Source organism: Ylistrum balloti, unplaced genomic scaffold (genome assembly GCF_031769215.1).
Source record: "Ylistrum balloti isolate Yb309-2 unplaced genomic scaffold, AGI_CSIRO_Ybal_v1 Utg369950, whole genome shotgun sequence".
Taxonomy (NCBI): domain Eukaryota; kingdom Metazoa; phylum Mollusca; class Bivalvia; order Pectinida; family Pectinidae; genus Ylistrum; species Ylistrum balloti.
Genome location: NW_026782053.1, coordinates 234,361 through 378,539, shown reverse-complemented (window position 1 = coordinate 378,539; position 144,179 = coordinate 234,361). Strand labels below are relative to the sequence as shown.

The 144,179-nt window shown below is 35.3% G+C and overlaps 3 protein-coding genes across 3 annotated transcripts; 2 read left to right on the top strand and 1 right to left on the bottom strand.

The window, feature by feature from the left end:
• The first annotated feature begins 21,876 nt into the window (after positions 1-21,876).
• Positions 21,877-28,864, top strand: LOC132547370 (dual specificity protein phosphatase 10-like). The gene is made up of 4 exons (XM_060211130.1): positions 21,877-22,601; positions 26,016-26,171; positions 26,311-26,496; positions 28,513-28,864. Exons 1-4 carry the CDS (start codon positions 22,025-22,027, stop codon positions 28,758-28,760), a joined length of 1,167 nt encoding a protein of 388 aa, XP_060067113.1. The 5' UTR covers positions 21,877-22,024; the 3' UTR covers positions 28,761-28,864.
• A 12,631-nt stretch (positions 28,865-41,495) lies between these two features.
• Positions 41,496-47,183, bottom strand: LOC132547359 (neuroglobin-like). The gene is made up of 3 exons (XM_060211120.1): positions 46,990-47,183; positions 42,061-42,298; positions 41,496-41,684 (listed from the first exon to the last, which is right to left on the bottom strand). Exons 1-3 carry the CDS (start codon positions 47,181-47,183, stop codon positions 41,496-41,498), a joined length of 621 nt encoding a protein of 206 aa, XP_060067103.1.
• Positions 47,184-61,111: 13,928 nt separating this feature from the next.
• LOC132547367 (rap guanine nucleotide exchange factor 4-like) lies at positions 61,112-142,610 on the top strand. The gene is made up of 28 exons (XM_060211127.1): positions 61,112-61,146; positions 76,746-76,888; positions 83,355-83,443; positions 84,156-84,302; positions 86,160-86,217; positions 86,793-86,899; positions 87,489-87,717; positions 98,508-98,691; positions 119,187-119,332; positions 126,915-126,991; positions 127,612-127,679; positions 128,331-128,409; positions 129,013-129,125; positions 130,167-130,252; positions 130,722-130,800; positions 131,002-131,155; positions 132,259-132,353; positions 132,641-132,771; positions 133,287-133,433; positions 134,757-134,854; positions 135,643-135,768; positions 135,911-136,089; positions 137,796-137,886; positions 138,975-139,113; positions 140,678-140,742; positions 141,111-141,165; positions 141,857-141,911; positions 142,307-142,610. The coding sequence occupies exons 1-28, from the start codon at positions 61,112-61,114 to the stop codon at positions 142,377-142,379; spliced, it is 3,048 nt and encodes a 1,015-aa protein (XP_060067110.1). The 3' UTR covers positions 142,380-142,610.
• Positions 142,611-144,179: the final 1,569 nt, after the last annotated feature.

The following is a 144,179-nucleotide window of genomic DNA, read 5'->3' as shown; positions in this document are numbered from 1 at the left end:
AAACAATGCATTATAACACGTGGTGAGTTCAAAGGTCAGGGACAAGGACGTGTTCGGACTACATATTCACCATATCACCTTATGTGTCAAATATTGGAATGCTCGGTCACAGGAAAGTATAAATAAATCTTTGTTTCTTGACCAATGTAACATCCCGTATCCCAATGACTGCATACACAATATAGTTACAGTTTTCTATCAGCGTTAAAATAGGTTCATGATAATACTAATGGCCTTTTTTTAAACCATAAAATGGATTACATCGTCAAATTTATTTCATGATGATTGAATCAATTTCAAAATTTCGTCTGAATTCCATATAGTTGACTGTTTTATTACTAACACAAAACAGCATTTTAAGGCTAACCTGCATCCCGCAGCTTCCTGTGGTACAGTTATGTGTCATTTCTTCTCGTTTTCATCCTATCATGAATCATCCGTCATTTTTTGAACATATCATATTTCATACTTTTACATACTGTGAAAATACTGCATATGAAATATTACGAAATATTTTAAAGTAATTACAAACTTGATTAATATTAATGAATGAAATTCGATATTTTCACGAAAAAATTTTCACAGCTATATGACACTTTTATTATTCATAAATGATCTCACACTAAATGTACATTTCAAACAAGCCAATTGCTTGTCACCTTTAATTCTCCTATGTCATCTGATTCACTTAAAACATCACTGAACTAGATATAGTCTTTGTTATATATAGACACCTCGGTCACAACTATTATGTCGTTAATTGATAAATGTTTAATAAAAAAATCCATCAATTTTATATTCATAAAACTGTAAATCACATCTACTTCCTTGTTATTAATAAGGTTCACATTTTTTTTGCTATTTTTATTCTTTTGTTCAAATTTTCTGTCTTCTTTCTTTCATCTGGGAGAAATACTTGTAAACGACAAGTTGTACTCGTTTTAAGAAGGACTTGTTTAACATCTAGTACAAAGTTATGAACTTGCAGGTCGTGTGATACTATCTTGATGTACACGTGCTACTAGGGAAGTGACATGATGTGACATCAAAAGACTTCAAGTGTGACCTAAGTACACATAGCTACCCTTAGGGAATGAATAAGTAAAAAAAACCCATCTCAGTCAGAATATCATCCCTAGTGTATATTAGTCATTTTCAGTCTTTGATTTTAAGTGTTTGTTTTAGTAGTATTCATATAGCCTGACCTCACACATACTCACATATGGTTAGCCTCTTAACTCGACGCACTCAGAAAAAAAGCCGTAGATTTTTAACACGGTCCATATCTCACGGTTATTAGTCAGTTTAGGGCTTTGACTTTAAAAGATCAAGAAACCCTGTATCAACATGACACCAACGGAACTAAGAAATTAAATACATCGTAACTTGATACGGAAACTTGAGGTGTGATATAGAGTGTTATTTCAAAACATAATGTGCATTAAATTTCAATAATTGTTCATAAAATTGAATAAAATTACAGTAGGCACTCCGATATGTATAAAAATATGTTGTTTTTTTTTTCTCGTATCTTTGTTGATTTTTTTTCATGTGACAGTTTTAATCCATTACTCATTTCCCGTTGTTTATATCTTACATTCTCATTGTGATATGAAGTTATTGTGTCATATCTCATGACTTTTGAAATATTGAGTAGGGAAATGAAAATTTTATTAGATTGTATCAACTTTTTTCTTTGTAAAACATCACATGCTTAAGTCGTGGTTCGACTGAATCATACGGGTCCTCAGAAATATGTTACTAATTCGTTTTTGTTACTTTTGTATGGTAAGTTTTTACTTCTTTAACATGAAGGTCTAATTTCAAAATGAAGTTTTAATTTTGACCAGGAGATTTGTTTGAAATTAATACATTCAATACATCGAAGACAGCTGTTTCACAATTCCTTTGTTTCAAAGTAAGACCATGCGTTCCAAAATATGACGCATTCAGGTGGAAATAATTTTTTGATCTTAAAACATAGACAACTATTTGTTTCTAATTTTAATCGCCATGAACTGACTAAGGCTTAATATTTTTCAAAATGAAGTGAGGTCTGTGTCACTGAAACTGGTAGATAACTATGGCCTATCCTTTGTATAAACTGATGGTTTTGTATACAAACATGACAATTTAATATGTTTTCTCATGTCGTATATATTTTGAGTCATATCCTTAAGCCAGTCTCGTAACTAATTCCATGTCGGTCGATAATAGCAACATATTCACTTTCATATTAGTTCATAATTGATAATTAGAGATCGATAAAATGATATCGATTAATATAATAATATTTTTCAAAGACTGATTATCTAATTATCTTATTTAGCGTTGATGTTACACATTATAATGTCGTTTCTTCAAATATGATTGTTTTTGACACACATGGAATTTTATCAAACTGAATTGAAAGCTTATCATGCTTTTTATCCTTGTATCGAGTTAGTCGTCCTGATCTAACAGAAGAGTTAGTGCCTGATGATCTGAACGCCTTCGTACACGAGATGAGACTGACCACACGGTGTTAACCAGCTGTCGTAAGTGAATCAGCAGAAAAACCAAAAACCCCTCTGAGTATATGGTATTGCACCTTTGTGGTGCGTGTTAGTCACACACCACTGAACCCGTGGGAAAAGTCAAATCTACACACCTTATAATGAAATAAATCAAGCCCATGTAACATATTAAATTGATTCATGTATTTCTGACAGAAAAACTCGGTGCACTTTTTCTTTATGAGAAGAATGTTATTTCGTACTTTTTCCTATGAAGAATGTGCACATGCATGGTTGAGTAAATTACAACTCACTACACAGGATTTCTAGATATCGATATTGGAAATCGTATTTGTCATACTTTCTTATGTACGAATTCTCATAGTCAGAGCGATATAATTTGTTCATATAAAAAATGCAAAAAAGAGATTACGTTTTAATTCAAGTTTATTACTCTAGAGTGAAATCTGATTTCATGTACGCTTTGTCAAAGCTTGCAGATTTTATATGATTTTCCGTTCATAATTTACTGTATTCTTTATCAATATTTCTTGCCACTCACAAAATTTCAAAGTCTTACAAATATTTTCTCCCAAAGAATTCAAAGTCGGCACGGATAGTTTGCGAGGAAGGCTTTTGCAGCACAGCACCAGTACTATGATTGTTTTAATTTTTAATTTAAGTCAGTTAATTTACTATTGATTTATCAAAAACGGAACGGCGCGATAGCTTGTTTTTGTCTTGTCCTGAAATGTTATAACAGTGCTTATAAGCAATCTTTTTGCATTTTATACTTGTGATAAGACAAATAGGATGTTTTACATTTATAGGAAGAAAAACGAAAAAAAGCTTTCTTCAAGAAATTATAATATCTATATTTTATATGACTCTAACTGCAGCAATATCAGTTGACATCTAATGAGAGGTACAATGGTTAATCTATGACTCTTGTTTTTGACTAGATTTCATTAAGACGGGGTGAATTTATTTTTCATTATTCTTTGGTAATAGTATATTTACGATAATAACGTTCACTGTGTTTTTTGTCAGTATAATGATTCTGTTAAATACCTCGACGATTGCGTTAATATAATTAGTTAAATCAACCGTGAAATAGGCAGACTTTAAATCTATGGTAACGAGGACCTAATGTAAGGTTCGGTCTGAATAATGTGTCTAAACCATGCTTAATCAGAGATTTGTTCATCGAATGACACACATTATACGGGGTTAAAGGATGACTTTACCCATCTGTCGGCGACGACGCTTTGATCAGCCGACAGGTGTGGTATGAATCATAACCTGTCTCCCCAGTCATCGACCGTATCGACAGGATTTCATTGTAATATAATTTACAACCGGTAAACTGTAAAAATTATATTCGTAAAGTTCTTTATTTTCGAGAAATGAATGATATCGCAAAAATTTAAATAAAACAAAAAACAAAAAACAAAAAAAACAAAAAAAACCTGTCTGTTCCTTGATTTTCGGAAAGAAACATATTTTTCTCCAAAGAAAAACATATGAATCTTCATCTAGATGTGTTAATTGGGAGAATTTATGGAAAATGCGATTTTTAATGAAATATTCCGAGAAAAAAGTTTTTTGGGGGCATGCAGGGAATCAGTTACACTAGGCGATTCAGGACTGCAGAAAGTTTTACGTTTGTCAGAAACATTCACAATAGGTGATGCATACTGTTCAGCCTGTTCTTTAGTGAAGGGACATGGATTTGTTGTCAATGTTCCACCTGGATGACCACTATTACTTGGTATTACCTGTTGTACCTGTTGTACGTGTACCTGGTGACCACTGTCCGTGGAATGTAGAGTAGCCATTGTACGTGAAAGGTGAAGACACAAACACAAATAACACTCCAAAAAGTCAATGTAGGATGGAAGCACACAGACAGTTCGTATCAATGGTACATACACTAATGTATGGCAAAGTTTGGATATCGATCTCAACACAGAAATTGATTAAAAGGTATACAGTTCTCACAGCTCACATTACACAACCTGTCCTTAGCTCATCACGTGACACCATATCGAAAAAAAAGTTTTAAAAACCCCAACTAAACTTTCTTTTCCAGGGAGAAGAAAAGTATGTGATGTACGAAATATTTAATGACCGATATTGAAACTTCGAAGAAACAGATCTTTATCCTATAATCTTGATTAAGGTACACCTAATCAACATCATGACAGTTGTAGGGTAAAGTTGTAGGAAATATTCGATTTTAACCTGTTATATTTCCTGGATAATGATTTGAACTGTTGAATAAGTTATTCGATTATTATTCAAATGATTTCTTATTTGATAACTTTTTATCGAATTAAACATTTTTGTATGAAATGCTCAATCAATATTTACAAATATATTACTAACAGTTCTGCAATATGATTTGCACGTATTAAGTAACATTGTATATGCAAATTGGTCTTAAATGTTGACTATATCCTAAATGCGTTATTTTATTTACAAATCTTCATTTCTGCAAGAAATAACGAAAACAAAAATGATTTGACCACACAGATATGAATGATTAACGGTATTTGAGACATTTTTGTAAACTATATAGCGATTAACAGTAAATAATCATGTTTAATAAATTCGAAAACCTGAAAATAAGACACGACATTTTTTTCAATAGTAACCTGTAGCACTTTATTTATGTAGGAAACTCCAGGCTTATTTTCAGGAAAGTCTTATCTTTGAGGTCGGTTTGTTTTCGAGTTTTTAATAAGTCAGTAAGTAGAATAATAAGATGTTAGCGGATACATTAAGATGTGGGTAAATCTGGATTGTTAAGATGTTTACGGATTGAATGAATTATCTATCAAAATAACACTGGCCATTTCTTCAGAACTTCTAAAACTTTTAAAACGAAACATGTCACAGAGACAACCTCTATGCTGCAAGTGCATGCTTTCGAGTTTTTTTTTTGATTGACAGCGATGAATACATCTGCACGTATTCAAGGCATTTTTTTTTATTCCACAACACTGGTAAATTAAAGTGAAACTGTAACGGATTTATCCTATGTAGCGCGTGGAGTGACGTCAGCTAAAGGACTTCTCAGTTCAGCAAGTCCACACTTTATCCTCTGACAACTTAGCAATTATATTAAACTATACATCTTTTATTAAATCACTTTCAAAAACGAACGACATTCATTAACTGCTGCACTATGAAATGACGGACGAATTATAAACTTCCGGTCTGGGTTGTATCCTATTGATACATGTAATCATTCATTCATCTGTTGTAATTTTGAAGCAATTTCCTCGTACTTAATTAACGATTCGGCTGACATTTTTGTCCTCCATTGACGAGAGGAAATGATTACACCAATCCAATAGCAACGTGTTAGCGACTTACTTTCAACTTTCGGTTTTAATATGGTGTTGTGTCGCAAAAAATACGTAAAGATTAATAAGGCTTTTATGCAATTTCAAACAGCATTGATGCTGAATTTTCAAGAGCGTGTTTGCTGTGAGGATATGGTGTCACCATTATGTAAATGTGCTGATTAAATCTTGTTTGTATTGTAGCACGGTCATGTCCTTTTATCGCCTTCCTTACTTGTGGTCTGCACCAGAAAACTTCGGCGATATCAAACATCATCAAATGGTGCATCTATTATGACTAAAATGTACTAGACACGACATATGACGTCATAGCATCATGGCGGGATGTCGGCGGCGCGAGATTCTCACTGTTCTCATGAAATATGTATAGAGAGGAAAATTACTGCATTTCATTTAGTATATAACTGGATTTTCCGCCTTCGTTAATTCAGTGTATAAAACATATATAAACATTGGGATGGTTGTCACTTTTAAATATATTTACATAATTTAATATGACAACTTTTATAAATCTTACATATCTTCATACTTTAGCTATGAGTATATTCAAATTGATAGATGCGTTTAAAATATTTTAAAATATAATAATATACATAATATGTATGTATGTATGTATGTATATATATATAATGATTTATTAGAGTAATTTTTAATTTACTGCGATGTGAAATCATTGCTTATCTTGTATGATTCATACCGTCTTCTATCACTCATTAAAATTCGCCGAATACAAACACGTACATCTCACTGCTTGTGTATCCACGATGCGGGCCTCCCGTGGTGCTCATTGCCCACATTCCTCAACATAACGACGTATAGTTGTACACATCACTTACAATGATGACGTAATTCGCATTCTTCTCAGCCTGACAGAGACGACTGTCACGTGGTTTCATACAATTAGTATGTAGGCCAATTACGTCATCACTTTTTTAAAAATATATATTCTTTTACCTCTATTTATCAGACATGAAATATTTCGAAAATTCTTGTAAACATACCTTATGGACTTAAACAACAGTCAGAGTAACACATTTCACTTTGACTTTATTTAACGAGTCTACATGTTGTTTAAATATATATAGCTTGCAACTGTCGACCTTGACATTACTTGAACTGTTAAGGATTTTAGTCCATACTTCCTCAAACCATGCCCTTGGATGGGTTTCCCAAGAATGATTAAGATGTTGGTATAGAAATTCTAGAGACGCGGTACAACGATCAATACAAATTTTACCTATCTTTCACAGCCGACTGCCTTTTGAATGGTGGTGATATTTTAAGATATCAAGATGTCTTGAAGACAATTCAACTATATTCCATATCTAATTAGGGCATTTGACTACGCTCTGAAGATTGTCATTTGACAGTATTTTGATGAAATAGACAAACGCACACAAAATATGTATAAAGTCATTTTGGTGCTTGTTAGTCACTTCGACCGACTAATTTCAAGTAGATCTCTGACTCATAAATATATTAACACATATTTGATTTAAATGTCTCCAAAAATCATAAAGTTTACCTAAAAAACTGATTTTAAAGCAACGATTAAAATATGAAATTTTAACAAGCATTTAAATACACATTTTTAAACGTTCAGCAGAATAATTTTGAAAAAGATCAAAGAAATAATTGATAAGATTTTCTCATTTTCTTTTAATGTAAACCATGGGTCTTTACGACAGAAATTTAATAGTACCACATATATATACACTGGCGGTTTTTACTTACACTAAATCGCATGACAAATAATACCAATGAATTATTTATGGTAGTCACAGTGGTGTCATCGGCAAATGTTCTATCTCTTTGTGTGATAAGAAGCTTGGTGTGTTTGATGCTCGTTAGTTTGTCTGTTGGTGCCATTGTCGTGACATTAGAGTCGTCTGTGAAGCAGGCGACAATGACCCTTTCGGAACACATGGATTTCCATGTGAATTTATCTTTTGTTTATATTTTGTTGTAGTTTCAATGAATTTAAGATTGAATTAAGTCTTTGTTGATACATCGTTGTTGTTTTCTTTCTATATATCATATAAATACGAGTAAGTTGTAATGGATGTGAACTGGTCACGGGCAGTTTGTTTCAACGTTTCAGTTTACACTGGTGACATAACCAATCATTTCTGTTGTTTTGTCTCTACTTGCCATAAGTTATACCGTTTTCTTTTATATAAATATTTCTTGGTAAAAATTGACAATTTTAGTGTACCAATTAGCACTATCATTTGTTCGCGAATACGACTTACACAGAAATGGCTAAACACCTATAGACTTACACAAGTCCCGAAATAAAAAAAAAATAAATATATTGCTAACGCATCATTGGAGCTCTCCTTGAATAGATCGATCAACATCACATTATTAGTATGGTACGCGTTGCCTAGGTTAGATAGAACTTATAGAACTAGTTTGATGACTTGTGCAAGTCTACTAGGGAACGGTGCAAACTATTCAATATCACTCCTTTGGATCACAGTTGAGGTGACTACAGGTTAAACTATGTTTAGTAGTATACAGGGCCACTCAGGTGTGTAAGTAACAATCACAGGTGAGAGAAAAGTCTTCAGCAATACACCGTTCCCTTGACCTGTATTATAAAACATTCCACATACCTATCAGCCTACACGTAATACCACTAACAGTGTGCGTAACCCTCAGTGAATGCTAATCACACTGCTAAATGTAGGTCAGCTATTTACTTGGGCAGATAAACAAAATTGATAATAAAAATATCAATTTATATGCATATCTTTATACATGAAAAATGCGGTTATTAAAAATTTGATCGTCATAATTGTTGCAGTGCTCTTGAAAGCATATTTGCTGCTGCATTCTTGGATGTTATCATCACTTGTCGGTGATAGTAAACTGGGGAAAAAAGGCCCCTTGATAACATTGTTCTTTATAATAGCTTCCTGTGTATCAGGTGTTCTTAAAGGAATCAAATTAAGGACTTGGTAACCGGAAATGTTGTCTGAATGTAAAACTTAAATACTTCAAATATATACCTTTTAAATTTTTTAGCATAAAATTCCATAAGATCTGGATACCATTTAAGGATTTGTGGACTTGTAGGCCGTTTTCGAAAACCCCAATTTAATTTATAGTTAAAAAATTCTGTGGTATATGTCTAGTCGGACAGGAAGATATATATGACTACCAACATACATGTTTCAAAACACAAAATAAAAAAAAAATATATGTTTGAGAAGGAATTAATCTGACACATATCTATTGAACATTGTATACTTAGTATCTAGATATCTGAATTGCTGAAAAGAATTTCCACTACTAAATAGTCGTGAAGATAAGGGTAAGTCGGTACATTGACCCCCTCCCCCTCCCACAATATAGGGATTTCCATAATTATCTTGATATGGAATTGATCTAGATGTCAAATCCACGTCAAGAAATCCTGTTAGTCGGGAACAATCGCTTTTTAGCACCTGGACGTCCGGTATCCCCTAAAGGACGTGAACAGATATAGGGTCACCTGCCTGGTCAGGTGGGTTTTCTACGGATACTCCGGTTTTCTCACCAATCAAGACCCCCTAGAACGTCCATTCGGATCGACAAGTGTGATTAACTTTTGTTGACTATTTTTTTTTATTTCTTATTCTAAAATAAATAAAGGTATATGTTGCCTGTCATAAACAGTAATTGCCCATAAGTTCTATGTCAACAAACATTCCAGCTGAAATATTCATTTAACACATGGAATACCTTTTCATGGCCAACAGTTTCAAATAAAGAATAAATTCTAGATATCTAAATTCCTAGATATTTGACCAATAAAGCAGGCAGGTTTGATGAGAACCTTGAGAACATATCGTATAACGGATGCCTAATTAATGGTATGATGATGTCATAATCAAAAAGGTGAAAAAAAACTGCCTCTCATATCTGCACAATATGCAACAATGTAAACTGTATATACACGTGGTTTGATGTCTCAATAACGAGTATTCAAGCATTTACCTCGTTATTTCTATAGACCAAAACAACACGCATTGCTCCAGGACAAAGTATGCCGGACATGTGCGTGCCAAACATTTACAGAATTCTCGCGTACGCACGTTTCTATAGTACACGTCATAACATTAACAACGAAAAAAATATTCTCACCCCCGCTCAACAATGTGTAGAAAAGCATTTTTCTTATAGCAAACGAGGCTATAGTATTAACAATTCACAGGCGTCTGTGACGTACATGTAAACAGTTGAATTCAGATGGTTCCACTTAAGTATTCATTGAAAACTCCGACCTGTATCCGTATTTTTTTATTGTGTAACGGTGACGTCAGTAGTTGGAATATATCATATCTTTTCAACTGAAACGTTTTCCAGTAAATTAGATATAGCACAGGTAACGTAGATCCTGAATAAATCACATAATCATACATTAGCACGCGATCATACTGTGCTATTATTTACATCGACAGGTGAGAGTCGTGTGCAAATTTACAGATGATCTGTCTATATACGTCAGTTCAAATCAACTGATTCCGTGACATCCGGCATCGTTGTCATGGGAATTACAAAAACAACTTATAATAATTATCATCGCGCTATCAAGTACACATGCTCAACAAACGTACCAATATAGCAAACTTTGGAGTTCGGTAAAAGGCAGTTAAAAATATTTCGCTCAGTCCCATTTTTACACTATTTGATTTGTGGAATTCATTAAAATCAAAACCAATACGAGAACATTAGTGTTGAATATATTTTGCGTTCCCTTTTTTTAATTTGCGGAATTCTCTTTTCACACTATCTTGCCCGATCAGGCAACGACCAGGAGAAATTAATAAAATAAATATAGAAAAAAAATGGCGAGAATTCACAATTCGTAATTGTCTAATTTTCTATACGAGAATTGTTTGTGTAGTTATGTTTTCATGTTTTGATTTAACTCATCATATCCCGACATTTATCTCTATGATAAAAATCATCGCTGTTATTGTCAAAGTAAGTGACACATAATTATGTACATATGTATAGGCGAGCCTGAAGTATCAAATTATGGCAGTATTACCAACAACTTGATTACATTTTTATCTGACAATAAAAGTCACTTCACTTTCCGTTTCCGATTTCTGACAAATGTGATGCAATGACGTTAAACACAGCTAATTTCCCTTTTTCTGAGTAGTTACTCTCAAATCTGTTGTGCCTGCGTAGTTTAATGAAATTTCAGAGCCTGTACCTGTAATATTATCTTCAATGACAAAATGTGGATGATGCTGATGAAAACATCTACTTGGCTCACCATTCTGTAATAATTGTAATGATAACTCGGAGACGACATCATTGTCGTTGTAATGTAGTACATAGTGCTTTGTTCTGCTTGGTTTGATGTGATGTCTTTTGGTTTGTGTTACCATCTTTTCAGTTGCTCTCTCTTGTCTTTTTCTTTTAAGTTGCAAACTTTTATGACGTCTATCAAATTGCTGTCTACCTGTTTGCTGCCAATTCCATTGCTTCCCTTTGGTATTGTTGTCTCGTCTGTTGCTTCCCTTTTGTTTTGTTGTCTCGTCTGTTGCTTCTCTTTGGTTTTGTTGTCTCGCCTGTTGCTTCCCTTTGGTATTGTTGTCTCGTCTGTTGCTTCCCTTTGGTTTTGTTGTCTCGCCTGTTGCTTCCCTTTGGTTTTGTTATCTCGTCTGTTGCTTCCTTTCGTATTGCTATCTGTCCATCTGTATGCTGGTATGCAGGGGCTCACGGCAAGGTCTGATGCCAAGGTTGATACCGAACTCAGTAAATCTGGGAATAGTTCAGTAAGAGATAGAGAGTATATCGACATTCAGACATCATAACCCATAAACAGGCAAACCAAGAAAACATCTCCAAAAACATATACATGGCAACAAGTCTGTTTCATTTATAGATATGTACTATAGAAAAATTGAACACGCGAAAATATCATCTCAAAAAAACTAAAAATGCACGAATATCTTCCTTTTCATGGTATATATAACACACTATCAACCAAAGGAAACCTAGGTAGACCTTTCGAGTGCATATTCTAATGGAGACCTAAAATACTGATAAATTTGTCGATAAAGCCTAGCGGGGTTGTTCCAGCATGTTAATAGATTATCTTTTCCGTGCAGTTAGCTATAAATTCACAAATATGCCTTTGGATTGCTCCAAAACTAGGTCATTCACCAAAATAATGCGATCAAACTTGATTAAATAGTACTAGCTTTGAATGCCACTTTAAAACTCATTTTAAAGAGGAGAAAAAAACTAGACAACAAACATGGTGCCAAATTAGATTGGAATCTTTCGATGTTGTACTTTAAACTTCATTAAGATAGAACACGGATACCATTGTTGAACAGGGCCGAGGGAACTGGTACAGTGCCATTAAAATTTAGTAACGTTTTAGCTACAGCTTCTTCAACATTTGCAAAATAAGACACAGATGGATTCTTAAACTACATTTTTGTGTTGTCAATATGCATTGATTATATGTCGATCAGTAATACTTTAAGTATTGTGCTTTGTTACTTTATATGTGGCAGTTCAGAGTACCACGTTCCAATCACGAAATATTGTTTGTTTGTTTGCTAGGATTATCGCCCCGTGAGAACAGCCGGGGTCAATATGAAGTGGAGTCCCCTGGAAGGAGCTGGTGGCTGCCTCAGTGAACAACTTACGATAGGTCCGTCGCATTCCGCTCAGAGCAATTTTGGTATAATGTCTTGCTTAAATACATAACACGACAGCACAAACCAGTATTCATGAGAAACACAAACTGCAAAGTGTAGAGAGTGTTGAACCACGCAACTCAGAGGTTGACCGAGGTTACTTAGCTAACGCTCTAACCGAAGGAACTTTATTTATGGAGTATGAAATATTTGTTTTTGATAGCTTCTGTTGTTAATTATCGAATCATTTCAATTCAGGAACTGCGATCATAATTCAGTATTTGGCATGTATATCTTGGTGTCTCTTTTAATTATTTAGTGTTTTTTTTTTTTTTTTTTTTGGGGGGGGGGGGGGTTGGGGGGTGGGAGGAGGGGGAGAAGGTGATACCAATGTATTCGCTTTTCTCGCTGAAGTTGACTATTCCGTGTGTTGTGCCTATTCACCTTTATTCGGTCTTTTCTAACTTTAAGTATAAAGGTTTGTTTAGTTTGTCGACAAAACTTTTGTGTATATGAGGTTGTTGTAAGCATTCTGCTTATATATAAATTCTATACATTTCAATACTGGTAGTCACACTGTCTGTAATTAATTCCATTGTCAAATCGTACTTGTTATTTGGGGATATAACTAAAAGCTTTGTTAACTTAACGTAACCACACATAATGTTTCGATATTGATATGATTTGGCCATCCTTCAAAGGTCGCCACTGTGAAGAATGTCCTATTATAAAATATGGTTGTTGTCCGATTCTCGTGCCTTTTTAATCTGGATGTTTATACCTCCATCTGAGAAGCCCGTGGTCCTTTAAAACATTCAAAATCCTTCGAAATAGAGATAACAATCAAAATAATCGATTCATTTCCAAAAATTATTATCTTTAATGCATGCCAGAAGTGAAATCGGATCTCTCATTTTTGCCAAGACTGAATGATGATAACAACTAAACATTGAAAATACAACGCTTATGAAATAATGGAAACCTTATTTGTAGCTTTGTTTCAACAGAATGCGATAGCATATCTGTTAAAATAATATTTAAAATCCATTATTAGTTTTTTTTTGTGTGCTGTGTATTTCCTTAATTTATTTTGAGATTTTTTACAATTCTCACGGGCTTGTATGATAGATTGATCATGGACAATACCAACTAACTGTAAAATAATACACTGTGATTGTATTGTAAAACAATGTTAAATGATACCAATCGCCATATCGTTATTGACTCTACAGTGTCGGAATGTGCACAATGTTTTCACAAACACAAACTGCATTTTGTCATTTAATAATTTTGTCACTGTAGCGTAAAGCTCAGGTCACATACAGGTGATGACCCTGTTATTGTGTATTCATGCATACAGCCCTCTCTGTGAAATACAACACCGTCATAACATGTTCGTTACATAACTAAAGGTGGCGATTTTTTCTTTATGATTGTTTCACTTCAATTGAGAATAAAAGATATTGTTTACAAGACCGACGTTCTGAAAAGAATGCAATGAATCACATTTCTTATATAAAATGCACGGATTTGATGAATGATATCGTCAATTCTGCGATCAGATAAATGTATTGTATATATCAAAATTCAAATCATATAAACTACTTTTCCACTGATATGGATTTGACTGTAAATAGTTTTGTATCAAGTCTTTATCTTTGATTGAAGTCTTAACACAGTGTGTTATTAATCGTCATTCCTTACTCATTTCGTCATGAAAGGGGTGATTGTGAATGGTTAATGTATGTGTGTCTCGGGCGCTGTGTCACAGGTAAGGTCAGGTAAATACGCATGCTCATTATCATTATGGCATAATTTCGTGTGTTAATCATCACTTTTTACTGTTTATTGGTGCATAAATAGCCTATAACATACAGTAACACTAAACGATTCGTATACCGGAAAACGAAGCAATGCTTAATGTATGTTTTTGTTTCCATGTTTACATTTACTTAATATTTCATCAAATTCCGAATGAAATTGATTAGAACCAACAATGGATTATATAATAAATGTAGTAAAAATTGCAGCGACAAGAATCAATATTTTACAGGCTAATATTTTTAAAGATAAGTTCATATGATTCAAGCATTTTATACATGGCAAGTTGTTATGGATCTTACTTGTGTAATCCAATGATTTATTCAAAATTATTATTATGAAAATGTGAAAATACGAGTACGCTAAAAATAAGTATCTTGCAGTAACTCATAATTAAAAATTACATTGTGATCAATGCTTTACTTATACAGTCAAATATAGATCTTTATATATATCTATACGCCAATGGCAGGCGCCATCATTTGTATATATGTCTTATTTAAGGAAATTTCGTAACATGACAATTAAAAAAATGTTTGTTTCCGGATGTATATGTTTGAGTAAGGTGTAAGATTACAGGTAATTTTACAGCTATGAATCATGTCTATTACTTTAATCTGTATCAATATCATATCAGATATACTACATACAAAATAACGTTTTAAATTAAAGATGGCGTTGTTAATTTAACATTTGTTGAAGAACATTTAAAATACATATCTCTTTCACATTTATTAATGTAATTCTGTAACAGCTAAACGTGAAGTCATCAATCTTATACATTCTTAATACAGCAATGCAAGGTCAACGTGAAAAGACAACAGACTCCAAAACCAGGGCGAGAAAGCACCTATGAATCATAACTAGAACAGATCGTGTTCTCTCATTTAAAGACGTTGCATATATCATTGACGGTTTAAGATAACGCAGTTATTGTTTCATAAAGACTATCACCTATTGCAAATCATTCCGATTTGGTGAGATAAGGTGAGGTAGGTATCATAAAAAAGTCATCTGTAATCCAAAGTCTAATAGTGAAAAGCGGATATCAAAATATAAATTTTCTTTGCTATGAATATGTAACTACCACAGGTAAGGTTTCATTTGTAATGTGATTAGATTATTACGTAATCACATATGTTAGCGATAACCTAGAACTGTATTTTTTATCTGTAATCGTATAGACTGGTTGTAGCGAATTCATGAATCTGGAAACGCGACTACATCATACAACTGGTGTCTAAATTGTATATATACATGTACCTGACGTTGTTCCAATATTATCAAATATATGAAAATTACCATTGAATTATGGAGTGCATTTTCCCTACAAGATTTTAACATTATTTTCGATCACTTTCCTCAATCGCCTCCTGGGTTCAAAATTTAGAACCTAAGAATGAAACAGCCGTATGATGCAGTTTAATTTATTGTTTGGCTCTACTTTATCTAACTCTTAAGAGTATATTTTGTACAATATTGTAAATGGTCATAATTCTATATGCGATATAAAATCTACTATGGCTGTTTTGCCAAATACTGACAATGTATGATTCCTATTTTGTGATTTTTGGTATAACATTAAAACACTATATGGATAACTGCATGACGAATGAAATAGAAAACCTTCATTTGAAATAAAGCGACTGGATATCATTGTAACACAGTGGGATCGGCCTTTCTTATCTGGGCGTGTACAAACTAACAACGATAACGGTCGTACCATACTAAAGTCAAAAGACATTTGTCTGGAAATAAGAAAATGAAATAGTTGAAAAATGATGTCACTTATCATGAGACGGAAGAAAACTCATTAAAATACATCCTTATACAGGAAATCTAGTTTAGACCAGGTTTACAGGACTGGCCGTATATATATACACATGGCAGTAATACCCAAACATATCTAGCACGTGTGCATGACTAATTTATTGATACACGGAATTAGCACTAATGGGTTATGAAGACCATAAGTCAGCGAAAAATTGTTGCTACGTGAAGTGACAGAATCTGGCGGTGGCCTTCACGGATGTTTGAAACCAGGAAGCATGTGCACTATTGGTACTTAAAAACTATGTATACATGATGGCACTGCCATTGTCTGTTAAACCAAACACTTCACCATGTCCTGCATATTGTGTGCAAAGTTCAGGTTTAGACATTTTTATAGCTAAACTGGATGATTAATTATTTTTAAAATCAACATAGAAAACTGTTGGAGCATATTAAATATATAATACAATGTTGTTTACAGAATAAACAACTCTTTCCGATGACTTTTAGGAGATGCATCTGCCCATGTCGTAACTAAAGATATCAGAATACTGCAAATAGAAGTATATTTATGTAAACTTTATGGGTGTCTGGGGCTATATTAGTCATAAATCCGGTTTAATGATTTTACTTATATCTGGATTTGTGTATCTATAAAACGTTTTACTATTCACTAGCACGAGATATATATCTTAATTCCCATACACGATACAAAGTGATTCATCACAAAAAACAACACACAGATAGTTCTTCAACTTATGACCAAGAAGCAACTAGATAAACAAAAAAAAAATTAAAAATATATTTAAATATCTTTCCGTTATTACAATTGTTATCTGGCAGCATTTAAGTTTAATTTGAATATTGTGTTGCCAAGAATGAATCATCCTGAAATTCGACAAACAAAACCACGCAAGACAACATCAAACGTGACAAGGAAAGCAGCTTAGGTATAAGTGGTACATAATAGTATAAACACGATAACGACTATGTCAGTGTTGTTCGTGTTAACTGGAATCAGTTGTTCAAAATATAACAATGATATATTATTTTGATAGATAATTAATGTTATCCATTTATAGACAATACAAAAAAATTACTGACGATTTTAAAGCGAATATATGTATATAAATGGGAACACATATTTTACGGCACTAGTAATGGCACACTCCTGGTAGCCTCTGATGAAGGTCTAATTATGATTTCTTTTGTTCAAAATCATTAACATGTCAACAACACTGATTAGCAGCCAGTTCAACAGAATTTCTTCCTAATTACATTGGGTAATTAGATAATTGCTACTTTTTATAGTATTTATCATGATGTAAATACCTTTTGGTTTATAACTGAAAGTACAGGCACTGGGCATGTTATAAATGTTCAAGCTGATTATTAGTCATAAAAAAGACCTTCAAAGAAAAGAAAATTCCCTGAAATTTTAATATAATTTTGAAGATATCCTTTCATCAGAGAATCGTTTCGATTCTAGTTTGTTGACGCCACTTCCCGACAATTCAATTTAAAGTTCGTTTTTTTAGTTTTTTTTCCTAGAAGCAATGCAGATAATTTGAAACTTACACGTCACTTTCGTTACAATGAGTGCGGATGTGACCACCCTGCTTTATCTATAAAATGTATAATTACTTTTCTATGTAGTAAGCACTCCTGCATTACCAATGCTTCGGGCTTATTTTTTTTCAAATATCTTTTATTTGATAAAATCAAACGGGATTGCATACATTGCATCCAGCTTATAAACATCCTCTCCCTTCAGATGATAAGAAAGTTCATCTAGTGTCTTTTTAACACGTTTTGTAGAAAACAAATGTGTGTAATCAAATATCCACTGCAGTGACAATGTCTGTATTAAAATTCGATCATTTTCCAGCTTACAGGACTGCTGTTGTGACCATCCGACATTTCCAAACGAATGCGTTTTATTGTGGAACAAGGAGAAAGTAAAAGTCGTCTTATATTTGTCAAGTCGTGGTGTCCGTTTGATAGTGAGTATGATTTATAAATTGTTGTCACAGTTACCATTCAATCATGACAAGGTATTATAAGTAACATACATTTCCACTTAAAATGCCGACGAAAGTACACTAATGTCCCATATGATAATATCATCTCTAGATTCTTTTGAGTAAAACACTGATTTTCAAAAATTGCACAATAAAGATTCGTCGTCTTTTTTTCATTAGTTATACATCTATAATATCAAGAATATCTTATTCAACAAAAACAGCTAGTATTCGAGCTGATGTGTTTCATGTTGTATGTTCTATACAGCCTTCTAGACGTGCAAGCATTGTAATATTCATGGATCGATAACAATTTATGCATAGAACGTTCGTTCCTAATTATAGTTACTTTTATTTGTGAAATAAGCCGAACTGTGTGTATACTAACATCACAGCTTGGCAGTGAAACAAACCGAACCGTCGTTGAGATGAAAACAACAACCTAATTACACTGGATATCACTAGATAGTTAAAAAGCTTTCCTACTGGTATGAACATTAATTTCAAAGTCTCGACAAAATATAAGACGATTTCTGGCAAGTTCCCGATTGTACAGATAAAAAATTAATGTTTTAATAAATTGAACATTGATTGTTTTCAGTTGTATATTTCATACGCATATTTTTTTCTTATTTTTTTTTACTTTGTGTTGATGAACTATATCCAACAGGAAATCATTAGATATACTCAATGTGTTACTAACAAAATAGAGCTGTGTAGTTGCAATTAATCAGAGCCATATATGGCAAACATAATTATACATGTGTACGGTAAATATCGATATGATATGTACTGATTGAATAGGACTCCGCCAGTATTTACAAAATTACCTACAAATCCCTCACGCCAGGCCAGGGATTTTCTCTTTGGATTCATTTCAAAGAACATTATGATAACAGAATTAATGAGGCTTATTTGTAATTAGCTCCAATACGTGTTTCCCATATCAACCTCTACATGACTCATATCACTCTAGTTATCTTGCACCGTATGCGTCTCAGAGAAAACGCCCTGGTTTTAATTGCACGGTAAAATATTTATGCATTAATAATATGCCTACAGGTATCAATTTAGTACTTTTTTCTTCTCTGATATTCAATTTTTACAAATGGTAATATAATTCAGTATCGTCAGAATGCAAAACATCATGAAAGAATATCCTGTCTGAAATTATACTTCCTGATATTTTTTATTTTTTAGTTTGTGAATAAGAAAAGAAACTTGTTATCGGTTTTGCATACATATTAAATATAATATTTACATGAGATAGGCTTGTCTTGAAGTCTGATATGTAGCCAGTCTCGGATATTAAATTAAAGAATTGTTAACTCCAGTAGAATTTCGTCAGGTATACTGTCAGAGATGTATGTATTCAATCAGACAGATTCGTGCCCAATGACTTCTCTGTAAAGTATATATAGAAAGTCTAGTAATGAAAACACAAGGCCCACGATAACTTCCTACACAGCCAGGGGATTTGTACCAAATATTGTAGCGCATGTTTACGCTGAACGTCGCTGGCGAATCATGGTGTATTTATAGAAGAATACTACCGGTATCAAACGCCGAGGAAGCCAAAAATAGGTGAAGTTTTGTAAAGTAAGCTTCTTGTAAACGATGCCAGTTGTAGATATGAAAATATCTACGCGGAGAGTACCAAGGTTCTAGATCTAGCGTATATAGCTGTTTAATTCACTGAAGCTGATACCGTTACTCATCTTCTCATTTACATCGAAATTCAATATTTACTTTCACGTTTTTCAGCTTTATCATGACTTAAGTTAAATTTGATTTAAAAAAAAAATAGAAATGCAAATGTTTACATATTTTAGTATATGATTATACGTAGCATGATCATTTCTATCCACATGTACAGGTTTGTATTTCATAACGGACCACAAAGAATAATGTAAAATTGAAGGAAACGTTTCAATGGCACGTCATGAAAGATCGGCTCCTGTTTAAATTTTTTTTTAATTTCAAATTTTGAGTTCCATGAAATTAATATTTTTCCCGTTTTTGTCATAATGCACCACAAAGTTATATTCAAACCAGGAAAAAAGTCTGAACCGAAACAGATTTTACTTTGATGAAACGAGTCTGCACATGATTGTAATATAATATGTCCCAACTCCCATTGTTATTTTTTCTCCTTTGTGTAATGAAGTATAATTAAGGAAATGTTTTTAAAAGACAACTTTTATACAGTTTTTAAAACCGACAAACTATGAACTATTGTGAAATTAATTATCTGCAATAGATTATTAAAATACCACGTGATGTTTTTGCTGTTAATTTATTTGCAGTATTCAAGTACCCAATGAAGTATATATTTTTTGGAAGTTAATCTCTAATCACACAAAATGTTCAGATAGATAAATAAGTGAGGAATGCCGTCAATTAATGTCTACGGAAATTGTGACGGAAATGTGATAATGTTTGAGCAAAATATCAACTCTTAGATTGTATCACTACATCGTGCATCTGTATAGTCAGTATTAAACTATAAATTTGTGAAAAATATGTGTAAATACGTGTACAGAAAACCAGTGAAAGAGGGTTCATCAATTATCATGGACTAATCTCCTGATCTATTATCGTTTCTGTATATAATTATATAAAAAATTAGTCGTGAATTACAACTTTTGCATTGAAGCATGTAAAAAACGTCTATAGCAGCATGCATGAGTGCTTTTCGCTTGTTCTATGATCAAAGTCCACTCTCAACACAGGAAAAAGTTTGTACACATCAAGGTTGAACATACTTATCAATTTCTAAGAATCAATTTGTTGATAGTCTAACTTATACTTTATGATAAACATAGCATGAGTAATGCACATTAAGTGTTGTATACAGATCTTAATAACATACTACTTATAAGGTCACATGAAAAAATATAATCCATTTGTTTCGTGCTATCGGTAAAATTATACTTATAATTAGAGATACTGCACTCTTTCTATTGGGGTGCAGCTGAGGCTGAAAATTTTTACTTCGTTTACAATAAATATTGGAGTTTGACTTATATCGGCTATGTTTAGTCAACAAAGAACAATGCTTTAACCATAATTCTTCAAAGAACAAATACGTCTTAAATAATCACGGTATCCAATACTGTAATTAGTAGGAACGTTTTTGTAAGATGCAAAGCTTGTTTTTATTGTAATATCCTGAGCTTGTCCCCAAATCCTGACCGACAGATACTTGAATACGGAAGTCAGCAAAGTCCGTATACAGACCTAATACTTTATGTAGTGGTTAATCATGCGGTGTGTCAGGCTAAATCGATAAGAATGTTGAAACAGAGTTATCTATCGACCCGTTTACACAATCATCTAGTCATCAACAGCTGAGGATTATCATCACTGTTGATATAACTTGAACTTGATACTACTCTTTGCTTAATAGGCATGTGACTCTCGATGGGTCGGTTTCTTATCCTAAACAATCCTGTCGTTATGTTATCATGCCCTGAAGCCTTTGTCAGAATCAAATGCCCTTAACCGATCGCGTTTCACTCAAAAGACCATCGACCGTTCCCGAGTATTCATAAGCTGTACCGGAACTAGCCGAAGCCGTGTTCGGAAAAGCTTTCACACTATGATTCATCTATTTATAGCAATGATGACCTCATGGTAAAATTTTTCCGGCTGTGACGTGTTAGCTATAAATGACTCCATTCATGCACAACCCAAACATTGTGTAGTGTGACTAAGGTAGTACAGGACGTGTATCTCTACTTCTATATTACTGTTAGAGACTAGAGAGTGAGCTTTATGTAGGTACAGGCACTGGTACGCCATAGTGTTAGTATAACTGGCCCATGTCGGTGTAGTAAGTCTCTCGTGGTGTTGTTTTTGGAGAATTTTACTATACATTATAGACTATGCCTGAGTGTGGGGATATAGATGTTTTGACCCCAACAGCTCTCATGACCAACACGATATTACCAGGTGGAAGGAGAAAGTTACAACTGTCCTTGGATTTTTCATCGTTAACAGATTCTGAAGATTTTCATGTGCCGAAAAAGCTTTGTAAATTGGAATCAATGAGTGTTTCATTGACAGGTCCTTTACAATTGAACTCTTTGGCCCCAACTCAAGCCTCTTGGCGGACGATACAACCTCAGGAACTGGCAGCAAGACTTAACAAGGTTCACAAATCGTGTCTTCTAGTGGACTGTAGGTCTTTTATCTCCTATAACGTTACACATATTCAGGGTGCTGTTAATGTAAACTGCTGTGACAGATTCAACAGGAAAAGGCTTCAGCAGGGAAAGGTAACTTTAGTGGATCTCATCAATTCTAAAGAAGCCAAGGACCAGTTTAAACGTCGCGGGTCGAAGGAAGTGATTCTGTACGATGACAGTACCAAAGACTTGCATCAACTGCCCAGTGACAGTTCTTTGTACCTGGTCGTTTCTTCGTTACTGAGAGAAGGCAAAGAAGTAATGGTTCTTCAAGGTGGGTAATTTATCTAAAAAATTAGAAAAAGTGATGATTATTTTTTGTGTGACAATTATGAACTTTTATTCAAAATTGTTTTAGTATAACGTCACAAAACTTACTATATAGTGTCTCATATCTGTTTAATATGTGAAATTATTCTAGATGTTTTATTCAATGATAAATATGGTTACCGTTGGTTATGTGTGGATCCTGAGGGGACGGGTGTCTTTTGAATGGAGTAAGATTATCATACATTCGTTTACACTTCTACATTTCCCTATGAAGAAAAAGTAATATGTTAACTGTGACAATGATATAATGATACTTACCGTTTGTTTATAAAAGTATATAATTGGTTATCATCTTATACAAGACCTTGTATATTTACCAATTTCTACTTCTAATCTTTTATCATAGTCGGTTCGAAATCTATTTTCGTTCACAATGCTATTTGATATTTCCTTCCAACACTTAAACGTGTCGTGATATCCGTCTTTGATATCAAATCCACTTATGAATAATTTTTTAATCTTCAAAAGTCATTTTCTTTCTTTATATTATACGACTTGACATTTTTATCCGTCAGAATCTACTATTAACTTGTTTAATCTTTTCATACTTAAATGTTTGTCCCGAACAGTACGCTGATGATTCATTTTCAAAAATGTCTTTCTTCTTTGAGTTAATTCCTCGAGACAAATAGTCCCATAAGGCATGTGATTTGTCTCCCTTTGTTGGCCGTGTATATGACCCCCTTCAGCCCTATGTGGCGCATAGTTGCTCGTGAGTCACTGACAAACAATCGCCGCCGTACTTTAGTCATACACTGTTCTCAACACTATAAGCCCGGAATGTGGGTACGATCAAGGCGATTTACAACTTTTCGTCGTCAATGGAGCGAAACCATCTCAAACCCTTTATCTGGAGGGTAAATGAACGCCATGTATTATTACTTAAATGGGTAATAATCATGATTTGTGCTGTAATTACAATTTTTATATACAACACATAATAATGAAGTCGACTGATGAGAGTTCGGGAGGTTGCTGCCCTAATCACCATAGGTCGCATTCCGATGTCATGATGAAGATTCCATACAAATGTTCACTGGAATATGAAAAGGCGTGAATGGTTGAATGGAAATATTTTCAAAATGTAAAAAAATGAAGAAAAAAAACTAAAAAAAAAAACCGAACAACTGTTTACTCCTCAGTGAAAATCGTGTATTCAAACATGTTTAAACCAGAAACAATTACAAGAATTTTAGACAGTTTTCAACTAAATTTCAAAGGACTATTGACAGAAGAAAAACGCGGAAATAAACCTTTTGAATATTTATTGAAAATTGTTTATAAAAAATTAGACTAATACCTTCTCTAAATCATTATTATTCTCACAGATCTTTACATCTTTCAAACGACTTAAAGGTCGCTTTGAGTAGATATGGAATGTAAACCAAATTTGTCAAAGGGATAATTGCTTTCTTATTCAATTAGTATCAAAATTCAAACACTTAGTCAGAGCAACCAAGTGAAAACGTGAACATTTATGACAAATCACCAATGGAGAGAATCTATTTTGCAATATATCTTAAACGAATGAAACGCAATGGATTTTTTTTTACCTTCTTTGTATGTCTTCAGTTATGTCAAGGTTCAATACAATTTAAATTTCTCCATAATAAATCGTGACAAGTGGTTTTTATAGGACATAATAGATATATAGTATCGATTCCCTATCATTCTGTTAGGCCAAGTAACCAGTGTTCTTTAAGAAAATCAATTAAATCTATTGAAATGTTTGTTTTCAAAACGGTATCCAAAACAGAGAGCAGACGACACTACGTCATACTAGACAACACCGCGTCAGATGGCAACTCATCGAGTTTCCCAACACCAAAAAACCACAAGCACTTTCACTAAATACGTTGAAAATAACTGAGACAAAAGAAATGTTTTCACTCATGAATTATTTGTCTTGTTTACACCCTGCGCGTGAAAGGAAAACCTGCATGGCAACCATCGATTTTAAAACATAGAAGGTTACCGTTTGTTTATTTTGAATTGTATTTGATAAGAATAGTTTCATGTCAACAATGTTCCTTTTAAAATAACATTGAAAATTGTTTTATTAATGACTTTGTTTCCTTTCTCACGGTTTTCATACAGATAACGTCCATTGTTTAAATATATATTCGTGTCTAAACAAATATTGGTGCTTGGCCCATATTTTTTTTAAAATAGAAGTGTTGATAAAGCCGGTTTTTACAGTTGCTATCTGAGGAAACTCCATAGCTTCATTTACAGCGTTCGATATTTACTTCCATTGAGGGAAAACCAGTTAGATCTAGCGCGGAACGAACAGCGCTAGTGATGAGTCATCGAGACACACATCGCCAGCTGACTTATAAGGTCTAAACGTGTGTGCTATTTTTACCCGACCCTTAGTATATACGACCAGGTAAACACGCTATATAGGTCTTGTTTACTTACATACTTACTTGTGTATACAGGCTGTCTATGCGGATACGACTTGACTAATGATAATCACACATGATGATTACGTCACTATTTGCGGTTTCGTAAATCCCCGATACATAAACATTCATTTTATGCGTGAATATCGGAGTGAAAAGAAACATAAATAAAGACCTTTTTATAGACACACTGACACACGATAAAAGATTCTATCATTGATTTGCTTTTCGATAACCCTAAATTTGAACATGTTATACACGTGTATATTATATTACGAATTCTAAATGGTACTAATTATGCAAATGGACTGAAAACGTAGGTGATTTGTACTTTTCCTCTGATATACATGTACACCAGTGCATCCACTAAAACGTGCACGAAAAAAGAAACATTGTGTTGAATGAATGGGCGTGTGTGCGATGCCTGACGCAAAAGCTAATAGTTATGGTTTGCGGTTAAGCACTTGTTGATTCGCGCCAGACAAACGTCATCAGGCATCCTTCCATACGAGATGGGAAAGTTGTAAGATAGTGTTGAGATACAGAGGATATTTATACACGTGTTCCGTGCCTAAATATATTCTATCCGCCTGAAAGTTAAGCCGGGATATCTCCTCTTGTATCTACGAGATGCTGTGATGAGACATTTTGTTATCTAAGCGGTAGAGGCTTCGCTCTGTGTGACCGATACCACGTGTAGATACAAACTCTTATTTACAGGTGTATTGCACTTACCGTGGAAAAGATAAAGCACTCAACATTTTGAAATACTTTTTGATTTAATAAAAATGTAGAAAAAAAACCGTTTTCTACGCAGTTTGTAAAAATCCACAAGGCATTCTGCGGGTATTCCGTGGTAATCGACTTTAGATTAGCGCTACACAAACTGGAGCTGAGTTAATTTTTGTGAATCAGTCATTTTCTGACGTTGCGTTTATCTTTATGTTTTGCAGGAGGACTCCAAGCCTTCCGGTGCCAATACGGTGACCTTTGCCACAGTGGGGTTAAAATCGTGGACTCCCGTCCTTTGTATTCTCCAACCACGGGAATAATTGAACCCCAGATTGAGGCTGCGGAGGCGACTCAAATATTACCGTTTCTTTATCTTGGTACGTGTATTTATACTGACACAATCAACATTTCGCGAAATCATTTCACTTAAAAAAGATTAAATATTTACAGTGTGTTTTCTTGTGTAACTGGTGCCAAGAAAATGTATTTAATTTCGGATGTTTTTGTTTTTTACAGGAAACGAGCGGGATGCGGCAAACTATAAGAAATTGACCGACCTCGATATCACATATGTGCTTAACACAACGTCAACCGTACCCAAGCACTTTGAAGACCAAGGCATTACGTACAAGCGTATTCCTGCCTCGGACAGTGGTGCACAGAATCTCCAGCAATACTTCGAAGAGGCTATCCAATTTATAGGTAGGCATGCGCAACACTTTACTTATAGGATAATCTAACTACTTAACCCGGATGTTTGTTCCTATGTTACACCAAAGACAAAAATTCGAAATTGTCGTTCATAGTAATTTTTGCTTAGTAAAAAAAGAGAGAAAAAATGGTTCACAAGTTCCTCTTATCAATAAAAATACTGTGCCAAGATAGATTGGAAATTCTTGACATTTTTGTCGAAGCGATCAACGCTTCGTATGAATTATCAACTGGTGACGCGGCATTAGTGGTTAAACACATCAACAATACATGGTTTAATTGGTACAATGAACTGACCTTTCAACCCCGGCATTGCCATAAATTTCTGATCAATTGATTGTTAGTTTAAATATTTATTTCCTGCTTGTGTTTATTGGTCAGATTTATGACTAAGACTCGAAGATATAAAATTACATTTATTTGAAAAAAATATTGATTATAAGGTAATGAAACAAATAAATAAATCGTTTTGCCATAACGAGACCTGTAATGCTAATAACATTTTAATGATGTTTTTAAAATTCAAACTAAACGAACTAATTTAAAGTGTCAAATTTTAAATTAAAGTTTGAATGCAGTCAATCGTGTGTGACGCGCTGATACAATCAATAGGGCTAGAGGTATCAACTTCGATCTGGTCCTGGAATGACTCACTCGTTTGTTGGGTCGATGATCGCCAAGCTCGCTTTGTCCCTTCAAGGGGCTGACATGTTTACAAATACAGTTTGCATGTTTAAGAGAGGGGCTTACGCGGACATAAATTATTGTTTGCGATGTAATGAATCAAGAGGTGTTTAATCTCTGCAACATGTTAGAATCTTCCCTCGGGCGCCCCAGTCAATGTCAATTTCTCACCTGCTGATGAATTCGACGACACACGTGTCCATTGTTAGGGGACAGCTGATGTCACGGCTGTAGGGGAATGACTCAGCCCCTGTCACGTGCCCAGTTGTCATGGAAATTGCATATCAAGAGGAACTATATAGTTTAATTATTGCGGAAGAAGAACTTGTTTTAAGTGAGACATATGGCACACGACTTTGTCCTAGTATCAAAGAAAATTTCCCTTCTGACTCATGTACTGCTATTTCAAACTTTAGGACAGGTGATACCGAAAAATGATAAACACTGCAGGAAAAAAAACAGCGAGTGCATATTTCTAAAGCAAGTAAATGGTGGTTCTTTATTGGGGAAGTAATGTTTGAATAAAAAAAACATTCATATCGCTTCTGTTGAAGTCGACAGATTTCCGGCGTAGTGTCTTAGTTTGTCATCAAATGGTGACACTGGAAATGATAATATCTCTATGTATAATTCCCGCCATTGACGCAACTAGATTATCTACAAAGTCTCCTTGACGAATGATAGAAATCATTAAAATATAACTTGTTTGTTCTATAGAGAGGGAAATGAGTAACGCCAAGGGATGATAGAGGGATGTCGCCAGTCGGCGGCCAAAAGCTGATTCATCATCGTAGCAATCGATATTTGTATATATATGCATATAAGTCAAAAACTAAAAACCTCTCGTATGAACGATTATAATACAATAAACATACTGGGCCATCTGTGGTTGTCACCAGCTGTGTGACTTAATAACAGTATCACTGTATTCTTGGTGCAACATGTTGTTGATATAACATTCGATATATATAGGTGGTCAGCTGCCTGAAAATCGATATTTTTCAAGGTCACTTAATGACATCACGAAGTGTTTTATCAAATCAGTGCGGGGAACGATAATTTTGTTTCTTACCTAAATAAATTTACATATCAATAGGGTGCGATAATAGAATTACATTTTCATTAACATAAGCAACTGGATAGAACAATATGAAAAAAATATTTAAAAAAACCCCAAATAAACAAGAAAACAGAAAAACAAAATGTTTAAATTCGTATAAACAAAGCATTGAAATGTCTATTTTCTTTTGTATTTTGAATTCAAATGAATCAGAATTAAGCTTTGCATTATATTAATGGTTTGTATGCTTTATGTACTTTCAGAGGAAGCTCGACAAAAGGAAGCACGTGTTCTCATCCATTGTCACGCGGGCGTCTCGCGCTCTGCCACCATCACCATTGCCTACCTCCTCACACGCTCATCTCTGAGTCTCATGGATGCATACCGTTTTGTGAAGGGACGCAGGTCCATCATCTCGCCTAATTTCAACTTCATGGGCCAGCTCATGGAGTATGAACAGTCTCTCAACAGCGGGTCTTGCTCGCGGGTTCTCACCCCGAAAATTGTGTAACATCCTCATTTCTCATCGTTCATTTGACATGTCTCATGATGTGCGAACCAAGTTTTGAGAAGACTTTGATATGGAAAAATTATGCAATAAACAGATTAACGCAAGGTGGCGTTACATACTCTTTACTCTTACGTCATCGTAATGTGCAAAGTATTTGGTGCAAAATTACCGCGGACTTACAATATTTAAATGACTTACTCAGATACGAAGGACTTAAGGACACGTTACAGAAATTGGATATAGACATTTATATTAATGCAAAATATCTTTAATTTCATAATCAGTGATATGTCCATTGATATACAAAATGTTGACTTCCGGTAAAAGAACTTCCGGTTGGAGATCAAGTGGTTGTAGTTATCATCAAATAACTAAATACACTACTCAGTAATCTCAGGGCAGTCCATCGCTTGCATTTTACACATTTAAAAAATGTATTTTGTAACAGAATGAAATCCATTTATTATTTCATTTAATGAAGATCGGCCAACTTACACCAGAAGACGAAATGTTAAATCCCAAACAAGAAATCTCAGCTTAATACTCCATATATATCATCGGCATTAATTGACCGATTTTCAAAATTAACAAATGATTCAGATTCTTGTAATCAATTGATTTTATTTTTGTGTAAACAAAAAGTCAGTTTTAACTTTTAACTTAAACTGTCGAAGTACACATATAGTTTCATGACGTATAACACTCTTGTCACGTGATAGGAAGTCATTCAACGCCGACATTCCTCGGTTGAAAGATGACCAATCTATTTACAAACTACCTCTTGTCCAAGTTAGTCAGCAAACCGGAAGTAATGACTTGGTGCGCCGAGCATTTTATGCCGGCAAATGTTTACTTCCGGTCGGAATCACTCGCTGGCCTTTATTACTAATTATTTGTAACTATGCATCACGCTCGGAGGCTGTCGCCACCACGACCGTTACCGACGGGTCCCAAATTAATATTACACATATGTATATAATAAGCGTATTTATTAAATCATTCCGTAATATGTTTGTACAAAGAGAGGGAGAAGTATGTGAGATGTTGATAATGTTGCTAGTCATAAAGATGTACGCTACCGCGCTGTTCCCACGGGTGTGTGGTAATGAATTAGTCGTGTGTGACGTCATCGTCTTCGTGAAGATTAGAACTGTTTGGTGTCAGTGGAAACAGTAAATATATAGTAGTGTAGAGTATATGTGTCCAACTGTGGCTGTTTTTTCATCTTTTTTTTTAAACGTCATTTTCTTAAATATTACTTTATAATCTTTCAAAATACTAATTCTACAAATATGACAAGGCATTGTAATAATCCAATGACCAATTTTTGAGAATTTCAACTTCTTATTCTTTCTTAACCAATTTAAGGTTTTAAAATCATCAAAACCCCTCGTCGCAATATTCCATTAACTCAATTATATAAACTATAATAACTTCAAAATCTTTTTAAAATTAATACCTTATAGAATATATTGTATCAATATTTTTGTAAATCTGACAGTATTATGGAGTAAATATTTTAGATGGTTACTTCCTTAACCATAAAACTGGCATTAGACACATCACTGCTGAGTGCTGAAACATAGTATATTTTATATTTATAAATTTATGTGAAATATTTTCAATTTGTTATTGAAATTTTTGATGTACGTGTATGTGTTTGGTGTAGTTCTTATTTGTGTCGTCAGAGGGCGTGCTATGTGTTAGAATGTAAAATATCAATGAAAATTTGATTAATGTGTGTGTGTATTTTGAGAATTTGATCGGGTACCTGACTCCAAACTTATAAAGTCGTTTCTATGGAACTGACAAAATAGAAAATAAAATATAAAAAGAAAAACAAACATTTGTGACTTTATTATTTGTTGTCATGCTGTATTACTGGACTTTGAGAGTTTTGCCGAATGAATAAATGATGATATGCAATAGAAAAAGGTTTTAAAATGAAACTGATCCCGAATAATGAATCAGCGCGTCATTGTGATTACAGATTCATGACGCGGTATGGGTTATCTGATCCCGACGTTCCGAAAGATAAATGTGTAATATTTTGATGAATTTCGTCAGCTGCATTCACATCCGCAGAAATGATTATAATTGATACTTGGATCCTAATATTTGATAATATGGCTAATCATAATTTATAGAGTTTTGGAAACGGAGAAAGATGGATGTATTAGTTGGTGAAAAGCGCGCGCTACAGAAATGTGATAATGCCACTTAGGAGGTCGTTGGTTGCGCGTGACTCCATTTTTATTGAAGATATTGCTAGTGTTTAAGAACAAAATACTAACAGATTGAAGGATGAACTTGTTTTTAGTGAAAGTGGACGGCTTAAAGCACCATAGGAATGTACTGAAAAATGAAATGTAAGAAATCAACACATAGACGAATTAGAATCCAGATTGAATTATAATGTTTGTCCAAAAAAACTTCATCTGTTACGATTAGTATTTTGTAAAACAACCATGTCCCTTTAACCATTCAGTAGTTAAACATAAAACTTAACACTGGGCAAACATTCTCGAAGCGTATTTAACACCATCACACAAAATGTACAATTTAATGATGTAGAGAGTTACATGGTAAAGGACTAAGGGAAACGATCGGATCCCATCACGAAGCGTGCAACGGTTGTTTATAAGCGATGTTGTCATTATCCGAAAGCGCCCATGCATACAAAATCCAGCCGAAGTGATATCGACCCCGGCGTCCTTGATAAGCCACTGGATGTTACTGACTAACTAGTGTTTTTGACGCATGAAAACAAAAAGATCCAAGACGATATCTCAGTTTACAAGGCGGGCTTTCTATCAAATCGCATTTATCTAAATCATCTTTTTGTTCGCTATGACAGCCAGTTTGAAGTCTTGTCAAGATATTTCGACGTTGAATCATTTACAAGCGACGAGTTTCAGTTGTGTCGTATTGCATTGCCCTCAGAAAATTCGCTATCAGAGCACCCTTAAAATTCGTTTAGAGAGTATCTTCTAGTATATGTTCCAGGGTCAGATCGCAGTCTCTCTCAGATGACATCGTGGTACCCTGTGTATTGTGGCTGTAAGGGACGACAACTCTGGGTTGTTTCGGTGTGACAGAAGAGAACTAGTTTGTGGTGTACGTTATTGAAATAAATACAGTCATTTCCGGTTTTTGGTTCTGGACTAATGTCTCCCATCGCTCATCTTCTGGATGTATTTGTCTAAACAATAAACTGTTACCAGATGGGGTATACAATAGATATGAAGCCAAGCCGGATGGAAGATGGACGAACGGCAATCGTTAGAACTAAACGAGGAACTGAAAGTTGACGTTAAATATTCGATTAAGAGCACTTATCTGACATTACACATGCTGATTCCGAGTATAATTTGCACAACCATCCCAAACTTCCTATCCATTTTCAGGAATCGATATAATGAAAGTTTACTACATATCGTTGAAAGTCCGTCTTCCTTTGAAGTACACTTTACATATTTCAGTTTTAGAAATGCTTCTTATAGAAGTTTTAAAGCAGATGTCTTCCAAACACCATGTCCACTTTCAGTATGCAACAATAACTCTTAACTTCGAATATCCCGAGAGACTATTTACAGACAACACCCGGTGCCTGTTTGTACCAATGATGCTGATTTTCTTTTACATTTAGAACTATGCATATATTGACGGTCTAAGGGAAATTTCAAATTGACATCTGCTGTGCTGCTCAATAATAAGATGATGTACATATTTGTCAGGATGTCAAAATCCATTTAAAAAATATGTCTAATATTTAGACCTCCCGATACATGCTAATACCTGTGATTATTAGAATGCAAAGGAACTTTTTTTTTTTTTTTTTTTTTGATATTTGAGTTTATTTATGACACGCGGGAGGAGTTATGTATCAGGGAAAATTTAACGAATATATTTTCTTTCGACGACACCCCAAAAATATTCCAGAGAAAACAATGCATCTTCTTAACCAACTCAATTCAGGTCAACGTAACAGCAGATACGTAGCAAGGGAAGTAACTCGTATTAATCATGATTCTTCTAGTTCTATAAAAATGCAATTTTATTTTAAATTGTTACAGCTTTTCACCAATAAAAATTCAAAATGACAATTTCCCAGTTTAATTGTACATGCACTTGTAAATTTTATTTGATTTGTTTATTTCTGAATTATTCTATTGCACGCTACTTACATTGCTACCAGCTGCGCTCTGTCATATAATAAGACAATCGTAGTTGTCTCCCCTAGTTCGTGTTTGCTCAAACACAAGGCCTCCTCCCTCCGCTCGCTAGTCAGGTGTTGTTCAAGTGTTAAAAAAAAGTCTATAGTACAATGTCAGCGAAACCAACGGATCTCCTACGTGTTCACATTTTGAAGCATTTAAATGGGCACACCTTTGCACGTGCTCGTTAACGGATATAGACACAGAGCTGTTAATTGGTACATTGTAGGTAAGTTGTATTATAATAGTATACAGCTCTGATTTGTTAACGGTCATTTTCTCTAGAGTTATGGCCATTTAACTTTAGGAATTTTAATAGATCAGAATTGAAGAGCCTTGCCAAACTCCAATGTGAATCATCTACAAACAACTTATTTCACATACTTTATCTTTTTTTACTTTTTTTTTTTTAGTCTGAAGTTCAATTTTGTTTCGGATTCTTCACCATAAATTCTGTAAGGATGGCTTGAATTTTATTCAACAAGTCATAAGTACCCCTCTTAACAAAGACAATAACACTATACGTTAGAGTTCCAAAGGCTCTTTTTTTGGCTGTTAACATTTAAAATGTTTCAAATTTGCCAGGGAGAGAAATCTATCTCCGCTTAGTAATAATGTTAATAATAATAATAATAATAATAATAATAATAATAATAATAATAATAATAATCATCGTCGTCGTCGTCGTCGTCGTCGTCGTCATCATCATCATCATCATCATCATCATCATCATCATCATCATCTCGTTGTTGACATTATTTCTCTTCTGTGTCGTTGGCTAGGTGAAACATGGATTATCTCCCTTTGATAAATTCCGCCTTACAGAGAGCATCATGATGGATGAAGATCTGGGTTTAATCATGCATTGTTCATACATTGACGATGTTACAAGTTTACATACCTAACAAATTATATACTTTTCCTCGTTCTATAATATTTTAGTAACTGTTACCATTATAACGCTACTTTAGAGTATCATTGTTAAGAAAAGAAATAATATATGTTCTTTCTGGAATTTTTCCAATGTTTTGTTCGGTAAATTGTCTTTTGTGATACAAAAAACGGCATTTTATTTTCAACTGTCCGTCATAGTGAGTTGTGAAAAATCTTGACGCTCCTCGGAATGACATATTGCAGGCCCTGTGCTAAGCTATTAAAATTGACCCTAACTCTCCGAGTTACTACTGAGGATTGGTCACTATACGGCGTGGTCAAAGTAGGCAAGTTTAGCATTTAAAAGGAATCTTTCTTCAAAGAGAAATTATATTAAATATTTTAACCAAAAAAGTACGTTGTATATCGTTTTCTTTGTCTTATAAAAGAGAAAAGATAATGTGTTCCTGCAATGAAACTCTGTATATGTTAATTTTTTTCGCTGAACAAGATTTACATCGTTCATAAAGATTTGTGCGTGATTAGTAAAAATTTCACGATTTCCAACCCCCTCCCGATTGATCAAGTATGAATTTGATGCTGTGATTTTCTTCTACCGAGGAAAAAATAGCATTAGTCTTTTTCCCCTAGGATAATGCATCATTGATTTTGCGATAGCCCGGTTTGACTGTACGGCGAACCTGCTAGATATGCCTCTAGAATGTTTCGCTGGAGAATTACAGACCTTGATAATTCCTCGCTGGAACCATAACATCTAACCTATTAACCTTACGGAAACACTATTTTCAACCTCACATTGAATGCAACTGACGTCATTTCCGAACATCGCGAACAATATTGGACAGGCCGGAAATGACAAAATATCACTTTTCAGACTGCAACACTGATAACATGATACACGAAAGATGGCTAACCAACACGAGCAAGTATCACAGGGAGTGACGAAACAACGTTCAGAAACGTTGCATGAACACCGCAGATTTTCAACAGGTGATACAACAGCTTGATATCGTCACCACTAACTACACTTGATGCCACATCATTGATAGTCACTATTAACTACACGTGATACCACACGGTTGACATAGTCACCACTAACTACAAGTGATGCCACATCATTGATAAAGTCACCAATGAATACAGGTGATGCCACACCATGGTTATCGTCACCACTAACTGCTCGTGATTCCACACCATTGATAGTCACTATTAACTACATGAGATGCCACTAACCTGACATAGTCACCACTAACTACACGTGATGCCACACAGTTGACAAAGTCACTATTAACTACATGAGATGCCACAAAGTTGACATAGTCACCACTAAATACACGTGATGCCACACAGTTGACAAAGTCACCACTAACTACATGTAATACCACACAGTTGACAAAGTCACCACTAAATACACGTGATGCCACACAGTTGACATAATCACCACTAACTACACGTGATGCCACACAGTTGACAGAGTCACCACTAACTACACGTGATGCCACACAGTTGAGATAGTCACCAATAACTACACGTGATGACACACAGTTGACAAAGTCACCACTATCTACCGTGGAATGCAAGTCAATTCGCCCCAATCCTAAATAAGACAAGTCGCCCCATATATCAAGACAACTCGCCACCCAAAAATATAACGAGGTGTTATGCGTCAGAGATATATTAAATAAAATGTTGTTATAAATAATATATTTAATACATCAAATGGCTCTACTTGAGAAAACATTTCCTGACCTAGGCGACGTTTTATTGTTTATAATATTGTGCTTCTATTTAATTAGAATAAAGCGAGTCCATATATATTAAATCATTCTAAATGTGTTACTATTATTGTAGATGTGTGTATATATGATGATTGAATATCTGATTTATGATTGGTGTTATTTATGTGATATAATGATAATGTGCATGTAAAGGTGTGTGTAAATGTGTTTGTATGTGGTATATGAGTACATAATTCTTATAATTGGAATAAATAAAATAGCATCAAACAACAAAATAATTATATTTTATTCATTATTTTTCTTCTGATGAAGGGGGCGACTTGTCTTGATGTAGCGGCGACCTTTCTTGACAGGGGGCGACCTGTCTTGAGATAATATGGGCGACTTGTCTTGGGGGCGACTTGACTTGATACCACTACATGTTATACCACACAGTTGACATAGTCACCACTAACTGCACGTGATGCCACACTGTTGATATCGTCACCACTAACTACACGTGATGCCACACTATTGATATCGTCACCACTAACTACACGTGATGCCACACTGTTGATATCGTCACCACTAAGTACACGTGATGCCACACTGTTGATATAGTCACAAATAACTATACATGTGATGCCACACTATTGATGCCAAAGCGTTGATATCATCCCCAGGTCTTGTACGCTTCTTTTTGCCATTGATAAATGTACTGTCTATTGGCGGAAGTCGTCGTGTTGAGCCGTATATCGAAGCTCGACACGCCTCCAAGGAGAACGTATTGTACTGTGTATATGTCCGTAATTCAGAGAGTCGAGTTGATGAAATCGTTAAAGGTCGGTCCCTTTCCTCGGGGCTGATTCCGTTCTTCGTTAACTGTATCTTAAATGTTTACTCCGTTTTACGTATTGTGTTAGCAGCGCAAGGGTCGAGTTATGTACTGGCCTTCCCGAGGACAAGAAACTCAAGATGTATTTTTAACGTCAATACTTCATAGGCCACCATGTAAGTTATCAACAGTATGTTACAGGGGCAATTTAAGAAAGAAAAACAAGCAACTTCTATTTAAGAACTAATCCTTGTTAGATCTCTATCATCCAGTATGTTTTTACGCCAATAAAAGTTTTTTTGTCTTTCGCTAAGGAGCCATTTCAACCAAACTGAAAAATATGCTCTTTTTCTGCGTGGCCGTTTCTATCTCAGCTCACTGACGTACAGGTATGCGGTGATATTGAAGCTAGCTCCGTCCTTTGTTCCGCACATTTCATCATTGTCGTATGGTCCATTTCAGGGTTAGGTGTTAGCTAGTGTTTGTGAATATCACGACATTACTGATATTTACTGTAAACTTTTTAAAATGATAATTTACTTTGTTGAATTTTAGCTTTCAGTTTATCACGTGTTTTCTTATCAATGTATAGTTAAACATTCCTTATTAACAATTCAGATATCTCTTTCCTTATCTAGTAGGAGCAATTAGCCGACTCCGATAATGCGGCGGTGTTTGTTGAACATCGAAGAGATCTTTTGTTTGTAGCTTGTTTGTTTGTTTGTTTTATTGTTGTTGTTGTTGTTTTTACCTCACCTTTTACAAAATTTAAATGTTATAAAATCAGTTTGGATATCAAATGCACGTGACCACTCTCTTGACCTTTGGTTCAGTGGTGACCTTGACCTCTACCTGTCACCTCCAAATCGGAATATTTCCCTACCCTTACTCTGTGTGAGTGTAGTAGAAAGTAGTTTTTAAGTACCATTTACCATGTCTTCAGCTGAGCGTGTACAAAGTTGAGATGTTCGTATCCGGAAGACAATCGCAGCTACCAAGTTTTAATTTAGTGTGATTGTAAGCTCTTAACTGACAATCTAGGTATATCAAACATAACTTATTTTATTAGTAACGACCTTGAGCTATGCCGGGTCGTGTCCAAAATCAATAGTAGAATTTTGATTGATTGATTTTGGATCGATTTTTTTTCTATCAGCTTGGACCGCATGCAATTTGAAATTTGGAATGATTCATTATTATCCGACCAAGAAAATGATATTTCTAGTAACAGTTACCCAATATATTTCTTCCGGTCAATTTCAAAATCAACATGGCGCTTTTATCAAAATATATATACATATTGTAGAATGACTTTCGAGTGATCTTTCACTCTCAAGAAGTTTCAGTACCCCACGGCGTTACAAACACTACATAAACATAAATGGTTAGATTTTGTTCCGTGGACCATTCCACGTCATTCAAATTCATCATCTACATCATGTTCGGTACGGTCAAGAAATTTTATGGAGACCGCGGAAAGCCTGACTGTTCAAGAAAAATGCAGCGATATTCAATAGATACAAACGTAGTGCCTGACGGTTCAGTAGATGATACAGCGAAAGTTCATTTGGTGGTGTTCAAAGATCACACTATGGAGTTCAAAGGCAGGAAATGTCGTGTTCAAAGATGAAAGAGTGCCACAGAGCAGTGTTCCAGATCACGCAAATTTTTATACTAACAAAACCTTTCGTTGATCAAATACCTGTTTCATTAAACAATCTTAAAAATCAGGAACAGAGGCATTCCGATTGTCATATGGAACATTCGTATGCCATGCAATAATACCTCTCAATGTTTCAAGGCTCAACCGCGGTCGCCTAGATGCCAAATGTATATATACCGAGACGTACCTGTACTATATAGACTCACGTAACTATCAAAGATTTGATCGATAAAGCTGCGAACACTTTGCTAACGTATATTGTCCCTACAAGCAACTGAAAACGACTGAAATTTAGCCACGGTACACACAATAGTACTAATCTTAAGGTACATGTTTCATGAAGCCGTTTCCAGGATGAAGGGTGAGAATTTTCAGCACTGATCACACTGATATAAAGCGACACTAACCGTGTCTCTAATCATATTATTGAACGTTATGACATGATTAAGTCGACAACAGAAATTAAATCAACCCTACAACTAGGTCAGCCCGATTTCCACGTTCTCCAGGGCAACCATGATGTTTATCAGGGACACCGGAAGTGGTGTATATAAGTAAAGTACAGAGTCCGGGTCAGGGATTCCGTGAACGCGTTCCGAATCCGACCTCACAGTCCGTATAAACATAACAAATACGAAAAATATACATTTGTCTGTCCCTCAGGATAGCAGTTTCATTACCCACAGCTATCTCATTAGTCGAGTAATTACAGGGTATATGAATTATACAACACCATATTGGTACATACACATGCACATTACCGTGATGTTGTAGTGGAGTCAAAATATGCAACTGAGGATAGTCCTTACACTAAACAGCTATTGGCTATATTTTGATAACCAACTTTTCACCATCAGTCTTAAATGTTTCTAAAATACCCGGAAATCCTCTGGAATCTTCAAATATATCCTACAGGTAAAACTTATATGTAATAATGACGCCAACACGTTATAGGTAATGTAATCAGTACATTTAATACTATTTTTACAGCAGAATTGTACAACTTATTTTAATAATCGGGAACACGGTTGTCTCACCTGTTAGATGTGTAAATTAACATTATTTCGTTTTTATCATCGAATTTTTTAAAACTTGGGTTCTGTTATGATCAAATTTCAACTATCGCTCAATCTCTCCCGGAAGCGGAAATACGATGACTTGGGAGCGAAGAGGCGAATGTAATGTATTTGTATTCTCGCTCCACAGACGTTAATAGAATGAGCGAGGGAGTGAGAATGCAATAGTGAGAGTGGGAATCTAACCTCGCTAAATTTGCCTTTTGCTAATGTGTATCGTGTTTTCGCTTCCAAAGTAGTAGCCAAGATGTATTCCTTATTCATGTCTGGGTCAAGGAAGGGAAGGAGCGACATGTTTGATATCTAATCACTTTGATCGCTTAGACAGATATGAAACGTGCAGAATCACAATGGTATGTCAAAATTTCAGCTGAAAAAAAAACAGGTAATCCGAGTGCCATGTCACGGGATTGTGGGATTGTTAAGCAGCGCTCGCTCTTAATACTACATGTCGCATAGACTGCCCTGTCAATATCACATAGAAACAACATCAGATGAAATAAACATTAATGTCAATTTCACATTGATGTACTTCCGGTTTCGAGCAGGTGCTCACTCAATACGCACAGATTGAACATTATTAAACAAGGTACCTATATCGTTAAAAATCTATTAACTATAATCATATTCAATTAATCAACTTTGGACGAACAAGTATAAGTCATTTTGAAAAGTCTATGTACAGAAAAAGGAATGGTATATTCAACTTTGCATAGGTACATGTAAATAGATATAGGTGCTTGAGATAAAATTAAGCTAAACTGATCAAAGTATATATTTCTATTCATATACCAATCTATTTACATGTATGTAAACTTGTCAGAGTTTTCATCGGTACAATATATACCAACATATCCCAGCTGACACGCCTGGTTTTCAGCTTTTTCAGCAATTTTGTCTGGTTTTCATTTTACTACAATGTATATTTCAAACATTAAAAATAACACGATGGGACAGCTATAATAAAAACAAGTATTATGACTATACATGGTATATCAATATAACATACAAGTTAGGCAGAATATCACAGAAGGTTGTTATATATATGGTGACAATTGAAGATCACAAAAGATCGCTTTGAGGGCGACAAAATCATAGAAATATCACGCAGGATTGTATCTCCATTATCACAGAAGGTAGGACGGTATCTCGGGAGTCGATGTCAAACGATCATCAGAAAAAAAAGATGTTTTGGTAAACATCATCACATAATTCACAAATTCAACTTAACCCATGGAAATATATTTAAAACACCGATCAAGTAACTAAGAAGTATATATATAGATTTACTTACTTAACTACAAGATACTTCGGCTATATTAGGGGTTAAATATGTTACTTAACTACAAAAGAATGATGTCTTACTTCACTTCACAATGTGCGATACATATGTAGATCTTAACTACAGGTGATAAATTTTTGAATTAGATACAGGAATCTTTAGAATTTAATTCAAAAGATAAAATCTTTCTCTTTCTAAAAATAAGTGAAATATCTTACTTTAGACAGACTGAAATATCGCCATAAAAAGTAAAATCTCTTAATTTTCTGCAGAGAGTAAATATCTTACTACAGGAATGTTAAATATCGTACTTTACTGTAAAAAGCAAAAAATTCTTAATTTTCTGTAGAGGGTAAAAATATCTTGCTACAAGGAAATTTAATACGACATTTAGTATCGCACTTTACCATAGAATGTGAAGTCTTGTACTCTTCTGCAGAAAGTAAAATATCTTCCTATAAGGAATTTACTGCAAAAAGTAAAATCTCATACCTTTCCGCAGAAGGTAAAATATCTTTCTACAGGAGGTTTCAATATCGTACTTCACAACAAAAGACAGAACTCTTTACTAAAGAAATGTGACATCTTACTTGCCTGCTGAAGGTTCATTGTTTTCGCTTCACCCAACAAAGATGCAATTTCTTAATTGGCTGCACATTTTGAATTACAGAAACACAATCTATCTTCTTCGACAAATTGTTTCAGCAGAATTGATCACACACCAAGCACACGGTTATTAACGATAATCAGAGCTTTTTTTTTTAGTTCCAATCGTACTTCCGTGTTTCTGCGAAGAGCAAATCGGTTATTAAACAGGTTCTGGGAAGTTTTGTTGTCAGTCGTGACGAACGTAATTCGTCTTACATTTTATCTTAATTCATAGAATTAAGTGTTTCAGTGTATCATTATCACCTTTAAAACGTCACAAAACGGCTTCTGTGGGTTATACTTTGTTCGCGATAAGACCGACTCACGTTTTCCCCACACGATCCTATAACAAAATTCACATTTAATTTACACAATGTAACGGACATGTACTCGTCAATTTCGTCACGTGACTGACAAAGTTCCGTTTCCATTGACATGCGCAGTCCGTTGCTTATTCATTTCCTGTGTCATGATATTAGTCATTTTGGAGATGACGTACTCGATCACGTTTCGCCAGGCTATCCGAACATCTGTTAGGTAAACGTCCCCGAGGGTAGCGTTGAAACTTTCATCAATACAAGGCCACAGTCGCTGAAGACAAAATTAGAGAAATTTAGCAAAATGAGTGAAAAAATGATAGGATATATTTAAAGGACTGGAATGCGGTGACACACCATCCGTCCTACTATCTAATTTATGAGGATTTTTTTCTGTAGAATATCTTGTGAATCAACACAGATTTTAAACGCACAGGAAAAGACAAAATTTAGGAGGTACATAATGGAATTGTATATTGTTGCCGTGTCAAACTGACCAAATTCATCGATCCATGAAATCAATTTTAAAACACATATCCCAACATAGAACTTCAGAAAATAATCCGTTTTATATCGCGGGGCACATTTTGATTCGGTGTCATTTTCAATCAATCAATTCCACAGTCTGTTTAACATCATGATCTACTCACTTCTAACATCCGGACTTTAACATTGCTGTTGTGATGCTGTTTCCCAAGGTACTCTAAATACGTTCGCAGCTTGGCGGGCTCGTCCAGGTACGTGACAATAGTGTCCAGTCCTTCCATCACGCGCATTGCGTGGGCCTTGAGCATGTCCTCATCTACACCCAGACTCTCCCCGCCATCCTCAGTCCGGATCACACGCGGGAAAAGAACAAGGATCTCGTTCTCAACTGAGCGGAAGAAACTGGAAAAAGACGACAAGTTAATTCTTTAAAAGCATGCAAACAAAACGACATTTCAGACCACCAAGCGACGTCTGTAGAACTGACTGTAGGGAGAAGTATTACTAGGATTTATAAACGGAAAATTTCTGTTACAAGTGATCAGAATGAGCTTTAAAACAATAAATTTGAGATATCCGCTTTTACAATCTATAGACAGCTAATGAGAGTAGCCCTTCAACAGTAGTCACAATTTGGACCTAATGGCAAGCCGCGGTTTGATACCTGTCTCGTTTTCTGTAATATGTTTTTAGTCACCCGACAGAGTGTGGCCCAGGAGAGTGGCAGTGCAGCTATTTAGTAATGGTATAGCACACTAGTTATTGGAGCGCTTAAAGGAATATGTATCTGACATGAAAAAATAGGTATATTTTGGAAGTAGAAAATCCTTCGTTAAATCTACGAATGCGCTAGGGTCTTTGGGCCTCATTTGTTCATCGTATATATGAATGATATAACGGATTATATACATAGAAAGTCGTCTATTAAAACTATGTGCAGATAAATGGTCGATCAAGTCCAATCCTACTTATCTCTAAGACTGATTTGGATCTTACAATGGAAATAGTTTAAAATGTCGAAATTTTAGATTTGTAGACAGTCATAGATATCTAGGAGTATTCACCGATTCATTGGAAAAGGAGATGCTACAAAAAAATGAAAAAGAAAGTGCGGTTGTGAAAGGGATGGTACGGATGTGAAAGGGTTTGAAAGGTATGGTACGGTTGTGAAAGGGATGGTACGGTTGTGGAAGGGTTGTGAAAGGGATGGTACGGTTGTGAAAGGGTTGTGAAAGGGATGGTACGGTTGTTAAATGTTGTGAAAGGGATGGTACGGTTGTGAAAGGTTTGTGAAAGGGATGGTACGGATGTGAAAGGGTTTTGAAAGGCACGGTACGGTTGTGGAAGGGTTGTGAAAGGGATGGTACGGATGTGAAAGGGTTTTGAAAGGGATGGTACGGTTGTGAAATTGTTGTGAAAGGGATGGTACGGATGTGAAAGGGTTTTGAAAGGTATGGTACGGTTGTGAAATTGTTGTGAAAGGGATGGTACGGTTGTGGAAGGGTTGTGAAAGGGATGGTACGGTTGTGAAAGGGTTGTGAAAGGGATGGTACGGTTGTTAAATGTTGTGAAAGGGATGGTACGGTTGTGAAAGGTTTGTGAAAGGGATGGTACGGATGTGAAAGGGTTTTGAAAGGCACGGTACGGTTGTGAAAGGGTTGTGAAAGGGATGGTACGGATGTAAAAAAGGGATTGAAAGGATAGATGTGGTGGGACAGGTGTGATGGAACAAGATTAGAACAGACATGTTAAGTGGCAGACGTAAAATGGATGGAAACGCACATAAATATTTCATACAATCAATATTTAAACAGGGTGTGACTGGCAAATTAAAGTTATTGATAACATCGGAATGTTCGGATGGCTGAGTGAACATCGGGGATGATGTAAGAACATCCATTTCACCACTGGTACTGGAGGGTGGAATTATATGATAATTAAAACCAAAGTATGCTTTTGTAACCGTAAATGGCTGATATGTCAACATACTAAGTGTGATGAACAGCGTGTTTAATAGTCATCAGTAACACGACTGGTGTTATGCTCCTGTAACGATGGCACCAAGTCAACAAGACTGAAGACTGAAGTGATGCTTTGTCCGGGGGGACAGTTGTGGTTGTGCCCGTCAATACAACATACAATTATCTGTGTAAATTATTAATTATGTAATCGAGAATGTTTACACACCCGACAGAACAATAAATGGGACATATTAGAACATTACCTCTATATATAGTAAAATTGGAGTGACCGGTTACGAGTTTGCACGCTTCATGTTCATCAACTGGTTACCATGAAACACGGTTTATATAACATGAAAACAAATTCTCGTATAAACAGAAATTTATCTTAAAAAACTAAGGTCGCCTTTAAATAGATCGTACATCAGGAATAAATCTATCAAATTTCCGTTAATATCTAATAGATTATATAACTTAGTGGATACATCTACTGTAATGATATAACTTAGTGGATACATCTGTAATTATATAACTTAGTGGATACAACTACTGTAATTATATAACTTAGTGGATACATCTGTAATTATATAACTAAGTGGATACATCTACTGTAATTATATAACTAAGTGGATACATCTACTGTAATTATATAACTTTGTGGATACAACGACTGTAATTATATAACTTAGTGGATACAACTGCTGTAATGATATAACTTGGTGGATACATGTACTGTAATTATATAACTTAGTGGATACATGTACTGTAATGATACATCTACTGTAATGATATAACTTAGTGGATACATCTACTGTAATGATATAACTTAGTGGATACATCTACTGTAATTATATAACTTGGTGAATACATCTACTGTAATGATATAACTTGGTGGATACATCTACTGTAATTATATAACTTTGTGAATACATCTACTGTAATCATATAACTTTGTGAATACATCTACTGTAATTATATAACTTAGTGGATACATCTACTGTAATTATATAACTAAGTGGATACATCTACTGTAATGATATAACTTAGTGGATACATCTACTGTAATGATATAACTTGGTGGATACATCTACTGTAATGATATAACTTAGTGGATAACTTAGTGGATACAACGACTGTAATTATATAACTTAGTGGATACATCTACTGTAATTATATAACTTAGTGGATACATCTACTGTAATTATATAACTTAGTGGATACATCTACTGTAATGATATAACTTAGTGGATACATCTACTGTAATGATATAACTTGGTGGATACATCTACTGTAATGATATAACTTGGTGGATACATCTACTGTAATCATATAACTTAGTGGATACAACGACTGTAATTATATACCTGGGTTATATATCTAGTGTAACTATATAACCTGGGTTATATATTTAGTATAACTATATACCTTGGTTATATATCTAGTGTAACTATATAACCTGGGTTATATATCTAGTATAACTATATAACCTGGGTTATATATCCAGTATAACTATATAACCTGGGTTATATATCCAGTATAACTATATAACCTGGGTTATATATCCAGTATAACTATATACCTGGGTTGTATATCAAGTGTAAATATATAACCTGGGTTATATATCCAGTATAACTATATACCTGGGTTATATATCCAGTATAACTATATACCTGGGTTGTATATCAAGTGTAAATATATAACCTGGGTTATATATCCAGTATAACTATATACCTGGGTTATATATCCTATATAACCTGTATAACTATATAACCTGGGTTATATATCTAGTATAACTATATACCTGGGTTATATATCTAGTATATACCTGGGTTATATATCTAGTAACTATATAACCTGGGTTATATATCAAGTGTAACTGTATACCTGGGTTATATATCAAGTGTAACTGTATACCTGGGTTATATATTTAGTATAACTGTATACCTGGGTTATATATCAAGTGTAACTATATACCCTGGTTTGTAAATTTTTTGTAAGTATATAACCTGGGTTATAAATATTGTGTAACTATATAACCTGGGTTATATATCTAGTGTAATTATATAACCTGGGTTATATATCTAGTGTAACTATATAACTGGGTTATATATCTAGTATAATATATCTATATATATACCTGGGTTATATATCTAGTATAACTATATAACCTGGGTTATATATCTAGTGTAATTATATAACCTGGGTTATATATCTAGTGTAACTATATACCTGGTTTGTTATATATTGTTATATATATACCTGGGTTATAAATATTGTGTAACTATATAACCTGGGATATATATCTAGTGTAACTATATAGACTGGGTTATATATCTAGTGTAACTATATAACCTGGGTTATATATCTAGTGTAACTATATAACCTGGGTTATATATCTAGTATAACTATATACCTGGGTTATATATCCAGTATAACTATATACCTGGGTTGTATATCAAGTGTAAATATATAACCTGGGTTATATATCTAGTGTAACTATATACCTGGGTTATATATCTAGTATAACTATATACCTGGGTTATATATCTAGTGTAACTATATACCTGGGTTATATATCTAGTGTAACTATATACCTGGGTTATATATCTAGTGTAACTATATACCTGGGTTATATATCTAGTGTAACTATATACCTGGGTTATATATCTAGTATATATCTATATATTATATATCCTGTAACTATATACCCTGGGTTATATATCTAGTGTAACTATATACCTGGGTTATATATCTAGTATAACTATATACCTGGGTTATATATCTAGTATATATCTATGTAACTATATAACCTGGGTATATATCTAGTGTAACTATATACCTGGGTTATATATCTAGTGTAACTATATACTTGTGTTATATATTTAGTATAACTGTATACCTGGGTTATATATCTAGTGTAACTATATAACCTGGGTTATATATCAAGTTGAATTATACACCGCGGGTTTATGTAAGGTGTTACTTTACACACACATCTATATTTATAAGTGTACTTGGGAGTACTTGTATCTAGTAACTTTATTAACTGAAGTATATATGCAGTATAACACTGACTTGCCTTGCAGTACCTACTATGGATGACCTATAGTGAGTATGTAGAAGTAGACATACCTGGTGTAGATGGACAGTCCTACTTCCATAAAAGATGAGTCGTGTATAAGACCCCAGCTATCCCTCACTAGGTGTATTTGTCTGTCAGTCAGGTGTTCGTTAATCGACTCGTCCCTCATTCCGTCGTCTTGTTCACTGTGCTTATGTTTTCCTGATTTTGAACCTCCACACCCCATCCGGTCAGTTCTGGTCATACGTCACGTCAACAGGCTGGGTAATTGTTACATAAACGTTATACGTCACAGCATTTGGGCTGTGTTATCATCTTTCCTCATAACTTTCCTGGAATACACAACCCGGTATCACATTCATTGTCTTTGATTTGGTGTCATAATTAATCACCCAGGGCTGCCTAGTGAGGAAGAAATCCAGTATCCGTGTTCAGGATGATTTACAGGACTACTTGCTTGTCACGTGACGTAAATAATACAGTCATCGACATAATCGTCGCCGATGACAATATAGTATATCTAAACCAACACATGGTACCTCTCTAGGTACATAACAAGTGTCAAGAGTCATGCTCGTGAATTATTCACGGCCTATTCTATATGAACACAGTTACAGAAAAATATCGGCGGAATAAGTCAATTACGTTCAATATAACCCCAATAACTGGACAATACAATCAGGGCGAGTCACTAAACCTGGTCGGGAGTCAGAGTACAAAACACATTATGTGTGTTCCAGAGTTCGCGCACAAAACATCTGTCAATGACGATCCGATGTCAGCACACAAAAACACTTATCATGGATTCAGCGCTAAGAACACGTGTCATTTGAGGTCCTAAGTTAGAACACAAAACACATATCAAAGATGTTCCAGAGTCGGCGAACTAAACACGTGTCATTGATGGTCGGGAGTCAGTGCTCCAAAAAACACATCATTAACGTTCCAGAGTCTCCCTGCAAAACACATGTCATTTTTTGGTCAGTTTAAGCACTCCTTTACCCATATCTTCTGATGTCTTGTCATCAAAACACAAACCCGTACCTTCTAATGTTCAATTATTAGTAAAACACATCCGTGTTTTTCTCATGTCCTAGTAGATGCACACAAACACACGTGTCTTCTGTTGTCTCGGTAAAGTACACAATCAAGCGTATCTTCTGATGTCCTAGTGTAAACACACATACACGTGTCTTCTGTTGTCCCTCTAAAACACACAAACAAACGTGTCTTCTGATGATTACCCAGGTTTTAGTACATGTGTCTAATGATGACTTGATATTTCACACCAACACACGCGTCTTTTGATGGTTTCGGTTTCAGCACTTAAACACACGTGTAATTGGTTGTACCGTTATCAGCGCAAATTCACTATCGTCACTGGTTTTTCTGACTCGCATAAAATGTTCTTGTTAAACACGGAGATGTGTTATAAGACTCATCCGGTCCAAACATGTCTTAACTAACTCATTAATGAAGATTATAAATTCTATCCATTTCGAAATCACACATGAACTCCGGCACCCGAACTAGACTTATTGAGGAGAGTTTATTCATCATACCATGAAAGCGTGCTGTAACCGTTCCATTTTCTAACATAGCCCCACACTAGCCTGGTACATCTTCAATGTACTTGTGTACCTTGACCATTAGAGTGACTTAAATGACCGGAGCCATATATGGAATTCCCGATGACGGTGACTAGGCATTTCCATGTATCAACGCTGGTCGGCCCAGCACGCGTTACCATAACAGTTGCCTTGGCGATATTGGAGCAAGAGAGAGCGAGGGCGTACAAATACAGGTGATGTTATGCATGACAACTTTTCTAATAAAACATTTATAAGTCACTTTTGCAAAAAAAAGGCATTCATCATTCATCTTACAATATATTAAGGCTAAACTGTTTAATCAACGCTGAAGTAGCAACCCAATGATTTAACGGCCATCGATCAAAATCGATGACACTCGAGTTTCAGAATATATCTATATATATAGGATACTGGTTGTAAGGTCGGGGTTGTAGGTCAGTAGATACTAAAGGCGGTAGTCTGTGTACACGTATCCCATATACACTAAACAATCAATTATATTGTAATCAAGTGAATACATTTGGCCTTAATGGCGTTACCAGGCCAACAACAACTTCAATACCGAATAAGCCAGTTACGCTTCAAACAGGACTTTTGTTTGGATTCAAGTATTCGGTGAATTTGTTTTCGCATAAAGCTGCAGATTACGTCACGTTATAAAAAATACATATGGTTTAATTATCTGTCACATGTCATGTCATGTAACTGTATCACGTGTTATGTTATGTAACCGAGTCATGTGTCATGCTGTATAAGTGTCAAATGTTATGCTGTATGAAACCAGTGATGATGTGTGCCTATTTCACGTGTTATAAGTAGTGTAGCTTTGTTACATGTTATGTTGTGTAATTATGTAACGTGTCTGTGGTGTATCTGTATCACGTGATATGTTGTGTAACTGTCCTGTGTTATTTTATATTTCCGTGTGACGTGTCTGTGGTGTATCTGTATCACGTGTAATGTTGTGTAAATGTCCTGTGTTATGTTGTTTTTCCGTGTCACGTGTTATATGGTGTATCTGTATCACGTGTAATGTTGTGTAACTGTCCTGTGTTATGTTGTATTTCCATGTCACGTGTTATGTGGTGTATCTGTATCACGTGTAATGTTGTGTAACTGTCCTGTGTTATGTTGTTTTTCCGTGTGACGTGTTATATGGTGTATCTGTATCACGTGTAATGTTGTGTAACTGTCCTGTGTTATGTTGTATTTCCATGTCACGTGTTATATGGTGTATCTGTATCACGTGTAATGTTGTGTAACTGTCCTGTGTTATGTTGTATTTCCATGTCACGTGTTATGTGGTGTATCTGTATCACGTGTAATGTTGTGTAACTGTCCTGTGTTATGTTGTATTTCCGTGTCACGTGTCTGTGGTGTATCTGTATCACGTGATTTGAAGCATGTCTATGTCAAAACGTATGCTGTCTAACTTCCTGTATGTTGTAATCAACAAATTCAGAATAAATAAAATATCTGCTATCCCGTCTATACATATGTCACGTGTTACGCTGTTCTTGTCCCGTCTTTTATTCTTTGCTATATGTAATACAGTGATTGTCAGGTATCATAATGTCTACATATTTGTCACACGTTATGACTTTTTATATGCTATGTATTATGTACTTTTTATAACAGATGTCTACAATGTAACATGCATGTTATTTATCTTGCATGTATTACTTTGTTAGGCGCTAGTTTGTACCGCATTTTGTATTTGTCTATGTCACATGTTATACCGTCTATGTCATATGTTATAATATGTGTCAAATGTTATACTGTCTCTGTGTCACATGTTATAACGTTTATGTCAAATGTTATACTGTCTCTGTGTCACATGTTATAACGTTTATGTCACATGTTATACTGTCTCTGTGTCACATGTTACAACGTTTATGTCACATGTTATACTGTCTCTGTGTCACATAATATAACGTTTATGTCACATGTTATACTGTCTCTGTGTCGCATGTTATACTATCTTTGTGTCATATGTTATAACGTTTATGTCACATATTATACTGTCTCTGTGTCACATGTCATAACGTTTATGTCACATGTCATACTGTGTGTGTCACATATTATACCGTCTATGTCACATGTTATACTGTCTCTGTGTCACATGTTATACTGTGTGTGTCACATGTTACACTGCCTTTGTATCTTCTGTCTCTATGTCTTGTCATACTATCTATGTGTTTTGTCATACTATGTATCTCATGTCTATGTGTCTTGTTATGCCATGTGATAAACATTCAAAAATAAACCATATATTACAAGAGAGTATCAACACGCTATGTCTAAATATTGTGGCATGTTCGCCTCGACTATGCATCTGATCACGATATGATTCACTAAACAAAATGTGTATCCTGGTTTTAAATATTAACACAGGACAATATGGTTGTATGTTTTAGATGTATCTTGTTTCAATACATACCGCTTAATCTCTTTGCGATATCAGCATATATACAGACTATCAGTATTTGTGCCTTGTTCAAAAGTTCTCTATTTTGTTCGTTTATATATAATTTAGATTGATCATATCGTGCGCAGTACACAGTTTCATACATCGATTTGGATCACGGAATAGTGCAGTTCATCCTTCTTGATTCCGAGTTTTGACGGAAATAGCCGAGTTGTTACAGCTGAGTTTGAGGGAGACACAAGTAAGCAATTTTTTTCTGTGGTGTCTCCCCTTTACAGCCTCCTGGATACTTGTAAGAGAGTGTTTCTATATCTAAGTCTCCCATTTACAGCCTCCTAGATACTTGTAAGAGAATGTTTCTGTTTCTTAGTCTCCCCTTTACAGCCTCCTGAATACTAGTAAGAGAGTGTTTCTATCTCTAAGTCTCCCATTTACAGCCTCCTGGATACTTGTAAGAGAGTTTTCTGTTGTTTAGTCTCCCCTTTACAGCCTCCTGGATACTTGTAAGAGCGAGTTTTCATGTTTCTGTGTTCCCCCTTTATAGCCTCATACAATTTTGTGAGTCGTCAATATGTGCAAGGTCTGTAAGTTTGTGAATGAATAAGAAGTCGATACAAATCAGATCTGATGAATACAGCTCTATAAACAACATACCACACTATCCATTAGGACCTAACCCGGAATCTGTTGTCCGGCCACAATGGTCAGCGATATATATATACATCGTGGTTTTTGTGATGTGACTATAAGGCGTGAATTTACGAAGATGCAATATTGTCTGGTCTGGTAATCTTAAATACAGTTAGAGGTCATTGAGGAAGAACAGATCCCCACACGATTTACGTATTTGTATAAAGAATTAGGTTTTGTACATCGTAGTAACATTTTTATTCAGCCTGCTGAGCCTGAATAATATGATATAGTGTTCTATATATTATCCTGGGGCTCAACTCTGAATTTTCTTTTCTTCAAAATAAGTATTCCATGGACTCTTTATTTTATGGATAAATAGATTCATTCAATAAATCTCTGGATATATGGATAGTTTGCGAAATGACAAAAATCAAACCCAAACATGAATTAATGTTTTTACAGTATTGGTAAATGGATTGGTTTTAAACATCTGTTATCATGAACCTGACCAGTACCAAACCAAAACTGTTTCTTCATGACAACCGTTATCACGATACTGGCAAATATCTCAATCCTGACTCTACGATAGTCAGCATAACACACTGGTCTGTATATGACGATACTGACCAGCACCAGACCTCGACCTGTTTATCACGATACCGACCAGCACCAGACCCCGTCCTGTTTATCACGATTCTTACCAGCACCAGACCCCGACCTGTTTATCACGATACCAACCAGCACCAGACCACGTCCTGTTTATCACGATTCTTACCAGCACATGACCCCGACCTGTTTATCATGATACCAACCAGCACCAGACCCTGTCCTGTATATCACGATACTGACCATCACCAGACACTAGAAGGTGTACAATGATACTGACCAACACCAGACACTAGAAGGTGTACAATGATACTGACCAGCACCAGACCCGAGAAGGTGTACAATGATTCTGACCAGCACCAGACCCTAGAAGGTGTATAATGATACTGACCTACACCAGACCCTAGAAGGTTTACAATGATACTGACCATCACTAGACCCCAGAAGGTGTACAATGATACTGACCAACACCAGACCCTAGAAGGTGTACAATGATACTGACCAACACCAGACACTAGAAGGTGTACAATGATACTGACCAACACCAGACCCTAGAAGGTTTACAATGATACTGACCATCACCAGACCCTAGAAGGTGTACAATGATACCGACCATCACCAGACCCTAGAAGGTTTACAATGATACCGACCATCACCAGACCCTAGAAGGTTTACAATGATACCGACCATCACCAGACCCTAGAAGGTGTACAATGATACTGACCATCACCAGACCCTAGAAGGTTTACAATGATACCGACCATCACCAGACCCTAGAAGGTGTACAATGATTCTGACCATCACCAGAACACGATGTTTTTCATGATACCAGAACCCAACCCTGGCCTCTTCTAGTCTAATAAGAGATTCGAGAAGAACTGACCACTTTAAACCTATTGAAACCTAGACCATAGACAGACAAAAATTATGAATCATAGTAAATATGAATCTCGATTTCGCATACGCCATTTTAAGTTTTTTTTTATGGCAGAGTTAGGTTCGAAATATGTAGACGAAATTATATGAAGGATCTGTGGTAAATTTAGGCAGCAGTAGTGTTATGAGTAGGTCGACCTGTGGTTTCTGGGTTACGTTTACATACCACTGTACCCGGTCTAACAGAGTCAAAGAGCTAATGCTGGAGAGGAAAAATGTTGGTTAGTATTTTCTGATATTGAAAAAAGTGACAATTTCCCTAAAAAAAATCCAAATCTTACCTATTCTTAAGGAATGGTATCTGATATATTTTAACTCTATCATAATTTTGAAATTCAAGAATTAATTACTATTTATGGACGATCTATGGACCCAATGACACTTTGTAAAATTGTGAACGTCATCGCCCTCGGATCACTCACTCTGTACAACTGCAACGTATTCATATCGTAATATTGATCAGCTGAAGGATGGCATTCCGTATATAAATTCTTTCTATAACATCTATAATGCAAACCGAGATAATTATGGAAGCCTTCTTCATGTTAGGATATCCATGAATGAGATGTTTATAATAAATTGCAGATTTAATAATTTAGTGAGATCATCCCTCTCATTCCCCCAAGAGTTGCATCCCAAGACCTCTCCCTCCACCTCATCCGCCAAACTCCCATGACCCTCCACCCCCACCCTACGAAGACCCCCCTCACACACAAACCTCAGTTACCAGTAACCTGGTTATCCTCAGGATATTATTTGTCGTTGCCGTCGATTGATAACAAACTTGGTTAAAATACGATTACAAATGGAGCATTCTGTACTGCAGGATTTGATTTACGGGCAAAGGGAGGTAATTCATATATATATATATATATATATATATGTAAATGTCAAAAAGAAGTTCTCTGTCGTACTCCTGCCACGAACTTGTTTTGTTTTTTGTTTGTTTGTTTGTTTTTTTATTTGTTTGTTTGTTTAAAACAGCATTGAGGAAGAATACTTCTACATTCAACCGTTTGTTTAATTGTATAATTTGTTTTCAGTTGCCTACAGTCTCCCTGTTACCTCCGTAACACAACCACAGTATTTAACCGCGTTTGCAATAGACATGGAATTCATTACCATGAAATTAGCATTAATTACATGCTACGTTGGTTATATTGATCATCCGCAGCTCGGGCGATAGCTGTAACTCACAAAGATGTGTTTATTTAGTTTTGCATAAATCAATACCAATCACAAATAACGATTCATTTTAATGAATGCGAATAATGAAAAAATTTAACTCTCCAGTAAAGCTGGAGTTGTATCTATTTCTTCATTTTTCGATTCATTTTTCTAAAAACCGAAACATAGTTGGGAACAACATGCTTTTAAAATATGCATTGGATGCTAAAACTTTAAATGGCCACTTTCGAATCAATAAATTAGTGTCTTTGAATAGTTTTTTTCTGTAACGGTTCCGTCTCGTATACGCATTCAACCGAGGTATGATGTTCTGGCAACGACTGCTGTCATCACGAAGACGGGTATTTAGAGAGACACCATCAGAAGAGGGAGATAAAGGTAAATCACAAGTGTTGAAATGAGAATGGCAGATAAATTCTAAAATATACGGGCGAATTTTCCGATTCCGTGTGTCTAGACACACGATGAAAAGTACTTCTCCTGATTTTAAGAGAAAAGTTCACTCTATTTCCCACTGACAAGACGCGGTAGCGTATATTTGTAGATGTTTCCTAAAACAGAATTACATTAAAGGATCTATCCCCGGTCGAACATCTCGGAGCTTCCATATTTCGCCTCGGAAGTATTCTTTATTCACACTTACATTAGTACGGAGTTTTAATGGATTGCAGGCGCCAACTGTGTCTGTAGTTGATTTTTGTTACAACTTATTTTCACAAATGATTCAATGACATGTAGTTGTATGCACAATTTTTTGGCACCTTGATAAAAATGTTTTATAGAAGCAGTTTTTTTTTGTTTTTAAAAGTTCACAGTGAACTTGAGCATCTGAGGTACAATGTACTTTATTGTCAATGTTTTATTAACAACTATTCAAGTAAAACCGACCCAAGATCACATGATCATTGTCGTGTTTAAGTTGTAGAAACAGAATTCTATCGAATCATGAACCACATATGACCTTGTGGGGGTGGGGATAGAGGTGGGGTGGGGGTTTGTACGTGTGTTGAGGGAAGGGAAGGGTGGGGTTATATAATATCTCCTGAAACCTTAATCAGTAGTATACTCAGTTTACACTTTCTTATAAGAATTAAAATTCACCTAAAAGAGTATCAGCAGAACTGAAGAATGTTCCCCGAAAACAACTCTGTTGGAGATGTTTAATGTCTTAAAGGTTAAGGAATATTTCGGTATTGTATATTGTAAGAGATATAACCAAGAGTTCAAAGAATAGGATTTGAGAAAAAAAATAAATAAAAAGAAGTAAATAAATAATAAATAAAATCATTAATTAGTTATGATTACATTGGCATGAATTCAAAATACAATTGTGCTCCAGACACGAAATATTAACAAAGGACAATAACTCCGTAATTACTTACCCTACCCGTTAACAAGGGGTTGTGGGCCTTGAATCTAAGACAGTGCACATCACCTTGGTGTAACTAATGTATAAAACCAAGTTTCATGAACCTAGTTTAAGTAAAGTTTGGACACAAAAAGGACAAATGGACAGACGAAATATATGGCAACTGTATGCTCCTCGCAAAATTTTTGAGAAACATTAAAATGAATAAAACTTCTCACCAGCTTTGGCTAGCTCTGTAAGAGTTTGACTGACCACCCTGCAGTCCATATATGGAAGCTTAGGAGGGATGGAACGCTTTTATGAAGTTTTAGAAAATATGTAACCACTTAAAAACACATTGCCGCTTTGCATTTCTAAGCAAAATCTCTTCTCAACGTTTGAGAAAATCCTCATGGATGGTTTGTCGTTCATTTGCTTGTTCTCGTCTCCTTGACTCTTCATATACTTAGCATTGTCTCGCCAATAAACGCCAGTGTTTCGGCAACATCTCATATCATATTGTATAATTTCTTTTCAAAGGTTCGGATTTCATATGATGCTTTTGAAGACAACTGTACAAAATCATCCACTTATGTTTATATGGAAACCGCATTTTACCATGTAAACAAACATATGATATTTAATTTCCGGAAATAATTTTAAAATCCGGCTAGATGGATTTACAACCATTCGCGTGATAACGTCGTAACAGGTTTGCGTTTTATAAGCCGAACAGCATTAAATATTTGTGTAAGTTGTGAAATCAACAGAAAATAAGCCAAATGATGAAATTAAATTGTAACCCCAGCAGAAATTTAGTGAGCAGCATACACACTAAATACTCCTTTCAGTTCCGGATCTCCCGGTGCGGTGTACTAAAACGGTTTGGCTGGGAGCCTGTCAAAAACGAAATGCAGAGAAACCCGGTGTCATAAGGATATTTCTGTATTTTTTCTTATCTGCGTTTTCTACGCGAATACATGTCTAATGTACAGACAGTGGAGATTTTCGCTGAAACTTTTTTTCCTGTTAATACGACCACGATTAGATCGCTGCCCGTTTGTGAGTATTTGGAAGTCCTCCTTCCGCCCCTAGATCTACGAAATTCTGTTAGATTCAAGACATCAATACTTTACTTGAGCAAAGCAAATAATTTAGGGCCCGCGACCAGGTATAATTTGTTCGCGGGTGTTCGCGAGTGAAAAAATTAAGAAATCCGTATCTTGTCCGCACACCCAACGAATACTGTGTCACTAATTATTGTGAGCTCTTGTTCTCTATGTGGTGTCATACAACTATTGACCGCACGTGTCCGTGGATCCCCCGTTCTATATTTGGCGCATTGGAGACTTTTGAGAGCCGTAACCTCGTTAATATCGACCAATGAAACGTGTGCGGTGTTCTCGCTGTACCTGTATCACCAGATGAAATTTATGGCGGCTACCACGTACGATGAAGCTAGAAACGGACAGGGGAGGCAGATCATTTGTGTGGCATAACGACACGTCTAGATAGTTATGTTCAATAGGTTACGATCAAGGCACAGCGAGTTTTACATTGGTCGATAAGCGACAGCGGTCACTCGCTAGGAGAGGACACCTGGTCGGTTTTATCACCGTGTGGCGACTACACGAGATATCGAACATTACATGGCAACGTACAAGTGCCTCTTCTGTTTCTTTTGTGTGCACATCTACAGACTGGGAATGCCAGCTTATTTATAAGTGACGCAAATTTTCACAAAGCGTAATTATTGATCTTTTTGTATCTAAACACGTCGCTCCTGACAGACGACATTCGTTATAGGCGTATTACACTGAAACACAACGACACATGCCGTATGGTCAGATTGTCAAGTGACGTCACAAGCCGGTGCACAATGTGATATTAATAGATTTTCACGTGTCATGGATTTTATACGTTAAATCTGTGGAGCTTTCGTTAAGTGTTTAAAATACTACATCGGAGGACCTTTACGCTCACACATACAGACACGGGAACCATTGGCAGGTGCTAGAGCTCTCTAATGACAGAATGTAAGCCACTTTGACAGCACACGCAGCTCCGCCGAAACTATGGTTACAGCTTTACCATGCTACTGTAGGTGTAGAAAAGGATCTCCACTCCGTACATGTGTTGTAAGCCGAGATTGTCAACTTGTATTTACACCAGAAGTCTATCTGAGGAAACCCTGGGGTAAGTCAGATTTCTGTAACTCAGGTGCTGAATGTGTTAGTTTACAGATGTAGTGATTTTTAACAACACATCTACACTGACATGTCAGAGAGCTTCTGTCGTGAGACAGCCAATTTATTTTGAGAAGATAAAATAATTTTTTTAAGAAAACAGACTAAATCTAGTTTAGAGAGTGCAGAAACACGTTTCTTTCAATATGTATTGTCATAGTGATGAATTGTTTGTGTCTCTGAAAAAAATATCGTATTTTACATTATTAACTGAATTAAAATCTTAGTACCATGTATAGATGTAGATAGAAAATGTATAGTCAGGTTGAATATCTGACTTCACCTGTCTTGAATCCCAAAAATGAATTTCGAATGATTGGAAAATAGATATTTTCAAAAATTTTTTTTTTGGATTGTTTTTGTCTCTTCAGAAGACAAATGTCATGAATTTATTGTATGTTCATGAAATGTTTGATATTTTTGAGGTATCGTAGTTAAATGACTTCTCAATTGATCAGAGTTTGAAAAGATACACAAATTATATTAGTTTGACCTATTAGATACAAATTGTCTTAAGTGTTTCCCAGTTGCTAAGTGGAATCTGGAATCCGTTAACTTGCAAATTGATCCTAGAAAAAAATGTTTGATAATTGTCAGCTTACGGGTTCTGAACAATGGGATGGGTTGTCTCCCTTCATTCAGAAACAACATTATCAAAGCAGAGTATTATTTGTTTTGTAGGCCTGCCTTGTGTGAACGTTTCCCCTAAAGAGTTAACTCACGTCCAGTTAATAATGAGAGAGATAGGAGAATTATGGTAAGAATTAATTTGCCAATACTCTCCACGGGTCATGACATGAATTTCCGAGCCCTCTGTCTTATTGCCTTAATTAATGGATAAGTATGAAAGGTATTGAATACCGTGTTGTTCATAAGAGATCACTACTGTCAGTAAATCCCATGTGATTGTCTTTGTTGTGATTGGCTAACTTTGTGGATAAGAAATTGGCAACTCTGCGTTTTATAAATTGTCATTATTTTTCCAATGTACTTGACCGATTATATAGTTATTTTCTATATAGAAATACTTCATGAAAAAATTAAGCATTTGTCTTACAGGTGGTTAAGTTTGTGGGGTATAAAAAATATCAGATTTAATAATTTTCTCATCGTTTCTATGTCAATCTGAAAAATTATGTACGTTGATATTTATAATACACAATGATTTGGACTATGGTGAATAGGGTCGCTAATTTGTGTTGTTAAACACTTTTACACTCCATATCTAACATAGTAGTTTTGGTAATTTATTAGATGGGTAAGGGTAGCTAGGAGTCTACAAAATCATCCCCCAGAAAAAAAATGTACATTAAAGTTTTTTTTTTTAAATTAGAAGATAGGGATGGATTGATACAGTATACTGTTAAGTCACCTAATCACATATCTGTGTTATACAAATTTATATACTCTAGTGACCTCTCGCTGTGTAAGGGGACTCCCTACCAGTAATAGGGAAATTCCTTCTGACCAGGCTTGACAGCAAGTGATTACTGTTCTACACAGAATGTAAATATTCAGCATTTTAGCATTTTGGTAATCTTTGCCTAAACTCTCCCTTACACTCCCCCCCACCTCCCTTCCCACCCACCCACCCACTCACACACATAACATATGTATATTGTACCCCATATATTCAAAATATTACTTAATTGTTTCTGTGACTTTGTGGATTCGAGGCAAAGCATTAAAAATGGCATAGTTCATAACTTTGTAGGGCGGTGAAGTAATTTTAAAGCAACCTTTTTAAACCTTGTAATGACAGAAACAGACAAATCAAGCTGAAGCAAGGCATAAATACAGTTTAATTTAGGCATACTAAAATTTCATTTGTGAATAAAGCAAATAAAAAGTGGAAGTCTTGTTGTATTGATAAAAATCTGATTTTAGTATTGATTGGCTGATTTCGTTATAGTAGCGATTGGTTCATTCTGTTTGCATTGCAGCATTGTTGTGTCTGTGTAGTTGTTTTATACAAAATTGTTCTTCTTAATTCTGGTAACAGAATTCCAAGTTATACTCTGCAAACTAAACTCAATTTGAATATGAAATATTCTTTTATTGAGTAAGAAAATACATATTCTTGTATAAATGAGTGAAGTAGTAGTTTTTTGTAATCAATTAACAGCGGGATACAGCTTGCACCACAACAACGTTTGTGTCATGTTCATATAAGGGAAGTAACTCTAATCTCAGTCACCCAGCCGCATGGTCCCTTTGAATAAAATTCCTGATATGATCGACTGAAACAATTTCTTCACTGGAGTTCTGTTTCCATGATAAGGACCAGTAAATTATTTATAGAGGTATGGGAAGGGAGGTAACTCTGTTTAAAATAGATTTCCCAATTTTTTGAAGAGCTACACTCAAGTGCTAGTGGATGCTGAGATGTGTACTCTTATAAACAGTTCACCAGACCATTTGTCAGAAAAAAATATGAGAATGCATATGTATGGTTACAGGAACAGAGGACATTTTAGGAAGATTATGGTATTTCTATAAGTACGAAAGAAGGAAAGAGACGTTAATGCCATTGAAGGTCCAAATTTACCCAAATTTATTTTTTCAGACGTGGAAACTTTCAATTTTATCCAGTGAGGTTTTCTTAAGATGTTGTAAGATTGATTCTATTATGATCGAAAAACAATATTTGGAAAGATAGGGGATTGTCTGTTCAAAAAAGTCTGTAGTGGTATTGTCTTTATACATTACATATACCGTGCAAACAGAGCATATCAGCTGTAAACTTTTGGTGCCAACAAAGCTACTCCAAGGCATTCAGCTTGTAGCTGCATATATAGATTTTTAAAGATGATTGTTAAATTATTGAACTTAGGACTGTAAATCTTCTATGTTTTGTGTGCTGTAAGACTTCAATTTGGGATTGAATACAATATAATTTCTGTCTTGATCAATATTACATTTTTGTTCGTAGAGTTCATATTTTCACCAATTTATATATTAAAAGTTTTAATCAATATACTTATATAGAAATTTCTTTGATTATCTACATGTACACAATTGTTGATCAATAATATCTCATTGATTCATCTACTGCTTGAAATTTTCTATAACATAAAAGTAAACCAGACATCTAATGCATAATATTATATTTGATTTCACTCACTGAACAGCTGTGAGTCAAAGTTATCCTGGTGTGTTGTGTGTTTCAGGGTGGATGCAGTTTGACTCATCAACATGGTGTCGGAGTGGATAGCCTGTCTAGATAAAAGGTAATAAGACAAAATTGATTTTTCCATGCTGATTATGACTGTGTCATAGTAGGAGGGATGCACTTTCTTTTACAAGGTTCCTTCCTGTCCTGGTTCAAGTGCTTATTTGTACAGCTGTGTAGACTACCAATGGCATATTGTTCAAGGATGCACTAAGGAGTGTCATTCCTAGTGCTTACTAGGAATTAAGTTAGCATAATGTTTTAATTTCGTCACTGAATGTTGAAATTGAAAGGGTTCAGTTTTAAAGATTATGTTGATGAAAATTTGAAAGTTTACCTAACCTGACATTTATCTGAAAAGACAAATCATTGATATCAAGGAGTGAGATCCATCAGTTTGGTACAGATAATCACAAAATTTCAGGTTTAAATCACTTTTTGTCCACAAAGATAGGCATCTTCTAAACTAAAATTTGATTGACTGTTCGACTGTTTAAGAAAGAGCTCCAAAGATTGTTGCTTTACACTAAAAATAGTTTGTCTCGGCACTTGACAAACAATATATTATTGATAAGCATTTAAATGTTTTGGTTCAGTGTGTAATAGAGATTTATTTTTTTGAACTCTGTGCCACGACAAGGAATAATACTGTATTAAACTATGCAGTTTAAGTCGTAACGTGATCCGTACAATTTTGATGTACTATACATCATTGGCACTATAATATTTTTTATATTCCAACAGGATATTTGTTGCTGGACTTCAGACAACTTTCTGTACTTTCAATGTTAATATGTAGAGACAGAATATTGATTGTCCAATGTCATCAGTATTCCTATTTTTAGTGTGTTCTTTGTGATCTGGATGTCAGTTTCACAATAGACATCATTTCTACATTATCTTGTGTCAGAGAATTCTAAAACTAGCATTTTAGCACTGATGCCAGACATGGCAACTAGCAGGATTTGTCCTCTTAAAATTCTGATGTGTCATGTGGTTTATACACATTTATATTGTCAGATGTAAAGAGTTTGCCAGACATTGGTCTGAAGACAAGGATTCCGCAGAAAAATATGAACATTACCTAATATGGTCAATTTTCGGGGCTACTTATTTCCATTGAAAAAATATACCAACATATCAACAGATTCAAGGTCATTGTTAAGGCACTCGTAACAAGTTCTTCTGATTAACAAAAAGTCCTAGAACCATCATACTTTGCCGATAAATTCCTAGGATTAAGCTTGACAAAGTTTGGGAATAGGAATGACCTTGATCCATCTTCAAGAGCAAGCGTAAGGTTTGTCATACAGGAAAGGATTTATCAGCTGCAGTATATAAATAAATGTTATCTTTATTTTGAAAAAATATTTATGACAAAGGACCTCGTCAAATTATTGAAATGTTATCATTTATCCTACGTAGAATTATTTATAACTAAATACTCTTAATGTACAGCAGCATATGATATACAGAAGGCTTGGCCAGAACTTTTCCGCCAATTTGACTAAATCTTCTCTCATACTTTGCTCCGTAGTGTATGGAACCAGCTATCAGGTGCTGATCTGGTGAACTGTACTTAAAGTATTACGTCAAAATGCCACAGATTCATGATACTGCAGCTGTGGACATATCTCAACAATGTCTACGTATCTGAAAACAAGAAACAGAGGCAATAGTACAAACTCTGTATATTATACACATATATAACGGCGATATCGCTTATCGACTATATGTGCTTACGACGCCATGATCACAGAACTATATATATATATATATATATATATATATATATATATATACAGACAGTCTGTAATATACAACCAAAGACTTGAATTTGTCGATAAATGTTATACGTAAGAAGATAGTGTTTAAGAGCCTTTGTTTAACTGCAGTACATTTTTATGGTAGCTCTATGTGAGTGACTGAGGATGAATGATGTCAGCGTGTTATGCTGTTCAAAAACGATTAAAGTGTTACCAGATTATGAAATATTTGGTCCAATGTTTGCACATGCGTTTATCAGACCGACCTAAATTTTACTGGATGATTGTCCAACAGTCTGAAATAATATGACAAACACTGTATGTCTTACTTCATATCACACAACTAAATAGAATATTTTCCAAAGAAATAATTATGACAAATGAAAAAATTTTCCAATTATCTTTATCAACCTGCATCTGTCAAAAATTTGGAAATAAGTTGTTGAATCTTGAATCAACACAGACATACAAACACCATTGGTAGGGAATGTAGACATGTCACTATCTGGAAATGGAAAATTCACATAGTAAAATTGAAATCATTATGCTTATCATACAAATTGGTAAAAAGCTGTCTTGATTGATTGACAGGTTTTCTGTCTCTGTGACTCCTATTGTGTCTGGGTATTGTCTCACCAGCGAGTGTCAATGTTCTGGCGAGGCATTAAAGCTGCCCTTTTAAATTTTGAAGCTTAATCTTAATCCTTGATTTCCTGTTTCCACATAAAGATGAACTGATGAAAATTGACATGAATTTTAGTAATAGTGGAATTAGAAAGATATATCTACAAAATTTGTCAATAAAAACGCATATATATAACCTTGACTTATATAAAGGGGGTGTATAGTAACCATTTTATTAATTGTGTATCTGGATTAGCATCTGTGATTAACTCTGTGCAAGATGTTTCTTTGACCCAATGGACAGAGATTTAATCCATATTCACATGAGAGTTTCACCCCACCCAGGTGTACACTTTGTAAAGGCATTGGATACAAGATATTTTCTGAACCCCTTAGTAGATTAATCCAGCATGATCAATAGATTTAGATAAAAAGTTGATGGTGTGTGGATGATATCTATGTAAGCCTCTGCTCACTTCCTTTTAATGAATGAACATTTCCAGATTTCAAATGTTTGATTAAGTATAATACTGAAAAGTCAGAAAAATGAAATGACCCAGTTTGTATATTATATTGGTAACATAATTTGTCGAGTTGTTTCAATCTTACAGAGTTTCCTGGCAGGGACCAGAAAAGTAATTAAATGAAATCAAGTATTGATCACCGCTGCTAGTCAATTCGGAGTCAATCAGGAATTTATACTAGATTTTAACCATTACAAGTATTTCTCATGGTACAGCTCCGAACATCGTGAATAAAAAAAAGGTTTCCTCTAGGCAATTGATTTTCATGAGATATCTGTAGTTTTAAATGTGATTACTGGGTATACACACAGGTTGAAATGTGAAAAGTCACTGTTGGCCTGATAAACATTTGGCAAACACATTGATTTGTACTTCTTGATTATTGAATATCTCTGATTTTAATAGGAAATAAGCCCTTGTGTGGTAATAAGCCCATGTCTATTGCTGTCTGCTGACAGTAAAGTGCTGTAAAAGTGCGAGTAATTTTTCGGTAAATGGAAGTACTAAAACCTTACTGTGAATACTCGTTATCAAATTATAAGCTTTTAAGAGTTTGCCAACTTACAATTTTGAATAATAGATAATTGTAGAGTGTGTATATGTTTATGTGCTTTGCTTAGTTAAAAACAAATTGTCAAACTATATTGGAAATTATAAAAGTTGAAGTTCTGTTTTCTAACCTTAGAGAGGTTTCAGTGATATGAATAGAAGCTAGTATACAAACTGAATTATGACCGGTAATTTGAATGCTAGGAAGCTGTTTACTGCATCAAACAATAAAATCTCGGATGATTCAGTGGCATCGATTAGCAGTTACATTTAACCACAAAACTGATAAATTGTGACTGTTGATCCAAGGGACATAAAACAGAAGTCCTGAGGAATAACAGTAGCTTAAGTATCAATACTAGATTAACATGTAGGAAAGCTCTGATTACCTAAACTTGTAGACCTGTCATTCCTGTGCAGGCCGGGATTGATTCAGACTGACCTTGGGGTGTGTAATTTAAGAAACAAACACTCGGTGTACATATATATACATATATATATATTTAACTGTGCTAGCTGTATCATTAAGTTTTCTGTGAGAAAACTGATAACCATAAATCTCTTTGTCTACTGTCATGCTTAATTTAGAGATATTGACTTATAGCGTATTACACAGACTGCTGTAGTAGTATATCTCTTACAGCTGAATTCTAGATAACAATACATTTTGTGAGTCTGTTTTTATCTGATAATCCCCTAGCTATCTGGTGAAATGTGTGTTTGTCAATAGTTCATTATACAATGATAGCTGTATTTCATTGGCTGAGCCAGTCAGAAATAGATTGTGATGTCATATAAAGCCTGTCAAAACGTAACTTTTCCGAGTTTAGTGATAAAAAGTTTCTTAACATTGCTTTTATTTCATATAGATTTGTATAAAAATTCACTTGAAGTTTTTGTTTTTGCTTGTAAAAAAAATATCAGAGATTTTCTCATGAAAATCTCATGTTCAACGAGAACCAACACAAGATCCTATGTATTTTATTTATTTATTTAAAAGAACTGTTCTAAATTCTTGTAGGGATTAGTATATATAGCATTTCATAAATTATCTTATTAAACTCTCAACATCTCTATAATATTCCATTAAACTTACAAAAAATCAACTGTACTATTTAACTCCTTGTAACTGTACTAATCTCCTGATAACTGTACTTAACTCCTTATAACTGTACTAAACTCCTTATAACTCCACTTAACTCCTGATACCTGTACTAAGCTCATGATATCTGTACTAAGCTCCTGATAACTGTACTTAACTCCTTATAACTGTACGAATCTCCTGATAGCTGTACTAAGCTCATGATATCTGTACTAAGCTCCTGATAACTGTACTTAACTCCTTATAACTGTACGAATCTCCTGATAGCTGTACTAAGCTCCTGATAACTGTACTAAACTCAAGAAACTGTACTAAACTCCTTATAACTGTACTAATCTCCTGATAACTGTACTAAACTCCTGATAACTGTACTAAACTCCTTATAACTGTACTTAACTCCTGAAACTGGATTAAACTCTGTATAACCAGTAAACCCCTGATGATTGTACTTCACCATGATAACTGTACTAAACCCCTGATGATTGCACTTCACCATGATAACTGCACTAAACCCGATAGCTGTACTAGATCGACTCCTGATAAATTGATGTCTATGGTATGGATCAGATTACTGGAATGCTGTAATACATTAGTATATGTTAACTTATTGTTTTTGGGGTCATATCTGTTTAAATGTACTAGTACAAATTTTGAGGTTGCACCTTAAACTCATCCCGGCGATTGTGATGTGGTATTTGTACCTTACTCTTTACCCTCTAAAACATCAACACAAAAAAATACAGTTCTACTGCAGTAAAAAGATTTTTTTCTTGAACTAATTATAGCTTAGCCATCTTGGGTTTTAACATTATATATACTTTCATTACTTTGTATGAAATATTAACGGAGATGCAAAACAAGAAAAGCCACCACAGAATAAGGGATCATTCTTAATCAGTCTTAAATGTCAGGAGTATAAAGGACCTTTTGTTCCATTTCAATCTTGGTCAAGTTCTTGATTGTTAGGCCTCGATCAATGACATACAATGTACATTGTCGTGTACAGCTGGAGGTGTGAAGGGTTATAATGCCCTGGGGAACGTCTAATGTAAGTTGACATCCCCAATCTCCCGTCTTGGTGGCTGCTGCAATTGGTTTTCAAATGTTAAACCGATAGTCAATTAGTTGGACCGTCCACAAAGAGGCTATACATATATTCATGATGGACAGATCTATAACGTTACAGACAGTTCATAGAGGGAAACCTAATTGCTGTGTAATGACCATTTGACCAAAAGGCATTGTGATGAAGTTAATGGTAATACATACCAGTCTATAGATGTAACCAATATTGTAGTGAATTACACTGAATACTAGACTATTCAGGGTAAATATATGATTTGGTGAACGCCAATCTAGAAAGGACTTTAAATTCGCAAATGTTGACTTATTAAAGACATGGAGTCTTTGAGACTTCTGTATCAGTTACCAAATCAACAACAATGCCATCCAGAGGTATTTAAGTACACATAATAGCAAGTTATTTGAATTTGTGGTTTACTCTCCTCGTGCATTGAGAGAAAATAAATCCCTTGTAAAACGTAAGTGATTTCCGACAATAATATGATACTCTTCAACTTTGTATATATACACTACAAGACTTTAATTTATGCTGTATTACTTTGTATACTGAATCCCTATAAAAAATATAAGTAAATTCATGTGAAAATTTTCAGTGTTGACCTTCGGTATAGTACTGTTAATATCTATAATATAAAGTTGTGTGTGCAAATGATGAAATGTTGTGCTTTTTGTTCACTCCCGCAACTGTTCACACCGACACATACGCAATGCGTAAAATAGTGACTTCAGCACATGCAATCATGTGTGTTACCAATACAGGTGAGTTTTCACCAAGACATGTCCTTTATAAAGTGGTCCGTTCCAAAAACATTCATTCAGTGATGGTAGCGCATTCTTCCAGACTCTCAGCAATTCCATGAGACAACGTTGCACAGCCTGTATCAATGCCCAAGGCGGACACATGCATTAGTGACTGATTTGTGAATTTCCTTTCACGGAGATACCTTCATTAAATAGACAGTACAAATTGTAAATTTTATGAAATGAAATCAAGTCATACATACTCTTCAGGTTTCTTAAATTCAGGCAATAGGCTATATTCTACCACAGCATTGAGAATGGTAGAAGTATTTGACAAAAATACATCAGAAATTCCCTTCCCTCTAAATGTATTTATATCATTTTTCCCTACTCTAGAGCAACAACTTACGTGTCAAATATCATCACTCAGCCATATGCGTCAGAGTGTATGTGTGTGACCATCTTCAATGAAATTTTACAAAAACTTCCATGACTTATGGTCTCCAACCCCCAGGAGGCCTGAGGGGCAGGGCTTAAAAGGGTAAAATTGATTGAAACTTCAAAATTTTCTTCTCTAATCCCAGGTATGATAGAATCTAGTACTCTTAGTAGATGGAAAGGCCTTCAGATGCCTTACCAAAATGTAAATTTTGTCACCCCAGGGTCTCCATTTCCTCCAGGGAAGAGGGGTACAATTTATTGTATTTTATATGGGAAAATTACATTTGTTAGCATAATTATGTATTTTCTTTCAGAAATAGTTCAAAATGGTTAGAATTTATTTTTTATCAGTATAAGGTGATTCTTTGATGAAATGTACATGTTGACCTTGACTGACCCCCAATGGCTGGTGGGTCAGGGCCAAAAGTGGGTCAATTTACTGAAATTTCAATGGAAGACGTTCTACTGTTCTTGGATGGAAGATTTTATATAGGAAAATTAAAATCTTGATTGAAATTTCTTTAAATTCAAACTTGGTTAGAAGCCTAAGCATGGGACAGCAGTTAATGTATACACAATTTATATTTGCATTTTGTGTTAAAGTTCTATTACTTTTTTAACAAAATCATTTCTATGACATATTACAAGAACCATGCTAATATGCCATATGGTCAATCCAAGATCACATTGTCTGCTATGTTTTGGGGGAAACTGCTTAACTGATTTTTATGAAATTCCATGTAGCGTTTTTTTCCTAATTTCACACTCAAGATCACACATTAGTGTCAAGGTCAAAGATCAAGGTTACAGCAGCTGAATGTATTCCTGTGTGATAAAGTCATTCCAGCAGGAATGAAAAAAGAAACCTATATTTCTATCTGGTTAAAGTGAGACTGTACAAACTTGTTTCCTGATACCTCAAGCTCAACTTGTTTGCATTAATTGGCAAGGACATAGGTTGACAAGGTGTGACAATGTGAAGGTCATGTTTTGCCAAGGATGAATATCGAAAAATAATCAAAACAGGATTATTAAATTATTACATAAATTTGATGATTAAGGAAATTGGAAAGACGAATATTTGAGATTGAGTTACAACTATGAAATATCTTTATAATTTCTATTAGAATATTGCATCCATTTTAAATGCGAGATATATTGGAAAGGTTTTTAGGATTTAATTACAAATTATCAAATACATGTTAAAGTTACTGCAGAAATGAACTGGATATTTTGTCTAAATTTATAAGAGTACAAAAATATCTTACAAGTTTTAGGCAGTGTTCTGTAAGCATTTGGCATATCTGTGTTAAATTTACATGTTTAACAGGTTGATAGTTGTTTTACAGGGCAGTTACGGAAAACTTGGGCATTTTTGTACATAATAATGAAAAGGCTTCTACTTGCCAAACTGTCAATCCATTTTTCTCTGGTATATATGATGAAACTCTCACACTACAGCAAAATAAAGACGTCTTGGTTTTTCTTTTTTTTTTTTTTTTTTTTGGCAATATTAGTAGTGACGTCATTAAAAGTTTGCATGATTCCTAGTCATATGCTGCTGCTAAAAATTTTAAAATCTGGTTCAGAATTCCTGTGTTATTAATAATGATTTAATATTGGTTATCCACGTAATTATATATTGTTCATGAGATTGGAACCCTGGGAAGTATTTAGAAGATATATCGGTCTGATTGACCGTTCAGTCTTGACCATGCTGGGGATATATTTAGTGTCTCTGCCATTTCATTGAGACAGAAGGAAACCCAGCGGGCCCTAACCAAACAGTATCATCACCTAGAACAAGTCTTTCTAATTACTGTATATACAGTCTGAAGTGAAAACGGTAGTTGAGAATGTATTGTCCAGGGTACGCAGTTTCCATTGCTGTGGTTCAAGTTTATATTGGTAGCTCTTTTTAAGCATTGTTTACCTGTTAGGATGGGCCTATGATATTGAGATCAATTCCCTGTTGTCAGCTTTAAAGCTCGGAAAAGCCTTGTTTTGACTCAATTTGGCATATGGCAAGATCAATACCTTTCCTCACGATTTCATCACAACTCCTGCTAAATCTTCAAAATTAGACGTTTTTAAACAACTAACGATAATTTGTTGGACACTTTGCTGTCTTAACACTCCATCGTAATATATCAAGGTTTAACAACCCTGAGAGAAACTGCTGTATTTGAAATTAGTTCACTTCGCATTGAAGATGTATTGTTATAAATGTATATTGACGTAAACTTGCAAATATTGGGTGCTGTTTGGTTGTGTCCCGGAGCTTCCATCCCTCATTGTCAGCAGGTTCTGCTGGCAAGTGGCTTTATTAATATTGATGGATACAAGAAATGCCTGATTAGGTTTATAAAACAATATTTAAGGTTGAATTGACATTACATGGTGTTGGGGACTGGCTGGTGCCAGCAAACAATTAGGAACAGCTATATACAGTTACTATTTATGTGGGTTTTAGTGTCTCCTGTGCCGAAGTTTCATGTTGCCAGGGGTATATAGGGTATACACTAATACCCAGACATGCCATGCGTAAGGAATACAAAGCGTCTTTGTTTTGATGTCTGTAAAGCTAATACCAAATACAGTGGTAGAAAGATAATATGTCATTGTTCATAGCTCTAGGATACATGAGCATTTTGTATGATTCTGTCTGGAAAATGTATCGTTATTTTGTTTGAAATTTCACATTTTATCAAAAATATGACTGAATAAACTTGACAGAGCATTAACCATTCTTATGCCCACTTAAATTGCTGGTTTGTTTTAGGTCATCTTACCCAAAGGGTTGAGGTGACATATAGCCATCGTGCTTTGACTGTCGTCGTCCATCATAAGCCGTGCGTAAACTTTTCTTTAAAACCATACTCATAATTGATACCTGGATGGATTTCACCCAAATTTTGTCTGATGTATCATTGGGTGAGAGTTATTATTTCTTAAATTCAGAATTTTGATTTGACCCCTAGGGGTTGAGGGACAGGGCCCCAAATAGGATATTAATCAATATTTTGCCTTAAAACACTTCTCCTTTTTAATACTTGAGTGGATTTCAACCAAATTTGGTCTGAATGGAGAATTATTTCATAAATTTGGGAGGTGGATTCGACCCCTAGGGACCTGGGGGTGGCCGGAGCCCAAAAAGGGAAAGGTTAGTCAATATTTTCCTTCAAAATGCTACACTTTCTTAATGCTTGAATAGATTTCATATAGCTATGTAATGTGCACACCCCCAATTTTGGACAATTTAAAAAGAAAAAAAAAGAAAAAAAAGAAAATGTGTACATTACATGGGTTTATACAGTAATAGGAATGACTTTGAATGGCATGAAAGGTCACAGGGATCAAATTTAATAAAATCTTTAAATGACTTCTCAATAACCAAATGGCCAATGATGAAGATATTAGGTCTGTAGCATCCTAGGATGAAGGGCTACCAAGTTTTTTAATATGAATGCCATTGACTCATTTTCAAGGTCACAGGTATCAAATGTGTTAAATGTTTAAATGACTTTTGCTGATATTGGACCAATTTTAAGGTCACAGGGGTCAGATGTGTTAAATGTTTAAATGACTTGTATCAATAACTAGGGTGCTGATATTGGACCAACTTTTAAGGTCACAGGGGTCAGATGTGTTGAAATGATAAAGCAACTTCCCCTCAATAACCATAAGGCCCAGTATGATGACATTTGCCTGTAGCCTGCTAGGATATACTGCTACTGACTTTGTTAATATGACATTGGCCCACTTTCTAGGTCACAGGTATCAAATGTGTTTAAATGTTTAATGATTTCTCAATAACTAAACGGACAAGGATGCTGATATTGGACCAACTTTCAAGGTCACAAGGGTCAAATGTCTTAAAATGCTTAAACAACTTCTTGCCAATAACCGAAAGGCCAAGGGTCTTGATATTGGGCCTGTAGCTTGATTTTTCAACAAGCAATACATCTGGAGTAATGACAATTGTGTAGTGCATGTATAAAGAATATGATTTTAAGTTTGCAGAAAATGTCTTAATGAACCAACAATGTCTTCTCTTTAAGCTTTAGTGTAGTTGAGCAATTTATTTTAGGACTATTTTGCCTCTTTCATAGATAGGTTTTTATCGTCAGCTGACCGTTAATGCCTATGAGCCTCGTTTATCTGTTTATTGTCTGTCCTGGTATAATTATAGGTATCAGTGAATGTTTCGACCGTAAACTATTAAAAATAGGTCCCAGATCTGAGATGCTGCTACGATACATCATATATCAAATGGTGGGTTATTCAGCTTGCCTGGTGTACATGGTCAGCCATCCATATTAATCAGATTTCTTGGGAAGTACTAAATGGACCTGGCTGAAATTGTACAGTAGACTGGAATCTTTGTTCCCAAAGTCAAGTAGGATTAATTATGACATTGACCATGAAAACAATATGGCAGACAGCTAGGAGGCCATGTTGGATGTTAAACATTGATATTTGTTGTTTGGTTTTGATCCCACAGTGTTCTAAGTAGTAGATAATCACTGGTTTATAGAGCAGTGTGTAGTTAATGATGATACTTGATGCTGATTCTATTACAGTCAGGAAACCTCAGATCCATTTGTGCTGGTACTTCGTTCCTAGATAAAGTCACGATTTGTATGGGTCGAGGTATTCACTTTGCACTAAGCATCTTAAGTAACACATACATCACAAAACGATTTCGTCCGGATCAATCCGACTCTTAGTCAGCTTTGTAAGACCAGCTACTGGGTAAGATAATGCCCTGTTGTGGTAAATTATTACTAAAATCTGATATCCTGCACTGCACGAGAAAGTACATTACAAATATTTGTAATGCTTGATTTACGATCTTGCCAGATAATGGACAGTTAGGATCATTTCAATTTTTGTCACGTAGAATACTCAAGTAGCCAGTTATATTTCATTTCCATAAGAAAAAAAACGTACTTAGCAGCCATTGACTAGAGATATTAAGCTTGACTGACGATTCTAAATATACCTACCTGAGGCTTGGTCAGGAATTTTGTGTAAGGCGTCGTTTGACTTTGCTTTGTACCAATTAGGGTTTTCTTCATCACCTGACATTCTCATTGATTTTCCATCTAATCTGAGGTCCCGATTGGAATCTGAACTGTTAACCTTATATGGAAGACTGTCGCATATTCCTCATTAGACAAGGCGAGGCCTTAATGCATTGCTGGCTTAACGATAAGAATGTCCTGGTTCGTTAAAGGCTTTTAACGTAACAACTCCACAGACATTATCGTCAAGTTTGGTGTAATGATCTTAAGTACATCGTGGAAAAGGATCTTTAAGGACTGTTTTCGAATATATTGGCCACCCAATTACGGAAAACGTTCAAAGAATCTGTCGCAAAACTTTTAGCAAGGTGAACATTGCATGTTTCTTATTCATATTGTTGTACATATTTGATATGATTTGATGGTGCCAGCACCTGTGATCATCATCTACCTTTCCTTTAAAAACTACAGCACAGTAACTACCAGTGTTTTCCTTATATGATTGTATTTTGTGTCATCAGTATTTTCTTTGCATTATAATCAGAAAAATATCTGAAGACATTTATTGATAAATTATAATTGTATTTGCCCCATTGTATTTAAGTCAAGTTATGGCCCTTTGTCAGTTTCTGATACTGAACTTTCTTTTAAATTGTGTGAAATGGTGTGGCTGGTTTTGTTTTAGTATTAAGTAAGATGGCACATATTGGAAAAAAAAATATGGAACAGTTGATCCTACATGTGTTATGTCGAACTCTACGATAGTCTCCGATAGTCTCCACGGATGGATGGATAATGGATTCAGACCGAGTTCCTCACTAATAAGACAAAGCGATGGAATAAAGGAATCGCAATACACTAAAGGGGCTTGTCTTTGTTTACTTTGTTGTCATGTTTCAACCGCAATGCAGCTGGCATCAGGATGGCTTTTACAACTTTCAGATGCTCTTAAGTACAATTTTGCAGCTCAAGAAAGCTATGGTTGCTAGGTAAACATATTGAGACATTATGGATACATAACATTGCCATGTCATCAAATTACCCTAGGACTACTGAGAATAGCTGATGGCAGTGTATTTTTGATAACTGATTAGATTGAATTTACCGTATTTCTCCGCCAATAAGCCCAGGGCGCCTGTGCATGAAATTGAGTAAAGAGTAGGGGGTGGGCTTATTGCCGGATAAGAGCCTATACCTGACCGATATCCTCGGTCGCCATCTTGGATTTTTCACTACTGTTATCGATGAACAAATCTATTCAGGCGAACGAAGACTGGTTACTGGATGATTAAAATAAGAACAAGAAGAAATATATATATAAACAGGTTTGTATTAATTCCATATCAAGTAAATCAAACAAATACAACAAAATCACCATAGCACTGTCAATGAGTCACACACGTTACATTTAAGAGGTAGTTGATGTTATCGCACAATAATGCTAGGAATATTTGTCTTTTGAACAATTGAGCTATTCTGGATAAAATTAAAATTAATTGTAAATCTAGTGGTCTAGTCATTTTACTGAATAGTGAACATAAAAAAGACCTTGGGTATGAAATATAAGTGTTCATTGCTTAAGTAAGTGAATTAAAAGTTCGGTTCAGATTCACAATGGCAGTTTATAACCTTGAAATTATGAGAAAATGTAAGAAATGTTTAAATCATGGGGCTAGTTTGTAAATCCACCAAAGTGAAGTTGAATGGTTCTAGTGTACAGAGCTGGTCTTTATTGGAAAAAAAGAAACCTTTATACTGTATTGATTAGCTTGCTTAGGAAAAAGATTTTTTCTAAATTGATTTTGAAAGTCACTGATATGTCTGTACTTCGAAAGTCACAGAGGATAAAAAAAAGTGAATCAAATCATTTTAATATTGTATTGTGTAATAGTGAAGATCTGTCAAATTTTCTAAATAATCATATTTGCCAAATTTTCCAATTTCTGAAAAATTCCACGATAAACTCTTTGACACTGGATCTCGTCTTCGGAACCGATATATCGCGCTTAAATACATAACAAACAACATGAACTGACAGCAAGGTAGCTGTTGTACAGACCCTTAAATGTTTATCTAATAACATCATAGAGTTTTATTAAATGGTACACATTAAAAACCTTGGTGTCAAGGGATTTGTACAAAAAGAGATGTTGCAGGTTTTTAATTTGTTTCAATGTTTGGGATTATTTCACTTTGTGTGTGTGGTGCATGCAAACAGATTTGACCGAGATTTGAGTGGTGAGAGAGTTTAAAGCCGAAGGCATTCATGCAGGCTTCCCCAGGATACACATTGATTCTTGTAAATTTCATTACCAGGAAAACGTTTCATAAAATGTTAGCTTGGTGCTTATAAATCAGCATTACGCTGAATACCTGTATTGGTTTTGAAGCCAAGGTTTAAATAATTGCCAAAGTGACAGAGCAAAGAGTGTTAACACCATTTGTAAAACATTTAACGCCTTTCGGGTGTTGTCAGTTTCAATAATGCATGAAGTGTATTTGTTACATCGTCAGCCTTGAGCTAGTATTATTGATTTAATTTTTTTTATAAGTGAATTAGGTTTTGTTTTAAATTTATCTTGTCGGTGAAATTGAATCAGATGCAATGCATTTAACAATATATCATGACAAATTATGCTTTATTTTCGCTTTTAGCAATTGACCAGACTTGATGTTTAGCGTCAGCTGTGGGTATTGAAAGAACGTCGATATTTGTCACATTTGATAAAACTGCGATTAAAAGAGATTACACATGTTAGTTATTCATATCTAAATTGTTTCCTTACGATTTGTGCTGAATTTGTTGTCACTCTCTGTCTTGTAGTTTATAACAGTATTATCAATTCCTGTGTTTCTCAATACCACTAAATGAACTTGCAATCTACAAGAGACAGTGCCTCGTAACTGAAACTCAGAACAGCAGTGTTATGGCTCTTGAAGAAAAAAATTGTGGATTTATCGTTGATTCTGCTTAACCAATGTCTTAGTTACAGTAACATTACGGGAATCGTAAGACTTAATTTAGGAGAATGTTAAAGTTAGTTACATTCATCATTGGGAACTTAAAGCAACAATTCGGTTTATGTGACAATTTAGTGTTGGATTTTAGTAGAGTTTAAGTGTAGATTGATTAACGAAATTTGTAATCGTTATTACTCTGACTACATTGTATGTCTGTATTTTTTGTGTTGTTTACAAAGCCTGGTCCAGTTTAGTATTGTTAAAGCAAAGTAAAAGATATCTCAATAAACCTTTATAAAACCTATTTTTTCTGTAAGCCGATCTGATATATAACTAGTATATCGTTTACAATTGATGAAGTTCTTACAAAAAAAAATACCAATTTCTTTATGTTGCAGTTAGAATATTCTGTAAATACGTTTTTCTGTCTATAGTTGTGTTTTAAATTAAAATACCAGGAAGTTCAGGTATTAAAAATCAAGTTGATTTATGTACAAAAATGTAACATAATATTTCATTTTCATGGAGCGTAAAATTACTTCATAGTAACCAGACATTCCTGTTATTAGAATATGTTATGTTTCACTACTAATATCAGAAATAATTTCTTACAAAGCATTGTGACTTTATGATATCCAATTTTTTATGTAATCATGTAACTGTAATGTCTGAACATTGAAATACAAACATTCATTTTATTGCAGGCGACAACTATTTTGGCACTAACAATTTATGGGATTAAATGTGATGGAGATATGTTCTCTATAGATATTGGAAAACATTTGTTAGATTTATTAAGGTAAAAGTCATAATCTTACTGAATTGTTTTGCTTCTGTAGACCGTGTGATCGCAGCCGAGAAGACTTGGATATCATTTATTCTCGCCTGAAGAGCGTGAAAGCCTTCGACAGATTTCACCCATCTCTTCTACAGCAGATCTGCTACTATGGTTACTACGAGGATTTGGAGAAAGGAATTACATGTAAGCATTGTTAATGTGATGGTAAAGGATGTCAGCTTTATGAAATAGATTGAATCGGCACAGAAATAAATTGACACAATTACATGTGACAATATTCAGATAAGAAGAAATCACATTTGTGGTTCTGGAATATTACCAGGATTTCATAAAAAGATAACCGCTTCTATTTTTGAAGTTGACCAATCTTGTTTTCTTTCTGTTGTACTATTGGTAAATGTGATTATTGACAGCATCAAAAAGTAACGTTCCTGATAGTATTGCCGACCTGGTCCCACTGGGTACCCCAACGAGTTCGCTGATACCAATTTATGGGAATGTTCTATAGATATATCCACGAAACCTAGCAAAAAACTATTTCAAACCTTACGTAGAGCCATTACGACCTACGTCTTCGTCCCCGTCAGATTAGCTCTCTATAGACCGTATAATACACCTTTATAGAACACGGGGGGGAAAAGCTTGATGGTCAATACAGATATACTATAACATAGTAATTATAAAGCTTTCTGTTGTCAATATAGAGAAAATTTTTATAACATTTGTAATGTACAAACTGTAGTTAAACATTTATAAAAACTTCATACACCAGCTCTGCATGACCAATGCATAGTATATATGGTCAGTATAGTTAAACATTTATAAAAACTTCATACACCAGCTCCGCATGACCAATGCATAGTATATATGGTCAGTATAGTTAAACATTATAAAAACTTCATACACCAGCTCCGCATGACCAATGCATAGTATATATGGCAGGGCTCTCGATCTGCCAGATTTGGGGCCGATATTCGGCCCCAATCCCAATGCAAAATAGAATCTTTTTTTCCCAATTTAGACCCCAAGTTCTCCCAATTCTAAGGAAAACACCATTATTTTTCCCAATTCTAAGGGCCCCGGGCCCCAGTCCCAAAGTGTGGTGTGAGAGCCCTGTATGGTCAGTATGGATACTGTTTGATAAAGAGTATTAGCCCCTCTAGTGAATATTAAGCCTAAATTTTGTTGATTTTCCTAGTCTTAGAATACCGTGCATATACATGAGAGGTTTCTTATTTTATTTATGTGTTGGGTCGATCTACGACTGTCAAAGTACTTAAAACATTGGGATTTTTACACAATAGCGGTGTTAACGTGAAGCACTGGTATAAATGTGGTCCACTACTGGTTTAGACCTTAATGCATATTTGTGATACATTGGATTTCTGATCTTGATAATTACTCCTTACTTAATGGATCAGGCTGAGATCTTGGACTTGATATTCATACCAGATATTCTACTAGTTGAATAGAATAGAACATCAGTTCTTATATACTTCACAGTTTGATCCTGTGGTTACTATCGATGGGATTAACCTATCTCATAACGGTTAGGAAAAGACAGCTAGCACATAATGTGACATTTCCCATGACAGTGTAGCGTCATCATATTATGCAGTGGCCCATGTCGTAAATTTTGACCAACAAGGGACATTGCTGATTGTGCAATTAATATAAGATTTCACAACATATTAACAAACAATTTGTCAGGTTTTTTTTTTAAGTATGGGAGAAAAATATTCAAACATAAGTCTTTTTCTTGGACAGTGATATTGCAACCCTTGTATAGGTGTGTTTTGGCTTGTCAGAACACGATCAGCAATTTAAGCCTCTGATTCATGGACCAGCCAAACACTTGCACATGGAACAGACCTGATTTTATTAATATGAATCAAAGACAAATATCAGACAGCACTGAAATGTGGTTTGGATGTAAATTTTGTTCTCTCAAATGTTCAATCTGCTGAGTATTAAAGGTTTTCAATTTTTTGCTATTATCAGTGATTGAGTTTTTAAAATGTGAAGAACAGATGTATTATGTATTGCAAAATACAAAATTTGAAATAAAAGCATTGCCGTTTTCATGACACCTCTGAAAGATAATTTCTTTCACTGAAAGCTTTCAGTAAAATTGCGGAAATTTGAATTACGGTATGAATGTTAATTGTTTTTTTAGAGAAGACAGAGAGATTGGAAAGGTTTCTTAATAAGACATTAGTAAATAATAAATACAAAAGTTCGTAATTATTGTTTTTAAATCTGTTAGGTAAAAAATAGCAACATCTTTAGAACTTGTGTATGAGTGGAGAGATAGATGCCTTAATCCGTGTAACATTATGTAAGCTTTGCAGCCATTGTATGAATCATTCTAGGAAAGAGAGCGTGATCATTTCTGGTGACGTGTCGGATCTAAAATTCTAGGTTACTGTTATATGTTCATAAATCATCTCTAATATCATGAAATTGTGTAATAGGGGATTATATAGTTGTCTGGTTTACTGACATCATCGTATAAACAGGTGGTGATCATACCATGTTTTTTACTTAATTAACCCTGTAACACTCAGCAATGGGTGTCATTGAGAGAAACTACCAGAAACCAGTATAAATGGCCTGAGATGGAAATCTAAGGCCAAGTATAGAATGCATATGAGGATAATTTTTTGTGAGAATTTCCATTTCGGATGACGTTCTTGCAACATTCCTGGGTAAATATTGAGATGAAATTGAACGCAGTCAGATGAACCCTGGAACCTGACTCATTTTATGATGCACAACAACATGAATACAATCTCATACAAGCTCTGGTCCTGCAATGGTAGGGTTTTAGAATTAAGCCTTGGCAATGTTTGTAAAAAGAAATGATTTTGACCCACTAGTGCAAAGTCAAAGGAGTTTGAAAATTTGTAAAACACTCAAACTGCTTCCCCTGATTAACCAAATCATGATATATTTGACAAGTAGATTTCTTTAATAAAAGAAGACTGACATAAGGTTTGCGAAAAACAATTACCTTGACCCATATTCAAGGTCATTATAGATACTCAAACATTATCGCCAGATTAACCAAAAATCTGAAAATCGTCATACTTTGCTGGTATAGTTTCCCAGGATTATGCTTGACAAAATTGTGTGATAGAAATGACCTTTGTTTGGTCACAGGAGTAAAATTTATCATATAGAAAAAGATTGATCAGCTGTATATAAATACTCTGTTTATTTTGAAAAAATATCTACATTGTATACGGATATTAATAGGTATTTCTGAGACCAAAATTGGTGAAAATCATGAGTACAAAGTAATGATGTTACATTTAAAAATTTTGGCACTATCAGCAGCTTTAATCTTGATAGGACTGCGAGACCAATGTGTTACTATTCCATTTTCATATTGTTTTCTTATTTTTCACTTCTTCCATTAAACATTGCAGTTCTATATTTTAAATCATTGTTGCTTTGATTGCTCTGTCAGAATTCATTTCTTATTTTAATTTGTTTGGGGACGTTCGGTATTTTAGAGAACCCTATAATAACACCTGGACCTCATGACTTCTAATTTGTTTTTGAGCTTGCTGGTGCAATGGATTCGATGCAGAGTGAAGTGAAAGTTTGGGGATGTTCGGTATTTTAGAGAACCCTATAATAACACCTAGACCTCATGACTTCTAATTTGTTTTTGAGCTTGCTGGTGCTATGGATTCGATGCAGAGTGAAGTGAAAGGATTCCGATCAAATTTGGTCTCGAGTCTTTTTAATGATGAAGGAAATTCATCACCAGATGCTCTAAAGAATGGCTTATCTTTCCTTGAGCGGCATGGCAGCAAGGCCCAATAGGAAAACAGATATTTTAATGTTGACGTAGAGTTTTTTCAACAAAATTTGCTGTAGAGCATCCCAGAAATTAAGAAATTTCTGTGTTTAGGAAGGTATAATCTAGCTTTCCCTTTATTGCTCTCCACCCACTACCCTGTACCCCTAATACTTACAGCCTAAAATAGTGGATTTCTCTGTTATCTGTAATTACGTTAGATGAGATATCCAGCTGAGAGATGCTGACCCTGGCTGTCCATCTTGTGATTTAATGTCTTTATATCTTTAATACTCATTTTGGCCTTTTCAGGCAGTCCGCTATTCAAGCTTAGATTCGGAGTCTGAAGGTGACATTAGATAGAACTTAATGGCAAAGCATCTGTATTTAGAGTTCCATTGAGTTCTATAATACATGGAGGTCTCTCGTAAATCACTGAACCTGTTGGACGATCAAAGAGTCTCTGCCAAAATCAATATATAACATGTGTTCTAGGTATGCACGATAATTTTGGGGTTACCTCCCTTTTGCCCAGTATGTAGATGCTTGTACAGATGTGAAACAATTTTCAAATAATGTTTACGTATAATGTACAAGGCAACATGCCACAACTGAGTTCAAGGGTAAGTCCCTTTCTTTTCCGTACTGCCTCACTTAGCAAAATTTTATTTTCATAAGCCTGATGCTTTGAACACCTACCAAAACAAGAATGGCCATCGGTCGAATCTGCTCTGTCTAATTTATCCCACTATGGCATACTACAGAGAGACTGACCATGATAGTGTGATAAATAGGTATTGGATTGACTGAGAGTGTAAGGTTTTACCCAAAGAAATATAAATCCCTAGTGGTATTAATGTCTTGTAGTAAGTATCGTTCTCAACATTTCCTATGTGTAGTGGACTGGTATTAGTGGAAGATCAATGATTTGATATTTTGCAACTTATAATGAGTATGACGAAGGTGATAGAAATGCTACCAGGCTGTTAATATGTCTATATAAATAATTATTACTTGTTGCTCTTAGCTTGACAAAAGGATCAGAGTCTGCTAACAATAAGGTCTGGTTCTAACCTCTTGTCACTGTTATGTGACCTGTGGTATCATATTGCTAAGGTATCCAGACTACTGACACTTCAGTATAATAGCACTGTATGAAGGAATCACTCAATGGCTTTCCAGTCATCTGTGAACATCCTTTCACATGAACTTGGCTATGTGGATATATTGCACCTGACAATCTAATCAAACTTTTAAAATAAAAAATTTCTGATATATGTATTTAAATGTTTTTTGTACTGGTTGTTCATATTATCAGTATATTCATATAAAAAAATTTGATAGAGCGAATCATGGTAAACTTCTAATTGCCTTGAGATCACCTCCCACAGTTTCCAACCAGTCATTTTTATGCTCCTCGAAAATTTTCAGAGGAGCATTTGGTTGCCACCTTGTCCATGAGACTGTCATTCTGTGCGTCCTTTTGTGTCCAGAGCATAATTTTGGCAACAGTTCACCAAGGATCATGAAACTTGGTGCAACATAAGTCATAATAAGGGGATGTGCAGTGTAGCCACAGAGATGTTGCCTTTTGTTAAGATTTCATGTCTAGAGAAAAACTTTGAATTGCTTGCATTTAAACTCGAATGAAACTTAGTGGATACAATGAACATAATAAGACTATGTGCTGTGTACCGATGTTAGGGCCCATAACCCCTTAATTGCAGAGTTATTGTCCTTTGTTAAAATTTTGTGTCTGGAGCATTACTTCGCCTGCATTTAAACTAGGATATGTAAAAGTAATGTTTACATCAGTCATACAAAATCAAGGTGCAGTGTTGCAAAGTTGGGGCCCCATGACCCCTCAGTACAGAGTAGTTGCCCTTTCTTAATTTTGTGTCATGTGCTTAGCTTTGATGGCATGAAGAGTGGGAGCATGAAACCTGATGTATACATTAGTCATACTACGATAATATGCTGTTTACCAAATTCAGAGCCTGCAACCCCTTACTTTCAGAATTATTAGCCTTTGTTAAAATTTTGTGTCTAATATAGTAGTTTTCAGGGAGCATTCATCAGTTTCACTGATTCTCTTGTCAAAAATTCTTTCATTAAGATAATCTTGTCTGTATGTTTTCTCTCTCAATTTTCATCAGATTGCATATGCAGGTTTTTCTCTGGTCTCTAGTTGTGCCGGTTTGATTTTGTGTCTGATCAGAAAAACAAAATGGCTGACAGGTGGCCTTCTTGGATTTTGACTTTGCAAGTCAGTTACTGGTATTTCTGAAGAAGTACTCGATGGAGCTTCGTCAAATTGCCTTTGTAGGTTTCTCTTAGTCCCAAGTTGTGCAGCCATCTTAAATTTCACAGAGTAAAGATAAGTTATCCCTATTTCTTAATAAGTACTGAATGGATCTCTCTCAAATTTCATACATACTTTCCTTTTGGTCTCTCCTTGTGCCCGTTTGATTCTGGGACAGATCAAAAGAAACAAAGTAGCTTCCAAGATTATCATCACTATTTCTGCAAAGGAATTATCAAATGTCTTATTATTACGAGCATAATCAGAGAAGAGAAGAGAAAAGAAGGGAAAAGATCCAACTGTCTAAGATCAAACAATGGTGGGCACCAAGATCCCTCTGGGATCTCTTGTTCTTTTTTCTTGTCCCAATGTCTTCCTCATATTTTACCAATTTTTTTAAAACTTTTTTTTCCCTTCTTGACATTTTAACTTATAGTTGCCATTTCTATATTTGTATTTTTGTTTAGATGGGCTATGTTGTTTCATCCTATTGTTCTCTTGTTGTTTATTTTACAAGTTGTTTTTATTCTTTTGGTCAGTGTTTAGGCAGGGAGATGTAGGAACCAACTGGTATACAGTTCTGTCTGGCTGTCTGGAGGTACAAGTGTCAGAAACGGCAAACATCAAGGTAAGTTCACAAAGGTGAGGTGGCCCATTAAGGTAGGTCACATGGGTCAGATGGCCTAGTAAGGTAAAGTCACATGGGTCAGTGAGGTAAGGTCACATGGGTCAGGTGGCTCAGTGAGGTAAGGTCAATTAGATCAGGTAGCTTAGTAAGGTAAGGTCACATGGGTCAGGTGGCTCAGTGAGGTAAGGTCTTATAAGTCAGGTGACTCTGTAAAGTAAGGTCAGTTAGATCAGGTAGCTTAGAAAGGTAAGATCGCATGGATCAGATGGTTTAGTAAGGTAAGGTCACATGGATCAAATGGTTTAGTAAGGTACAGTCACATAGGTCAGGTGGCCCAGTAAGGTAAGATCACATGGGTCAGTAAGGTAAGGTCACATGGGTCAGATTGCTTAGTAAGGTAAGGTCACATGGGTCAGATGGCTCAGTGAGGTAAGGTCATATGGGTCAGATGGCTCAGTAAGATAGGTTCACCTAAGGATAAGGTTTATGTGTCTCACTTCTTGTCTCAAATGCCTCAGCAATTGAAAATCATATCAATGGCAAAGATACTTGTGTCAGGTGTCTCATTTCTTGTCAGTTACTCAGTAATCATGTAAGGTCACACACCAAAACAAATTTCTTTGAGCCAAGGCAAAATCTGAGTGCAACCCATCAATTTATAAACATTTATAACTAAATAGTTGAGATATTTTCCTTTCCTTTTGTTCTACAGGATGCTGTGGTGATATGTACCCTGGGTATGGGGACGTCATTTGGGGAGTCCATACTCCACAGTAAACCTCACCAAGCTACAGTCATGACTAGAGAGTTTACAGAGCTCATTCGTGTGGAACAGCGTGACTTCAAAATACTTTGGGAGGTAAGTCAGTGACTAGAGAGTTTACAGAGGTCATTCGTGTGGAACAGCGTGACTTCAAAATACTTTGGGAGGTGTCAGGAGGTAAGTCCGTGTGGAACAGCGTGACTTCAAAATACTTTGGGAGGTAAGTCAGTGACTAGAGAGTTTACAGAGCTCATCCGTGTGGAACAGCGTGACTTCAAAATACTTTGGGAGGTAAGTCAGTGACTAGAGAGTTTACAGAGCTCATCCGTGTGGAACAGCGTGACTTCAAAATACTTTGGGAGGTAAGTCAGTGTGTGGAACAGCGTGACTTCAAAATACTTTGAGGTAAGTCAGTGACTAGAGAGTTTACAGAGCTCATCCGTGTGGAACAGCGTGACTTCAAAATACTTTGGGAGGTAAGTCAGTGACTAGAGAGTTTACAGAGCTCATCCGTGTGGAACAGCGTGACTTCAAAATACTTTGGGAGGTAAGTCAGTGACTAGAGAGTTTACAGAGCTCATCCGTGTGGAACAGCGTGACTTCAAAATACTTTGGGAGGTAAGTCAGTGACTAGAGAGTTTACAGAGCTCATCCGTGTGGAACAGCGTGACTTCAAAATACTTTGGGAGGTAAGTCAGTAACTAGAGAGTTTACAGAGCTCATCCGTGTGGAACAGCGTGACTTCAAAATACTTTGGGAGGTAAGTCATGACTAGAGAGTTTACAGAGCTCATTCGTGTGGAATAGCGTGACTTCAAAATACTTTGGGAGGTAAATCAGTGAAGATTTGCTTTATTTCATAGATAGAATGTTTAGTTTGTTAAGGAAAAGCTATGTCAAAATGATTTTATAATGGGATGTCAGTGTAGGGTGATGTAATGTTACATTGCTTTTAATCACCGGTGTTTGCCTGAATGGAAGCACACAAGGGGACTTACCGTAAGTGGGAGGTTACTAAAGTACTTGGTCGGGCTGTGGACTCCAGACCTTGTCACATCCAATCAGGAAGTTGCTGGTCTGCTTGTGAAAGATGAATGTGTTACCACCTAAAATAGGATGGGAAAGTACCACTGTGATTAATGTCTTGGAACTTTGGTGTTGTCTTTCTACTGATGGCAACAGCTGTTACAGTGACAATGATGGCATCACCGACATTTCACTACATCAGAATATTGTATTTACGGGAGATCTGTTTCAGAAAACCTGTAGCATTTTTTGTCCAATTCTAAGAAAACTTGATTGAAAGACAACACCTCAACCCACAGCCATTATTGCAGAAAATATATCTCCAACAGTTTACAGTTCAGGGACTTTGGTAGGGATGCTGGATTTCCCAAATTTTACACTCCAGGCACTCAATGGAATAGGAATGCTGATAAATGGATTAGAAATTAACATTTGTGTCCTTTTTAATGTAAAATGTTAATTTTTTGCTAATGCTGCTAACAAAAATTCAGATTTTGTAAAGTGTAAGCTGAGGGGGGCCAGTGATAAACTTGGGATTTTTATAGGATGTAATGAGAATGTCTGTCTATCTGTACAGACAGAAGATTGACAGTTTTGCTTTTCACTCCATCAACCATTTTACATAAAACTTTGTGCTCATCATCTAGCTAAGTACTTGACAGGCAGTTGATTCCACTTTCCGTAAATTCCTGAGAAGAAACATGTCCTGATACAAGGTCAAGGGAAAAGTGAATCAAACTAGCTTTTTTGTTTAGTATATTATTAAGCATTAGATTTTATCACATTTTAATATGATCTGTAGTTTTCATTATGCAGTGATACAGTTAGCACAGATATCACAAGATTTGATTTAAAGAGGAAATGATGATGGTACTATATATCTTCATGGTTCCTGTTGTTGATTTACATTTGAAACCTATTATTTCAGAGAAACAAGAAACTACTGGAGTGTGTTTTAACTTCACTTGGTTCACTTACTGCACAGGGTAAGTATAATAAGTAATAAGGGATTTCTTTGAATATAAATCTATATATAGATCTTTCAGTTCATTTTACAGTTGACAAGATATAGAATTTGGTCAAAGGGAGATAACCTGTAGTATAATTATTGTTACACATGCATGTATCTTTTCTCTTCTTGGGAGTTATTAACAACAGTTCCTCCAGACAGACGATTGATACCAAGACTGCCCTCAATAAAGTTATAAAGGGGAGATAATCTATGACCTAGATTTTCTTGTTTTATTTCAAGTAAAGAAACAGAACTGTCACCGATTGTTTCTAAGGGAGACAACCAGTTCAGTTTTCAAACAATTACTTAGAAAATATGTTATTTGTGAGATGACTTTAATGGGAGACAACTGCTCCTGGTTAGCCTAGCTTTTCATTGAGATGATTCATCTACTTTTCTAAATTATTTTTAATTAGAAAATATTTGGTACTAAATAGGGTGAGTTCATCAAATCACTGAATTGTAATTCAAAGAAAATTGACCATTATCCTGCATCAGTGAAGGGCCTGCCTTTCATAATAAACCCATGTGATGGTTTGCTGTTTACAGGAGGTACCCAGTCTCGGTTTGACCATACATCCAAGTTACGACGAGGAAGTCAGTCCCACACTACTGTAGAAGATATCGCACCAAACCCTGCTGCACCAATCTCTATGGTATCTAAACCTCTTGTTGTTTTGGATTTCTACCCTAACCTGATCAAAAGATGGTCAGGGTAGTTATGTTTTATCAATTCAGCTTTATATACCGGTGTATTTTGTCAGACAAATGAAATTTAATTCAATTTTATTGGAAACAATACAAGTTTGTATTAGTGTAGTGAAATAAGTTCTCAAAACAAATTTTCAGAAAAAGCAGTGTTTGTAATCCGAAGTTTTCTCATTATTATTGTATTCTAATAATATGCTGTTTGACAAATAAGAACCATTTTGAATGTTGGTTACATTAGATGTCTTGAAACTTCTTGGAAAGATACTTGTTAATAGACCCTCTTCCCTTCAGAACTTTATGTACTTACACAACTAAAGAATATGACTTCCAAAATGTTTTGGAATTTTTCGACTAATTTTGCAGACCTGAAATAGTTGTGTCCATTACAATTTATTTTTTTCTGTTGACAATTGTCATTGGAAACTGTTGACCATTTTCATTGGAAACTGTTGACCGTTTTCATTGGACAGTTAAAGGTTGTGTGGTACCCTGTGGTCTTCATTGATACAAGATTTTGTGGAAATCCTCTTCCAGATCCCATCTGTGAAGCTGTCTCGGGCTGGCCATGTATTGCGTACCATTCTGATGTGTCGAGCTGCTCACATGATCAGGGACAGGAAGTACCATTTACGAACTTACCGCCGTTGCATGGTGGGTAGTGAGATGGTGGATTGGATGTTACAGCAGGGACCACTAGTCCACTCACGAAATCAGGCGGTGGGGATGTGGCAAGCTCTTCTAGAGGATGGCATTATCGTACATGGTAAATATACTTACACTTTTATTATAAGGGCCTGCATCAGAGATGTGGGCTCCCTCTAGTAATCAGGTTGTCTTTCTGTCTGTTCACATTTAACTCACCTGGTCTGAGGAACAGCATGGTATTCTTCGTCTGTCTGTCATTTGATTTTGTCAATTTTTTACTAAAAAATCACCATTAGTCATGAACAACTGAACAGATTTTGACCGACCAAATTTGGTCAGATGCATACCTGGGTGAAGAGGAATCAATCTGCTGTAGAGGTTAGGACTTGGCCCCCTGTGGTTGGAGTGGGTGAGGTCCAATAATGGAAACAGCAAATTCTTTAAAATTCTATTCCTCCTGTAGGAATTATTGGATTCTGATCAAAGGTCTGAGGCATTGTTAGGAAGAGAGGAATTAATTTTGTATAAAGGATATGTCTTGGCCACCTTGGGTGGCAAAGGTAAGGCCTTCTTCGGCAGGAGGGGTCGCGCCTAATTTGGAAAATAGAAATTTGTAAAAAGGATATTGTCCAAGTTTGATCTGAAGCAATTTTTATGGATAGTGAATCTGACTGCTGTTTGACCACAGGGTAAGGATCTGTTAGGGAAATTGATAGAGGAATTATTTCATATATTTGAAATTCTTTGTTGAATGACTGAATAGCATAATTAGGTAGGTGAGTAATTCAGGCCCCATGTCTTTATTTCGGCTAAATATGTCAAGTTGTGTTAGACCATTTGTACTCAAGCTTTACCTGAAACTACTTAAAATGGAAAGCCTACATGGGAGAATTTTTGGGTTGTAAGGTCAAAGGTCAGAGTCACTGTAACTGTAAATAGAAAATCAGTTTCCGCAAATTAGAATGTTTCCAATTTTGTGTGGATGATTACACTTATATATTCTTCATTGCTCTGTCACTGGAAGCTCAAAATTGCTTATCACGTTCAGATGTCAAAGGTCAAGGTCACCATTTCTGTAAATTTACAGGAATGATATATCATGAGTGAAGGTTATCGGTAACTATTTAATTTATTACTTTATGTGGCAAAATGGTCTGAACTCAAATTAAAATTCACCTGACTACAGTTCAAGGTTATCAGGTCAAAGTTCAAGATCACATCTGTAAAAAAAATTCTGGTCGATATTTTTTAATGACATAATGAAGCATAGTATTAGTTGAAATCCAATGAGACATCACCTGACTACAGGTAAAGATGACCAGGTCAAAGGTTAAAGTCAGGCCTGAAATTTATAGCATGTTTACGTATATTTCACTTGTAAATTATTATGTCAATAAAGCAGTAAAAGAAAATTCTATTATTGCTCTGATTTAGCATCTGACGTCGGTCTTCCCAATATGTATCAGCACTCAAGTTATTATCTGTACGGCTAATGTTTGAAAGAATTTTGACTACCCACCCATCATTTGTGTGATATTTTTAGTGTGAAGACTTCTCATTCAAGCATAATTAACGTAAATCAATTTATTTTCAACCTTTCTACTAAACCTTGACCTAGTGACCTGTAGATAGATTTGTCCGCTGTAGTCACACCCTACCCAGGATCTTTATTCAATACACTAACAGCATCACACTTCTAGTGTATAACACAAACCATTATCACGTTCTTTTATATTTGACCTTTATTGTAATTAAACACCTCATCATCACTTTTTGTCTTTGGCAAATTTTCTGTGCATCTTCACCAACAAAGATGTGGGTTTAAAACTCATCTTGTTAATTAAACAAATGTTCTTTATTTCTGAAACTTGGAAATTCAGCCTTAATTATGTACCTTTTATCCCATGGGAAAGATTTAAAGGTTCAATTGAGCTGCTGTAGCGTCGCCTCTGTTGTTTTAATCTTTACTGCAGTCCGTTTTTTCTTGGTCGTGTTTTATCCATTGTAAAATATCTTTTTTTAAACTATTGCCATATTTAACTTTTTTTTTCAAAAATCTTTGAACCAAATTTAATGAAATTTTTAGCAAATTTCTATAGCCAGCTCTTTATTAAAATGGTGAATAACACAGTTCTCGCCCTCAGCGGGGTTACCTAGGAATGGGGTAAAAAGTGATCAGAATAATAATATTTAAATCATCTTCATGTGACCCAAATTTGATAGAATCAATATCAAATACCCTTCCTCGGTGGAAATCTGGAGATGATTATCATGATGTCGTGTCTCAGATGTCTACTGGAGTCGGGGGTTAAATTTACGACAGTTTATTTAAGAAAATCTTATTCGTTAACATAATTTGTTTAATTTCCATTGAAAGTAATTTGAACTTGGTTAGAATTATTAACGCAGGATAATCTTGTGCACATTTTATATTTTAATTACATGTACGTATATAATGCATTTCAAATTATCTTTAATTTGTTAACAAGATACATATATGCCATACCTTCCATCAGGAGACAAAATTTCTGGTGTTTTCCACCTAAATTTTGTTTCACAGCGTGATAGCTCATCTTCCGTTATTTCAAATTCTCATTCGTATTTATTCTTCATCATACCTGTTTGAGGAAGCTGCAATTTTTTCACAAGAATGATTATGTGATTTGGCTATGTTTAGCCATGATAGGGTCCACATGATATGATCAGTTTGCAATATTGACATCAACTGAAGTTTGTTCTTTAGTATTTTCCTGATCTGTGTGTTAAACAATAATGCATACTATTTTACTTGATTTTGGAGAGAAAATTCCATTCAATATTGATTGTCTGGAATTTGACAAAAACATCAGTGTCCATGGTCGCATCAGACAACAAAAGCAGAATGGATGATGCTGGCTTATCTGTTGGTCATTAAGAAAGTGATTCAGTGAAACAGCATACATCAGGTTTACTTAGACTCTGTCTACATGAACGACCAGGGCCTGTATTCATGAAACCGTTTTCATACTCAGGCATGAATTTTGTGCTCAAACCTTATGTCTTGTTTAACTTAAAAATTAATAAATAAGGCTGATTTTGCCGAAGATTTAAAAGCAATTTTGAAAGGAATTAAGTTTACATATGAATTTATGAATTAAGAGTACATATGAATTTATGAATTAAGAGTACATATGAATTTATGAATTAAGAGTACATATGAATTTATGAATTAAGAGTACATATGAATTTATGAATTAAGAGTACATATGAATTTATGAATTAAGAGTACATATGAATTTATTAATTAAGAGTACATATGAATTTATGAATTAAGAGTACATATGAATTTATGAATTAAGAGTACATATGAATTTATGAATTAAGAGTACATATGAATTTATGAATTAAGAGTACATATGAATTTATGAATTAAGAGTACATATGAATTTATGAATTAAGAGTACATATGAATTTATGAATTAAGAGTACATATGAATTTATGAATTAAGAGTACATATGAATTTATGAATTAAGAGTACATATGAATTTATGAATTAAGAGTACATATGAATTTATGAATTAAGAGTACATATGAATTGATGAATTAAAAGTGCATACAAAATCATTGAAAGATGTAAACAGGAGTTTCATTTTAAAAATATTTTAACAATAAAAGAGAAGAAGATTATTTCTAAATTTTTATAATTTTCACACATTACAAAATTGCCTATGTTGAAATACCAATGATGCATTTGGACTAAATACATAAAGTTAATTGCAACAATTTAAAGTGTCACTGACAAGTGTAATGTGTCAACTAGTTCCGCCTCCTTTGTTGAGACTTATCACCAAGGTACTGACCGAGATGCTGATTACCGATAAGTCTTGAGTCAAGAAGTAAAACTTTTAAATAAAATTAAGTGTAACACATTTCGGTGACAGTTGAACTTGATGTGATTAAATCTTATGTATTTATAGTAATATATTTTGTAAGTCACTCTGCATTTAATGGGATCTAAACTCAAGTGAATTACTCCACTGAACAAACCACCTACCTTGGATTGGACTCTATTTTCCTATTTAATCTTCATTTGGACTCTATTACGTTTTTGTGATATCAAAATAATTTTTCACTTTTTAAACTGAGTGTAGATGTATATTAATGTGTTCTGTGATAACCTCCCTTACTGGAAGCCAAAATCTCTTGAGATAATCTGACTTTTGTCAGTTGTCCCCTTAGAACCACCTGACGAGATATTCTTTACTGGTATTCGTAGAATCACCTAGCAAGACTTTCGTCACTTGTGCTCCTAGAACCACCTAGTGATCTCCCTTTCTTCCTTGTATGTGACTGGGATTTCTTGTGTATGAATAAAGTAATTTGCCCCCCACCCCCTCATCAGAGTAAAGTTTACAAATTTAGAAATGTTTGGTTGAGCGCTGTCCTATCTCAGTGACTTTATGGATTTACAATGCATAACAAATTTAGTATGGTACACCCTTAGGGAGAAAGGCAGACATTTCTTGTGCAATGGTTTCTCTAGGGAAAGGGCCAAAAGTGAAAACATCGAGAACATAGACTTTTTTTTCAGTGCATTAAATTTCAGCAAATTTCAACCACAGATCTTGAGATTATGTAATTCTCACATTTGAACTGCCTTCCCTGAATACTTGAACTTTTAGTGAAAAGGTGAAGGTGCATTGAGAAAGTAGCTGTAATTTATGAAATCTTAATCATTATACACTGTCTCTAGATTCTTTATGTAAATGTCAGTCCCACTTTCTATCAGCTGTTTAATGTATTGTTCTAACAGGCAGAAACTAATTAAAATTTTGTATGATATACATATCATGGATAACACGGTCATTTGTGACCATAAACATATAATTGTTTTGTCAGTAAACTGTTGAAATAACCAAGTGCGAGGTACAGGCAATTCTGGCCTCTTGTTTTTAAATTCAGTTATTTTGACTAACCTGTAAATTTTGAACTGAATTACTGTTTGGTTTATGTGTAACATTCTGGTCAGTATGTGACCTTAAGTTTTTGGTTAAGGAACTACAAGGTCACTGTCTCCTTTTTATTGACCATTAGCCTTGTAGAAGTGTATTCACAGAGCCTTTTTACGACATGACTGACTTTTCCTTACCTAAATAAAGACGTTTTAATTGATTTAGTTTCATATTGATCGAGACATAACATTTTCCAGGGCCCTGGCTACATAGAAATAACTATCACATACCAATTACAACCAATATCTATCATCATATTTCATGATTTAAATAATTAGAAGTAACTTGTAAACTTCAAAGACAATCTGCGGTTTCACTTTGATCTTTTGTCTGATTTGATCGTTATGATTAGTAAGCTGCACCGGTGATGAGCTGGTATTAAGATAAGCTTGCTATGACCCACTGACACATCATATAATGCCATGTTCTGAAGTAGCCATATAGGTCATGGCTCCTCCAGCGGTTATTTTTAATTATTAGTGATAGAAACAAAAGAGGCTGTACATCGGGCACTATCCGTGATTAATGCTTATCTATCAATGGTCCTCATGAGACCTAGTTTTAATCAATTTCCATGATTTTAGTTTCCTGCCAAATTGCTGTCCGTCAGCCATTTTTGTTTTTTAGACCATCCATTATCACATTGTTTGTACAAGACTATAGATAATGAGACGATAATACTGGTTGATGATATAGAATTATGTTCAATTGTGTTGATTCTATCTCTGATCCTCTAGTCGTCAAGTACTAGGCTTCTGTCTATCACTGGTCAACTTTGATACTGTTTATCCACATATCCAAATGGTCATTTCCTCAAACTTTTTGTCTTTTTTTTTTGTGATGTTCTGGTGACAGTGCAATGTTTGGTGACATTGTGTAATATTTGGTGACAATGTGTGATGTTTGGTGACAGTGTGTGATGTTTGGTGACAGTGTGTGATGTTTGGTGACAGTGTGTAATGTTTGGTGACAATGTGTGATGTTTGGTGACAGTGTGTGATGTTTGGTGACAGTGTGTGATGTTTGGTGACAGTGTGTGATGTTTGGTGACAGTGTGTGATGTTTGGTGACAGTGTGTGATGTTTGGTGACAGTGTGTGATGTTTGGTGACAGTGTGTGATGTTTGGTGACAGTGTGTGATGTTTGGTGACAGTGTGTAATGTTTGGTGACAATGTGTGATGTTTGGTGACAGTGTGTGATGTTTGGTGACAGTGTGTGATGTTTGGTGACAGTGTGTGATGTTTGGTGATGTTGTGTGATGGTTTGTGATGACATTGTGTGATGTTTGGTGACAATGTGTGATGTTTGGTGACAATGTGTGATGTTTGGTGATGTGGTGACATTGTGTGATGTTTGGTGACAATGTGTGATGTTTGGTGATGTTGTGTGATGTTTGGTGACAATGTGTGATGTTTGGTGACAATGTGTGATGTTTGGTGACAATGTGTGATGTTTGGTGACAATGTGTGATGTTTGGTGACAATGTGTGATGTTTGGTGACAGTGTGTGATGTTTGGTGACAATGTGTGATGTTTGGTGACAGTGTGTGATGTTTGGTGACAGTGTGTGATGTTTGGTGACAATGTGTGATGTTTGGTGACAATGTGTGATGTTTGGTGACAATGTGTGATGTTTGGTGACAGTGTGTGATGTTTGGTGACAGTGTGTGATGTTTGTTGACAGTGTGTAATGATGGTGACAATGTGTGATGTTTGGTGACAGTGTGTGATGTTTGGTGACAATGTGTGATGTTTGGTGACAATGTGTGATGTTTGGTGACAATGTGTGATGTTTGATGACAGTGTGTGATGTTTGATGACAGTGTGTGATGTTTGGTGACAATGTGTAATGTTTTGTGACAGTGGGTGATGTTTGGTGATGTTGTGCGACGTTTGGTGACAATGTGTTATGTTTTGTGACAGTGTGTGATGTTTGGTGATGTTGTGCGACGTTTGGTGACAATGTGTTATGTTTTGTGACAGTGTGTGATGTTTGGTGACAGTGTGTGATGTTGGGTGATGTTGTGTGATGTTTGGTGACAATGTGTGATGTTTGGTGACAATGTGTGATGTTTGGTGACAATGTGTGATGTTTGGTGACAGTGTGTGATGTTTGGTGACAATGTGTGATGTTTGGTGACAATGTGTGATGTTTGGTGACATTGTGTGATGTTTGGTGACAGTGTGTGATGTTTGGTTACAGTGTGTGATGTTTGGTGATAGTGTATGATGTTTGGTGATGTTTTGCGATGTTTGGTGACAGGGTGTGATGTTTGGAGACAATGTATGATGTTTGGTGACAGTGTGTAATGTTTGGTGACAATGTGTGATGTTTGGTGACAATGTGTGATGTTTGGTGACAATGTGTGATGTTTGGTGACAATGTGTGATGTTTGGTGACAGTGTGTGATGTTTGTTGACTGTGTGATGTTTGGTGACAGTGTGTGATGTTTGGTGACAATGTGTGATGTTTGATGACAATGTTTGGTGACAATGTATGATGTCTGGTGACAGTGTGTGATGTTTGATGACAGAGTGTGATGTTTGGCGACAATGTGTGATGTTTGGTGACATTGTGTGATGTTTGTTGACAATGTGTAATGATGGTGACAGTGTGTGATGTTTGGTGACAATGTGTGATGTTTGGTGACAATGTGTGATGTTTGGTGACATTGTGTGATGTTTGGTGACATATGTGTGATGTGTGATGGTGACAATGTGTGATGTTTGGTGACAGTGTGTGATGTTTGGTGACAGTGTGTGATGTTTGGTGACAATGTGTGATGTTTGGTGACAATGTGTGATGTTTGGTGACAGTGTGTGATGTTTGGTGACATTGTGTGATGTTTGGTGACAATGTGTGATGTTTGGTGACAATGTGTGATGTTTGGTGATGTTGATGTTTGGTGACATTGTGTGATGTTTAGTGACAGTGTGTGATGTTTGGTGACAATGTGTGATGTTTGGTGACAATTAGTGATGTTTGGTGACAGTGTGTGATGTTTGGTGACAATGTGTGATGTTTGATGACATTGTGTGATGTTTGGTGGCAGTGTATGATGTTTGGTGACATTGTGTGATGTTTGGTGACAGTCTGTGATGTTTGGTGACAGTGTGTGATGTTTGGTGACAGTGTGTGATGTTTGGTGACAGTGTGTGATGTTTGGTGACAATGTGTGATGTTTGGTGACAGTGTGTGATGTTTGGTGACAATGTGTGATGTTTGGTGACAGTGTGTGATGTTTGGTGATGTTGTGCGATGTTTGGTGACAACGTGTTATGTTTGGTGACAGTGTGTGGTGTTTGGTGACAATGTGTGATGTTTGGTGACATTGTGTGATGTTTGGTGACAATGTGTGATGTTTGGTGACAGTTTGTGATGTTTGGTGACATTGTGTGATGTCTGGTGACAGTGTGTGATGTTTGGTGACATGTTGTGTGTGTATGTTTGGTGACAGTGTGTGATGTGTTTGTGTTGTTTGTGACAGTGTGTGATGTTTGTGTGTGATGTTTGGTGACAGTGTGTGATGTTTGGTGACAATGTGTGATGTTTGGTGACAATGTGTGATGTTTGGTGACAGTGTGTGATGTTTGGTGATGTTTGGTGTTTGGTTACAGTGTGTGATGTTTGGTGTGTGTGATGTTTGGTGACAATGTGTGATGTTTGGTGACATTGTGTGATGTTTGGTGACAATGTGTGATGTTTGGTGACAATGTGTGATGTTTGGTGATGTTGTGTGATGTTTGGTGACAATGTGTGATGTTTGGTGATGTTGTGTGATATTTGGTGACATTGTGTGATGTTTGGTGACAATGTGTGATGTTTGGTGACAGTGTGTGATGTTTGGTGACAGTGTGTGATGTTTGGTGACAATGTGTGATGTTTGGTGACATTGTGTGATGTTTGTTGACAGTGTGTAATGATGGTGACAGTGTGTGATGTTTGGTGACAATGTGTGATGTTTGGTGACAGTGTGTGATGTTTGGTGACAGTGTGTGATGTTTGGTGACAATGTGTGATGTTTGGTGACAGTGTGTGATGTTTGGTGACAGTGTGTGATGTTTGGTGACAGTGTGTGATGTTTGGTGACAATGTGTGATGTTTGGTGACAGTGTGTGATATGACAATTTCGTGATGTATGACGACAATGTGTGATGTTTGGTGACAGTGTGTGATGTTTGGTGACAGTGTGTGATGTTTGGTGACAGTGTGTGATGTTTGTTGACTGTGTGATGTTTGGTGACAGTGTGTGATGTTTGGTGACAATGTGTGATGTTTGGTGACAGTTTGTGAGGTTTGGTGACTGTGTGATGTTTGGTGACAGTGTGTGATGTTTTGACAATGTGTGATGTTCGGTGACAGTGTGTGATGTTTGGTGACAGTTTGTGATGTTTGGTGACAGTGTGTGATGTTTGGTGACATTGTGTAATGTGACAGTGTGTGATGGTGACAATGTGTGATGTTCGGTGTGATGTTCGGTGACAGTGTGCGACGTTTGGTGACAATGTGTGATGTTTGGTGACAGTGTGTGATGTTTGGTGACAGTGTGTGATGTTGGGTGATGTTGTGCGATGTTTGGTGACAGTGTGTGATGTTTGGTGATGTTATGCGATGTTTGGTGACAGTTTGTGATGTTTGGTGATGTTTGGTGACAGTGTGTGATGTTTGGTGATGTTGTGCGATGTTTGGTGACAACGTGTTATGTTTGGTGACAGTGTGTGATGTTTGGTGATGTTGTGCGATGTTTGGTGACAGTGTGTGATGTTTGGTGACAGTGTGTGATGTTTGGTGATGTTGTGCGATGTTTGGTGACAACGTGTTATGTTTGGTGACAGTGTGTTTGGTGATGTTGTGCGATGTTTGGTGACAATGTGTAATGTTTGGTGACAGTGTGTGATGTTGATGTTTGTGATGTTGTGCGATGTTTGGTGACAACGTGTTATGTTTGGTGACAGTGTGTGATGTTTGGTGATGTTGAAATGCTCATGGGATTTTGCCCTCTTTCGGCTGACAACCATAACACCAGTATATGATAAGTATTTTGTCTCTCCAGCCCCTGAGAGCTTGTCTACCCACAGTGGTAGCTGTAATAGAATCGGAGCCTGTACCCCACATGGCTGGTGACTTGTGTATTTGATATGGGCAATGTATCTGCTGTCTTTCACAGCAGCATGGAGTCAACATTTCCTATATATCATTGTACAGTTGGAAATTCTCGGTACAGGGTGTCAATAGCTTCTATGTCCTAGATTAAGATTTTATCCTTTCCGGTGGTGATATCACCTGAGAATTTTAATTGATTTCTTACAACCTGAGTTGCTTCTTTTGGAGATTATATCGTGAGATAGAAAATGTTTTGTAATATTTCATACAACAGTGATTTTTAATAATTTTGTTCCTTAGAAATATGTGTCTATTCATTTAAATTCCTTCCTCCTACCCCTGTCTAAATGTTCATAAGTCTATTTAACAATATTTTTGTCAGTAAGTGTATCTTATGGTGAAATGTGACAACAATGAGATATTTGTGTGTAGCAGCTTCAGTCAAATTAACTTCCACTACCAAGTGTTTGTGTATTGACTGTGTAAGTTATACCATCAAGCTTTAATCACAGTGTATCAGAGAGTTCAATGGTCACGGTTGACTTGATTTCAAAGTAGTATTGCATTTCACTCCTTATTATTATGTTCATGTATAAAATTCCCATAGTTGGAGATTTAAATTATCAAGCATTTTACCTGTAGTTTTATTTTGATGAAAATTTTACATGTATATATTCTGTGTTGAATTAACAAATGCAAATTTGCTGCGATTTAATGGCGCTATGTTTTCAACATAATCAATACAATGTTTATGTTGAAGCACTAAATTTAAAACTTTTTGTTACACCTGTGTCATTTTCACCTGTCCACAGTCTGTCACGAGCACCAGTTTAAGGACAGGTACCTGTTTTATCGGTTCCGCCAGGATGACCAAGGGGTTGGCACAACGCCAAGTCACGCTGATAGAAAGGAGTGTGATGAAGAGCTGCAGGACACACTTCTGTCGCTGGCTCAGATTGGGCCTGACGCGATGATGAGGATGATTCTTCGTAAATCGTAAGTCACCAGTGTGCACATGTGTGCTGTGTTGTGCGTATTGGATTAGACAGTGTCGTTAATGCACATGCTTTACATGACAACATGGCTGCCCTGGCTGTTAGCACCATGTCATGTGGCATCAGAAACTTAATGTTGTCGCCAGTTTTAAATCAGGATACGATGCTGCAACTTGCTTTCGGTAAAAGGTAGGTAACTTACAAGTGATGTGTTAAAGCGATGTGAAGCTTGTTTGAAAAGTGTGATGCTAAAGCACAATACCTAAGGTTTGGAGTAGTCATGGATACATTCATTTTGGTGTTAAAACATCTGATTTTATTTAAAAGTAAGATATTGGTTAGATTTGAAATATGTAATTTAATCAGTTTATTTGAGTAAAAGATATGATTTGAAAATGAATTTTTGGAAGCCAAACATGCATTATTACTATCAATATGTCAATTTTTTACGCGAGAGGGTTTTAGTTTTTGAAAAATGTTTTTAATAGATTATCTGTGTGTGTTTTTCTGAGAGACTTTTAGGGTATTGTAAAATCAATTTGGAATATAACAAACAAATAGGATAATTTAAGACGAGTAGACAGTTTTGTCGTGATGTCCTGATATATTGATTGTGTGTGCTGATGATGTAACTCCGCCATACTCCAATCATAGAATGTCGTTAGTGGCTTGTCAGCACCTGCCTAACCTTACATATAATCATCACTCTATTTACCATGAACATAGCTGTATGTACAATATATTCCTGTACTAACTGATCGTTGGAAGTCAGAAACCCTTTGCACTCTGTACATCTGCATACAGGCCAAAGATATAAATTACAACAGTATTTTGAGCATATTAAATTAGTACACCTGTATACTGACTGTAGGTAATTAGTACACCTGTATACTGACCACAGATAATTAATACACCTGTATACTGACCATAGATAGTTAGCACAACTGTATACTGACCATGGATAATTAGTACACCTGTATACTGACCATGGGTAATTAGTACACCTGTATACTGACCATAGGTAATTAGTACACCTGTATACTGACCATAGATAATTAGTACACCTGTATACTGACCATGGGTAATTAATACACCTGTATACTGACCATGGGTAATTAGTACACCGGTATACTGACCATGGGTAATTAGTACACCTGTATACTGACCATAGATAATTAGTACACCTGTATACTGAACACGGATAATTAGTACACCTGTATACTGACCATAGATAATTAGTACACCTGTATACTGACCATGGGTAATTAGTACACCTGTATACCGAACACGGATAATTAGTACACCTGTATACTGACCACAGTTAATTAGTACACCTGTATACTGACCATGGGTAATTAGTACACCGGTATACTGACCATAGATAATTAATACACCTGTATACCGAACACGGATAATTAGTACACCTGTATACTGACCACAGTTAATTAGTACACCTGTATACTGACCACAGTTAATTAGTACACCTGTATACTGACCACAGTTAATTAGTACACCGGTATACTGACCATAGATAATTAATACACCTGTATACCGAACACGGATAATTAGTACACCTGTATACCGAACACGGATAATTAGTACACCTGTATACTGACCATAGATAATTAGTACACCTGTATACCGAACACGGATAATTAGTACACCTGTATACTGACCACAGTTAATTAGTACACCTGTATACTGACCATGGGTAATTAGTACACCGGTATACTGACCACAGTTAATTAGTACACCTGTATACTGACCATAGATAATTAGTACACCTGTATACTGACCACAGGTAATTAGTACACCTGTATACTGACTATGGGTAATTAGTACACCTGTATACTGACCACGGATAATTAGTACACCTGTATACTGACCATGGGTAATTAATACACCTGTATACTGACCATGGGTAATTAATACACCTGTATACTGACCATGGGTAATTAATACACCTGTATACTGACATTGAGTGATTAGTACACCTGTATACTGATCATGGGTAATTAGTACTCCTGTATACTGACCATGGGTAATTAATACACCTGTATACTGAACATGGATAATTAGTACACCTGTATACTGACCACAGGTAATTAATACACCTGTATACAGACAACAGGTAATAAGTACACCTGTATACTGACCATAGATAATTAGTACACCTGTATACTGACCATAGATAATTAGTACACCTGTATACTGACCATAGATAATTAGTACACCTGTATACTGACCATAGATAATTAGTACACCTGTGTACTGACCATAGATGATTAGTACACCTGTATACTGACCATTGGTGATTAGTCCACCTGTATAATGACCATGGGTAATTAGTACACCTGTAGACTGACCATAGATGATTAGTACACCTGTTTACTGACCACGGGAAATTAATACACCTGTATAGTGAACATGGATAATTAGTACACCTGTATACTGACCATGGGTAATTAATACACCTGTATACTGATCATGGGTAATTAGTAATCCTGTATACTGACCATGGGTAATTAATACACCTGTATACTGAACATGGATAATTAGTACAACTGTATACTGACCATCGGTAATTAGTACACCTGTAGACTGACCATAGATGATTAGTACACCTGTTTACTGACCACGGGAAATAAGTACACACGTATACTGACCATGGGTAATTAGTACACATGTATACTGACCATAGGTCGTTGATATACCTGTAAAATGACCACAGGTACTTATAACACCTGTATACTGACCACAGGTAATTAGTACACCTGTATACTGACCATAGATAATTAGTACACCTGTATACTGATCACAGGTAATTAGGACACCTGTATACGGACCATAGGTAACTAGTACACCTGTATACTGACCACGGATAATTAGTACACCTGTATAATGACCATAGATAATTAATACACCTGTATACTGACCATTGATAATTAGTACACCTGTATACTGACCATTGATAATTAGTACACCTGTATACTGACCATAGATAATTAATACACCTGTATACTGACCATAGATAATTATTACACCTGTATACTGACCATAGATAATTAGTACACCTGTATACTGACCATAGATAATTAATACACCTGTATACTGACCATCGATAATTATTACACCTGTATACTGACCACAGTTAATTAGTACACCATTATACTGACCATGGGTGATTAGTACACCTGTATACTGACCATAGATAAGTAGTACACCTGTATACCGACCAGGAGTAATTAGTACACCTGTATACTGACCATAGATAAGTAGTACACCTGTATACCGACCAGGAGTAATTAGTACACCTGTATACTGACCACAAGTACTTATAACATCTGTATACTGACCATGGATGATTAGTACACCTGTATTCTGACCATAGATAATTAGTACACCTGTATACTGACCATAGATAATTAGTACACCCGTATACTGACCATGGGTGATTAGTACACCTGTATACTGACCATAGATAATTAGTACACCTGTATACCGACCACGAGTAATTAGTACACCTGTATACTGACCACAAGTAATTATAATACCTGTATACTGACCATAGATAATCAGTACACCTGTAAACTGAATATATGTAATTAGTACACCTGTATACTGAATATATGTAATTAGTACACCTGTATACTGAATATATGTAATTAGTACACCTGTATACTGAATATATGTAATTAGTACACCTGTATACTGAATATATGTAATTAGTACACCTGTATACTGAATATATGTAATTAGTACACCTGTATACTGACCACAAGTACTTATAACACCTGTATTCTGACCAAAGATAATTAGTACACCTGTATACTGAATATATGTAATTAGTACATCCAATTTGTAATCCCATTACAGGCAACAGAGGTCCTTATTTTTTCTGAAGCCTCTGCAAGGAACCTGTAACCTTTAGCTTACTAGTCTAACACTCAACTGGTCGAGTCAAACAGAAGTACTCTCTGGTCACAGGGTATACTTTGGCTAGGATTTTACCAAGGTTACATACTCCTTATCTAGGAATTATCCCAAAGTTTTCAGGGGTTATAGCGATGATTGTGAAGTTAACACTTGGTATTCTGACAGGCCTTATATAGGTACCAATGCATTGCTTTACATAAGAATAAACTGCAAGTGAACTTTATACATCGGAAAGTTTGAAACTTCTTCTGTAGTAATAGTTAAGATCAGTGATTTTTTTCCCTTTTCTGATGATATAGAAATACAGTTAAAAAAATCTGATATACTTATATATTTACCATATGTCGTGTATGAACGCATAAGACATTGTATTAAGCTGTTACATAGGACATTGTACTGGTCACCGCCTACTGACCAATACATATAATCGATGACCCTATTATAAAATTGATTACTATACAAAGGTCACTTAAGGTATGAGTAATTAACAAGTCCACTAATGGATTACTTATTCTCAGTAATGTATTAAAGGCTTGTCCCAATGTTTAGCATGTTAATATCTTTTCTTTATTAGTCATTCTCCATAATAGTCCATGATTGGAATTTTTCCTGCGGTCTGTCATTCTCCATAAAGGGCTATGGTTGTAATTTTCCCTTCAATCATTCATTCTCTATAAAAATGTAGGATTATAATTTGTCTTTCATTCATTCAATCTCTATATAAAAATGTATGTTTTTCTTATTTTTTCTTTCATTCAATCATTCTGTATAAAAGTCTACGATTATAATTTTTCTTTCATTTATTCTTGCTCCATAAAAGTCTGTGATTATGTAAGCCTGTTCTTACATGGTCATTTCAATAGAAAACAAGAAAAGCTGTCTGTGTCTTTGTACTGTGGCCCTTTATAGTGTTTCTTGTTTACCTCCTCTTGTTTAATGCTGACATGATTATTTGCGACAGTAAGAATCCTATCAAGGTGATGCCCTTAAATAACAGTTAAGGTGTTGGCGCCACAATGAAACTGGCAATCAGGGTACAGTTAAGACCCTACTGGTCACGTACATCATGGTGTGGTTTAAGGCCCTTCAGTTAAATGGTCATGTGTATGGTATTAAGGCCCACAGTTAAATGGTCATCGGTGTGGTGTGGTAACTGAAGGTCCCTCCATGTAAACCATTTGGAGGAGACAATTACTGCAGTTATCAGCATGTGATTTATCATGACCATTAGACAAACAAAACAACAACTGTTTCATCTTTGTCAGATTTGTTATTGGGCTGTATACAATGTTCTGTAACAGACAATCTAGTTTATATACATGACACTTGATCTTAGTGAAATCATTAATGTTAAAATGTCTTATGATCAAATTTGAAGAAAAAAATGAAAAAAAAAAAATGAAATGAAATAAGAATAAACACACTTAAGTATTTTGTTTCATAAATTGCTATGAACTTGAGGTCCAGTTTACTGAAAATAGAATTAAACCAGAGATTGAATTAGATGTCAAAATAAGTACAACATATAGTGTGTCAGGTAGAGTTCAGTTTTGCCTTACCTTTTTATTCTGTTATCCTGTGAATGCCAGTTACCAATATAACCAAGTAATGACCCCAGAAAAAGGTCACATGTGACTTGATACAGGGATTTCAGCACAGTGACGGATGTCTTATTTGAAGGTTTATTCAGAAGTCCTGATGTACCAACATGATTTGTGCATTTTGACCCTAACAATCTTGATGAATAAACCAGGTAGGATGGTTCTGTAATTGCTACCTGTCTGACAACTGCTGATAGGGGATACAAGGGAAATAAAAATCTATATTGACACTGTACCTGTGTACACCTGGTGGTAGGGATAGGAAGGACATAAAAATCCATATTGACACTGTACCTGTATACACCTGGTGGTAGGGGATACAAGGGAAATGAAAATCTATATTGACACTGTACCTGTGTACACCTGGTGGTAGGGATAGGAAGGAAATAAAAATCTATATTGACACTGTACCTGTGTACACCTGGTGGTAGGGGATACAAGGGAAATACAAATCTATATTGACACTGTACCTGTGTACACCTGGTGGTAGGGATAGGAAGGAAATAAAAATCTATATTGACACTGTACCTGTGTAAACCTGGTGGTAGGGTTAGGAAGGAAATAAAAATCTCTATTGACACTGTACCTGTGTACATCTGGTTGTAGGGGATACAAGGGAAATAAAAATCTATATTGACACTGTACCTGTGTACACCTGGTGGTAGGGGATACAAGGGAAACAAAAATCTATATTGACACTGTACCTGTGTACACCTGGTGGTAGGGATAGGAAGGACATAAAAATCCATATTGACACTGTACCTGTGTACACCTGGTGGTAGGGATAGGAAGGACATAAAAATCTATATTGACACTGTACCTGTGTACACCTGGTTGTAGTGGATAGAAGGGAAATAAAAATCTATATTGACACTGTACCTGTGTACACCTGGTGGTAGGGATAGGAAGGAAATAAAAATCTATATTGACACTGTACCTGTGTACACCTGGTGGTAAAAAGGAAATCTATATTGACACTGTACCTGTGTACACCTGGTGGTAGGGATAGGAAGGAAATAAAAATCTATATTGACACTGTACCTGTGTACACCTGGTGGTAGGGATAGGAAGGAAATAAAAATCTATATTGACACTGTACCTGTGTACACCTGGTGGTAGGGATAGGAAGGAAATAAAAATCTATATTGACACTGTACCTGTGTACACCTGGTGGTAGGGGATACAAGGGAAATAAAAATCTATATTGACACTGTACCTGTGTACACCTGGTGGTAGGGGATACAAGGGAAATAAAAATCTATATTGACACTGTACCTGTGTACACCTGGTGGTAGGGATAGGAAGGAAATAAAAATCTATATTGACACTGTACCTGTGTACACCTGGTGGTAGGGATAGGAAGGACATAAAAATCTATATTGACACTGTACCTGTGTACACCTGGTGGTAGGGATAGGAAGGACATAAAAATCTATATTGACACTGTACCTGTGTACACCTGGTGGTAGGGGATACAAGGGAAATAAAAATCTATATTGACACTGTACCTGTGTACACCTGGTGGTAGGGGATAGAAGGGAAATACAAATCTATATTGACACTGTACCTGTGTACACCTGGTGGTAGGGATAGGAAGGAAATAAAAATCTATATTGACACTGTACCTGTGTACACCTGGTGGTAGGGGATATAAATAAAAATCTATATTGACACTGTACCTGTGTACACCTGGTGGTAGGGGATACAAGGGAAATAAAAATCTATATTGACACTGTACCTGTGTACACCTGGTGGTAGGGATAGGAAGGAAATAAAAATCTATATTGACACTGTACCTGTGTACACCTGGTTGTAGTGGATAGAAGGGAAATAAAAATCTATATTGACACTGTACCTGTGTACACCTGGTGGTAGGGATAGGAAGGAAATAAAAATCTATATTGACACTGTACCTGTGTACACCTGGTGGTAGGGATAGGAAGGAAATAAAAATCTATATTGACACTGTACCTGTGTACACCTGGTGGTAGGGATAGGAAGGAAATAAAAATCTATATTGACACTGTACCTGTGTACCTGGTGGTAGGGATAGGAAGGAAATAAAAATCTATATTGACACTGTACCTGTGTACACCTGGTGGTAGGGGATACAAGGGAAATACAAATCTATATTGACACTGTACCTGTGTACACCTGGTGGTAGGGGATACAAGGGAAACAAAAATCTATATTGACACTGTACCTGTGTACACCCGGTGGTAGGGGATACAAGGGAAATACAAATCTATATTGACACTGTACCTGTGTACACCTGGTGGTAGGGATAGGAAGGAAATAAAAATCTATATTGACACTGTACCTGTGTACACCTGGTAGTAGGGGATACAAGGAGCAAGCTGCAAATTAGATAATTTTAGCCAAAATATCAATAATTTCAATTGTAAATATGACCCACTATTGGCCCTAAAAAGCCCATAGTCATACCAAGTCCTGCCTCTATCGTCCCTGTATATACAACTTGTAAACTTGTTCATAAAATTACTGTGATTTCCAGTTTATTTTGGTACTGTAATTTGAGAAAACGTGAATAATTTCCTTTGTGAATGGAATGTCACACTGACATCAAAAATAATTAGTTACATTTTACACAGTGAATACATGAACTACTGATCTACTAATTAAATGTAATCCCTTTTGGTGTCTCTCAGGTCAATAAGTTGGATCATTTTATCAAATGAAGAAGAAAAACTACCAGAGAAAGGATGTTTGAACCACACACCTCAACCTGAGCTTGTGTAGATCAATGCCCTAACCCACTGAGCTTTTATATATTCTACCTTCCATCAGGATGCCATTCATTCAACACTATTATCATCAGTTAGGTCCATTGCATAAACTCTCCTGTAGTTTCCCAATCACTAAATACCATTATATATAACACTTTCGAAAATTCTTTTGTTTTTAATAAATAATTCTATATACATACTGTAGAAAATTATCAATCTCACTGCTCAGGCTGTAAGTTACTGTAGAATGTACAGTCTTACTAATCTGGGCTGTAAGTTACTGTAGAATGTACAGCCTCACTGCTCAGGTTGTAAGTTACTGTAGAATGTACAGCCTTACTGATCTGGGCTGTAAGTTACTGTAGAATGTACAGCCTTACTGCTCAGGCTGTAAGTTACTGTAGAATGTACAGCCTTACTAATCTGGGCTGTAAGTTACTGTAGAATGTACAGCCTCACTGCTCAGGTTGTAAGTTACTGTAGAATGTACAGCCTTACTGATCTGGGCTGTAAGTTACTGTAGAATGTACAGCCTTACTAATCTGGGCTGTAAGTTACTGTAGAATGTACAGCCTCACTGCTCAGGCTGTAAGTTACTGTAGAATGTACAGCCTTACTAATCTGGGCTGTAAGTTACTATAGAATGTACAGCCTTACTAATCTGGGCTGTAAGTTACTATAGAATGTACAGCCTTACTAATCTGGGCTCTAAGTTACTGTAGAATGTACAGCCTTACTGCTCAGGCTGTAAGTTACTGTAGAATGTACAGCCTTACTGATCTGGGCTGTAAGTTACTGTAGAATGTACAGCCTTACTAATCTGGGCTGTAAGTTACTGTAGAATGTACAGCCTTACTGCTCAGGCTGTAAGTTACTGTAGAATGTACAGCCTTACTAATTTGGGCTGTAAGTTACTGTAGAATGTACAGCCTCACTGCTCAGGCTGTAAGTTACTGTAGAATGTACAGCCTTACTAATCTGGGCTGTAAGTTACTGTAGAATGTACAGCCTCACTGCTCAGGTTGTAAGTTACTGTAGAATGTACAGCCTTACTGATCTGGGCTGTAAGTTACTGTAGAATGTACAGCCTTACTAATCTGGGCTGTAAGTTACTGTAGAATGTACAGCCTCACTGCTCAGGCTGTAAGTTACTGTAGAATGTACAGCCTTACTAATCTGGGCTGTAGGTTACTATAGAATGTACAGCCTTACTAATCTGGGCTGTAAGTTACTATAGAATGTACAGCCTTACTAATCTGGGCTCTAAGTTACTGTAGAATGTACAGCCTTACTGCTCAGGCTGTAAGTTACTGTAGAATGTACAGCCTTACTAATCTGGGCTGTAAGTTACTGTAGAATGTACAGCCTCACTGCTCAGGCTGTAAGTTACTGTAGAATGTACAGCCTTACTGATCTGGGCTGTAAGTTACTGTAGAATGTATAGCCTTACTGATCTGGGCTGTAAGTTACTGTAGAATGTATAGCCTTACTAATCTGGGCTGTAAGTTACTATAGAATGTACAGCCTTACTAATCTGGGCTCTAAGTTACTGTAGAATGTACAGCCTCACTGCTCAGGCTGTAAGTTACTGTAGAATGTACAGCCTCACTGCTCAGGCTGTGAGTTACTGTAGAATGTACAGCCTTACTAATCTGGGCTGTAAGTTACTGTAGAATGTACAGCCTCACTGCTCAGGCTGTGAGTTACTGTAGAATGTACAGCCTCACTGCTCAGGCTGTAAGTTACTGTAGAATGTACAGTCTCACTGCTCAGGCTGTAAGTTACTGTAGAATGTACAGCCTTACTAATCTGGGCTGTAAGTTACTATAGAATGTACAGCCTTACTAATCTGGGCTCTAAGTTACTGTAGAATGTACAGCCTCACTGCTCAGGCTGTAAGTTACTGTAGAATGTACAGCCTCACTGCTCAGGCTGTGAGTTACTGTTGAATGTACAGCCTCACTGCTCAGGCTGTAAGTTACTGTAGAATGTACAGCCTCACTGCTCAGGCTGTAAGTTACTGTAGAATGTACAGTCTCACTGCTCAGGCAGTAAGTTACTGTAGAATGTACAGCCTCACTGCTCAGGCTGTGAGTTACTGTAGAATGTACAGCCTCACTGCTCAGGCTGTAAGTTACTGTATAATGTACAGTCTTACTGATCTGGGCTGTAAGTTACTGTAGAATGTACAGCCTTACTAATCTGGGCTGTAAGTTACTATAGAATGTACAGCCTTACTAATCTGGGCTGTAAGTTACTGTAGAATGTACAGCCTCACTGCTCAGGCTGTGAGTTACTGTAGAATGTACAGCCTCACTGCTCAGGCTGTAAGTTACTGTAGAATGTACAGCCTCACTGCTCAGGCTGTAAGTTACTGTAGAATGTACAGCCTCACTGCTCAGGCTGTTAGTTACTGTAGAATGTACAGCCTCACTGCTCAGGCTGTAAGTTACTGTAGAATGTACAGCCTCACTGCTCAGGCTGTTAGTTACTGTAGAATGTACAGCCTCACTGCTCAGGGTGTGAGTTACTGTAGAATGTACAGCCTCACTGCTCAGGCTGTAAGTTACTGTAGAATGTACAGCCTCACTGCTCAGGCTGTTAGTTACTGTAGAATGTACAGCCTCACTGCTCAGGCTGTGAGTTACTGTAGAATGTACAGCCTCACTGCTCAGACTGTGCGTTACTGTAGAATGTACAGCCTCACTGCTCAGGCTGTGAGTTACTGTAGAATGTACAGCATTACTAATCTGGGCTGTAAGTTACTGTAGAATGTACAGTCTCACTGCTCAGGCTGTAAGTTACTGTAGAATGTACAGTCTCACTGCTCAGGCTGTAAGTTACTGTAGAATGTACAGTCTCACTGCTCAGGCAGTAAGTTACTGTAGAATGTACAGTCTCACTGCTCAGGCTGTAAGTTACTGTAGAATGTACAGTCTTACTGCTCAGGCTGTAAGTTACTGTATGTACAGTCTTACTAATCTGGGCTGTAAGTTACTGTAGAATGTACAGCCTTACTGATCTGGGCTGCAAGTTACTGTAGAATGTACAGCCTTACTGATCTGGGCTGTAAGTTACTATAGAATGTACAGCCTTACTGATCTGGGCTGCAAGTTACTGTAGAATGTACAGCCTTACTGATCTGGGCTGTAAGTTACTATAGAATGTACAGCCTTACTAATCAGGGCTGCAAGTTACTGTAGAATGTACAGTCTTACTAATCTGGGCTGCAAGTTACTGTAGAATGTACAGCCTTAATAATCTGGGCTGTAAGTTACTGTAGAATGTACAGCATTACTAATCTTGGCTGTAAGATACTGTAGAATTATACAGCCTTACTAATCTGGGCTCTAAGCTACTGTTAACTGTACAGCCTTACTAATCTGGATTGTAAGTTACTGTAGAAATATACAGCCTTACCAGTCTGGGCTGTAAATTACTCTGGTGGTGGTCCTTTACTTCAAACTACATGCTTAAATTTCCATGAAATGTGAAATATTGTTTTTATTCCTAAAACCTCATCGAAGATTTGTCGTATTTTTCTTAGGTTTTCTGGCTTTATTCTAGTTCAAATTAATGATCTTTTTACTGTTGTAAATTAATATTACAATAGAAATGAGCTGTATAAGATTGAAGATGAATGTTGTCACGATTAATATCCAATTACAACGTAATTATTCTTCTGTTGCCCGGAGATTCATTTATGTGTTTTAAGTCATAGTTGGTCCTATTACATGTAACACCCACAAACTCTGAAATTAATTATGACATTTTTTCTGAAATTGATGGTGATTTTATAGTCGGTTATGTGGAGTGACACATTGTTCACTGTCAACCATATCGTCCCGACGATGAATCTTTGATATTCTAACAACATTGAAATCCTTTTGGGAAATGAGCAGGTCTTTCAGTAATGGCTATGATATAATCACAATCATTTGGTCTCTTTTTAGGCCACGCAATAAATGGCCGCCTCTGTGAACTAGATTTGACGATCTCTGCAGCTGCTCTGATGTGACACCCAATGCGTATCTATCTTGTATTGCTGTCAGTAGATGCGATAACTGGGACAAATTATAAAGTATCTGTGGGATTATAAAATCTACACCGTTGGAGGATCTACCCAGTCCCAGACAGATTCTTATCTCAGATTTAGTGTCGCATGAAATGGGTTTCAATTTGTAAAGCAGGTATATACTGATACGGCTGCTGGAGTTACGACAAAGCATGGTATCCCCACATCAGTTATCAGCACACCTACGTTTGTGTTTCAGCTGCTGATTATTCGAATTCGAACCTTCATAGCAACATTATGGAATCAATTATATGAAAGTAGAAATAAAAAATAGTTTCTTTTAATGTGTAAAATATGGTGAGCTTTACTGAGAAAGAAGACATCAAAAAGAGATTTTGTCAATACTGTAACAGTCCTCTTTAGTTACATAATGAGTATGGCATCCTTGGGGAGTCATTATGATGTGTGTATTATGACATTATGATGGAAGGCAAGATTGCCTAAATTTAACATTTTGTTTGCTTAATATTGCTGAATAGGCAAGTCATTGTTCATCCGAACCTGCACAAACCATTCGGTTCTTCTTGGACATCTTTTTTTCTTGATTTGTAGAAAATCTTTCATTCTTTAGATTTTGGAGGTTCATTACTTAAGCCTTGACTCTCAAACATGGCAAGACATTATATACCTAGGGGAGTGAGAACAGACAAAGTTATTGACGTCGTGTAGAATCGATAGAGGGACAGCTGCCTGGTGTCTTCCTTTTATGGTTGAGCAGATTAATATAAGACAGGAGGATTACCCTGTGTTATAGCCACGGCCATTCCTGTGTCCAGATACTGTCCAGTCATAGACTTAAAACATCAGTCACAAGCGTTTGTTGACATTCAGCTGGGATTTCATATTGGAATGTAAACTAGTAGCTCAGATGATACAAGTTTAATGGTGCTGATAACAAAAAACCTGGTCTGACTTTACAGAGCAGAAACTCATTTCATTTGTAAATCCTGCATTCGAGGTCGTGTGACAATTTTCATGAAGTACTGTGCTGCAATTAAATTGTCAATTGAAACTATCAATTTATTTCATGTTCAACTTGAATATTAATCACTCCTCTTAAACAGGAAAAAGGTGAATGAAGTGACAAATATGAAGAACCCCGAGAATACCCACAGGGTTGGGCAGGTATTCCTATTTACATTGAGTCTTCCAGAGCAAACGGGGATTCGATTCTTAAGTCACATTGGTGGAAGGTGTGTGTGCATTATTAGTGAGCCACCCAACCTGACCCCAGAATGTTTTAAGATCAATTTTAGGGCAGCAGGTGTTCGGCTACCTGCTTTAGAAGGTCAAACGCATGTAGAATTTTATTAATTAACTACCCGCTCTAATCAGTGTGACTCCAACGGTAATTGTTTTAATGATCAACTTGCTGTAATTCAAGGTCATATCATGTGTTAGTAAAGTATTAAAAACTTTGAGAAAGGAAAAAAATCTGATATATAGGATAGAGAATTCCAAGAACATTAATCTGTGTTATAGGATAGAGAATTCTGTAGACAAGATTCTGTAATATAGGAGAGAGATTTCCAAGGATAGAAATCTGTGTTATGGGATAGAGAATTCTGTAGATGAAAATCTGTAATATAGGAGAGAGATTTCCTAGGATAGAAATCTGTGTTATGGGATAGAGAATTCTGTAGACGAAAATCTGTAATATAGGAGAGAGATTTCCTAGGATAGAAATCTGTGTTATAGGATAGAGAATTCTGTAGACGAAAATCTGTAATATAGGAGAGAGATTTCAAAGGATAGAAATCTGTGTTATGGGATAGAGAATTCTGTAGACGAAAATCTGTAATATAGGAGAGAGATTTCCTAGGATAGAAATCTGTGTTATGGGATAGAGAATTCTGTAGACGAAAATCTGTAATATAGGAGAGAGATTTCCAAGGATAGAAATCTGTGTTATGGGATAGAGAATTCTGTAGACGAAAATCTGTAATATAGGAGAGAGATTTCCAAGGATAGAAATCTGTGTTATAGGATAGAGAATTCTGGAGACGAAAATCTGTAATATAGGAGAGAGATTTCCAAGGATAGAAATCTGTGTTATGGGATAGAGAATTCTGGAGACGAAAATCTGTAATATAGGCGAGAGATTTCCAAGGATAGAAATCTGTGTTATAGGATAGAGAATTCTGTAGACGAAAATCTGTAATATAGGAGAGAGATTTCCTAGGATAGAAATCTGTGTTATGGGATAGAGAATTCTGTAGACGAAAATCTGTAATATAGGAGAGAGATTTCCAAGGATAGAAATCTGTGTTATAGGATAGAGAATTCTGTAGACGAAAATCTGTAATATAGGAGAGAGATTTCCAAGGATAGAAATCTGTGTTATAGGATAGAGAATTCTGGAGACGAAAATCTGTAATATAGGAGAGAGATTTCCAAGGATAGAAATCTGTGTTATGGGATAGAGAATTCTGTAGACGAAAATCTGTAATATAGGCGAGAGATTTCCAAGGATAGAAATCTGTGTTATAGGATAGAGAATTCTGTAGACGAAAATCTGTAATATAGGAGAGAGATTTCCAAGGATAGAAATCTGTGTTATAGGATAGAGAATTCTGGAGACGAAAATCTGTAATATAGGAGAGAGATTTCCAAGGATAGAAATCAGTGTTATGGGATTGAGAATTCTGGAGACGAAAATCTGTAATATAGGAGAGAGATTGGCAAAGATGAAAATCTGTGATATAAGAAAGGAAAGATGTTGATAATCAGCTGTGGGATTACAGGTAATAAATTATTGTTTCTAGATGCTGTGTGTCTGTAGGATGCTATGCGTCTCCAGCCATCACCCGATCATCTGCTAGCTAGCTAGGCTACTTATGTATCCTCGATGGAATTTCACACCACAAACAGATCCAACAGCAACGCACGTATACCTCCGCGAAAAGGACATAAAATATGTTTTGAAATTCGTTCATGAAGCAGCTGATGCTGTTATTTTATAAATACATTTATATAAGATAAATACGGTAAAACTCTGGGAAGTCGAACTCCTCGGGACCATGTCAGTGTGAGTAATCCGAAGTTGGTCATAGATTGTCGGGTACCAGCTGTCCGTACATCGTATTTAATACACAATTCTTTGACCAGTCCAATTTATGATTAGTTTTGACAGACTTGTAACTCCAATTTGTCTAAAATGTCAGCTGAGAGAAATATAGAAATGATAAAACATAGCACCGGCCTATATTCTGCAGAAAGCCGGTAATTATGAGTGATGGTGTCTTAATCTTTCTGTGATCAAGGACAGAATTATTTGTCCTTGGCTTAATGTAGGTGGGAAATGAAAACTGTTGAATAATTGATACGTACAGTCATCAAATCACGAGAAAAACTTTGAAACTGTTGTGAGGCCGAATATAACATATCTGTCATTCTTGACCTAAATGTACTTGAGGGTGAGTGTGAATAAATTACTTGTGATTAATTTGTTATTAACATCCTCCACTCAAACAATCGACAAACTGTTAAACATAATATAGAAAATTGTTTTTATTCACGCCTTTCCTCCCGGTAGGCTGCATTTGATTTACAAACTCGCTGTTTTGATCACGGTTGATTTTTACTTGAATAAAAACAAAATTTACTAGAATAAAACAATAAAATTATAAAACAGATGGCAGTACAGGTATGTAGCCATACCATCGTTAATTCTGTAATTATCTCCTGTCCTGCATCTGTATTAACACACAGGACTGATCAGAACCGCTACCCTGAAGTTAGATCAGTCGTGTGTGATACGGTTAAATTTTGACAAACGTGACACAAATAATGCAGAAAATAATATGAACATAAAGAGACCAGGATAAAAATGAGTTCAAGGAATGTACATAAAATTTCAAGGAACACAGGTTATTAGAAATGGGAGTTTTACTGAAGATAAAAATGAAAATTTGTTTTAAGATGTTGTGTTTTCGATGACAACTTGTTACTTATTCATGCAGATATTATTAAGTTTCTTTCCTGTTTGGAAGAAAAAAACCTTCAGTGGCCTATAACTGTGTATTATACTGCAGAATGTGCAAATGTCAGACTCACACTAAACTGGGTATGATCAGTTATTACCTCTCCAATCACACTCATCCACTGAAAATGATGATACGAAGATGTTATCATGTCTTGAACCTTTATATATACATATCAGTGTGACCATTCAATAATGATCATATACCACTCCATTCTGATATACCACTTCCTCCATTCCCTAATTTCAATACACATCATACATGATCTCTGAGAGTCCCCGACACTTTTGTTGTTTTATTTTACAGTCTTAATTGTTGTTATTGTACGGAGGTGTATACAAACGCTGCTAGACCAGGAAATGAAAGTGACATTTTTATTAGACGTGGGTGTGTCAGATACACAGGCAGTTTATATTGTACCTATAAATATACAAAGTCTATATCATGAATAAAACCCCCACTTTTTCATTTTTCCTCATTTTCCTCTGTTACAGATGAAGGCGGGGTTGTATAGATATTGATTAATCACCTGGCCCCACTTGTATAAAACATCTCAACTTGAGATTTCCTCAAGCCCAGATTTTCCTCAGCTAATATCTCCTTGAAAATATCTTGTATGAAAATTCCTCAAGGAATTTCAGGACATCCTAGCCGATGACTTCCTCCTGTTCCTTGAGAAAATTTTATACAAGCTGTTTTTGAGGAGATATCAGCTGAGGAAGATCTCGACTTGAGGAAATTTCAAGTTGAGATGTTTTAAACAAGTGGGGCCAGATGCCTGTATATGTCATTGCATCTGTTTACAACAGATCTCACAAACCCATTAACAAATTTAGTTCATTTTCACAAACCATACATCACCCCACCTAGTTGTACACCTTTAATTTTTGGTAGTCATTGGTCGAGATTAAAGTTCGAAGGTCACTCTTGGCCAATGACTTAAATTGGAGGGAAAAAATGCTTGTGTGGTGGGTATCTTAGTCCCGATGTTTACCTCGGATATGAAAAAAAAACCCAACAAAACAAATTAAAGATTTGTCATCACATCAAATGGTTTCAGGTATATGGTGATGTGATTCACTTTCTGATTAAATTTGTAATATTCATGAATTTGGTTTTATTAAGCAGTTCCATTCTCTTAATCAATGATTAAATTAAATTAGATATTCAGCAGTGTAATCAATTTAATCAATCTTGGTTATTCCGTCGTGAATTTCCATGTCGTGGCTGCAGTTTATTGGCCTTTCAGTGAAAATTTTTGGTATTCTTTCTACTGTTGCCCTAAAATTCATGGCCAGAGGGACTTTACCTCGGAGATAACTACTGTAGTAAGTGCGTTATGATCATGTGTACGTGACTTTTGTGATATTTCTCGTCTTAACTCAGCTTGACTTAAGATTAAATTTTAGAAGGTTATCAATGTAAGAGTGTCATTTTGTCATTGTTGATAAACTTTCCCACAGAAATTCATTTTTTTTTTAATATTTAAAATTTCATGATACTCAGTAAAAAATTGACATGGACAATGACATCACTTTAGCAATTACCCGAAATCCATGCTCATGGATAAACAAACCAGCAATAGATTTATTATGAACCAACACCACTACAACATAGGAAACTGAGATTCTCTGCAATAAGACTGCTAGAAAATGTTCTTAATGTTTAACTCTGGTAGAGTCTTTAGCTTCACCAGAAACTGATGTCGGAAAGAATCTTTCCAGTGATGCTTCTGAGGATTTTAAATATCTGTCGTGAATCTGGGGCAGATTTATCTGAAGCTGTAACACTTCTGTTGATTCTGAGAGATTAGTATCAGTTGGCCTGTACATGTATAATTCAATATGGACATGGAGAAGACCTATTGCAGTTATTCCTTTAGTGAAAATATTTTCAATATCTTCTGTCCTTGTCAGTAGCTTTGATTATTTAATTAAACAAAATGTTTCTGACAAATATTAATGACAGGAACATGCTTGGAAAAAGATGTTAATAGTACAAAGTATATTTAAAAAAAAATTTAGGTGGAATGAAATGAAGACAGCGTGAATTGTATGTTTTTTTTTTCCACATCATTGTTGATGTATTTGATTAGGAAGTCCAGGTTCTGTGTTGTTTAAGTTGCCAGCAGTTTCTGGAATGGCTTTAAGAAAAAGATATCTTGGTGACAATTCAGTGGAGATTTAATCACACGACGTGTGAATGATTTAATTGAAAGCCGAGTTTTGTCGCCAGAGTAAAGTTAAACTTCTGAGTGACTGAGACTGTAATCAGGGTTTAACAGATTTAATTACGAATTCTCGCAACGAGAGTAAACTGTTTCAAACCGAAGGATGAATAGATGGATAAAAGATTATTTATACCAATCGTACGTTGACGAGTTTGTGTATTTAATAAAGTCTATATGTGTAGATATGCTGCGATATCAGTGACTGTGGCAACATATTGTAGCCATTAATTTTAGCTAATATCTACCACAAATTTATTACATCAGGTGTTTGTAGATGAGTATGACTCACGTCCTGTTTTATCTATATATGATAATGTATACATTGATGAAACGATTATTACTTATATGTTCAAAATATCTATTTATTAGAATTTATATGCTTAAACAACCTCAGGTACCAAGCTCTCTAATATGCATTTGAAGTCATAATTATAATAAAATAAATATGGTAGGTCCTCAGACCTAGCTTACTGAATAAAAATGTACTGTAGGTTGTAGTATTTTAAAAGAATATAAAAACTAAATTTAAATACCCTGTGAAAAATTTTTGGAAATTTCAGGGGTCAAACAGATGTTCATTTCTACTAACTTCACTCAATGTTACGATATGGAAATTGTGAATAATGCATATCTGATTGAAAGATTTCACACCAAAGGGGAATAATTCTACCAAAAAAAAAACAACAAGATCTTTCTTCCTTGTCAAACGAGCATAAAAAAAAATGTTATTTGAATTTCATTTAGTTCTGAATTCGAACTCTTCTTGGTCTTAAGGTAAAACATGATACAGTACCGTTATAACCTTAACACACAGCATAATTATATGTGTAGGAGGTTTAACCTTTAAAGATTTGTCATGTTTAATTTTCAGCGTTTTAAGAATTCGAAAAAATCTAACGCAATGCTGGTATCAGCTATGTATTATTTGATAAAAGTTTCCATTTGGTCTTTAATGGTCTTGATGGTCTTTACGGTGACATTTAGTATGGTGTCTTCTGTGTTTCATGAGATCTCCTTTGAAGTCGTGGAACGTTTGGTGTTCCTTAATTCCAAGAAAAATTAGCGCAGTTCATTCAGTACACATTGTGCCTGTTTGATGCAGTTAAAAGTTTGAAAATATTCACATTTCATACTTACAAATCTGTCCAGGATAACACCTTCTTAGAATTCTGTTTTTCTTTGGATTTCTATAATAGTCACGTTCTACATGTACATAAATATGAGATCTAGAATAGGTAGCTGGCTGTTGGATCTAGCATTTATCAGGAGAATCAGAAACATGTTATACATATATAATTTAGATTTCTGAAATAAGAGAAGAATGAGTTATATAGACCTTGATTATTTCACAACAATGGCAAAACGGGTTGCAGCAATTTTTACTAATTATTCTTGTTGGCCTGGATGTAAGCACATGAGGGGTCTTTACTTTGGGTGGAAACTGGAGTACCCGGTGGAAACCCACATAGTCGAACATGTACGTGACTTCCTATCTTTTCATTTCCATTCTGGGAATCAAACATAGGCTAGATGGAAAGTGAGTGTGTTACCACTGCACCATGCACCCGACAAGCCAGAAGAATGAATATGATTCTTTATAAACGCACTAAAATAACACTTTATGTAAATGTACTGAGATTAGTTCTGGATTGTTTTGTCTTTAAGAAATTTCATTTATGATTAGTTAGATGTTTACGTATCACGTGATTCTGTGGAAATTAGTGTAGAGTAAGTGATATTGTCTAGGAGGTGGTAGATATATTTGTTTTTGTTGTAGGTAGTTTGCAGATCACATCACTTAAATTTTAACGTTTCACTCTTTGATGCAGGTTGGCTCGATATACATGCAATCCATCTTCTAACTATGCATAAAGATTGCATAAAATTGTCTTTTGTATAACGTGATTTGATTGGCTGTTTTCAGACCACATGACCGTTCCACAGAGGATCTGGAAATCATTTATGAAGAGCTCCTACATATAAAGGCCTTATCTCACCTATCCACAATGGTCAAGAGAGAACTTGCTAGTGTGCTCATCTTTGAGTCCCACACCAAGTCAGGCACAGCTTGTGAGTATTACAGATGTTTACCTGAAAAGTCTTCATTTTAAATAAAAGTGATAAGTTTAATGAACTGCCAGATTGGTGCTGGGGTAGAATGCAATGTACTGGGATATAGAGAGGTTACAAAACAATTGATTGTGGTATGTGATTTTTAATTTTTACTTGAGATAGGTATTTTTTAAAAGTTTCGGAAAAACTAGATTTAGTGAGAGTAAAAGAAATGCTATATACCACAACCACAGTTTGTGTGACTGTTTTTCACCCCACTAAAAAATCTTTTTGTCACATGGAGTCGATGTGTACCCATGTGTGTTTTGTTTATGTCACCATTTAGCGGATAATGATATAACCTTAACGAAAAAAAACCCAGAAAAATCAAAATGAAATAAAATCATATTATTACAAAAACAATAACGAACAACTTACGGTGTGTTTTTTTAATTTCATTGAGTGTGTGAAGCACCCTTTAGGTCATAGTTCATCCTGTCAACCAATCAAAACATGTTTAAGTGTTACAACATGTGGTATAACGCTGATGTTTATACAAACCTCCTTTTTCAACCGTCATCAGCTTTGTATATTTTTGGTCCCTGTGCACAGATTTAACGAGGTTATGTGTCATGGTTGATTTGATTTATATAACATTAGAAGCCCCAGTGCAAGGATAATTAGATTTTAGAATTTGTATATGGAGCAATGATTAAAACACTCACCACTGGTACATACATCTACAAAAATGGATGCTGCAGTTGGTAAAAAAGAAGGGTTCAGGTTTTAGTGACAAAGTGGTAACTGAAAATAAGATAGAAACTTACTGTTACATGTCAACCATCAGGTGAGAGACCAGCTTTTATGTTACAAATGTACCTTGGAGGTTGGATGGCACAGTGGTAAAGCATTTACCTGTCACGTAGATGTCTGTGGTTTGATTCCCAGAACAGATGTGAAAAGGTACCTGCCCTTTATCATATGGGTTTTTCCATGGGGACACTGGTTTTCTTACCACATTAAGACTCCTCACACAATTCCCATCCAGGCAAACAAGAGTGATTAATTTAAGTTGGAAAAACTTGTTTAGCAATTGTTATAAAATAGATCAAGTCTATTTGTATAAATTATACCTGATAAGGGGACTTTCACAGCCTCAAGCTTGCTATCATTAAGACCCCCCAAAAACGTTGGTCACGTCTGGATTTAAGCTGACTATAATTAAAAAAAGCAACATTTTTACAGGCCAGACACAATTCTTGACAAACTGACAGCCTCAGACTCTGGTTGATGGTCAGAGTTATTGATGACCTGAAAAGGCTTTTGTGAAATGTGGAGCTGGCCGTGCTGGAGTAACACAGCATGTCTGACCTGGTTAGCTGTGCTCAGATGGTTCATATAGTTGTATAACTGTCAGTGCCACACTTCTTCAAAGATTTTTTTTTCTGTTTGTATTTGACTTATTGAAACTGCAGTCTGTCAATGCTGTGTTACATTGACCTGGTTCTCTACATCCCCCCCTTTTTTTTTAACAATTTATGCCTTTTTTTGAGTACAATTACTATTTCTGTCACCTTCTTTGTCTGCACAATTCAGATCACTTGGTTTCATTTCTTAGCACACTTGAGTTGACTTCTGGTATGTGAACGAAATTTAACATAAATATCATTTACTTAATCAATTACTCTAAAACCTTTTAACTTGAAACAGTCAAAGGTCAAGGTCACACATTTGTTCGCTTTAAGTGCAATTACAGTCTGTGTTATATGCAGGAAAGTTCCCAAATGTTTATGAAGTGTTTCCCAAATTTAAGTAAAAATATATCTTTAAATGTAATGTGTATTTATAAATAATGTTGATCTTGAAACAGTATTTATCTGTAGGTTGATAAAAGTATGAAGCTGTTTCAAGAAAGGGGTTATTGATTATGATTCCGTGAACTTTAAATCCACTGACAAGCGCAAGGTACAAAAATATCAATTAGTGTAAAGGCCACCATTTCTATTTTTTTTCTTTTTTTTACCAAATTAGATTTGAAGAACGTGTTATAGCAATCAGTCCGAGTTAATTAGCTGCTTGATCTATTAACTCTGTACTTGTTCTCTGTTAGGTTCTGTGGCAACCAAACAAGTTGTACGTGTATAATATTGAAATAACATGTACTTTCAAAACCTTTGATTTAAACAATAACACATGAACCCCATTCTCTTTCAGATTTTAAATTCAGAGTAATTATGTAAATCGGCATTGACACAAATATAACCTATTGTGTAGCATGATTGTGGTAGATTTTTTTTTTCTAATATTTGTAAATATTTCTGAATTTGTTTGAAAATTAAGATTGAACGGAAACCACATTGAGCTTACCCCTGTTACTAACTATTAAACATGGTCATTGATGGATGAGTGACACATGTTTGATTTACAGGTGTTTTTCTTGACCTTTTGAACCTAAGACGTTGTGGTTTCTTTTGTATAGTGTTTTTAGTATCACTATAGTCTACAGTTATACTGGGAGGTAGGTTATGGGATCTGGAAGTTGATGGCTATTTGTAGACAAAATTTGTCCTGATTTGTTTCCTTCGTGAATCAGTACAGTGTAAATCTAATGCTGTGATTAAAATCATTAATTAAGAAATGAAGACCATTAATTGAGGCCAAAGTGCTGTACTTTGTGTGACAATAATTCAAATGAGTTCACATTTCGGGGTTCAAAGGTCAGGGTCAATGTTTATAGAAATTTGGTAAACATTGATACCGATTTGAGAGGGAATGTTAAGAACCACGCAGTGTTCTTCCAGACATTTTAGTTTGTTCAGTTGATCAGTTGTTTGGTGTTAAACATGCACTACTGTGATTTGTTTTTCATTTCATACCAATTTCCTTGTGAGTTTTCCCCCTTTTCATTGATATCATTACCTGGTATATAATTTACTATCAAGTCATTCTTTTGAAATATCAGTTTGTTTGTTTGGTGGGTTTCTGGTCCTTTGTACAGCCAGGGTCATTTTGAGGCCTGGTCTCCTTGTTGTAAGTGGTGGCTACCCCACTGAATCAAATATGGGAGGCCCATCACATGCTGTCCTGAGCAGTTAAGTGAAGTGTCTTGTACAGGGACACAATCACATCAGCTCAGACTGGTCTGTTTCTCAGCTCTCAAGGAGACACATAACACCATATGCAGGGAGACACTCATCTCAGATCTTCACCTGAATCCAATACATAGGCTAACACTTTCACTGACTTAGCTATTGTGGCCCTGCTGAGATTTCCTACATGTGATAATATCACTACAATGGGTTGCTGTGTGCATGTAATATATCCGTTGATCATTTTTACTTGCAGTTTCACTCCCATTGAATGATGATAAACAAGAGGGGATGTGATGTAATGGTTAGGCTTCAACTATTCTTGTCTTTTTCTGTCTGTGAAGAAATTTACAAAGAATGACAAATGTTTCCTTCAAATTGCAACAAGTAATATGCAGACTTTGTGTATTGACGACTTCACTTGCATGACACAGATTATCAATCAGCAGAGGAAAAGGACAGCAATTGTGAGCAGAGAAGGAAACCAACATGGCCTTCCTTGTGAGACTTGGCTCACTCAAAATTGGAAATATCAAAATTGATGTGTGTATTTTTAATGATGATGAACACAGAAGCTTCAGGATGTGTGCTATATATTAATCTTACATACCAGAAAAAGCAGCATAGCCACATTGACACCAAATAGCACTAATATGGCATAATGTACTTCTGTAAATTTCGTTATGTTTTGTGTGGGTTCCATTTGTATGTTTTTTCCTAAAAAAGATGAAAAATTTTTTCGCAAAATTTCTCATGAATGCACTACACATATTCTTTCAGTTTGCAGATAGGTTTTTCTTTGATACCAGCATGAAAAACAATGTTACCATCAAAACTTATACAATATGTACTTATTGATGCATGAATGATCAACTTCAATTGATATACAAAGTAATTTGCAGCAATCACATGTCAACAGCTATTTAGAACAATGTTTTAGGGATTAATGAATGAATTCCATAACCCATTTTAAATTTACTTAATTTTCCCTCCCTTCCCCTCCCCTCCCCCAAAAATAAAAAAAAAAAAAAAAATTTGTCATTTGACTACGTAAAAATTTCCGAGTATAATGAATCTTCTAATCAAATCACGCTGAACATGAGCAAGTTTGTGGAAACAGCAAACCTGTTGGGTTGTGTTTTATGTACTGTCATCCGAGATGCTATTTTAATGGTGGGTCTCTTCAAAATCAGTATTGCTTCCTAATTACCAGTGATTGTTCAACAGAGTGGGTATAAAAACCGATCTTAATGTTTCAATCACTTTAGCTTCTCTCAGTTAATGATTTCTGTCTTGGTTTTAGCGAGGCCTTCTCCTGTTACTGTTAAACGTTGGGAGAGTGAAATGACTCCTTGAGTATGGAACGAAGCAAAAGTGTTGATAATATTGCCTTAATTTTGATATATTTGAGAAACATGAACAATATGTGTGATTTAAAACAGAGTTTCGGCCGAATTTCTCTGAATTAACTGCTCACAACTGCAAGATAAACTTGCCGAAAATTTAATCAAGTGCTTGGATATTTCTGAAGGTTCTCGCCCGTTTTAGACGTACATAATGCTACTTGGCAGTTATTGGACAAAAAAAAAATCATTGAAAATGCTGATCCTGCGAACAACAGAAAACGATTATTACTGTTGGAAATTTCAATTAACACCGACCGTTTTAGCTCGGAATTAATTGGTGAAGTCATAATAAAATGTACCAAGGTGTAGTGGTGAAATTGATCAAATATGCATAGGGAGCTAGTCATTTTAATTTCGAGTTTGTCCCATGGCGGTCATAAAGCATCTCCTGAACTGCGGGATACGTGGTGAAGTGGTGAAGTGGTGAAGTGAACTGCTGCTGGCGATAGGGTTTGTGTAGATATAAATGATACGGAGGCTGAATATGGTGGGAAGTGATGACTTAGGGATACAGACATGGTACTATTGTCTGTAGCGTTAAGGATTGGTATAACAAAGTGGTTAAGTGTCCTTCCGAGGCTTTAACAGTTGTCTGTAACAAAGATGGATGGAGGTAGGGACTTTATGGTGATGTCAGAGAAAGGTTACCATGTCAGGTATAAAAATGATTCATCCAGGGTCAGATTTGTCCCAGGGAGGCTGAACTCCGGATGTGTGGTAGATGTCAGGGGTAGATTATTATACTGTCCAGAAGTGACCACAGTGTTAGTGATCTAAAGCCACTAATTTGGCCCCTAGCCATGTATAAGGAACACAGGAAGCACATAAATGTCATTGGTAATGACTGACCTCTGGCAATATAGTTCTGATGTGTGACTCTGATAGGAGGAGCATTATCAATATTACTACTGGTCCCTAGGAACTCCTGGTACTTCTACTAATTGAATATTGGACAATATATACATATGTATATGGTTTACGGAAATTAATCCATCTGGGGTAGTCGTGTTTACCTTTCATGCATGCATTAATCCCTCTAAGCTAGACACATGGTGATTCAGAATATCTTAAAAACTCAGCCTCTCTAAGCCAGAATTGACTATTTTGTTATTTCAAACAGTGAGACTTTGACAAATTATTTGGAATTTGGTGTTGTTCACTTTTTGAACACATTAGACAGAAGATATAATGTTAGCAACTTATATAACACAATGTTGCGTTTGATATGTCTTTCTGTTGTTGACTTTTAAAAAATCTACTTCTCATGAAGGAGTAAAGGAATTATAAACTAACTCAGGTATGAAGTGGCTTTGGTTAAGTGATGAACAATATGCATGCAAGAAAGTAAACAGAAGAGTAATAAAGGGCAGATGGACGTAAAAAACACAAACTGAACACGAAGAAAGTCTCGGAAATGAACTGAGTGACTGAAAAGCAAGAGAATGAGAGAGCTAATCTGAAACATGTCAGTCCTCAGAAACACCATAAAGGGAAGAGGAAGGGGGATCACTCTATGTTTCAGTTGTAATGGCTCACGAGACTGTATGGAGGGCAGATTTTTTTAATCTTTTGATTTTGGGCTACAACAATGAGTGCAGGTACTGTATTTGCATACTAAAGTATTACATCATGAAAATTAGTCTTAATTAAAAAGACTTCAATTTTTGTGTATATATCCTCTGGGTTAAAGTGATTAAATTTCAAATAATAATAAAGGGTATGGTTACGCTTGTCTCAATAAGGAAAATGGAGACAAATCTTCTAAAGATATGAGCAGTGGACCTTTCGTCTGATTGGATTCATGTAAATTATAAATTCAGTGTAATTATTCTCAGTGTAAAGTTGATTTACCAAGTTTTATTTTTTATTTAGACAAACCTGTTTGTTGGCACTTTTAATATAATATTTAAGATAGGATTGGGGATGGACCTTCAAATTTAAATATAGACTGCAAAAAGCTTAGTGAAACTAAATGTTAGGAAGCAAAGTAACGCTGCAGCTTGAGGTCTTCCTGTAAGCAAACAAACCTGGTATAGGTGGTTAAACTAATAAAATACAACGTCCCTGAAATTCCCTCTATATGTGCATGTTTAGCAGTCAGTCTCAGAAATGTTTTGTCATTTTATATAGGAGAATAGATAGGAGATATTTTAAGTAATACTTTACTTGCTTCAGAAGAATTCCTTTAAAATAGACAACCGACTTATCAATGATTTAGAATTAAAAAATTATATACCGGTATGTTATATGTTAATAAACATTTTGATAGCTGTTTTTATATTCTGTTGTCAAACTGGCAAACAGGTGCTATAAATACACTGTCAAATGTTTCAAGGTCCTTGGAAATTTAACATCTACCAATAAACTATAACATTCGGTGGTAGAATTTTGATGGAGCTCTGGAGCTCGTTCAGTTGGGTGAAATAAATATACTGTGGTATAGAGCTGTTCTAACTTTCGTGAGTATGCTAGGAGAATACACTGCGAGAGCTTCTGCCTCGTAATGAAAAAACTATTCGGCTTTAGTGTTGTTTTATATGTAGAAGTTGTCTGTCACCTAGGCATTGTTGACATTTATTCAAGGTTGTAAGGTGAGGTAAAAGTTATAAATATGTTAACTCTTTCAGGTTACACAATGCCCTCACTATAAGTTGTGTCTCACAAGCACCTGATTTATAGCTGTAGTTTCCGAGGCTGTGTTTCTAAAGAAGTCTCGCTCAAACTGATCATTTCACTGATTTGTCAAATAGTGATACAGATATGAACTGTATTTATTTTACAACCATTGCAAAACAAACTTTCTAATTCATATCAATCACTTTTATGGGCCCACATGGAAACAGGGGAGGGGTCTTACTGTAGAAGGAAACAAAAGTACTCAGGGAAAATCCACAGGGTCAGGAAGGTGACCCCCATACCTTTTCACATCTATTCCAGGAATCGCACCCTGGATGGCTGGAAAAAAGGCATGAGCTTTACCACTGCATCATCCAACAACCCAAAAAGTGATAGTGCGCTGAGATTTGATTGTGGTATATGAAGTGTTTACAGTATTTAAGGAAGTCATTTCCTGATGTTTGACTTTGAGAAATCCTTCTGTTTCAGTGTTCAATCAAGGAGATGAAGGAAAATCCTGGTACATTATCCTAAAGGGCTCCGTCAATGTTGTTATATATGGAAGGGTAAGTTTACATATAACAGCTGAGGATTAGGTACCTGTTTTATATATAAAAGGATAATAGACAGACGTTGTCATCGACGACAAAGAGTTTGTCATAAGACGGAGCGACTTTGACAAAGTGTTTACAATTAAATGAGGCACTTATCAAAGACAGCTGATATTCATTTTCTTTGAGTTTTTCTATCGTAACGTTTTGTCATATTTATGCCAATATGTAACTGAGTAATCCAAATGGTGTTATAAAATGGTCAGGAGGGATGGACCAATGGACAAATTTTCCAGACGTTTTCCGTGGACATTTCATGGATGTTGTCCACAGACATCTCTTGGAATTTGGACAAATTTTTTTATGGACAATGGCCATGAAATGTCCATGGACACTGTCCATGTAATGTCCATGGATAATTTGTCCTAATCATCCATGGAATTTTTATGGACAATTTTCCATGGAATGGCCAAAGATTTTCCATGGAAATCATGGAAAACATACAACAAGGTGTCTGAACTGCAACCAGACTATCTTTATAGGTTCCTGTAACACAAGGTGGTGAGTGAGTAAGGCACATGCAAAGGATAAAAAATGATAGGTAAAATATATCTGATTTGTATTTCATTTTCCAGGGTGTTGTCTGCACACTGCATGAAGGAGATGACTTTGGTAAACTTGCCTTACTTAATGACGCACCAAGGTAGGAAATACATTAATTTAACCTTTAAATGTGACATGTAACCATGGCAGATGACCTTTCAACTTTTCAACCTCACTCTCACAACACTCGGCACAATCTAACATCAATGTCAGACAATTATCATGTGAGGGATATTACATTACAAAAAAATACTTAGAATAGCAGAGAGATGGAGGATCAGACCGAATGGACCAGAACGTTGGCCCTTTCTAAACAAATCATTAAAATGGAAAAGTATCATTATTGTCTTATTAGAATTTATTGGGTTTTAAAAATTGTTTTATTTATTCTCTTCCAGCTGGCCATTTAATTGACAGAATATTGATGATTTTTTTTAGTTTAAATGGCATTCAACAATTTAAAGAAAATCCAATAAACACAGAAAATATTTTCATTTTTTCAAAATTTATATAAGAGTTGCTTACTGCTATTAAGACCAAAACACATTAAGATGTGAAAAAATTACAAAAAAAACCTTTCAGTTATATCTTAATTAAGGCATATGAAATTTAAATTCCAAGTCTATAGTCTCTTAGGCCTTTTCATTTGAATGTCTCTTTTAATCATTTCAAAATCTGAAATATTTGAGTGTAAAGTTTCAGTCTCTCTCTGAAAAAAATTATCTGTTAAATGACTTTGTAACCATTTCAGAGCGGCAACCATCGTGCTCCGAGAAGATAATTGTCACTTCTTACGGGTAGATAAAGATGACTTCAACAGAATTCTGCGTGTGAGTAAAACTTATGAAAAAAGAACTTTCTCTCTTTACTCAGAAAATGAAAGAAATATTTGTTAGTCATCATTTTGATGGGAAATACTATAATTCGAGAATTTTTTACGGATATCTAATTTTTGAGAATTAAGTGACCCTTTCAAAATCATAAAAAACTCATAATAATCAAAATAAAAAAAATTGCTCTGTTTTTGTTCTTTTTATTGTAAACAAATGGGTAATAAATCTATAGAGCTTATGTACCTGCATGCAGCTGAGCACTTCTGTAATAAATAAATACTAGTTAATTTAGTTATCTGTTATGACTTGTCAGATCTCCAGTTGATGTTAAATTCTACACAAATGACCATTCTAAAGTATTCAAAGTCATCAAAAAAGGCTTTTAAAATATCAGAGACAATGAAATTGCAAAAAGTAAAACAAGTGGAAATTGCAAACGGTACATTTTTGGGATTTTCACAAAAATTGCACAGCACAAAAATATCCCTATTTGCCTCATAAGTCCTTGATTCTAAGTTTTAGAGAAGTGCCTAGGTTTATTTTCCCCAGAAGTATATGTTGTAGACATATTACAGTAGATATATATATATATATTGTCAGGATGTGGAGGCGAATACTGTACGGTTAAAGGAACATGGCAAGGATGTGTTGGTGTTGGAGAAGATTCCAATGAACAGTCAGGGACCTGACGGCACAACACAGACCCATTATAGGTAGTACTGCTTTACCGTGCTGTCGCAACATTACACCGTTAAATCTTATCTTAGTTCGTACAGACCTTAACACTAGGTAAGGTCTTTTTTTTTTTTTTTTTTGCGTTTAGCCCACTATCATCTAATGGCTGCCAGGGGACCATCTTGGATTTTGAACCATTGAATTCCTAATTCCAAACTATTTTTTTTCTAAGAATTGCTTCATTAATCCTGTTTAAATTTTCATATGTGACCTCCCCTAGGTCCCAAATTGTGTATGATAAATTTTGGGACAGATGGGGAAAAAAAACCATCTTTGATTTTAAAAGTGAAAGATTATCATTGTTATTTCTTCAGAAGCAGTAGATGGACCTTTCCCAAATTTAATTTGAAGATTCACCTTTGTTCTGTTGAATAGGATAAAGTTTTGTTTTATTTGAAAACTAAAACAACAGGCAGCCATCTTGGATGTGAAAGTTCATGCTTGTTATATGTAGGATAAATATATAGGATCCCCTTGTTGTCTAGATATGCATGTGTCAATTTTGGGATGGATTGGAAAACCAAAATAACTGACAATGCAGGTGGCAGTTTTCAGTTTTGACAGGCTGAGTTTGTTATCACTATTATCTTGAGAAAGACAAGACTGATCCTTTGATCCCTTCTGCTGCATGCATAATTTTGGAAATGGTATATAAAAACAAAATGGCCGACCAAAGGATGAAAAAGATCAGTGGAAAAAAAGATGAGGAAAATGCAACCAATAAAAGCCATATTGAATAGTGGACACCAAATTCCTGATGGGGTACACTACTGATAAATATTGAGTGTTATTTGTACAGTCCAGGGTATTGACTTTGCTTAACATTTGAACTTCACAGAAAAAAAACATTGAGTAATTGTAAACCATTCAATGTTCAAATGTGCTGAAAATTTTCCTTGTATGTCATGCATAAATGCCTTATGATAATCGGATTCTTGTTTCATACGAACAAGTTTTCTAATTTTAGAATATTCTGTGAGAATTTTTAAAGGAACAATATTTGACTAAATGTGTTGTAGATATTCTGTGATGGCTGGAACACCGGAGAAGATGCTGGAACATTTGCTGGAGACCAGTCTTGAGAGTAAAATAGAAGAGGCCACAGGTAACCTACAATACTTGACATCAGACAAAGGGTCTGTGTCAGTTCTTCTGTGATGAAATGTATTATCCAAATGTAATGTACTTAACGACAAACTCTGTTTGGACCAACAAGACAGTTTCTTCATGATCATGTCACTTAAACCAAAATTGCAGTATTCTCTTAATGTAAAAATTGCGATGAATGATAAAGAAATAGATTTTGTTGTTTAAAGACAATCTTGTATAAAGACCATCTTCTATAAAGACAATCTTCTATAAAGATAATCTTATCAATATTTTGGTGTAACTGTTAAGTGGTTTTATTTGCTGATTCAGATCTGATCTGTTTTAACGTTGTCTCCTTCTTCTACTGACATTGGCTGTTCATTTGTATATTTATATTTACATTTATGATGACCTTTGACCTGACTGACCTATGACCTCCGACCTGACTCTCACTAACTGTTACATATTTTTTGTTGTTGTTGTAGATAACTTCCTAGAAGTGTTCCTACTAACACATGTGATATTTATGCCGAGTGAGCAGCTGTGTCCGCCCCTCTTGTCCCAGTATCCTTGAATTTGAAAAATTCACAACCATAATCCCAAATTGTCTCGGATTTATTCATTTATACAGTCACAAGAATCATATAATTATTGTTATTTACATATGTGAAAGAAATAGTATGTGACCATGAAAAAAATTATATAACCATTCCATTATTTCTGGTGTAGGTAAAATTTTACCAATTGACCTTGACCTCAAAACAGCTACCATGCCAAGGTCAACCAAAAATCTGACGAAGAGGATTCAGTTGACTATGCAGTCACGCAGCGCAAGTGTGTTGTCCAGTTTGTCCAGGAATGGTTCTGTATAGCCCCGGAGAGCTTCAAGGAGGATGCCTCTATCAGAGAATTCTTACATGTAACTAATTAAAGGGGGGATAACTCTTCTCAAATACGGAAAAGCCAAGAGTCACAATATTTGGCCATTAGCATTTAACCATTGAACTTCAGTCTGATTATCTATCTGGCACCGTGATTGCATTCATATTGACAATAAATACAATTTGACAGACGTCCATTATATTTACATTTCAAATAATATTTTAAACAGTGTCCTGTCTTTTTTTTTAATTGAAAATTGTTTTCTTCACTTTAAGTTTACACACCTTTTCAAAAATCATAATCAGGTAAATGTTTGTCCTAAAGCTATGCTGCATGGTATCTGAGGGGAAGTGCAAAGCATTGATGTAACATTGATCAACATGATGCCAAAATGATGTCATGTTATTGTTTTGTGGTCCAGACTGCATCTATACTCTGGCTAGTAAAATCCAGATTTAATCCAGAGTTGATGGGAGGCCAACATACAAAATGTAAATATACTGTGATGAAAGGTTTTCAGGTTTGCACAAACGCGTGACCTTTACCCTTCAGTTCAAATGAATTATACTTATATATGTTGAAGATCAGATAGGAAAAATGTGTCAAATCTGGCAAATATAAACTGCAGATGAAAAGGGCATCACCTACTACAATATCAGTAGAATTATCAGTGAATGAAGTCAATCTGAGGGTACCTTATAGTGTATCAACAGTGTACAACAATACAAGATTCTGCAAATTGATTAAAAGCAAAGCACCATCAACAACAATAGCTGTCCTCAGTATAACTGATGTTGTACTGTTAATCAAAAAGCTTGTGTAATATATATATATTGTAATACAAAAAGAAAGAGTTTAAAATCATTACTTGTGTTATACATATGTAAAATGATGGTTATGAAATATCTTAGCTCAATGAAATTAATTCAGCTTTCTATTTTGTTTTTAACACTTGCATATTAAAAGCAAAACTTTACAGAACACACAAATATAAATTAAAACAGCTGAAAAATCAATCTGGAGCAAATTTAAACAAGTTTTGTTATTTTCGGTAATTACAAAAGTGACAATATACAGCAATTCTGACAGAGTTATGTCCCTTTAGGTTTTTCACTCAAGAAATTTTTCTCATGTTGTCAGAAACTGCATGAATCCCTGAAGGCTGATTGTACTGAATATCCGTCCCTTTTACAAGAACTTACAACTCTTGAAGACATCATAAAATGTGACAAAGGGTATGTAACAACAGAAATTCAGAGGAATTTTCCGATTTCTTGTGATTCAATTGTAATAGAAAGTGAACAGGGGAAAAGATCCTTTTGTTAAAGAACAAAATATCTCATACAACAGTGGACATCAAAACTCCACTGTGATCTCTTTACATGAATATAAATTTTTTCATGTTGTTTCTTTTAATTTTAATATTGCACATTCTCTAATTTACTTGTGTAAATAAAATTTCATTGTTTAGAACTTTTTGAAAAAAATTGTCCAATACAGAATGTTCTTTGTTATTCCACAGTCCTGTTCAAGTAGAAAAGCCGAGCAAGCGCAGAATTTCTCCGACTGTCATTCTCACACGCAGATTTTCTAAAGAGAATATGACGGATACGCCATTAACGAGACGACGACCAATCAAATCGGACGATGAAAGTAATGTATTCCTGTTTGACTGCTACACATTGTGTTACTTTTGAGAGTCAATTTTAATTTCTTTTAGTAGACTTCATTGATGTTACAATTGTACATCTACAATTCGTGTGCCGAGCATTGTGGTATTGTTTGTAAGTCTGCAATTTCATTTCCAGTAATTATCTCAGAATTTGTGTTTCTACAGATAACAGAATTTTTACATTGTGATATAATCTTATCAAAAAATCATAGATGTGAATGAATGTTTGACATGTTCCAATGTCAAGGTTACTGTTTCTTAAAATAGTAGAGTTAAATTATAAATTATGATAGTAAGGCACATCCTGACATTATAAAAAGATTTACAATGTTAAAAATACTGACAGTGCAAAAAAAATTGAAAAAAGGAATAATTTACTCTCTCATGATAGAAGGTTCATTTGATTTAGGTCACTGTTGCTATAAATAGAATTAAATGTTGGGGAGTGGTAAACATTATGGAGACCACAATGTTAACCTATATTTTTATATTACAGATGTGTTTAAGGTGTACTGTGCTGACCATACATACACCACACTACGACTACCAATGGGCAGTACCGCCAAGGACGTCATACTTCTAGCCCGTGATAAGTTGTGCCTTGGGAATGACCTTGTCCTATGTGAGGTCAAATCTACTGGAGGTCAGTTCATTGAAGAGACAGAAAAATGTTGAAATTCATTGCACCCAGAGTTACATATTTTCAAAAGATAATAGTTTTAAAATTTTGGTCTGAAAGTCATGTTCACTGATCACGATTTTTTTGATACGGAGTGTCTTTAGGAATTTTCATCATCACTTTGCCTCAGACCTCAGTAGGTTGGCAGATAAGTTTAAAATCAAAATCTTTTCCAAAATAACAATTGTTTTTCCTCATGTCCATGCAGTTACTTATAGGAATATGATATATCTGGTTTATTTCACTCCAACATCATAAATTTGTTCAATATTAGAGTAAAACCTGTCTACAGAGGCCAAACAAGGAAGCAGAGGAAAATGGCCTTTATACACAGGTGGTGTTTATATAGAAGTTTAAAACGTTTTACTTAGGGATTCAAAAAAGTGGCTTTTATGGACATGCTGCTTCTGTATAAGGAAAATGGCCTTTATACACAGGTGGTGTTTATATAGAGGTTCTAATTATTATGAAACGTTTTACTTAGGGATTCAAAAAAGTGGCTTTTATGGACATGCTGCTTCTGTATAAGGGTTTGATCGTATATTGATTTATTACTGATATTATCATGATTGGTTTTTGTAGATACGATTGTATTTGAAACAGAGTTAGAATTTGATTAATCCTACACAATGATATCATGCATTCTGACTACATTCTGATTACATTTATGTGACACAGTGATGAAATCTCTAGCAAGTCTCTAAGGAAGGGCACTGTGGAGTCTTCATCACATTTTTATAGGAAGGGAGACCACTCTTGTAGAGTTCTATCAAATAATGTTGTTGGGAGTGAATTGGTAGTAAATGGTATATTGATTCATGTTAATATAATGTTAAGTTTACTTAGAAACCTGTTGATGAATTCATGTAAGTTAAATATGCAGAAATGTCAATCTGTTTTTGAAAATTCATCATGTTCAGGCATGATAGACACAAACCATAGTTTGACTAAAGTCGGGGTTTGAGGTGTGTGGTTCATTGCTCCCTACCTGTGATGGTTTGTGTTTCTAAGGAAGCTGAGAAACAGACTGGTCTGTGCTGATATGGTTATGATCTTTGGACACTTTACCCCAATAACTTTGTATGACATGTGTTACATGCATGCATGTTGTTCAGTGATGTAGCTGCTAGTTATTACAAAGAGACCCCTCGTCAAAAGAGCCCTGGCTGTTCAAGGGGCGATAATTACAACAAAACAAAATGAATTGATTAAATCATTGTCATTCTTTGAAAAGTTTGCAGAATTGTATAAGAATAAAAAAACTGTGTAAGATATAATTATTTTCAGAACGTCTGATATTGAAAGACAACGACTTGTGTATCACCACTTCTTTAAGTGTGAATGGACAACTATTCATTGCCCCCCGGGAACACATCGACGCACTGGTAAGTATTATAGCTGCTCTGTTCTTTACAAGACTGTTGAATGACAAACATAAACATGTGTTTGTACAGACTGTAATAGTTGTATGACAGACCTCATTACTAGAAAAGAATATAAAAAAGCAGGCAATATTTTCATGTTTGTATGACCTGTGTGTGATTGTAATTTTTTATGACATTTGTGTGGCTGTAATTTTTATGACCTTTGTGTGATTGTAATTTTTATTACCTTTGTGTGGTTGCAATTTTTATGACCTTTGTGTGGTTGCAATTTTTATGACCTTTGTGTGGTTGCAATTTTTATGACCTTTGTGTGGTTGTAATTTTATATGACCTTTGTGTGATTGTAATTTGCGATGACTTTTGTGTGATTGTAATTTTCAATGACCTTTGTTTGATTGTAATTTTTATGACCTTTGTGTGATTGTAATTTTGTATGACCCCTGTATGATTGTATGTTTGTATTACCTCTGTGTGATTGTATGTTTGTATTACCTCTGTATGGTTGTACGTTTGAATGACCTCTGTATGGTTGAATGTTTGTATGACCCCTGTATGGTTGTATGTTTGAATGACCCCTGTATGGTTGTATGTTTGAATGACCCCAGTATAACTGTAATGTTGTATGTTTATATGACCTCTGTATGGTTGTATGTTTATATGACCTCTGTATGGTTGTTTGTTTATATGACCTCTGTATGGTTGTATGTTTATATGACCTCTGTATGGTTGTAATACTTGTATGTCTGTATGACCTCTGTATGATTGTAATTTGTATGTTTGTATGACAGACACCATTACCAGAACAGGATGGTCCTACAACAGGCACCATGGCTGTGTTTGAGATGATGAGCACAAAAGAAGTAGCCTATTACATGACACTGTATGACTGGGAACTGCTGGTCTATGTGGACGAGGTAAGATCAAAATCGGAATATAACACTACATCATAATTTCTTGTTTCATATTTCATTTTGTTGGTGCATGGTTCATTTTTATCCAAAAAATTTTCTTTTATAGAAAGAAAAATTTGTGATTTTGAGTTACTTGATCTTGCAGTATGAGCTCATCTATCAAGTGTTTGGTCGCCACACTTTTGGCAAGATTACCTCAAACCTAGACGTGCTGCTACGTCGCTTCAACGAAGTCCAGTTCTGGGTCATCACAGAAATGGTACTAGCCCAGAATGTCAGTAAACGGGTACAGCTGCTGAGGAAATTCATCAAGCTAGCATCTCAGTGAGTGATGAACACTAACGAAATTCAGAGTTCAAATTTATAATCTTCATTTACCATTAGGAATTGTAAAAAATATTGTAGATTTTATCATGTGAAGTTACTAAATAAACTTCTAAGTTTTTTTTTATAATTTTATAAAATTAAATTTTAAGTCGCGCAGAATGTCTGTCTTTGTATATTTTCACCCGAGTAACACTCAGCTGTCTCCTACAATTACTAAGTGTGTAGAGTATGATTACTGCCTCGGAGTCATGTACAGTTGAGTCAAATTTAGGGCCTCGTACAAAAGTGCTCCTGCCCTATAGTATTCACAGTTTCTGTCTATCTGTCCATCAGCACTTTTGTTTCTATGATATAAGTTGAGTTTCCTTGGGTCGATCAAGCTCAAATTTCATTGAAAATGCTTTCATGGGATTGATTTTCATCTTCAAAAGTCAAAGGTCAAGGTTATTGTTACTATTAATAGAAAAATCAGTTTCCCTGCTATAACTCAAGTTTGCTTTGGCCAGTCAAACTCAAACCTCATACAACGATTCCTTTTTAAAATGGCTTGCTTTGGATCGCTTTTGAGTCCCAGGGTCAATGGTCCAGATTACTGTTACTCTAAGAAGAAAATTAGTTTCTGTGATGTAACTGGGATTCCCTTGGGCCAAAGAAATTCAAACTCCATGCAGTGATTTCTTATTGAAAATGTTTGCGAGGGATTACATTTCATACCCAGAAGTCAAAGGTTGAGGTATTGTTGCAATAATGGAAAATTTATTTTGTTGACTGACTTGAGTTTGCGGTAGCCAATCTAACTCAAACTTGATACAATGCTTCTTTACTAAAAGTGTTTAATTTAGATAGATTGCCATTCAGGTCTATAGGTTAAAGGTCACTGTAACTATGAGTTAAAATCAGTTTCTGTCTGATAACTAGAGTTGGCTTGCCCAATCTAAATCAAACTTCCTACAATGCTTCCTTACCAAAAGTGCTTGCTTGGGATATTTTTTTTATATCCCAAGTTCTAAGGTCAAGGTCACTGTTATTTTGAATTTTAAAAAATTCAGATTGTTGGACATGTTTGTTATTATGTTGTTTCATGACAGTCTTTCTTGACTTTTGTGGCAGAGTGTACTTATGGTTTTGTCTGTTATCTGTCAGTCTTGGGTATGTGTCTAAGGGTGGGTTGGTGATGATTTGAAAACTAGTTAACGTCTTTTCTGTTAATGTCATTTATATTGACTAAAAGTTTAGTGAGTTGAGCAGCAGATGTGCACAGAACTTGGTCCAGAGTCAAGGCTATAGGTCAGATATGGCTATCTTACAGCTCAACCAAGGTCGTAGGTCAGATATAGCTATCTAGCACCTCAACCTTGTGTTCATTTTCAAATACTCATGGGAGATGTATCAATGTCAGTCCAACACCTGTTGATGTATCAACTGTATATCTAGCATGTAAATTATGAAAAATGTGCATACAGTAGAACCTTGTTATCTTTACACAAAACATTCGAACTCACTTAAATCGAATACATGATTATCAGAAAGTTTTCTCATGGTCCTGCCGAATTCAAGATAACGAGGTTTGACAGTATTTACTACATAAAATTGAGGTTTTATCATTTGTTTGCAGTATATTATAAAAGCTAACTGTGCACTTCATTGTTGGATTTATCTTTCTAAAGAAGATGTGACTGTTTATTTGTTTATATCATTTACAGCTGTAAGGAGTACCAGAATTTAAACTCATTCTTTGCCATTGTGATGGGACTTAGTAACATTGCTGTCAGCAGGTTGTCACAGACATGGGAGGTAACTCACTTGGCAGAATTATTTTATGTAAATGTAGACCTGTAGAAATGGCACACCTATCAAATTTGGTTTGAAACAAACATTATTTTTAAGTCCACCATTATCAATCAGATGGTGGGCAATTCAAATCACCCTACATCTGTGGTCCGTGGTCAGCCTGTCGTCTGTCTGTTGTTTGTCCATTCATCATCTGTCCGTCTGTCTGTAAACAATTTTTGTTATCACTATTTCTTTAAAAGTACTGGATGGATCTATCTCAAATTTCGTATATAGGTTTCCCTCGGTCCCTAATTGTGCCCGTTTGATTTTGAGATTGATCAGAAAATTAAAATGCCAGACAGTAGGACTTTTTCAATGAACTTTGTAATGGCTATTTCTTGAAAAGCACTTGATGGATCTCTTTCAAATTTTATATGTATGTTCCCCTTGGTCTTCAATTGTGCCCATTTAATATTAGGACTGATCAGAAAAACAAAATGGCCTATTTCTTAGAAGTACTGAATGGATCTCTCTCAAATTTCATATGCATGTTCCCTCTGGACTATATTTATGTCTGTTTGATTTTGAGATTTGATCAGAATAAACAAAATAGCTTCCAGATGGCCATTTTGGACTTGGCAGGTAAAGATTACCTTTGCTATTTCTACAAAGAAATGTTCAAATTTTGTATCATTAAGAGCAAAACCAGAGGAGAAAAGAAGGGAAAAGATCCAACTTTCAAAGAGCAAATAAAGATCAAACAATGGTGGGCACCAAGATTTGTCTGGGATCTCTTGTTATGTATAATAAAGGTTTTAGATCCTGTGAAATCACAAAATTTTCTCAGAATGCCCATTTCCTGGTTTTTCAATAATTACTGTTACATAGACATTTTATTTAATTGATAGACATTGTTTGAAAAGCTACTTGTATAAATTTTAACAGTTTTAAAATTCATTTATGGACATCGAAATTCACAGGTTAGATAAGAGATTCTGAGGACCATTTAAACTTACTAATTTCTCTGTAGTTTTTATATTATCTGTCTTGATTTATTATTAAGATGAAAAATCTTGTCTCTACACACTTATAAATGTTTTGTGCTGTAGAAGCTGCCCAGTAAGTTTAAGAAGATGTTTGCTGAATTTGAGACACTGATGGACCCCTCAAGGAATCACCGTGTATACAGATTGACTGTGGCTAAACTTGCCGCACCCATCATCCCATTTATGCCTCTTCTGATGAAAGGTCAGTATTCAACAAGTGAAAATTTACAACACAGTGTTGTGTGTAGAGGAGACTAATGGTGGAGCAGTTGTATACAGTAAATTTCAAAGTTCAGATAAGATCTTAAAATTTATGTTAAGACCTTTTGAATATTTTTCATCTTGTCTTTTTTTTTTATTTTTGTGGACGTCTTTTGCTGATGTTGTGATTTTTCTGTGTGACTTTGCTTTCTGGTTGTACTTAGCAATACACAAAATTTCATTTCTTAGAGAAATACTCTTCTGTTTTCATTGCTGAGAGAGATACTGTTTATGTTTTCTGTTGCTGAGAGAGATACTGAAATGTTTTCGTTGCAGAACTATTATGATTCCCATTGCTGAGAGAGATACCATTATGATTCCCATTGTTGAGAGAGATACCATTATGATTCCCATTGTTGAGAGAGATACCATTATGATTCCCATTGTTGAGAGAGATACCATTATGATTCCCATTGTTGAGAGATACCATTATGATTCCCATTGTTGAGAGAGATACCATTGTTGAGAGAGATGATTCCCATTGTTGAGAGAGATACCATTATGATTCCCATTGTTGAGAGAGATACCATTATGATTCCCATTGTTGAGAGAGATACCATTATGATTCCCATTGTTGAGAGAGATACCATTATGATTCCCATTGTTGAGAGAGATACCATTATGATTCCCATTGTTGAGAGAGATACCATTATGATTCCCATTGTTGAGAGAGATACCATTATGATTCCCATTGTTGAGAGAGATACTATTATGATTCCCATTGTTGAGAGAGATACCATTATGATTCCCATTGTTGAGAGAGATACCATTATGATTCCCATTGTTGAGAGAGATACTGTTATGTTTCCCATTGTTGAGAGAGATACAATTATGATTCCCATTGTTGAGAGAGATACCATTATGATTCCCATTGTTGAGAGAGATACAATTATGATTTCCATTGTTGAGAGAGATACCATTATGATTCCCATTGCTGAGAGAGATACCATTATGATTCCCATTGTTGAGAGAGATACCATTATGATTCCCATTGTTGAGAGAGATACTGTTATGTTTCTGTTGCTGAGAGAGATACTGTTATGATTCCCATTGCTGAGAGAGATACCATTATGATTCCCATTGTTGAGAGAGATACTATTATGATTCCCATTGTTGAGAGAGATACCATTATGATTCCCATTGTTGAGAGAGATACCATTATGATTCCCATTGTTGAGAGAGATACCATTATGATTCCCATTGTTGAGAGAGATACCATTATGATTGTTGAGAGAGATACCATTCCCATTGTTGAGAGAGATACCATTATGATTCCCATTGTTGAGAGAGATACCATTATGATTCCCATTGTTGAGAGAGATACCATTATGATTCCCATTGTTGAGAGAGATACCATTATGATTCCCATTGTTGAGAGAGATACCATTATGGTTCCCATTGTTGAGAGAGATACCATTATGGTTCCCATTGTTGAGAGAGATACCATTGAGAGAAGATGAAGATGTTGGAAGACTTTAGATTTTTTTCCATGTCTTTGGTTACAGATTTAACATTTACTCACGAAGGAAACAAAACTTATTTTGATGGATTGGTGAATTTTGAAAAAATGGTAAGTAAATTATTGCAACTGTGATTTTTAAAATGAGATATTGTGATGGTCAATTTCAATATCCCAGACTTTTAAAATTACAGGTACATGACCAATGTGTTTATGTATATAATTGATAAACTTGAAATAAATAGTTTATATATACTAGAAACATAAATTCAGTAAACACATTTGTTAGCTCACCTGGCCCAAAGGAAAGTTTGCAAAAAGAAATGACCTTGACCCATAGTCAAGTTCACAGGGGTCAAATGTGTTTAAACGTGGAACATATGCACAGATATAGTACTGTTGGTCATAAAGATCCAGGTGAGCGATACAGGCCCTCTGGGCCTCTTGTTTTGACCTAACATGTTTATTTTTCATTGCAGCACATGATAGCCCAGACTATGAGAACTGTACGATTCTGTAAAAGTCAGCAGTTAGGTTTGTGTCCTTCTTTTCCTAAATCAATTTATCTTTAAACATCACTATACAGAGTAATTTCCCCTGTCAAAAATTCACCCTAACCTGTAACGCTGGGTACCTGGGTAACTTCCTATTGTAAATTTTTCCATTCCAGACAAAGTATGTTTATACAGCTGTGTCATATTCTTTATAATCAACCTAAGTAACTTCCTATGGTAATTTTTTCCATTCCATGATAAAGCATGTCTATACAGCTGTATCATGTTCTGTATAATCAGTGACAAATGTTGCAATACAGTGAAGAAAGAGTGTTTAAGAATAAGAAAAGAGGGAATTATCAGTACATTTTGGAGAATTTCCAACCTTTTTATGGAGACATATAGAGTTTCAAGGTTCTCCGTCCATCCTGTCCTGTCATGTTCTGTTGTGTCCTGATCCTAATTAGAGTCACATCTTGAGAATCTCCCCTCACATTTGGCTCATATTTACCCTATAGTATCATAACATTATATCCTACACAGTATCATATCAAAGTGATCAAAGGTCAAGGTTAAAGGTGCAAGGTCATTGTGACAGCTTCTGCAGATTGATCAAACAATAGTACTTTCATATGAACTTAAGTTTATGTATGGAAGCAGAAAGATTCAATTACATTTTCTATTTTTTGTAGAAATCAAATTTAATGGTATATGTATTGTTGAAATTCTAGATTTGGATGCACCAACGTCGTTGAAGTGTTCATCAGAAGTTATTGAGTACATCAGGTAAGTTTCAAATGTATTGTTATTTTTCTCCTACATTAATATACTGGTTTAAGAAATACATTTTTATGCTCCCTAAAGGATTGCTATGTTGTTAGACACAGGGGAATTTATAGATTGTAGGAGCTTTTTGTTATGTAACTCAAAAGTAAGTTTCAATTATAACTTAAACTAACCTGCATGATAATCAGTTGATAGAATTCAAACTTCTAAAATGTTTTGACAGAAAATTAATTTCAGCTTATCTCTTTAGACTTGTTTGAAATTCAAAATATGTTTAAAATACCCCCAAGTATTCAACCCATGCTTAGTGCATTTTTATTTTGACTCATCAAGAAACTATGATGATTTTCCATTTATAAAGATTGTGGTAGTAAGTAATGGTTTTACTATTCCAGAAATCTTCGTGTGATAGATAACCAGAGATTACTAACGCAATTCTCTTACAAGTTAGAACCTCGGAGGACTTGACACTGTTTAGGGTAATGAAATGGTTGGAGATACAGTGACCTACAGGTTGCCTAGGGTCAGTCCTTCAAACATGGACCTGTGTGTTCTGTGCCAGGACTGGGGACCACTCAGCTAGGATGTGACGCAAGCCTTGAAAATTCAAGGTCAAATGAAGATTTGGTGTTAAGCGAGTGGTGTGACCTTGGTGTCTTGTGAAGGTGTTTGTTATGTTGTCTGTCAAGGAGACTGGAATGTGCAAATGTATCAGTCATCATAATTGTGCCGTTTTGAACCAAATTTAAAAAAAACATTCCGAACACAATAGTGTGATGACGAATCATTGCAATGAAGGGTTCAGACCCTGTGAAAGAAAACTTCGCCAAGGTAACACAGGAAGACCCGCGAGAAAGACTACCTGCCAAAATTAATTGAATGCTTGATAATCCCACATGGGTTGTCATACAGTCCATGAAGAGTTGGACAGCTCTTTATTAGCTTCTAATATTAACTTGATACACTTCTTTAAGGGGAGACTACTCAAGTATTTCTAACTCGGTGAATTTGAATAACAGTTTTCACATTCAGACAGAACTTTTGATTAAAGCATTAATTATAGAAAAGTTATAGACTTCAATAATTGTTCAGGCTGATCATGCCAGGTTTTCTGTTTAAAATACGTTCCATTTTCTTATTTTTTTGAGGTCAATTTAGAACATTAAGAATACTATTTATATTCAAGTTTAAAAACACCTAGTTGATGTCCAGATTGTGTATAAACATGATTTTTTGGTTTCGAGGATGTTCCTGACTGACACTGTACTGTTCCAGTATGATGTCAACAATGTTCATTTTGATGGAAGTGTGCAATGAATGTTTCTACCTTACCCCAATATATCCAGAGAGGATTTTATTTTTCCAAAACTTATTTATGTATAAAACGTACAGGACTGATTTAAAAAAAAAAATAGAAATATTTATTCCAAGTTTTGATATTGATAATTTCTGAATGCTTTCAAATTTTTGGTTTGAGTCATTATGAATTGTATACCTACCAAAATGTACATTTGTCTTTTATTTTTGTTATTTCATTTTCCTTGGTACATAAATTGTTTACTTTTTCTTATTGTTTTTGCATGTGAGATTTGTTTTTGGAGAGAGGTAAACAGTTGCTATTGTTTTAATATTTTCAAACTTTAGTTTCATCATATTCTAATTTTTTTTATTTTCTTTCTTTCATGCTATCTTTATGAATTTGTGATAAATGAATTGCTCATTTCATAAAATCATTTAAATTTTCCATGGAAGGAAACATCAACATTCCTGTATATCAGATGTTAAGGATAGTCGTGTTTTTTAAAATTTGATGTGATGCGACAAGTTAATTTGTGATATAAACAGATGTATTGATAAAAACCTACAATATATATATATATATAGCCTGTCAATTAAGAATAGGTTTTATAATCTGCCCCTAAACAAAGTCCTTCTGTCTTATATCTTTCTTGTGATTTCATTTGATCTTACTTACAAACATATACTCTCCTGATGTTGTTAAAAGTGGATGTTTTTCCTTACTTTTTATTGATTTAGTGTTCAATGTGGTTTTATCTCATCTGTGGGTGAAAACAGATGCTAGATATATATTTTTGTTGTTATAATATTTTTAGTAGATATCAAGACTGTTTTCAGTGTAGCAATATGGTTATAATGTGCTCATATAGTATTGTAAGAAACATTGTGGTATCTTATATAAATTGTTAAATGGTGACACCATCAGCAGTCACAGACAAGATCAGAAAGACAGCTGAACGATAAATTAGT

What these genes read in the sequence shown, in the direction of transcription:
- LOC132547370 (XM_060211130.1), top strand. Translation starts at nt 22,025, where the DNA reads ATGCCTGAGTGTGGGGATATAGATGTTTTGACCCCAACAGCTCTCATG. An exon ending in AGAAGTAATGGTTCTTCAAG is followed by an intron (nt 22,602 to 26,015) that starts GTGGGTAATTTA and finishes TATGTTTTGCAG; the next exon opens with GAGGACTCCAAGCCTTCCGG. An exon ending in ATTACCGTTTCTTTATCTTG is followed by an intron (nt 26,172 to 26,310) that starts GTACGTGTATTT and finishes TGTTTTTTACAG; the next exon opens with GAAACGAGCGGGATGCGGCA.
- LOC132547359 (XM_060211120.1), bottom strand. Translation starts at nt 47,183, where the DNA reads ATGACCAGAACTGACCGGATGGGGTGTGGAGGTTCAAAATCAGGAAAA. An exon ending in GGACTGTCCATCTACACCAG is followed by an intron (nt 42,299 to 46,989) that starts GTATGTCTACTT and finishes GTCTTTTTCCAG; the next exon opens with TTTCTTCCGCTCAGTTGAGA. An exon ending in TTAAAGTCCGGATGTTAGAA is followed by an intron (nt 41,685 to 42,060) that starts GTGAGTAGATCA and finishes TTTTGTCTTCAG; the next exon opens with CGACTGTGGCCTTGTATTGA.
- LOC132547367 (XM_060211127.1), top strand. Translation starts at nt 61,112, where the DNA reads ATGGTGTCGGAGTGGATAGCCTGTCTAGATAAAAG. An exon ending in CTGCTGCACCAATCTCTATG is followed by an intron (nt 86,900 to 87,488) that starts GTATCTAAACCT and finishes ATCCTCTTCCAG; the next exon opens with ATCCCATCTGTGAAGCTGTC. An exon ending in TGCTGGTCTATGTGGACGAG is followed by an intron (nt 135,769 to 135,910) that starts GTAAGATCAAAA and finishes TTGATCTTGCAG; the next exon opens with TATGAGCTCATCTATCAAGT.